Here is a 144,179-nt window from a genome sequence, read left to right on the forward strand (position 1 = left end):
GGTGTGCAAAAAGGTAGCTTTATTACATTTTCCGTAACTCAATTTGAGTCTTACCTTAAGCCCACATTTTCCTCTAATAACAGAAAATTAATGGATCCACTTGTAAGGGGTTCTATTCAGTAATGTAATGTCTCAGCTAATTCAGGTTTAAAATGTAGTCACATTCAAGGTTATAAACTTTCCCCTTAGGCTTTTCTCTCTTCTTCACTTCTAGGGTTAATTTATGTCCCTGGGGACTAGGGAACGTCCCCCAGTGGACCCCAGGTGGCTTTCTGTGTCTTGTTCTGTGTCTGCCCTATGCCACTTTCTGTTCCAAATGTGACTCACCCCATCATGATGCTCGCTGGCCTCTGGCCTCTGTCCGCCTGTCCCGTTGCATGAGGCTCTCTGGCCAGTTGCTGTCCACCCTCCGTGTGCAAAGCTGCCAGCTCTTTTGGCTCAAGCGGCTTCCCCCGACAATCTGTGACCTCCTTTTGGGCGGTGGAAAGTTTTGGCTCTTTTCTTGAGCTCTAAAGGGAACAAGGGCTGTATTAGTTAATTTGCTACAGTAACAAATAGTCCTGAAACAATAACCGCAAATACTATCAAGTTACAGATGGCGGTGGGCTGTGATTCGGCCGCCGCTCTGGTCTACGTTTTTTTCTCATCCTGAGACCAGGTTGAAGACGTCGTTCCTGATGGTGATATGCTGTCCGTGTGCTACATTCCAGGCGCTGTCCTGGGCGGTAGAGGGGACAGAAGGGTGATCTGGACAGTGCGCTGACATCAAGATTTTTAACTGGAGTAAATATGATACTGTCGTATCAGCCCACTCATGTGCGTACACTCACACGCTGTAACACAGAGGAATCCTTCAGGAGCTTTTCAGTGGTTCTTAGGCACCACACAGTACGGGCTTCCCCCGTGGAGGTGCCTCTGGGGAATGGAAATTTGTAAGAGCGTCTGAGAACACTGACAAGGCTCTGAGCAGCGTGGGTGTGTAGTGAAGGCGACTGGCTCTGTTCCATCACTTTCTCCAGAAATGTCAGACCACCTGGGACCAGGATGGTGGGGCTTACCTGGGCCTAAGGAAGGGAACATGAGGGTGGGGGGAAGATGAGGGTGTTTTGGAATCGGTGGGGGGTAGCTGCTCACGGGCCCTGGCTGAAAGGGTGACGTGTGGGCTGGAGTAGCACTGAATTAGGGCTGCGTGTCTGCCTTGGAGCCGGAGCCTGAAGGGCGAGCCTGGACCACGGGCGGGCACAGGACGGGGTGGCGGGGGGCCGTGTTTCACAGGCTGAGGCAGACAGTGCAGACGGAGAGCCCTGGCCTGGGAGGAAGCCCCTAGGAAGAAGGAGGATCAGCGAGGAGGTTCTTGCTCCGGGCTCACGCTCACCCGTTCGCTAAACGTCATTGTTGAAATATTTAAACTCACTTGTTAAATGCATTGCTGGGGTCTGGAGACGCGTTTTCAGAAAAGTGAAAAACGTATAAATGATGAAAGTGGAGAACACTGTCAGTTTTACAGAAGTAATTGGGAAGATGAGGAGCTGTCACAACTCATGCACAGACCCTGCTTCTGAAACGTTAGCTACGGGGCTTCCCCAGTGGCGCAGCGGTTGAGAGTCCGCCTGCCGATGCAGGGGACACGGGTTCGTGCCCCAGTCCGGGAAGATCCCACATGCCGCAGAGCGGCTGGGCCCGTGAGCCATGGCTGCTGAGCCTGCGCGTCCGGAGCCTGTGCTCCGCAACGGGAGAGGCCGCAAGAGTGAGACGCCCGCGTATCACAAAAAAAAAAAAAAATAACTGTTAGCTAGGAAACGGAGAAATGGATCTTTCAGCTTCCAGCCAGGCTGGCTGGTGTCACATAACTCAGAGAACCCTCTAGAGATGTCGCAGAGAGTGCATTCCAAACCACTTCACTCACTGGTGTCTGCAGGGCCCGCACCCAGCCCCAGCCCCCCATGTCTGCCTGTTGTTAAATTCAACAAGGACCATCTGGACACTAATTGCCTATCAGCATTCCTTTTGCTAAAGCGTTATGTTAAATGACTATTTTAATGAAATTATGCGTATGGTTGGTTGGGATTTCTATTGAATCAGCTATATGTTAAGCAATATTTCATTGTGAGACTTGTAGGAACCCATGGCCTGCTAACATTTTTGGGTGATTATTCTGGAGAAAGCGTGATCTTTCTCTTTCTTCTTCAGGGTCTTGGAATTAAACAGCCAAATGTGTAACACAATATTGTAAATCAACTATACTTCAATAAAAGTTACCCAAAAAGCCAAATTTCTATGGGATCCTCAAAGGCTGGGTGATATTGACAAACCCCGTTTTGATAATTTAAATGTGAATTTTCTAACAACAGCCAGGATGGTCTTTATCTAGTCCTTATGAAACGATAACATCGCATCATGATAAAGAAAAGAGAAAGTTTTAAAAAGAACTAGGGCCAGAAACTATTTTATTACTCTTTGCCTCAGTCTCCAACGATCTAAACAATCATTCTAACTGAAACCTTAAAGAATATGCTTAAAAATAAAAGCAACAAAACACCCAAAACAATTATGGAAAATGAGCACGAAAGAAACTCCTTAAGTCACAGTAAGTGTCATAAAAATATGCCAAAAGAGATGCTTAGAGAGACTAGGAGTGAAAATTTTGGCAAGTGACTCGAGAACTGAGACTCTGTTGTGTGAATTTATTTCCACGGCAACGAGCACAGATTCTTCCCCTAGAGGTTATTCGGTAAGAGTTCGTTGACTGAATAAGCGGCTGGCTGGCTGGATGAAGTGTGTGGAGGCTTACCAAGCACCTTCCCCAAACAATGCAGAGCCCAGGCCCAGAAGGTCAGGTTGTTAAAGGGCAAAGAGCTGGGAAGAGTGTGTCTAGGTACCAGTATCCGCCATCTACTCCTCAGACAAAAGACTGCATTTGGGGAGCAGATGCTGGTAGATTTGCAAGGATGAAGTTGTGGCTTAATTATTGCCTGGGTTCCCCCCATGCAAATACCTTCCTCCCCCCTCTTCTTCTACTGTCCTCTGCCTCCCTCCTTTCAACCCCTTGGACCAATTCTACGTTCTCTCCCTGTTAGTTCCTGCTAAATGTCAGGTTATCTTTTAGGAGAACCGGAATGGCTTCTAGCAGCCTGGCTGGATTCTCCAAGATGGCCTCATATGTTTAGGAGTCCATCAGATTTGTTTAAGAATCTAGGATCTGGTCTGACCTCAGCCAGTGCACACACAACACAGAGATTATTAATGCAGTATCTCAGGCCCATCTCCTAAAAGAAGTGTTGGGAAAGTCCTTAGCCCTCCCCCTCCGAGTTTACCGCACTCCATGATAAGCAAGAGAGGAGTCTTAATCAGGTAACGTAAACCGTAGATTCAAGTCTACAAATGCAGACCTCACATGGAACTCACAGCTTGTGACATCCTTTAACATTTAAGGCCTTTGCTACGTAGACACAGCACCAGGCTAACAGGAAGCTGAGGGTCCCCTTCTGGGCCAGTGTCTCCCCACCTGTTGGCCCAAAGGTTACAATTCAGAACACAAGACCTTTCCTGAATGTCCAGAACCAGGGGATCAACTAAATCCAAGATTGTATAAATTTTAATAACAAATACGCAGAAGTGTAAAGAATGTAATCTCGAACTGCCTCAATCACACACACACACGCACACAAAACTACAAAATTGTCTGTGGAAGCAGGATGACGGCCCCCAAAGTCCACACCCTAATCCCCAGAGCCTGTGAGTATGTTACCTTACACGGCAACAGGGACTTTGCAGATGACCTTGAGAGTTAAGTTAATGACCTTGAGAAAGGAAATGATCCCCGACGATCTGGGTGCCTCCAATGCCATCACAAGGGTCCTTAGAAACAGAAGAGGTCAAACAGATGTGATGTGAGAAGGACTCAACCCACCTTTGCTGGTTTTGAAGATGGAGAAAGGGGCCCAGGGCCAAGGAAGGAGAGGGACCTCTAGAAGCTGGGAAAGCAAGAAACAGATTCCGCCCTGGGGCCTCCGGAAGAGAACAGCCCTGCCATCAACTTGCTTTTATCCCCGCGAGACCCATTTCAGACTTCAGACCTCCAGAGCCGTAAGACCATGAACTTGTGTTGTTTAAGCCACTATGTTTGTGCTAATTTGTTACAGCAGCCATAGGAAAATAGCACACACCCCAAGAAAGAAGGTAGTCAGGTGGGAGTGGGCGCACACACGGGGCTGCAGAAGACGATACTTCAGTGGCCGTATCCACTGCGGGCGCATCAGTGACCTCTGAGTGCCAGGCTCTGTCACCCTCCCTGAGAGGTTTAACTGATCTTATTAACCAATGGGGCATAAACTGTGGCCCTTCTATGGGACATCTGCAATTTTATGGGGAAGATTTTAATACCAGAAAGTCTTTAAGGCTCAGAAGAATAAAACTGTCATAATGGGGCGGCCGGCACGCAGGCTAAAATTTCTGAAAAGGAGTGTCTGGGACCTCAGATGACATGGGGCCCCCTGTTCCCTGCTGCTGGCACAGAGCTCCTTGGCTGAAGAAGCACTGGTCCAGGGCACAGCATTACGCTGGTCATATTTTTCAGACCAAACATTAGAACACCCGGTTGGACAACGGCAGGGAACATTCTAGGTCAGAGCTGCCCTGACCACTCTGCAACTCACAGCCACTCTGCATAAATTCGAGGTGGACGATATTTATCTGAAGTGCTCCCCAGCGCGTGTGCCCTGCTTGCTTCCAGAGGCACTGTGGTGCTGTGTGACCCTGGGCTTTGACGTCCCATGCATTCTCTGGCTATGACCTTGGCCAAGGTCCCAGACCTCTCTAAGCCTCAGTTTCCTTATCTAGACGATGCAGATGGTAACACTCCTGGCATGTAGACACGTGTGCAGATTAGATAAAGTAATAGATACCAAGGACCAGCACAATCCTCGACACGTGGGGAGCACGGCTCTCATGGACATTCATCTTATTGGCTTTCTAGAGAGTTCTCTTCCACGGAGTGTCCGGTGACTTTACGATGCTCATCTCCAGCCTGGCTGCTGTCTTGTGAAACTGCTCCTGACAAGCTCACCTGTCCTTTACGAGTCCTGCTTTCTGTTAAGGTGGTGACAAACTTGGAGGTATCTTGCCTGGAACTGCACTTGGGTTTGATCAGGTGCAGGTGGGTGGTGAGGATGCGCAAGGCAAAGAGCGAATTTTAAGATGCTCTGACATACCCCAGGGACACCTTTTAGGCAGGTGGAGCCACCTGGAGGCTTGTCGTCCTCTCCATCAGGCGGACTCAACCACCGCGCCACCAGGGAAGCCCCTCATCCCACTTTTGTCTCTAGAACCTATTCTTCCTAAGGAAACACATCTGGGCTTCCGCCCAAGGGCTATTCTGAAAACACAAGAGCCCAGCTGATGGAGGGGGGTGGGAAACAAAGTGACTGTCTGTGCTGTGAAAATCCTTCTGAGTTTCCCCGAGGTTTCTACAGTGACCCCTCTAGATAAAATGAGCCCCTGACCGTGGCTGGAGTGGACAAAACACAAAGCGTGGATTGGCAGACAGGAAGGCAGGTTAACCACAAGGGTCTTTGTGTTTTTATGCAGAGATCTCATGAGGAAAAAACGGAATATTTAAAAAAACAAGGCTCTAGTAGCAGCAGCCTGCCACCTGTGTTTGTCATGAGCCCCTGCAGCCTCCCTGGAGCCGGTTGTCAGAATTTCAGGTGTGTGGCAAGTACAGGAAAACCTGGCATCGCCACTAGCTCCCCTGCGAGGCGGTGGGCTCTGGGTTTCTTCTGCTTGTGCCGGTGAAAGTGATGTGGAAGTTGGTCTCGAGGACTGTAGGGTCCCGAGTCGTTTCCACTGACCCTTTCGTTCAGCAGAATCTCTGAAGTGAAGAGCTCAGCAGCATGGACAGCTGTCCACACCTTCTCTCCAAACTGGGGCACTTGCTGCTCCCAGGAGGCACCTCGGTCAACAGCAGAGGCATGTGTGTCCAAGTCATCGGCAGTGGAGAGCGTTACAGTTATTGGGACATAGGCTGAGGCCTGTGCTTCACTCTCAGAGGCGCTGTCTTCACCGAAGGTGTCTTCCCATTTCCAGGCTGAGATGAGCTCACCTGGGTGATGGAGGGATGGGAAGGTGCGGGCATGGTGGGTGTTAGCACTCGGTGTGCAGAAGCTCAGGGTGTGCTGGTCCAGGAGGCCTCAGGCAGCGCTGTGCTCCGTGGTTGTCTTGAACCCAGACAGACCAGATATGGCCAAAGAGCTTCCCCGGTCTTCCTTGAGCCCCAGCCCTTGGCCTCGGTTGCTGCTGGTGCCTGGGGATTCCTCAGGCCATAGGACAACAGTCCTCGCCCATCTCATCACCCAACGCTGGACCCCCTGGCGATGCTCCTGCAAACACACAGCCTTTCTCCCGTCCTGGCCCCCCTCCCAGCTCCATGGATTTCGGGGCGCATCACTAACCTCCTGGGAAGGACTCACCCAGCCTGGCGCTTGACCGAGGCTCAGAATACATTAGCTGCGCTGGAATCAAAGTGCGCTTGTCGACACAGGGCTCAGCGCAGTCCGTTCCCGCACATCAGCGCTCTGTCACCTGGTTGTCCATCAGCCTGAAGGGGCAGCCTGGGGCGAGTGACTCAGGACAAATGCGCCGAGCTCCCCTGCGGCACAGAATCCGTCTCAGAGGCCAAGAGGAGAAACTGAATAATTTACCGCCAGTTTTGTCACCTTCTGTTCTCTGTCACCAGAGGAGATGATTCTGGGAGCGTGCCCATCACAGACCCCCTGTGCGGTGCACACGGGTCCACAGCTGCTGGCACGGAAGTTCTGCAGCCCGGGCGGCCCGTTCTGGTGTCTTCTCGGCCCTGCTGAGTGGGGGAGCAAGTCTCAGGCACCTTGAGGTGCAGGCCGGAGCGCGGCTTGCGCAGTCTGCCTGAGGTCACGAAAGAGGTCCTGACTCCTGCACCCCCGCAGGGGGAGGGGGATGGATGTTCTCTTACAAATGGGGGGAGTCAGGAAGGGGCGCCTGAAGGGGGCGTGTCTCTCACTGCAACCTTCACCTTGGCGTGAGTGGGCGAACCTGGGGCTGGGCCCGGCCAGGCCTCTAAGAGACAGTGACCACCCACTTCTGTCCCTATGTGCTCTCCCTGAGCTTCTCACTGTGTCTCCACATCCCTTGGGTTCTGGGACTCACCCTGCTTTCTCCTGGAAGCTATGCTACGAACGTCTTACACCAGAACACGATTAACTGTTCTCTCCCCCAAACCCAGAGGGCTCTGGCCACGCCTGGTTTCACGGCTTCACAGCACAGGTCCAGTCTCGGGTGGTGGCTGCCCTGATCGGCTCCTCCAGGCCACCCGGGCCCGCCCCCTCTGTCCTGGCTCTGCCATCCCCACAGGAGCCACTTCCTGTCCCTACAGCTCAGATGTGCTCTCCCCCTGCATGTCACTGCCATCCCCCTGTGGTTCTTGGGTTCTTTCCCTCTAGGTGAGATCCGGAGCGCGCAAGCTGCATTCGGGCCCTATGCCGGCAGATTTTAACTAACGATTGTGTTCAATCAAACGTATACACCTGTTTCCCTACAGGATTCAGAGTGGACGTCAGTAACCCTGGTTGGCCTGGCTGCTCTCTGACCCGCTCACCTCCCTCGGCCCAGCGCTCTAGCCCTGGTCACACCTCCGGCCTCCCAGACAGGAGACAGTCACTCTTGAATTCTGGCCTTGGGCCCTCATTTTCCTCTCATAAAGGAAACGGATCCATCCCGCGTGAGGCCCTGGCAGGTACAGGACGCTGGTCTGGATTCCAGTAGTTCTAAGATGAGAGGGATTAAACCCCTTCCCCAGCCCAACACAGCTAGAGACGCAGGAATCGGCCAGGTGTAAAACCCGTGTGTCAGATTTACTGGAAAGGCAGCAGGTGTACACGCCGCTTCAAAGATGGCTTTGTGGATTTAGGTAAATGGCTGGAAGCCTGTTATTTCTTCTCCCAGAATGATCTTCTTCTCATCTGCTGTGTGTATCAGAGTGGGAGTTGTAGTTTTATTCGTGTGATTATCTGACGATGTTTCTATTTCCTGCTTGTCTGTAGGATCCTCCAGGGCGCATGACTATCTGTGCGATCCTCCAGGGCACGTGACTCTGTTTTTATTCCACCTATTGCTGCCAGAAAGTGTCAGGCACAGCACAGGTGCTAAGCAAATAGATGTTGAAAAAAATGTCTATTATAAAAGTCTTTATCAGCAGAATTATCTCATTCACCATAAATGTCTCTGTCGATATTCTCCAGATCCACATTCCTTGGCCAACAGTGGGGTGGTGATAAGAAAGTGTTGTTCTGTATACAAAGCCACTTAGAGTTTATTTTTAAAATTCATTTCTCTGAAAGGAAGTTGGGATGGTTGCATCTTTCTTTCGGGTTATGAAGATATTTTCTTTTCCAAAGCAGAGCCTATGAATCGTAATAATGATTTTAAAGTGTTCTTTAATCTCATCTCTTTAAAAATACATATGTTTTCCTGATTATAGTTGCAATCTTATTGTAGAAACTAGGAAAGAAACCACAGGAGAGTTTCAAAAGAAAAAACAAAGATTATCTCTAGGTCTACAACTCAGAGACAAATATTGTTGATAGTTTGGTGTTTTTGAACTCGTATGTGTGTGTGTGTGTGCGCGCACACACACAGAAGCGCACATGTGTGTTTATTTATTAATATACTGCTTTTTAACTTAACATTACATGTAGGACTTTTCCCATATGGTTAAATCTTCTCCATAACATTGTTTCTAACAGAAGTCTAATATCTCATCGTTTATTTAATAATACTCAAATTTGGGGACATTTTCGTTGCTTCCAAGTTTGGTATTTTATTTGATGTTGAAATAATTATCTGTTTATATAAAGCCTGGTGAGAGCCTTTGATAATGTCTCCTTGATGGTCGCTTGGTAACAGAACAGAGGGTCTTTCTCTTCGTAGCTTCTTCCTTTCCGTCTGTGCTTATGAAGTCTACTCCTAATACACAAACTAAAAAATATTCACCTAGAATTTCTTAGGTGAACCTTTTAATTGAAGTTAACATGCACATGCAGTTAAAATGCACAAACTTTATACTTACCTTTGATGAATCTATTGTGTGACACCACTCAGCTCAGAGTGTGCTACTGTCACCCCAGAAGCCTATCTTTCCCTTACTCTGTAGCAGGGTTTGGCCAGCTATGACCCAGGGGCCAAATCTGGGTCACCACCTAGTTCTGTCCAGCCCAAGAGTGAAGAGTGTTTTTTGTATTACGAAATGTTTGTTTTGGTATCTATATCATCCTTGGTTTTGCCTCTTGGTTCAGACAACCTTCGTTCGCACACACACAATTTATTTTATGGCCATTTACAGACAAAGTCTGTTGGCCCTGCACGATCTATAGATATACTGCACTGTACGAACCTTCCCACTGATGACAGCTCTGTAGATGGTACCAGGTATTTGACTATGATGAACAGTATGGACATGAACATTCATATATGTCCCTATTGCTGTTGAAACACTGAGTTACGTTGCGTAGGAACCCATGATGACAGGCCATTGTTCAGCTTTTGTAGATACTTCAGTGTTCAAAGGGGTCGTAGCAATTTATACTCTCACCTTATTGCACTGCTAGAAACGTCAGTGCGATGTGACTAATGACGACATTAGCAGATATTCTCATCTTCCTGGTTTGGGTGTTTCACCACCAAATATGGTCTTTATGTATATTTTAAAGGCACCCTTTATCAGACTAAGGAATTTCACCTCTATTCAGAGTTGACTGAAGTTTTCTGTTATGCACGGGTGATACCCTTTTTGGACTGCTTTTGTGGCATCTGTTGAGATGAAAACATACTCCCCGCACTAACTTATTCTTCCAGGAATTGAGTTTTGAATGTTAAATCAACGTTTTTATTTGTCAAATAAATCCTGGATTCAGTGAGCTAATGAATTATTTAGAATGCTGCCTTTAGGTTCATGAAATCAACTAATCTTCCTTTGTTGTAATGCCCTTGTCAGGGTTTGTATCAAGTTTATCTTGGGTCATGATGAATCATCAAGAATTTATATGTGACTTGAGCTATTTCTCCTTAAGTATTTGGAAGAATTAATGCTGAAGACATTTGGTTCTGGAGTGTTCTTTTAAGGAGGGTTTCAAATGATAGATGTAGGTACTTAATATATCAAGGACCATTTGGATTTTCTATTTTTTCTTGCATCAATTTTGATGTATTTTTGAAGAATTTTTTGTTGTATATGTTTTCAAATTTGTCATCTAGAAGTTGCTCAAACCGTCTTGCCATTGTTATTATGTCTATTGATGCTCTAATGGTGTTCCATCTTTCAATTCTGATTATCCTATTTTATTCTTGAACTGGTAATGATATATCAGGTTTATTAATCTTTACAAATAACCAACTTTTGGCTCTAGTGATTTTCTCTTTTTCTTTCTATTGCATTGGTAGTGACTCCTATTTTCACCTTTTCTATTTCTATTTTATGTTAAATTGACCTTTTTTTCCTAGAGTCTTCAGATAGAAACTTAAATTCTTAATTTTCAGCCTGTCATCTTTTCTAGTACATACATCTAAGGCTATAAATTTTCCTCTCTGTGTGGCTTTAGTTGCATTTCAGATGTGGTGTGCTATATTCTCATTATTATTCAGGTCAGAATATTTTATAATTTCCATTGGGTTATCTTCTTGAACTCATGACTTATTGAAATTATTTAGAAAAATTTTTTCAAATATTTGGTCATTTTCTAGTTATCTCCTTGTTATTGATTTTTAGCTTAATCTTCATCAACTCTGGGATACCTCACACTCATGCTGCAATCTTCTGGCCCCTTTTCTCCTGGTGGCATCTGTTTTAGGGTGTAGGATAGAGATCACAGGGGCTGGAACTGTCAGCTAATACTCCCTTTGCTGTCTATTTAAGTAATGAATTGTCTAAACCTACAAGAGACTCATTGTTTCTTGACCAGACAAATTAGTCAGTCTTTGGTCTGCATGTGTGTGTATGCACACATGCACATATCATATATATGCCTATAGACATATCACATATATGACTTACGTATGTGCTTGGTACAGCTTAAGAGGGTCTCCAGACCAGGGGGACCCTGTATGTCCACCTTCCCAGAGCTGTGAGATCATCACACACTCTGCCCAGCTCTTTAGCCTCTGAACAGCTTTCTGTTTGTCTTCCAGGTATGTCAGCTCCTGCTTCCAAAAGGAATTGGTAAACGGCTTGAGGGAAAATTGTGTGCAGAGTTCTCTAGCCTCCCTTCTCTATTTCCTTATTCTCCAGAATGTTGGCCCCTTGAGTTTCAGTTGCCTCGGGAACATCCAGCCTCAGCCTCTGCTTCCCAGTCCAATGAGGCTGAGGTCCCAGGTCACTGCTTTCTACTTGGCTATGGTTCCCCCAAACCACACCAGCAAATGCTCCAAACAGCAGGGGCCAGTGTGGGGCGCCGGCACCTACCCCTCCTTGGGCTCTTCCCTGCATCTCCGTGTTTTGAGCCTTGGTTGTCCTCATTGCTCTCTGTGACATTCAGGGTTTTCTTTCCCCTCCGCTTCCTTGATCTCTTCCCCTTCCCTCCCTCCCTCCCTCTTTCCCCCTTTCCCCCCTCCTCCCTTCCTTCCCTCCTCTTAAAACTTTCATCCAGCATTTACAGTTGCCCCCAGTGAGAGGATTCTTCTGCTCCAAAGCGTTCTGTTTTGGCCCAAACAGATGTTCACTCCTCATAATTTCTAAAGTTCTCTAGTGGTTTTCTGTCTTTACTTTCGGGGCGATATCTTTGGTGAAAATGAATATGCGTCACATTCTGTCCCCTGTAATTAGCCTTTTGTTCCAGACCATTCTTTTCTGTACAGACTTGTAGTTACTTTTATCAAATAAGATCTTTTAAATGTACATTAGGGTTTATAAGCTATTTATATCTTTACACTATTTTCAGCATCAACGGTTGTAATGGTTGCACTTGTATAACATGTAATTTAATCATATCTATTATTTAGCAGGTACGTATTAAGTGCCAGGCATTCTGCTAGGTGCTCCTCATGTAGTGCAATTTCAATCTTCACATCACATTGACATTATCTTTTTTTTAATTAGAGAAATGAGACTGGAAAAGGTTAGAAAGCTCGTTAAGGTCACCTAGCTGGTGTCACAGAAATGGAATCTGAGCTGAGACTGACTTTAGCCTGGAGACTGTCACCATTACAGTTGCTCTTCAATCACTATTGTCAGTAACTGGAATTAGTGGGATGCTTTAGGTCTGAAAAGTGTTTTATTAGTGCAGCTTTAACTTTCCTGGATGGGTAAATGCTGCCATTCACAATCAGGTCCCAGTGGTTCTTTAGAAAAAGTGAGTGGGGTCCATGCAGGTGATGGCTGACTCCAGGGATAAAACTGGAGGTGGGGTGACCTGCACAGAGGACGTTGACTCAGTTCTCATGTTTTGGTGTTCATAGCAATCCCCCAGGGACCTTCTAACAGTGAGCATCCCCGAGGTCCAGCCCTAGAACTCCATTTCCGGAAGTCAGGGTGGAGCCCAGGAATCTGCATTTAAAACCACCACCCCAGGTGATTCTCACTCAGGAGGTCCTGAGGACTGTGCTCTCGGTAACCCTGTTTCTCGTGTCTTTTCAGCAGAGGAATGGGGCTCTGGAACCCAGGCGAGAGCCTCTGAGGACTGGTTAGCACGCAGGGTGTGTGATGGAGGGTGAGTTTGCTAGGGCTGCTGTATCAGATGACACAGCCTGGGTGGCTTCGACAAGAGGGATTTACTTTCTCACAGCTCTGGAGGCTGGATGTCCAAGATCAAGGTGTGGGGGCAGGTCTGGTTTCTGCTGGGGTCTCCCTCCTTGGCCCTCAGATTACTACTTTCTTGCTGTGTCCTCACATGGCCTTTCCCATCCCTGGGGTCTGTGTCCTAATCTCCTCTTCTTAAAAGGACACCAGTCAGGTTGGATTAGGGCCCACCCTAATGGCCTCATTTTAACTTAATTACCTCTGTGGAGGTCCCAGTTCCAAATACAGTCATGTTCCGAAGTCCTGGGGGTCAGGGCTTCAACATGTAGATTTGGGGGTGGGGACACCATTCAGCCCATGGAGGATCTCAGGCAGAGGCAGCAAATGGCAGGACAGCAACCTGTTATTCAAAATCTCTTACCGCCCCCGAAGCTACACTTGATGCTGTAGTGATAAGAGCAACGGGACCTCAGAACTGACTGTGCAGCTGCAGGGATGACTCAGTGACCTGGAATAAAAGTGATACGCAACGGTCCAGGTGCAGCAAGCCTGGTACAGTGAGCACCAGCGGGCTTTGGATCCTTTAACTTTCAGCCCCAGTGATGCAGACTGTAAATTTAGGTGCGGTGGGGAAACTGCTTTTCACTGAAATGATTTTTTGGGTGACCACCACTCTCCTCCTTTCTATAAACATATGGACAGTGCCCCTCCCCTTCCCCCCAATGCCCACAGCCTGCAGCCCACCTCCCAGGTACTCAGGCACTCCTGCGTCCTCCAGCAAAAGTATCCGCTGAACAAGATTCATTTGTGTTTGTTCCCAAATCAATTTATGCAATGGTACATCTTATCGTAATTACGTAATTTGACTAAATACCGTGTGAGCCAATGAAATGAGAGTGCAAAAAGAGGGTTGTTTTTATGAGAACGAAGGGAGATGTTTCAGAAAGTGAGTTGGCAAAGGGAAAGTCCTGTCAAATAAGGCACGGAAGCAGAAGCTCTCAGAGACCGGGGGTGGGGGCGGCATGCGTGGAGAAGGATTGTTCTCTCGAGCGCTTTTCAGCCATCTTTCTACTCTAAAGAAACTGGACTTGGACACTAACCACGCATTACGGCGGCGGGGAGAGGGTTATGGAAGGAAAACACTTAAGAAATGTAATCGGTGGTACCACACTTAAGGAAGAGACTTTTCAAAAGATTGGCTAGTAAATGTACGTTTGCATGTGTCAACTTAAAATAAATATGGTTAGATTGTGTAATTTTTAAGGAGTTCTTGTTTTACCTGACTTTTCCGACCATCTACTTGCAACGGTGCCTTGTAGGGTTGGCTAAGAGGGCAAGTGCCGGGTGGTACTTCCTGGCTGAGCTCTCTGGAGAATTATACCTAATAATGTTCCAGGGGCACCTAGCTGAGCGCCTGGCAGAGAGAAGCACTTAGGAAACAGCGGTGGTGACCACCCGGCTATTTTCCACAGGCTCCTGTGCTGCCGGCAGGTTCCTTTCTGAAAGGGACGCGGCTTCCTTGGAGGGGAGCTCCAGGTGTGCGGTTCCTGCCTCTTTGGTAAATAAGCGCATCACCCAGGGATTGATTTTCTTCCTAATAGTGGGTACAGTGGGCTGGTCCTGTGCACTCTGCTTACAAGAAAAGCATCTGCATAATAAAGGCAAAAGCTTGACACCAAATAAACGTGAGCCCTACGTAGGAAAGGAGAAGAAAAGGGCCAATGACTGAATAGAATTAAATGATAGATTGCGTGGCATGCACTGTGAATTTTCAGAGAGGACGCTGGAGTTTTCCCCCCATGTACTCTGTTTTTGTGTACTTTCTTCTTAGAAGCAAAGGAGCAGGAGCCGTGTTTCTCCATGGGGACAGGTCTGTCCTAAGCACTCTGAGTTTCCTGCTAGGACCGAATGTCACTCCCACAGTGACAGGGACGGCTGGGGGGTGCAGGCTGTCCCACACAGAGAGCTCTGGGACCTTCCCTCTACATCATACACTCACCCAGGGGCACCTGCCCTTCTAAGTTGGTCTTGATCTCAGTTAGCCGGATGCAGGAATTCTCTGTTTGAAAGGAGGGCAGGTCAGTCTTTTCTTCCTCTCGTTTCCATGGAACCGAGCTGCGATCTCAGCGTTCTTGGCTTCACAGGAGAATAAAGGAAGCTTCGCTCTTCAAACCTCGATCTGTCACCTTCTGTCTTTCCACTCCTGGAAATGCTTCCCTTTAGTGCACGCCCAGACTCTTCAGAGTGACCGCCCCGTTTGCAGCCTTGACTCTGGACATGAAAACAGGCATCTCTGAACAGCACTGATATGTGCTGATAGGTTAAAAAAAAATCATAATGCTCTTTGCAATATTTCAGTTTCAAGCTTTCCCAGAATTAATCTGGAAAAAAAAAAAAGACAACGCACCCGATCTCTCATAACAATATTGCAGAAAACCCGAAGTGTTTCATTTCATGGTTAATTTATTTTGTAATTATAGATCTGTTGGTAAACAGTACGATAATATTTTTTTCATTTTGCTTATTTATGCTGTTTATGCTCTAAATGTTTCCACTATGGTGTGATAGCTGTTTGTGAGAGAAGCTTCCTAACTACATTAATTCAAATAAAATTATCTGCACTTCACATGTACACACATACACTGTTTATGCATAATCTGAACTCCTAGGATGGCTTTTTTTAAGAGGGGAAAATGCATATTATCCATTTTTTAAATTTTAATTAAAAATTCACGTTAAAAAGCAATATTAAATCTCCTATTCCCAATTTTAAAAAATTACAGTAGCACAAATATTTTCATTTCCAACTTGAGGTCTCTGTGCTTATTTTAAAAGATGAACAGCTATGAAAATTTTCTCCTGGCAGTTGATTTTTAAAAATATTTTTATCGTCATGGGCTTGATTCAGGGATAACTGAATGCAGAAAAGGACACACACACACACACACACACACACACACACAAGAGAAAAAATGTACCCAACGAGTTAACAGCTCCTGTCTCAGGAAGCTGACTACAGCTGTGCATGTGCGTGTGTGCATGTGCATTTTCTTACAGGATGGGTGAACACTCTGTTTTGCACCCTTCTTTATCTCACTAGTGATCTATGGTAAAACGATTCCCCAATCAATATTATTCTTCCAGGTCACCTACTTGCCCATCCAGCTGGTGGAGCAGAACCCACTGAGCCCAGCCTCTGCTCTTGGATGCTCTCTGCTTCCAATTCTGACCCTTTTGCAAACAGTGAGTCATGCTTTTCAGAGCTGCAGTCGATACAGACAGGCCATCTTGCAATTTTGCTCTTTTATAGTTTGTATAGTCCTCATTGTAACGGATATATAAAATTCTTTCATCCTGGAGGATGTAATTTCTGAAGGTATAACACCTCTAATCATTTCCTTCAGTTACCATTGTTACTTTTAAAGACAGTGTTGCAGTTAATAATGCTGTGTAAATACCTTTTCTGTTGTTCTGTTGAATTATGTATGGAGCATAATTGGTGAGGGCAGGGATTTCTGGGTCAAGGTCTTGATCATCTTGAGCGTCCTTGGTTTGAGCGTCCATTTCTTTCCAAAAGGCTTATTCTGAATTTACCTTGAAGGCGTAAACTCATTTCACTGCAGCCTTAATAGCATCAGGGAGTTACCATTTTTTTTTTTAATATAAGCTATTTTTAAACCATTGGCTTTAAATTCAGTTGTTCAGAATTAAAGTGACTTCAGTACTGAGGCTGTGTTCAAACACTCTCACTGTGGAGCACTCCCTGGGCTCAGGTCTCGCAACTGTAAAATGAAGGCTTGTTTGAGATGGTCTGTTTTCTCGCCACCTGAAAGTTCGACCTGCCAATGTTATTTTTAAATGATTTTTAGTTTGAGGGGAGGCACTTCCTCTAAGGTTAGCGGGAGAGAGTGGGTGTTGGCTGAGTCGGGGATGGCGCTCCAGGCAAGGACTCAAGGATGCTTGTTTCCCTTCCTGCTGATGTGGCCCCTTGTGATGCTTGGACCACCCTCTGGAACTCCAGACAAACCAATCACATGCCGCCTGGATTCCGCACCTGGGGCGTCTGGGGGCCCGGGAATGATTAGGTCAAAGCCGTAGCACCCTAGGGTGTCCTAGCCTCGAAACACGACAGTACGCGGCATCTCCAGAAGTGCTGAAACCACAGGTGAGGCTTACGTCCTCTGTCGCGACATAAACATCCCGACCTTTCACCCTGATGGACAATGAAAGCAGAGATGAACCCCAGCTCCTGTCTGTGTCCTGTGGACTCCCTGGGTCTGGGATACGGATGACTAGTGGTCCTTTTTCTGTTTTTTCTTTTTCTTTTCTTTTGGTGCGAGGAGAGATGGCACATGAGAAAACAATTTTAAATGAAGAGTTAGGTGTCAATTGTGTATGAGAAAAGAAGTTTTAGATATTATTACCAAATCCACTATTTTATGTATATCATTTATCAAGATAAGGCTATTTTTAAAGATATCTTTAAATATTAAGTATTTAAAAAAATAGTCATTGCAGTCAAGGTTGATTTGCAGAAAATTTTGCAGTCAGGAAGAATCTGGCTAGGACTTCCCTGGTGGCGCAGGGGACACGGGTTCGAGTCCTGGTCCGGGAAGATCCCACATGCTGCGGAGAAGCTAAGCCCATGAGCCACAACTACTGAAGCCTGCGCACTCGGGGGCCCACGTGCCGCAACTACTGAGGCTGTGTGCTGCATCTACCGAAGCCCATGCACCTAGACCCCATGCTCCGCAACAAGAGAAGACACCGCAATGAGAAGCCTGCGCACCACAACGAAGAGTAGCCCCCGTGCGCCACAACTAGAGAAAGCCCGCGCGCAGCAATGAAGACCCAACGAAGCCAAATGAAAAAAAAAAGACAAGTATTGTCTTACTGTATGAGAAAACACCCGACTACATACAGTTGGAAATACATCTGAAATATAACAATATATAAAATTTGAAAGTGAACGGAGTGAAAAATATATTCCATGTAAATATCAATCCAAAAAAATTTTTGAAAAAAAACACAAGAATCGTCTGGCGGGGCGGCAGGAGGAAGACGGGGGCACACACTTGGGGAAGAATGTCTCGCACAGCTCTGATGCTGTCACGACAGGCAGCCCCCCCCCCCCCCCATGTGCATTGTCACCTGTCCTTTCTGCTGTCAGAGGCCAGTGTTTGGTAGTGAAATCTAAGGGATCGGTAGGTCTACACAAGCAGATGCCCCTGGGAAGGGCCAGGCTGACATGCTCCGATCCATCCTTGAACTCTGAGTCTTAGACTCTGAGCCCGTCAGTGGCCAAGTATCTGCTTGTACTTCGTCCCTTCCCGGCGTCTTTCTTCTGCCCCCTCTGGCAGCCCCCACCTCTGGGCAGCCTCCTTCACTGCATGATGCGTCATTTCAAGGCCTCCTCTTGGTCTCCTGGCCTCTGGAGTTTCCTGCTTCCCATTCCTCCTGCCTGTCTGCCCTTCTTCTCATCCCTGAATCCATGGGAAGTAAGTTGAAACTGATTCACCAAGAGTCAGAAGGCAGTGGAAAGGCTCCTGGTTTGCACAGTCCACTCTGCCCCTCCCTCTGCAATAGGACAGTGTGAAACTGTGGATGACGGCCTTCACGGGTGAACGTCTAAAAGGGAGGCGCTACCTGGGTGAAGGCGGCGGCTCTCTTTCTCTCGAGCCTGCGTAGATGGGCAGTGGGGATGCTAAAGTTCATGGGAGTGTCCTGTCCCCCAAACCCCGCAGCCTTGGGCTGGCTCAATGCCCCCTTGACCAGGTCTGAGGGGCTGCTCTGGCCACACTCCCCTTGGTTTGCCCCAACCTTGTCACTGCCCAGTTATTACTTCTCTCTACAGCCTTAGGTCAGCTCTCCAGCTGGTCCTCCCCACCCTCGCCTGGCCCCACCCCTCCAGGAATCTTGCCGCACCCTTGCGTTGTTTCATTCACACCCTCTCTGTGCAATTTTGATGTTTTTTGTTATGTTAACTTGCCTTTTCCAAAAAACTCATCTGTGTATTTCCTGAAGTTAGAGGCCTTGACACAAGTGTCTGCGATTCCCTGTGCCCATCACAGAGCCTGACCCGTAACAGTTCAATGGGTATTTGCATGAAGGATGTAATAATCAAAACAATGACAAGAAAGATGAAGTTACTGTCATAAGGCAGGTACTATGTGCATTTTCCTGGAAGCTCTCTCATGTAATTTTTACAGTAACCGTAAGGGGGAAAGGAAATCCATTCCTAATTTGCAATCTGGATGGTCTTCCAGAAAATCATAGACGTAAAAAAACAATTTGCTGAAACTTCCGTTTGTGCCCTTGGGCAAAATTTCTCATCTTAGTTGCTGGCAATACAAGCAAGATGCCGTAAAGTTGTTCAGCCTGAAGAATCATAGCTGTGCGTGCGTCGTGTTTCCAGCTCTTTGTTCTGCTGCAGTCTGCACGCCTGTTCCTTTTGCTGCCAAAGCCCAGGACCCCAACATCCCAGGTGGACCCCCGGCACTCAGCTTCCCTCCCACCCAGGTACCCCTCTTCTGGGCTGGTACCAAGTCAGAGGGAACAGTGCCATCTGCTGGGACTCCGGCTGAATACCAGTCCACGCTTGCCCTCTCCAGAACTTCCTGGCAAGGTCACTTAGGGGACGGGTGACACCCCCAGGTGACAGGGAAGGATGTGCCAGAGGGCGGTGGGCAAGGGAAGGGCCGTCCCAAAGCTTCCCACCTCAGAGACCCAGTTCTTAGCTGCAAGTCAAAGAACTGGGCAGCACACGTGTTCTTTTAAGAAATAAACTTCCCTGTTTTTCAATGAACATGTAGCACCCCTCCCCCACCTGGTGAAAACCTCTTTATAAAGAAAGAATAAAAGACGTGAAATTCTTCTAGAACACCAGTTTAAACGAGAGCAGGAGTTCGCCTCTTCCCTTACAACAAACAAACTATCGTCTTTCTGAGTCACTCCTTCGCTACATGTTTTATTAATGGTTGCGCCCTTCATTCATATAAACAAGACAAAAACGACATGGAGGATGTAATGTGTGTTCCATCCATCTATTAAAATATCAGACAGCCTTTCACCAACTTCCATCGTCTCTCACGTTGCCCAAGTAAAACGTTAAAAAACCCCACCACATTGTAAGTACGAACGTGGGAGCTTAATAGTCATGGTCTTAACAGTGAGTCATGGTAGGGAAACATACACACCAGGCTTTCTAACCGTGCATGGCATCCACTCACCCCACCACTCCCGGAGAAAGGGGAGAAGAGTCCAAACTCTTTTCCTCCCAAGCTGGTCTTGAGGCAAGGCTGGCTGAGCCCCAGAACACATCATATGCAGGACAACAAGCAGGGCTAGCTGCTTCTGGACAGACAAGTCCTGACACTGGACAAAAGGTGTCTCCACCCACAGGGGTGCACATGGACCTGGACAGGAGTAAGATTATGTCTGTTCTGCACGAGCGTCTTGTGGGTAGAAACTGGTCATCATGGAAAGATCAGATGAATTTTTTTTTTTTTTTTTGCAGTACGCGGTCCTCTCACTGTTGTGGCCTCTCCCGTTGCGGAGCACAGGCTCCGGACGCGCAGGCTCAGCGGCCATGGCTCACGGGCCCAGCCGCTCCGTGGCATGTGGGATCCTCCCGGACCGGGGCACGAAACCACGTCCCCTGCATCGGCAGGCGGGCTCTCAACAACCGCGCCACCAGGGAAGCCCTAGACCAGCCAAATTTGATTCAACAAATAGAAGAAAACACCAAACTTGCCCTTTTTATCAACAAGCCGCCCCTTCCTGATGATTTTATTACCCTTGTCATCTCTGCTCAGGTGTCACTTCCCCACACCTGCATTGCCATCCACCCCCCAGTCCAACATCCCGGCATCCTAATATCCTATGAACGACTCCAAGGGTTTCTCCACTGTTTTTCATGAATTTGTCCTCATTTCTCAAAGTCCTTTCTTCACCTTTCGACCCAAATCATCTTTTTTGAAATAAATTTATGACCGCATTACTCTTTTCTCTCACACTCACAATGAGCTGCACTGACACCAGGATAAAATCCCGACGTCTTTCTACAGCCTTGGGGCCCTGCAGGTTTGGTCCTGTCTTCACCTCCCGTGCGTCTCCCAGTGGAATCTCCCCAACCTCTCCTCTCCTGTTCCTCCAAAGGGCTTCATTTCCTTACACATCAAACCGTTTGCCTGGAGTCAGTTACTTTTGCTGCGACCTGTTCCCGCCCCCCGGCACTCGTTCCTTCTGGAATTCGTGGTGTTGGGGATCCCAGCGGGCTGCCCCCGAGCATCAGATGCCATGGGTAGCGAGTACAGGCCCCTGGAGCAGACGGATGATGACATCACTTTGGCACTTTCTGTCTGAGGAGAAAGCACCCAGGAAAACAAGAAGCTACGGAATCACATGACAAGCTCTACACTCCTGGGCGAAGGAGGCGCTTGGGGACACCTTCCGGCTGAAGATGTGGGTTTCCGCGAGTTGAATGAAAAATGTTCAAAATGGTTTCACACAACGACTCTGGAGGGATCCTAATGTGACAGCTGAAAGCAGACATCTAGGGTCTTAGCTGTAGTTTCAATCACCCTCCGGTGTGTCCGGTTTGCAAACTGGTCTATTTCTCTAAATATCTGTATATTATCTTTGGGTGAGAAAGCATCTTTTATTCTTCTCTTTTTTATGTACCCAGTCTCTCTTCAGTTGATGACCTATTGTTTATATAACTCTTTGGAGAAAATCATTCTTGGTGGATTTTAAGTCATTGTTGACCATGGATTTGGGCCAAAAATAGAATTTTCGCAGAAATCTAGTATTTACATTCATTCAGACTCTTTAGAGGGTGTTTCACTAGAGCTGGGATAGGCAGACGTCAGCGGAAACTGAGATATTTATTACCTTTGGCAGAAGTGCTCTAAGCACACTCCTGGCATTGCAGTGGGCTGACCAGTGGGCTTTGAACAGGACACCCACTGCACCTGACCTCACGGAGCTGCCAATGCAAAGGGGAGAATCAATATTGATCTGGTGTGTAAAAATGTCATTAGACGGTTCTGGGATCTATAGGAGCTTAGGACAGGGGATGCTAAGTGCTTTGGGGAAGGCTTGCCTCCTGAGAAGGTGAGGGTGAGGCAGGAACGATGGAAAACTCAAGGGAATAGGGTGCTGGGCAGATGGGACCATATTGATAGCTTGTTGGAGGAACCGGAAGAGAGGACAAGGCCATCCCCAAGGTGGGGAGGTGCCACACAAGCCCAGACAGACAGGCGGATGGGCAGCCCGTGTACCACAGTAAGAATTTTAAGCTTTGGGAAATCATTAAGAGGATGCATAGGGCAATGTCTTTATCAGATTGAAGCTTCTAAAAGATGATGCCGGTTAGCATAAGGAAGGGGCTGGAGGACCAAGAATGGGGCAGGGATCTCAGGCTCTGTGCAGCGCTGAAGGTGGGGATGAGGGAGCCTGGTGGCGGTACTGCAGTGGCAGCGGGATGCAGAGAACGAGGATGCGTTCAAAGGCTCTTAAGAGGAAAACAATCGGAAGCTCTCAGTAACTGGTAGGTCCTGGCGGAGGGGGGGTGGGTGTTATGTTTGCAGGGAAACGCTGACAACATAGGATGATGTTGATGCTTTTCCTACCTGGATTACCGCTAGGAGGGCTGACTTGGACGTTGACACGACCCTGTTTGCAGCATTGACCCCGGGGGTTCTGACTAATACCTGTGCGCTCGGCAAGGATCAGAGCAACAAGATTAAAGTCTTCTCCTGCTCGGTGTAGGAGGCAAGTCCCAGAACTGAACACACACGTCACCTAAGACCTGCTGTCCACGTGGGACCCCAGCATGACACGCACAGGGGTGAGGGACAAGACCCCCGGGGAACCCTCCGAGGGATGCCTGAAGAATCAGGGGAGGGGTGTCTGCAGAGAGGAGCTGGCAGAGGAGAGGGGATTAGGGTGCATTGGGTGGGATTTCAAACCTTTTATCAGAGGATTTCCCTTTGACATGTACTGGAAATCCAGAGTGTCAGAAAAAAGAGCCTCAAAGTCCTCTGGAGAGGAAAATAACAAAATCCAAGCACATCCACATACTATATCTCAGAGATCTGGAGTATCTATCATCTGAGGATGAGTTTTCTTTGGTCTTGAAGTAAAAGAAAAACCTGTCGAATTGGGGTTTCCGAAGGAACTTGGTGAAATAAAATCCACACTGACGATGTCTTCTCCGTAGAAACAGCTACCAAATTTTGGTGCAGTCAGGACTCACCCGCGAAGTCACCGCAGCAGAGGCTGGGGTAAACTCTCCAATCATACTTCAAAGGCAAATGGAAAGAGACGCAAGTTTCCATAGATTTCTGATTTTAAAGAAACAAAAAAGTACTATTAATAAACATTTATTACAATTGGTAACCCTAGAAGACTTGTAAAAAAATAAGTTCTTAATGACCTATACCTAAGAATGTACGTACTATCGATTCAGGGTTCATTAAAGGTTATGCATTTAACACTATAGCTTTTCTCCCTGTAAATTTTGATCCATGAGACTTTGGGCTACATAAGTAAACGAAACTGGGTGCAGGCTGCGAGGCTGCAACATCGAATTCATGATTGGTACCATGAAATACTAATGTCGAGAGAAAACAAATGATTGTCCCCTCCTGGCGGAGCCATGAGAAGATGATCAGTATTTCATTATACGGTGCTCTGCAGACATTTGAATAGCTCATCTGTCCTATTTATGCCAGTTAAAATGAATTCAACCTATCAGGGCCAAATGCATTTTTAATGTTTCTCGTTACCTTGCAGGGAAGCGGCAGCAAAAAGTCCATCTCGCTCTGGGCCATATCCTTCATTTCATTAAAGGCTGTACGTAAACTGTTTATGTGCGAGTGACCTTTCCTTATTGGAAGCAACATTTGTGTATGTTACAGAATAAAGGCATGAGAGAGCCTCTGACGGTCACTTTGGCTAGCGTGGACACCGTGTATCTTGTTTTGAAGGCCTGCTTTGGAATGGAAGGCGGTGTTTCCCTGAGAAATAAATCCTCCCGAATCCCGACGGGTTCTTGTCCCCGGCGAAGTGGCAAAAGGCGCCGAGTGTGACAGCTGACACCGTGCACCCACCGGGCGCCAAGAACAGGGCTCAGGGACTTGCAGGCATGTGTTAATTCAACCCGGCAGCGATGCCACCACCAAGTTTGATGATGGTCTCGAATTTTCTGACAAGGTTACATCACATTCCCCCACTTCCCCTACCAGGCTCTGTTGAGGAGGAAACAGATGCACCGTCTCTGACCGCAGGCCTCTCTGACTGGCCCTCAGTCTCTCTGAATGATGATTATTTGCGGAGCGATCACATTCCCTGATTAACGCCTACAGGGAGGGCAGGTCCTGGAGGATGAGCTCCTTCACACGGGATTTTGTCTTAATGAGAACGACCCAGAGGAAGGGAACGATGGCGCCTAGGCTCCACCTGCCTTTTAGCTCCAAGCCGATGAAGCCGGGCAGCGGTGTCCTCCCTATCTCCTCCTCTGCTGCGACGAACACCTGCACCCCGCCCACAGAAACCAGCATCTGTTCCCGTGTTTCCATCTGACAGCACGATGTCGTTCCATTACTGTTCACACTCATGTTTCTCTGAGAGCGTGCCCCGGAGGTGAATTTGGAAGACTTCAGAACGTGGTGTACAAACTGCTGAAACAGTTATTTATTAACTTTTTTTCACCGTGAATGGAAAAGGGACCTGTAAATGCAGGTGGGACACGGAGGAGTAGGGTGGCTCTCGTGCATGGAAATCTGTCTACATTCCTCCGAGCTAAAAATACAGATGCAAATGGCCCTGCTGTTTTATCGATTCGTACCTGGGGGAGGTCGTATTCCCCAAGAGCGGTGGGAAATGCTGGCTTTGCATCTCACGCCATTGTTCCAGGCGGGCCCTTATTTATTTTGCAGGCGGATTATAGTTTGTCATAGAAAGAGGTGATTTGGTAGATCAGACTTTAAATTGCAGCGTATCATGCTCAAAATAAATCTCAGACTATTCATCTTTTCAGCAAACATCTGAAAGGCAATTATTTTAAAGACTAAGGGGAAGCAAAATATTTCTTTAGCATGCAAATAAAGGTGTGATAATACAGGTGTCACCTTTCAGAGCGCATTTGCTAGAACCTTGAAACGTGTGTCACGTGATCCCGGATCCCGGCTAGAGAGCAGCACAGCTTCTGGGTGTAGTTAGCAGAAGGTCTCATCACCTGCCAGGGGAGCGGTAAGTGACTCTGTCCCCATTAAACACGAAGCCCCCTTCCGCCTCCTCTCACCCCAAGGCAACCACCATTCTGCTTTCGGTTTCTATGGTTTGATGACTTTAGATCCTTCTAGGAGTGGAATCATATAGTATTCGACTTTTTGTGTCTGTTTTATTTTTCTGAGCATAACGTCCTCAGGGTTCATCCATGTAACAGCACGTGACAGGACTGCCCCCTTTTTAGAATCTGTATAATATTCCACTACACAATTTCTTTATCCGTTCATCTGTCAATGGACATCTGGGTTGTTCTGACCTCTTGGCTGTTATGAATAATGCTTCTGTGAACACGGGAGTATATATATCCATTTGAATCCCAGCTGCCATTTCCTTTGGATATATACCCGGTAGCAGGATTGCTGGATCATACAGTAATTCTATTTTCAATTTTTTGAGGAACCTGTGCCCTGTTTTCCATAATGGCTGCACCATTTTCCATCACCACCCACAGTGCACAAGAATTCTGGTCTCTGCATCCTCCCACACTCATTTTCTGTTTTGGGATGGTGGCCATCCCTCGTGGGTGTGAGGGGTGCAGTCTACTTCTTGAAGGAGTGCTTGTTTATTGCATTTGGTCATAACTCAGATAAGGCTGAGGTGTGTGGAAGCGGCTATTCCCCACATAGCTGGAGCCTCCGAGGAAACTTAGCTTCTAATCATGTGTGCAGTGTCCTGGAGTAAGGACACAGATGAAAGCTCTGCCTTTGGATCAGAGCCGCCGCTCCATCCCCATCACTGCCGGCAACGGGCAGGGACCAAGGCTGGTTTGTCAGCCTTGCCAGTGACTCTGCCTGCCCCGGTCTCTCTCTCTCAGTTGGTACTGTCACTTTTTTCTTCGGAATCAGGGATATTCGGGTAAGTTTTCTTTTCTCCTGGCTAAATATCATATATATATATATATATACATATATATATATATATATATATATATATATATAGGCACAGAAAATGATCACGGATACGCTGTTGTGACAGCTCTTTAATGAATGACACAGCGATGATAAGAGCAGAGAGGGAAAAAGTGGACAGATCGCCAAGCCACCTGGAGGAGAGGAGCCATTTCCTGAGACGCTGAATCGACTGCTCTCTAATTCACAAATATAACAGCTCATGTTGGGGATGTGGTAAGAGTGATTCCTGACCCATCTTCCAGAGTCAGAAGAAAGAGGAGCTGTGAACAGAACTCGGCCACGATTAGCTGTTTCTCCGCATAAAGCAAAATACGGAAAATAATGGAAAAGGCATGTGTCATTTCCGTGTGTAATCGTTCACTTAGAAACACAAACATATGAGGAATTGGAGACACCAGAAAAATAAAATCGAGACATAGGCCAAGGAAAGGGATATCTTTGAGGTTTATTTCTGTTTTTTCCTCCTAGATTTTCTCCCAGGTTCCTGTTTCCTTTTTGTGCTGTTCGATGTTTCTTTTTGAACTTAGGGCCTTGGAAAGGGCCCAGCAGAGAACACAGTCGTGGTACACACCAATGCAGGGAAATCTTTTTCCAAACCATACTCCATTCTGACTTATTTTTCTATGAATATTAACTGTTTGTGTTATGAATTAATTGACAATTTTAGCTGTAGCTCAAACTCCCAAATGGTTCAAGCCAGTGGCCCCCTCACCAGGCAGGTCGAGTCTGCCAAACAGAAGGAGCCTCCCCGGGCACCTGATTCTCAGAAGCTCAGCAACACAGAGCACGTGTCCCTGGATCCTAGGGCTTCGGTGTGTGCTGTCAATCGCTGGTGCACGTTTGGTTGCGCAAAACTGTGGGTTGCAATGCCTGGTGAATAACTGGAGGGGAAGATTCGGGGGTGGGGGGCTCCTGGATTTAAACATGTAATTAGCTATAAGCCCTCCTCTCCGCCCATGCTCTTTCTTTTACGTCTTGTTTTTACTTTTTACAACCAGGGCACCGATGTTCCTTATAAAAGAGGAAAATGGCCATTCCCATGCTTAAGGTAGCACCTGTCCAGAAACTCCATCCTGTTCCCTGCAGGGTGGCTGGTTTTAAGCCAGGTAAGAAAGCACAAGTTCACTGCGGACACTTTCCCCTCTGTCGCCACCACTGCCATCTGCTTGGGGTACGATTTATCAGGACGGGCCCAGGGACGCGTCAGCTGCTGGCAACACTGAGGCTTGCTCTTCTCCTGAGCCTCTGACACCTTCTCACACAAAGGAAAGAAGGAACGTTTCCTCTCTCCCCGGGTGGGTCCCAGCTGCCTTCCCCGTACAAAATAGAAACGCCTTCCTCTTGGAAGGAGCCAAGTCTGTGCTTGGCGGGGCAGAGGGCATCGTGTTCTGTTTTACTTATTTATGTGGCTTTGCCGGAGAGGATTCTCTGCTTCCTTGATTGTTTCCCCGCCTGTGTTTTCAAGGTTAGCCAGACCTGATGGGTAACCCCTGCTCGGTCCTTGGGGTTTGCAAATGACGTGGCCTCTGGCTGTTTGGGTCCCAGCAATGTTCCTGCTTCCCCAGTGGAGCTGCCGCCTCTTCCTACGCACTGATTTCACATTCATATCAAAGCCAAGCGCAGACGTGGGGCGAGCCTTAAGGTCACTCAGGAGCTTTGGCTGCAGACAAAGGATCTGTACTAATTGCCAAACAAAGCCATGTTAGGCAGTGCAGCAACCAGTAAGTGCAAGGGTGTCCTTGAATCCAAGGGGCAGGGACTCCAGGGGACCAGACGAGAGATGGGGATTGCAGGGAGGTTGTGTGCATCCCCGTCGGCGATGCTCCCAGCCTTCGCCCGCCTTTCCTGACTCAGAGACTCTGAGTCTTGACACGTACCTCTCCCCTGCTCCTGCTGCCGGCTTTCCAGGCCTCCACCTTTGCTATTGCACCTTCCCAGTGTTCAAAAACAAAGGTGCGCCCACGAGCTGCTGTCTGCTCTCAACGGAGGACTGTGGTCTCCGTGAAACCCAGGAAGCTCCAGTCCTAGACCAGCCCTTTTCACGTTGCAGGATGAACACGAAAACCCTGGGGATCTTGTCAAAATGCAGATTTTGATGCGGCAGTTGCGGGTGGCCTCCCCCAACCCTGAGAGTCTGCGTTTCTTACTAGGGAGGCTGAGGCTGCCATCCTCACCTGTGCTTTGAGTCCACCAGCTCGACTGTGTTGGAACCAAGTAAGAGCACAGCAGGCCCCCCGACGGAGAGCATCCCCACCCCTGTAGGTATTCCTTTCCTGCCCAGCAGCACTCTGAGAAGAAACACTTAACTCAGCAGGGAGAAGATGCTTCTTGTATTTGGGAGCATGTTGGTGGTGATGAATCAGGGCCAACAAGATGGAACTAATTTGGGTACCAGGTGCATTGTTCCTATGAACGATTCCAAGAGGGAGGTTCTATGAGTATCCCTTTTTACAGATGTGGAAACTGAGGCTCAGAATAGTTAATTATCTTGCAAGCTCATGGCTGAGCTAGTCTTTGGATTGGGTATCTCTGCTGTATTGTCTCACTAAATGTGATGAAAGAGTCAGGCTTCTGCTTCTGGGAAGATGGAGTAGATGTATTGCTCCCATTCCTTCTGCTGAGTTCAGTAAAAACTCACCAACAGTGTAGGAGGGTTCTCTTTCCTCTACATCCTCACCAACCCTTGTTATTTCTCATCCTTTTGATAGTAGCCATTCTAACAGGTGTGAAGTGATATCTCCTTGTGGTTTTAATTTGCATTTCTCTAATAATTAATGATGTGGAACATCTTTCCATGTGCCTGTTGGCTATCTGTATGTCTTGTTTGGGAAAACGTCTATTCAGCTCTTTTGCCCATGTTTTAATTGGGTTTCTTTTGAGGTTGTTGTTGAGTTGTATGAGTTTTTATATATTTTGGATCGTAACCCCTTATCAGATATGATTTGCAAATATCTTCTCCCATTTGGTACATTGTCTTTTTGTTTCATTGATGGTTTCCTTCACTGTGCAGAAGCTTTTTAGTTTGATGTAGTCCCATCTGTTTATTTTTGCTTTTGTTTCCTTTGCCTGGAGAGACTTATCCAGAAAGATATTGCTAAGACAAATGTCAAAGAAAGTACTGCCCATGTTTTCTTCTAGGAGTTTTATGGCTTCAGGTCTTACATTCAAGGCTTTACTCCATTTTGAGTTGATTTTTGTGTATGGTGTAAGATAGTGGTCTAGTTTTATTCTTTTGCATGTGGTTGTTCAGTTTTCCCAGCACCATTTATGGAAGAGACTATCCTTTCTCCAGTGTATGTTCTTTGCTCCTTTGTCATAAATTAATTGACCATATCTGTGTAGATTTATTTCTGGGCTTTCAGTTCTGTTCCATTGATCTGTGTCTGTTTTTCTGCCAATACCATGCTGTTTTGATTACTATAGCTTTGTAATATAATTTAAGATCATGGATGTGATACCTCCAGCTTTGTTCTTTTTTCTCAGGATTGCTTTGGCTATTCAGCGTCTTTTGTGGTTCCATATAAAAGTTATTGTTCTGGGTTCTATTTCTGTGAAAAATGTAGTTGGGATTTTGCTAGTGATTGCATTAAATCTGTAGATTGCTTTAGGTACATTTAGGACATTTTAACAATGTTAATTCTTCCAATCCATGAACACAGCCTATCTTTCCATTTCTTTGTGCTCTCACCACTCTTATGCAACATATTGCTGGAAGTTATACCCAATGCAATAAGGCAAAAAAGAAAATAAAGTAATCCACATGTAAAACAAAGAAATTACACTGCCTCTTTTTGCAGAGGACATAATTGCTTACTTAGAAAATCCCAAAGGAATCTACAAAAAATCTCCCACAACTAGTAAGTTCATTGTGGTTGCAGGATATGGGATAAACATAAAAAGTTAATTTTATTTCTGTATAAAATACAGAATACAAGACTGGCAATGCACACACAGACATCAAATTAAACCACAACACTACTTGTAATTGTTGAAATAAATAGTTAGATATAAATGTAACAATATGTGCACACGGCTTTTATGTTGAAAAACTATAAATACTGTAGCTGTTGCACTCTTGGGCATTTATGCCCGAGAAATAAAGACTTAGATTCACACAAATCCTGTATGTGAATGTTCGTAACAGCTTTGTTCATAATAGCTAAAAGTTGGGGAAAGCCCACATGTGCTTTAATGAGTGAATAGTGCACCCATAACATGGAATATTACTTGCCAAAAAAAAATATTGAACCACTGAACATAATGACATAGATGAAACTCTAGAGGACTATGATGAATGAAAAAAGATCCCAAAAGTTTACCTTCTAAATGATTCCATGTATGTAAGCTTCTTGAAATGACAAAAAGTTTATGGAATGGAGGACAGATTAGTGGTTGCCAGGCACTGAGAAGGAGTTAGGGGTAGACAGGAAGATGGTGTGGACATGAAAGAACAACACGAGGGGTTCTTGTGGTCATGGAAACATGCTCTGTATCTTGACAGTATCAATGTCAGAGCCTCAGCCACGAGACTGTACCACACATTTGCAAGATGTTACCATTATGGGAAACTGGGCAAAAAGAACAGGGAATCTCTCTGTGTTTTCTTAAAACTTCATGTGACTCTACAACCATGTCAAAATAAAACATTTAATTCTCTAAACATTTGCTGATAACACCTGAAGCTAACACAACATTGTAAATTAACTATACTTCAATTTAAAAACAATTCACTGACATAGGGCATTCTTACACAGCTGATATAAAAGCATATTTGAACCTCAACCTCACTTGGACTAGGCAGAGGGTTTTCAGTAATAGAATCCAAGACGAAATCTAATTTGGTTTTCACATGTGACCGATCAATATTTGAAATCTGCACCACTGGCTGGTCTAAAATAAATATGTCTTCAGTGAACTGGAGAAGGCAAATTCTGTTTTTGAAATTGTTCTGGGATTTACAAAGAGATTAAAGAAAAGAAAAAAGAAGTTCAAGAAAGTGGAAAAAGCTGTCTACCTAAATGAGTATAAGAGTCAAGGAGAATGTATATTATGGAAAGAGCCCTTATGGAAAGTGTCAACCCAGAGGCGTTTGATAGAAGTGAGTAAACATAAATTGTCTTGCTTATATTGAAGGAGTTTGACTTAAAACATAGTTCTTCATATCACCTGGACCAAAGTTTTATCGTGAAAATGGTGGCGAGTGCTCTGAGACAAAGCTGCTCTATTTTATGAACTAAGACATCTTGGTGTTTAAGTATTTTTGGGGGAAAAAATCAATTTTCTCTAATTGGTCAAGGAGAAACTTTTGTAATAACCGCATCGAGGATTCACTGTCTGCCTGAGGGTTCCTCCAAGGCTCACTCACTCCATGGCGTGTAGTCTGCCCTCATGGGGTTCACGGTCCACGGGGAAGCTTGCCTCATTGTATTTTCTTAGTAAGGAGCTACTCTAATCATTTTTATTTTATGGTTTAGTGGTTCTCAACTGGGGGTGATTCTGTCCTCCTGGGCACATGCTGCCAGGTCTGGATACATTTTTGGTTGTCCTGATGACACAGGTGCTACTGGCATCTAGTCGGGGGAGAGACCAGGGGTGCGGCTAACCCCCCTCCCGCATGCACAGGACAGCCCTACAACAGGAAGTGATCCAGCCCCCGATGTCAATTGTGCTGCCCCTGGGAAACCTGTTACAGCAGAACAAAAGGGCTGCTGAGGAGTCAAGCTCTTTGCCAGAGGGGACCAGCCAGTCTGCAGCACAGCAGAGAGTTGAACCCAGGTCTGAACAACTGCTCAGTCTCACTGTGTTTACCACGTGGGACCTGCAACGTCAGCAACCCTGCTGGCTCTGCGTGAAAATCTTGAACATTTGGCCGCCTGGAAGCACCTGACATCAGAGGGGCAGGGCCCAGCTGTCGTCACTGTGAGACCAGAATCCAAGAATTTTGAGCTGAATACCTGGGGGAGTTCTTGCACAATCTCGTGCTGTTTAAGTTTTCCCAGACTTCTCCCCAACTTCCGACCTCGACTTTTGCTGGCCTCTGACCCCTCACTGTGATCTTTAAGTCTGGTTTGGGCTCTGGAAGATCTCCAGGGACAGAAGTGAGATGGACTTCATTCTGGCCCCTCTATGGGAGTAGCCCCCCACAATGTATTTCTCTCCCCCCTCAACTCAATTCCTTCATCCCATATTTTTCCCCTGAGCTTGAGCAAAAAGATGAGACTGAGGGGGAAAAAACGATGAGACGGAGAGAAAACATTTAGAAGTAATCTAACCATAAAAATCAGAGGTCACCACCACCTCCCCTCAGAGCAAACAGCACTTTATTACTTTTGATTGTGTCGGCTACTGAACCTTAAATTAGTTAAAAGGAAACAGGGTGTTCTCCTATTTCTTTCTCCTTTGCTTAAACAAATAGTAACATTCTCAGAAGAGAACTTGCGCTGAAGCGAATTACCGTTACTTTCAATAAGTTCCAACAGCGCTGCTATAGTAACTGTCTTAACCATGATTAATATAGGAAACATTAGGAAGTCATGTTATTATTATTCTAAATTAGGTTTTGCTTGAATTAATTTTTATGCATGGTTACTAAGATGTAAAAGAGTTCCTGAATTGCTAATTGTAACATTCCTTCTTTGGAGATAAGATGAGATTGGGAACACAATGGCTCCTGATGAAGGATTTTTAGTTTGAATATTGGCCTAAGGGCCAACGTTTTATTTAGTCAGTAGCCTGCTAAGAACTGTAGCTTGACACCCACGGGGACTTAGTTCAAGATTTTCTTTTAGCATCGCCCACCTGCAGCGACTTTGCGGATAAAGCACAATGGTTATTAATATCATATCATTTTCACGGTTTGGGGGGGGAGGAAGGGTGGGAAGCAGCCCCATACAGAGCCAATGGTACCCTTTCCTTTCTCTTTCCAGTGATGCTGGGAAAGATAAAAACAAGTATATACAATGCGTTGATTGAGTGCTGACCACGTGGCAGGCATATATCAAGTGTTCTCCATCCATCCATTCATCTCACAAAGACTGGCTGAGTGTCTGCCGCGCGCAGGGCATGGTGGGTGCTGCGGATGGACTAGAGAATGCCGGCCTCCATCCTCCTAGAACCTACATTTTACGGAGATAGACAAGAGGTGTCTGAGAGGAAGTGGGCCGGAGGGAAGTGGTTGGGGGTGAGCCAGAGAGAGGGTGGGTATGTGGTCAGACGTCGCAGAACCTTGTGGGACACAGTGTGTGGGGATCTTGGCTTTTCCTGGGTAGAATAAAAACTGACTCCTACAAACCAGCATGGAATAAAAAGCAGCTCCACTTGAAGAATGGATTTGCTATGATTTACAGAAGACGAGTCTCTATCATCCAAGCACACGAGGACATCACATTACTTAGTAATCAGATCCATGAAAAATAAAATAAGGTCGCACTGAATGAGCTGGGGAAAGTTTTTTAAATCTGGTAGTACCACATGTTGACAAGGATGTGGGGAATGTTGACATCACCAGGAACTACTGAGGCAAAGATCTTGACAATCAGCCAGCCATCACTTAGTCACACAAGTCACATGAATGTGCTCCGAACCAGCCACGCCTTTCATGGTTATGTTTGCCCACGCAGCCCTCACACAGGTTCCCAATAGGACACACCCAGGAGTGGAGAGGGAAAACGTGGGATGCACGCCACCCACCATGAAAGAGGAGATGCACGTCTTGCTAAATGGTGAGATCGGTAAATATGGAGCTGAGTAAATAATGCAAGCCGCGGAGGAGTGACAAAATACCAACGTGCATTCCCCAAGAATGCCCTCAGGCCAAAAGATACCTGTGAAATGTAGGAGGTGCTACCTGCGTGGTGGAGTGGACAGGAGCCAAGTATGGGGCACAAGGAAGGCAGAAGGTTTATACAAACAATAACGCACCAGGCGCTCTGACTGATGGTATTCTTCACACAAAGAATCTGGAGAGTTTTCTATTACTTTTAAGATTCTACTTGGGGCTTCCCTGGTGGTGCAGTGGTTGGGAGTCCGCCTGCCGATGCAGGGGACGCGGGTTCATGCCCCGGTCCGGGAAGATCCCACATGCTGCAGAGCGGCTGGGCCCGTGAGCCATGGCCGCTGAGCCTGCGCGTCCGGAGCCTGTGCTCCGCAACGGGAGAGGCCCCCACAGTGAGAGGTCCACGTACCACAAAAAAAAAAAAAAAAAAGATTCTACTTGGTCAAGGAAGCTACTAATCTAGGACATTTGTCACTTGAAAACTTGAAGCTAGAATGGGAACCCTGAAATAGCAGGACCGTGGCTGGCTGGGGAGTAGCATAGGATCCATAGTAATGCCTGGAAAATAGAAGTTACTTGGTCAATGGTGTAAAAAAACTAATTAATATAAATGAATAAAAAGTAAATATTTTTCTTTTGGCTGTTCCTTAAAGCTCCAGTATGGTCTCCCAAGCATTTCTCGCATTTGGCCTTATTACGTGCATGCGTGCTGGCTTCCCCGTGACGAGCCACACTCTGTACCTGGGTTGTTCTCACCTCCCCACACCCCTTGAACTGGATCATGTCCCCACATCCTTAGTTCTTGACTTAACTCTTCAAGGAAGACTTCCTGACCTCCGAACTAGGGTAAGAACCCTGTTAAGGGTCTTCTTTTCCAATTCGGTGGCATTCTTTTGCTGGTGACCTCTCGCCACTGTAATTAGATAATTATTGTCTAATTATTTTTTAATAACTGTCTCTCCTGTTAGATTCCCCAAGCCCAGAGATTCATTCTGATGTTACTGAATCCCTTGGACCAGACACCTAATAAGTAATTTATAAATTTTATTGCTGGAATAATGAGCTGTTGGAATAAAGGAAAAATGAGAATTAGATAATTTTTCTTCTTTTGAGCAGTTTAAGTTAAAGTTTTCAAAGGGCAGAGAGTTGAAGCTGCGGTGCTAACCTGCCTCTCCGTGGATTTCCATTCTCAGCCCAGCCCTTGACATTCATTAGCATGTTCAAGGGGCAGCTTATCAGTGGGGCCCCTGAGTTAACACAGAAAAGCACTTTTCTCCCCCAAGGTTTCCCAACATCAAGATGAAGAGGGCGGGCAGCCTCGCTTTCAGATCTCAGGGCCTATTTTCTCAAAACTCATCAGAGAGTTTTGACCATATACCTTCTTTAAAACAATCTGGTAAATAAGGGCTTAAAATCTCAGAAAGAAGAAAGTGAGATGTTTATTTCTTATTAACTGGCAGCTTTTTAGTATTGGCTGTGGAATGATGATTTAAATTGTGGGTGGTGTACGTGTGCTGTGTTTGAATTCTTCCAGCGTCTCAGGAAAATATTTCGGTTTGCTAGTCATTCGGTCTTCAGAGCATGGCCATTTCCATGGCTTTCTACGGGGCTTGGGGGTCTAAGTCTAGGGGGTTAGGGAGAATTCACAGGGGCAAGAGAAGCTTAAGTCTTCTGGTTCCAGATTTGGTGAGGTCTGCTCTGGTTTTCCATTCCCTCGTTCCAGCCTTAGCTTTGAAATGGGAAATGCAAGGCAGGATCCTTTGTTCATTATTGACTTATTTGTCTCTGTTGGTTAATTGCTTTTTATTATCTCTTGAATGGAATAATTATGTGCGCAATCCACCGAATTCTGCTCTTTATTAACATTTTATTTAGAAATGTTTTGTACTGAATGGGTTTTACGAGTGACTGTGTGTGTGTGTGTGTGTGTGTGTGTGTGTGTGTGTGTGCGCATAGACTTATCTAGCAGCAACTGATCCACTGGCAACAATTAAACCTCGAAAAATCGGGGATTGGCGACATACTTTCTTCCAGTCCAAAATCCAACGACCTTCTTTACCCTTCCAGATTTACTGGTTTCTTATTACACTAGCTTTTACATGTCCTCAGGGCAATTTTGTCACTTTGAAAAGATATTGTAAATTGAGTGATACTTTGGCAGTACGCAGGCAATGTCGTCCATGTTAAGTTTGTATCCTCACTTTGGGGCTTCCCTGGTGGCACAGTGGATAGGAATCCGCCTGCCAATGCAGGGGACACGGGTTCGAGCCCTGGTCCAGGAAGATCCCACATGCTGTGGAGCAACTAAGCCCATGCGTCACAACTACTGAGACTGTGCTCTAGAGCCCGTGAATCGCAACTACTGAAGCCTGCACGCTTAGAGCCCGTGCTCTGCAACAAGAGAAGCCACTGCAATGAGAAGCCAGCGCACCACAACGAAGAGTAGTCCCCGCTCACCGCAACTAGAGAAAGTCTGCGCACAGCAACAAAGACCCAACGCAGCCAAAAATAAATAAAATAAATAGATTTATTTATTAAAAAAGTATGTATCCTTGCTTTAACGCGTGTCATATGGAGATCTGGGAGGAATGCCCAGTGACCAAGAAGATTTTCCCTGAAGACGTATTTAGGGATGCATATTTTCCTTGGCTCTCCTAAGCACACACGATCTGGGTGTGAGCATCCCTCAAGAAAAACAGAGTCAGCTGATGGCTCTTTTACACTGTTTCCATTAAAAATTCAGCTCTCACCCAATTGCATTTATCAAATTTTCTTTATCACCTTTAATCCTGGAGGCAGATCACTAGCCTATTAATGGTGTAGATCTTGGGGTGTTTAAATAACTCTGTATTATATTTTAAAAGACCCAAGTTAGGAAGGAAAGAGTTTCACAGAAGAAACCCGCACTACAGCCACTCTCCCACTGCTTACATTTAAAGCTCTAGAGAAAGTACAAATGACAGTTATCTGGTCTGAACATAAGTGGGTTGACTGCCTGGCAAAACAACACAAACCACAATAAACCTTACCAAGAGGGTGTAACAGGAGTCATAGCATAAAACTCAAAATGTTCAGAATACAATCCAGAACAGCCCAACATACAAAGCCAAGAGAAATGTGATCAATTGTCAAGGAAAAGACAATCAGCAAAATTCCGACCCCACCATGAGTCAAATTTTGAAATGATCAGGTAAAGACATTTAAGCAATTGTTCGAACTATGTTCCATAAAGTAAAGGTAAACACGCTTGAAATGAATAGAAATATACAATTTCTCAGAAGGGAAACAAATGGTATAAAAAAGAAGCAAATGGAAATTTTAGAAGTGAGCTTTTAATATCTGACATTAAACTCACTGGATGAGTGCAATTTTAAAATGCAGATACATAAAGAATTATTGGATTTGAAGCTAGACCAAGAAAAAAATTCCAGTCTGAAGAACCCAGAAAAAAATTAATGAAAATGAATAGCATCTATTGGGTGATATCACAAGTTCTAACTTTTTTTTGCCTGTATCAGAAGGAGAGGAGAAAGAGATTAATGCAGAAAAAAAAAAAATAGCTGAAAATATCTTAAATTTGGTGAAAGACATAAATTTATAGATCAAAGAAACTAAAAAACCCAAACAAGCTAAAAAAAAAAAAAAATCACAGACACACCTTAATCAAAGTACTGAAAGAAAAATAAAGACAAAGAAAAAAATCAAGAAAACAGTTTGAGGACAGGGGTTTTTCATCAGAAATCATGGTGGCCAGAAAACATCTTTAAAACCCATAAATAAAGGAATTATCTCTCCAGACATCATACTTAATGGTTAGAACCTAGAAACTTTCCTTATTATGATTAGGAACAAAGCAAGGACATGCACTCTCACCACTGAGAACAATGTGACCCAACATTGTTCTGGAAATCGTGGCCAGTGCAATGACAGGAGGAAAGGAAGGAGAATATGTACAAATGGTGAATGGAGACGTAAAACTGTTTCTGCTCACAGATGCCATGACTGTCTGTGTGGAAAATCCTTAAAAATGGACCACCTCCCCACAAACCCTGGAACTAACAAGGGAGTATGGAAAGGTCATAGGACATGAGATTAGATTAAAATACAAAAGTCAAATATATATATTAAAATACAAAAAGTCAAATATATAACTTTTATATATAAATATAAAAGTTTTTTGCTGTGCAGAAGCTTTTGAGTTTGATGTAGTCACACATCTACTTTTGCCTTTGTTGCCTATGATTTTGGTGTCAAGCCCATGAAATCATTGCCAAGACCAGTGTCATGAAGCTCTTCCCCTCACTTGTTAAAGATCCCAGTTATCCAATGGACTTGGAAAACTGCAAAATATGGGGAAGGGGTCATGGGGAACCAGCAAGTTCTGGATGAGAGAAGAGGGAAATAGTCAAAACAATCTACGGGCACAGTGGGAGCTCTGAGTCCCACCATTCGCCCTTGCTCTTGAAAAGTTCCTGGGAAAGGAAGTCAGCACATCAATGAAGGACTCCATGTGCTTAATCTGGAACAGAGGACGGCCCTGGATTGGGGGCAAAAGAAGGGAGATTGGCGTTTACCATTCCTGTCTGACTGATACAGACTCAGAGGCCATCAGTGAGGATAAATATTGGAACACAGCCCAATTCTCAATCCTCCCAAGTGGTCCATGAATTTAGAAAATGAAAATCTTGCCATCACAAGCAATCAGAAGTCCATTCACTCACGTTTATCATACCGAGGGGAGAGATCAAATTCTGTGATGTCCTTGGCACGTGGTGCTTTTAAAAACAGATCTCTAAGGCAAATGAGTCTGAATGAATGTTTAATCTTCTCTTTCTTCTGCTGTGGGCCAGGGAGCAGGGTTGGGTCCAGCAAGGAAGAGGATATTTCTGTCCAAGCAGAGCCCGGAGCGTGGGACACCTGCTCTGCCTGGACTGACACCCAGTAAACATCCTTCTCCATAAGCAACAGAAAGGACCAGCAGCCTCAGAAGAAACCGGTGTGTTTTCATCACACAGAAAAGGTGGAGGAAGAAAAAGGAGGGGTAACAGAATGCTTGGGGTGGGATTTCTGTTCAGAGCACTGCGATGGTTTCAGCTCTGCTTCCCTAAGTTACCTGGTGCAAGTTACTAATTGCTGTTTCAAAGGAAAACTTCCTGGAACAAAGTGTCTCATTGCTCGAACTAGCCTAGTTTTTACCCTTTCCAGAGAGTGCCTTTTATCTGGGAAATGCTAATGGGACCGGCAAATACCTGTAACTCGAGGCGAGCAAGGGATCTCTGGGCACTGGGCGTGCGGATTGCGGATCGAAGCTCACGGAGAAGTTCAGTCCAACTCTCCCTGAGGCCAATATCCGTTACACCTATAATTGCTGCTAAAAGTTCAGGGTGGCATTTCGCTGATGTGCCTAAAATAGTCTTCTTGGGGTTGTTGGATGTGATTTGGCAGTGGTTAAGGTACGAGGGGCAATGATCCAGCTGAAATCTTGTCTAAGTCATTTTGATAAGTGAACGGCCGAGCAAAAGCTCCTTAATTGCTCCCGTATTCTTCAGTCGTTCCACTTAGCAGGTCCTTTAAAAGGTCATTAATCAAGCACTAAGCATGGGAAGGTTTTGCATTTTGCTTCCTTAACAAAACACAGCCCTAAAAAACTATCTCCCACTTAATTTCAGATTAGCTGATACCCGGGTGCCTTGCACTAAAAGGCAGTCATTCTCTTTAACTGTGCTTTGGGGAATGTGTCTGTTTGCTGTGGGTCGATGGACGGGGAGCGGGAGCTTAGCGCTTGGAAGGAAGGAGATCTTTTCTAAGGGCACTGGAAGGATCGTCAGTTGGATTTCTAAACTTTAAAATGTGAGGGGCGGGGGACCTTCAAGATGGTGGAGGAGTAAGATGTGGAGATCACCTTCCTCCCCACAAATACATCAGAAATACATCTACACGTGGAACAACTCCTACAGAACACCTACTGAACACTGGCAGAAGACCTCAGACCTCCCAAAAGGCAAGAGACTCCCCACGTACCTGGGTAGGGCAAAAGAAAAAAGAATAAACAGAGACAAAAGAATGGGGATGGGACCTGCACAAGTGGGAGGGAGCTGTGAAAGAGGAAAGCTGTCCACACACTAGGAAGCCCCTTCGCAGGCGGAGACTGCGGGTGGCAGAGGGGGAAAGCTTCGGAGCCACAGAGGAGAGCGCAGCCACAGGGGAGCAGAGGGCAAAGCAGAGACATTCCTGTACAGAGGATCAGTGTCGACCAGCACTCACCAGCCCGAGAGGCTTGTCTGCTCACCCGCCAGGGCGGGCGGTGGCTGGGAGCTGAGGCTCGGGACTTGGAGGTCAGACCCCAGGGAGAGGACTGGGCTTGGCGGCGTGAACACAGGCTGAAGGGGGTAGTGCACCACAGCTAGCCGGGAGGGAGTCCGGGAAATAGTCTGGACCTGCCTAAGAGGCAAGAGACCATTGTTTCGGGGTGTGTGAGGAGAGGAGATTCCTTTCCTGTGTGCCCACAGAAGGGAGAGCACTGCCTAAGCGAGCTCCAGAAAGAGGTGTGAACTGCGGCTATCAGCTCGGACCCCTGAGATGGGCATGAAACGCTAACACTGCTGCTGCAGCCACCAAGAAGCCTGTGTGCAAGCACAGGTCACTATCCACCCCCAGCCCCCCAGGAGGCTGTGCAGCCCGCCACCGCCAGGGTCCCGGGATCCAGGGACAACTTCCCCAGGAGAACACACGGCGCGCCTCAGGCTGGTGCAACGTCACACTGGCCTCGGCCGCCACAAGCTCACCCCACATCCAATTATGACTACTGTACCCCTCCTTTCCCCCGGCCTGAGTGAGCCAGAGCCCCCTGAGCAGCTGTTGCTTTAACCCCCTCCTGTGTGAGTGAAGAACAGATGCCCTCAGGCGACCTACACACAGAGGAGCTGTGCGAACAAAGAAGAGGAAGGGAAATCTCTCCCAGCAGCCTCAGGAGCAGCGGATTAAATCCCACAATCAACTTGATAAACCCTGCATCTGTGGAAAATCTGAAGAGACAACGAATGTTCCCAAAATTAAGGCAGTAGACTTTGGGAGCAACTGTAGACTTGGGGTTTACTTTCTGCATCTGGTTTGTTTCTGATTTTTATGTTTATCTAAGTTTAGTTTTTAGCATTTGTTATCATTGTTGGATTTGTTAATTGGTTTGGTTGCCCTCTTCTTTTTATAATTATTATTTTATTTTAATAATTAAAAAAAAATTTAAATCTGTTTCTTCTTTCTTTTTTTCTCCCTTTTCTTCTGAGCCGTGTGGCTGACAGGGTCTTGGTGCTCTGGCCTGGTGTCAGGCCTCAGCCTCTGAGATGGGAGAGCTGAGTTCAGGACATTGGACCACCAGAGACCTCCCGCCCCACATAATATCAATCAGCGAGAGTTCTCTCAGAGATCTCTGTCTCAATGCTAAGACCCAGCTCCACCCAGTGGACAGCAAGCTCCAGGGCTGGACGCCCCATGCCAACAACTAGCAAGACAGGAACACAACCCCACCCATTCGCAGGGAGGCTGCAAAAAAATCATACTAAATTCACGGACACCCCAAAACACACCACCGGATGTGGCCCTGCCCACCAGAAATACAAGATCCACCCACACCCACCAGAACACAGGCACCAGTCCCCTCCACCAGGAAACCTACACAAGCCACTGAACCAACATCATCCACTGGGGGCAGGCACCAAAAACAACAGGAACTATGAACCTGCAGTCTGCGAAAAGGAGACTCCAAGCACATTAAGTTAAACAAAATGAGAAGACAGAGAAATATGCAGCAGATGAAGGAGCAAGATAAAAACCCCCCAGACCAAACAAATGAAGAGGAAATAGGCAGTCTACCTGAAAAAGAATTCAGAATAATGAGAGTAAAGATGATCCAAAATCTCAGAAATAGAATGGAGAAAATACAAGAAACGTTTAACAAGGACCTAGAAGAACTAAAGAACAAACAAACAATGATGAACAACACAATACATGAAATTTAAAATTCTCTAGAAGGAATCAATAGTAGAATAACTGAGGCAGAAGAACAGATAAGTGATCTGGAAGATAATATACTGGAAATAACTACTGCAGAGTAGAATAAAGAAAAAAAGAGTGAAAAGACTTGAGGACAGTCTCAGAGATTTCTGGGACAACATTAAATGCACCTCGAATTACAGGGGTCCCAGAAGAAGAAGAGAAAAAGAAAGGGTCCAAGAAAATATTTGAAGAGATTATAGTTGCAAACTTCACTAACATGGAAATGAAATAGTCAAGTCCAGGAAGTGCAGAGAGTCCCATACAGGATAAATCCAAAGAGGAACATGCCAAGACACATATTAATCAAACTATCAACAATTAAATACAAAGAAAAATATTAAAAGTATCAAGGGAAAAGCAACAAATAAAATACTAGGGAATCCCCATAAGGTTAACTAACAGCTGATTTTCAGCAGAAACTCTACCAGCCAGAAGGGAGTGGCAAGACATATTTAAAGTGATGAAAGGGGAAAACCTACAACCAAGATTACTCTACCCAGCAAGGGATCTCATTCAGATTCAACAGAGAAATTAAAACCTTTACAGACAAGCGAAAGCTAAGAGAATTCAGCACCACCAAACCAGCTTTACAACAAATGCTAACGGAATTCCTCTAGGCAGGAAACACAAGAGAAGGAAAGACCTACATAAACAAACCCAAAACAATTAAGAAAATGGTAATAGGAACATACATAGCGGTAATTACCTAAAACGTAAATGTATTAAATGCTCCAACCAAAAACATGGACTGGCTGAATGGATACAAAAACAAGACCTGTATATATGCTGTCTACAAGAGACCCACTTCAGACCTAGGGACACATACAGACTCAAAGTGAGGGGATTGAAAAAGATATTCCATGCAAATGGAAATCAAAAGAAAGCTGGAATAGCAATTCTCATATCAGACAAAATAGACTTTAATAGAAAGACTATTACAAGAGCCAAGGAAGGACAATACAAAAAGATCAAAAGATCAATCCAAGAAGAAGACATAACAATTGTAAATATTCATGCACCCAACATAGGAGCACCTCAATACATAAGGCAAATGCTAACAGCCATAAAAGGGGAAATCGACAGTAATACGATCATAGTAGGGGATTTTAACACCCCACTTTCACCAATGGACAGATCATCCAAAATGAAAATAAATAAGGAAAAAAAAATCTTTAAATGGCACATTAAACAAGGTGGACTTAATTGACATTTACAGGATATTCCAACCAAAAAAACAGAATACACTTTCTTCTCAAGTGCTCATGGAACATTCTCCGGGATAGATCATAGCATGGGTCACAAATCAAGCCTTGGTAAATTTAAGAAAACTGAAATCGTATCAAGTATCTTTTCTGACCACAATACTATGAGTCTAGATATCAGTTACAGGAAAAAAAAGTGTAAAAATTACAACCACATGGAGGATAAACAATATACTACTAAATAACCAAGAGATCACTGAAGAAATCAAAGAGGAAATCAAAATATACCTAGAAACAAATGACAATGAAAACACGATGACCCAAAACCTATGGGATGCAGCAAAAGCAGTTCTAAGAGGGAAGTTTATACCAATACAATTCTACCTCAAGAAACAAGAAAAATCTCAAATAAACAACCTAACCTTACACCTAAAGCAACTGGAGAAGGAAGAATAAAAAAAACCCAAAATTAGCAGAAGAAAAGAAATCATAAAGATCAGATCAGAAATAAATGAAAAAGAAATGAAGGAAACAATAGCAAAGATCAATAAAACTAAAACCTAGTTCTTTGACAAGATAAACAAAATTGATAAATCATTAGTGAGACTCATCAAGAAAAAAAAGGAGAAGACTCAAATCAACAGAATTAGAAATGAAAAAGGAGAAGTAACAACAGACACTGCAGAAATACAAAGGATCATGAGAGATTACTACAAGCAACTCTATGCCAATAAAATGGACAACCTGGAAGAAATGGACAAATTCTTAGAAAAGCACAACCTTCTGAGACTTAACCAGGAAGAAATAGAAAACATAAACAGACCAATCACAAGCACAGAAATTGAAACTGTGAATAAAATCTTCCAACAAACAAAAGCTCAGGACCAGATGGCTTCACAGGCGAATTCTATCAAACATTTAGAGAAGAGAAGAGCTAAGACCTATCCTTCTCAAACTCTTCCAAAATATAAAGCACAGGGAGGAACATTTCCAAACTCATTCTATGAGGCCACCATCACCCTGATACAAAAACCAGACAAAGATGTCACAAAAAAAGAAAACTCCAGGCCAATATCACTGATGAACATAGATGCAAAAATCCTCAGCAAAATACTAGCAAACAGAATCCAACAGCACAACAAAAGGATCATACACCATGATCCAGTGAGGTTTATCCCAGGAATGCAAGGATTCCTCAATATACGCAAATCAATCAATGTGATACACTAGATTAACAAATTGAAGGAGAAAAACCATATGATCATCTCAACAGACACAGAAAAAGCTTTTGACAAAATTCAACACCCATTTATGATAAAAACGCTCCAGAATGTGGCCAAAGAGGGAACCTACCTCAACATGATAAAGGCCATATATGACAAACCCACAGCCAGCATCATTCTCAATGGTGAAAAACTGAAACCATTTCCCCTAAGATCAGGAACAAGACAAGGTTGCCCACTCTCACTGCTATTCTTCAACATAGTTTTGCAAGTTTTAGCCACAGAAATCAGAGAAGAAAAAGAAATAAAAGGCATCCAACTCGGAAAAGAAGAAGTAAAACTCACTGTTTGCAGATGACATGATGCTATACATAGAGAATCCTAAAGATGCTACCAGAAAACTACTAGAGCTAATCAATGGATCTGGTAAAGTAGCAGGATACAAAATTAATGCACAGAAGTCTCTTGAATTCCTATACACTAATGGTGAAAAATCTGAAAGAGAAATTTATTTACTGCTATTTACCATTGCAACAAAAAGAATAAATACCAGGGAATAAACCTACCTAAGGAGACAAGAGACCTGTATGCAGAAAACTGTAAGACACCAATGAAAGAAATTAAAGATAATACAAACAGATGGAGACATATACCATGTTCTTGGATTGGAAGAATCAACATTGTGAAAATGACTCTACTACCCAAAACAATCTACAGATTCAGTGCAATCCCAATCAAACTACTAGTGACATTTTTCACAGAACTAGAACAAAAATTTTCACAATTTGTATGGAAACACAAAAGACCCCGAATAGTCAAAGCAATACTGAGAAAGAAAAATGGAGCTCGATGAATCAGGCTCCCTGGCTTCAGACTCTACTACAAAGCTACAGTAATCAAAACAGTATGGTACTGGCACAAAAACAGAAATATAGATCAATGGAACAGGATAGAAAGCCCAGAGATAAACCCACGCACATATGGTCATCGTACCTTTGATAAAGGAGGCAAAAATATACAATGGAGAAAAGACAGCCTCTTCAATAAGTGGTGCTGGGAAAACTGGACAGCTACATGTCAAAGAATGAAATTAGAACACTTCCTAACACCATATACAAAAATAAACTCAAAATGGATTAAAGACCTAAATGTATGGCCAGACACTATAAAACTCTTAGAGGAAAACATAGGAAGAACACTCTATGACATAAATCACAGCAAGATCCTTTTTGACCCACCTCCTAGAGAAAGGGAAATAAAAACAAAAATAAACAAATGGTACCTAATGAAACTTAAAATCTTTTGCACAGCAAAGGAAACAATAAACAAGATGAAAAGACAGCCCTCAGAATGGGAGAAGATATTTGCAAGTGAAGTAACTGACAAAAGATTAATCTCCAAAATATACAAGCAGCTTATGCAGCTCAATACCAAAAAAACAAACAAACCAATCCAAAAATGGGCAGAAGACCTAAATAGACATTTCTCCAAAGAAGACATACAGATTGCCAACAAATACATGAAAGAATGCTCAACATCACTAATCATTAGAGAATGCAAAGCAAAAGTACAATGAGGTATCACCTCACACCGGTCAGAATGGCCATCATCAAAAAATCTAGAAACAATAAATGCTGGAGAGGGTGTGGAGAAAGGGGAACCCTCTTGCACTGTTGGTGGGAATGTAAATTGATACAGCCACTATGGAGAACAGTATGGAGTTTCCTTAAAAAACTAAAAATAGAACTACCATATGACCCAGCAATCCCACTACTGGGCATATACCCTGAGAAAACCATAATTCAAAAAGAGTCATGTACCACAATGTTCACTGCAGCTCTGTTTACAATAGCCAGGACATGGAAGCAACCTAAGTGTCCATCGACAGATGAATGGATAAAGAAGATGTGGCACATATATACAATGGAATATTACTCAGCCATAAAAAGAAACAAAATTGAGTTATTTGTAGTGAGGTGGATGGACCTAGAGTCTGTCATACAGACTGAAGTAAGTCAGAAAGATAAAAACAAATACCGTATGCTAACACATATATATAGAATCTAAAAAAAAAAAAAGTTCTGATGAACCTAGGGCCAGGACAGGAATAAAGATGCAGATGTAGAGAATGGACTTGAGGACACGGGGAGGGGGAAGGGTAAGCTGGGACGAAGTGAGAGAGTGGCATGGACATACATACGCTACCAAATGTAAAATAGCTAGCTAGTGAGAAGCAGCTGCATAGCACAGGGAGATCAGCTCAGTGCTTTGTGACCACCTAGACGGGTGGGATAGGGAGGGTGGGAGGGAGACGCAAAAGGGAGGGGATATGGGGGAACATGTATACATAAAGCTGACTCACTTTGTTATACAGCAGATGCTAACACGAAATTGTAAAGCAATTATACTCCATAAAGATGTTAAAAAATAAATAAATAAAATGTGAGGGAACAAGCAGCTTATTTGCTCCTTTGATCTCAAGTCTGATGAAGGGAAAAAAAATCTCATGCAAAACTGGAGTGAACAGGTCAGTCTGGTCAATCCATACTCACACACGGCATAGAGGTGTGCTTGCAACTTGGTTCTGTTGTGTTGGATGACCTCCATCCAAAGATAAACAACATGGACACTTGGATGGGATGATTCTTTGCTTGGCGGGGGGGGTCGTTCTGGGCCCTGTGGGATGTTTAGCTGGACTTCTGGTCTCTCTCCCTACCCCAATCGTGACAATGAAAAATGTCTGCAGACATTGGCAAATATCTCCTGGGGGCAAAGCTGCCCCCATTGTTTGGGAGCCACTGGTCTAGGCCATAGAACTATGCTTTGTCCACACGTGCCTGGAAACAGTTCTTTTTTCAAGATAAATCTATAAACCAGAGTGAGATATTGACTGTGTCTCCCCACTTTTATTTAGTAGATGTAGTGTTCATGGACACCACTGGGGTCGTCACATGTATAGTTAAGTGTGTGCACTTTTATATCCAGGTACCCCTAACAGCCTCTCTCTTGGCAGGTTCCTCATTAATTTTTTTAGGAAGAAAATGAGCATATGTGGCTAATGGAGATGAAAACACAAGGGTTAAAACCCCTGCTTCCTGGATTTCCTCTCAGTGCAGCATGAAGTCCAGGGAAGAAGGCCCAGGGGTTAGCGTTTGGTCTCTAATGTAGGCAGAGCAGGTGTCAGGAGCTGGGTCTCCCACCTGGTGTCTGCTGTGGGCCCCAGGGGAGTTAACACAGGTAACGTCTCAGGACCAGGCGTGGCGTGGAGGAGACGCCCGGGCAGGCTGCCTGCTGTCGTATGGGCATCCTCATCGTGGTGACTCCGAGGCTGTGCATTCTCAGTCCTTCTACGCATTGGTGTCTGTCCCATCTGTGAGTCTCCGGACACCACGGCCCCTGTGTTACCTCCCATTGCGTGTCCCGTGCATCCCTCAATGCCTAGCACGTAGGAGACACTCAAAGGATGACTATGGAATAAAGGCCAAATGAAGAAACAGGAGTGAAGGCTCCAGTCTGGGCAGGAGACAGCTTCTGGGTGAACTCAACGTGCCTCCATACGTGTCTGAGCAGGTGAACCCACGTGACACCGCTCCCCTCCCCAGCAAGGGCCTGTGTAGCTGGTCCAGCACAGCCGTGATCCTTCCCCTCTTCCCGACCACACATTCGCTGGGCCAGAGCCACCTCCGCACGTGGGGAAAACTTCATCAGCCACCGAGGTGACCACCAGCTTGCACCGGATACCTTCCCTTGGGAAGCAACGATTCCTGGAAACATACGGGGAACATTCACATCTTTGCTCTAAAAATAATAAAAAGAAAGTTGGTATTCCAGGGGGATATTAGAAAACTGGCTTCAGATTAACATGCATATAGAGAGCAAATGTCTTTCTGTAAACATATTTATAAAACAAAAAGGTAAACATGGGCTGGAGCGAGATTTTGTAGCTTGTTTTCGGTTGTTGTTTCTCTCACAGAAGGAAATTCTAGTTCCGGGGACTTTGCTTGCACTATTTTGTATCTCGTAAAGTTGCAAAGAACGTGGGGGTGAGTTGCTGCAGATTCGGCTCTGTTCTCCTGGAATCAAACACGAAACAGAATTTTCAATGTTAAGGCTTCAGCCTACAGGAGGGCAGGCGGGAAGAGGGGAATGACACTTGGCCTTGAGGGGAGATACGGAAATAAAACTCCTTTGTAGCCTTGATTCCAAGCAGGAGGCACTAATCATGCCGTCTCTCCTCCCAAGCTCATCTTCTTGCTTCTCCTTTCAGAAGCGGGGACGGAAGGTGGGTCACGTCCTGGGGTTTTCAAGAGTCTTAAGGTCATCTTCAACAACATAAATATTCCAGCAAGATCATGCTTCTCCCTTTCTCTTGCTTTCATTTCAGCTCACAGCCCTGGAAAGCAAACACCCAGTGGTCTGCATCGGGGCTTCTGCAACTCTTGGAAACAAGCAATTGTTGGGGAGAGAGACTCCCTTACCTGATGTCTGATCATGAATAAATGAAAAGTCTCAGGATACAGAGGAATAAGGCAGTGGTTTCTGTTTGGAAAATTGAAGCCTGTACCTGCCCTTTTGAGCATGTGTGTGTGTGTGCGTGTGTGTGTGCGTGGCAATGATTACACATTAATAATGTGACTTCTCCACTTTCAATTTCTGACCCATTATTATCCGGAATCAGGTTGTGAATTTCAGCGCCCTTAAATTGAAGTTGACAAGCATTACTGACAGCAAGAGACTGTTTCTAAAACTTGAAAGTAGAACAGATAGTCACATTTCCAAACAGACCCATACACGACAGATAAATCAGAGACACACAGTTAAAATGGGAGGGGCTTTAAGAACATCCAGTTCTTAGGACACAGGACCTGGGTGGTCCCCCCAAGGGACACTGAAGCTCTAAGTCCATTTTCTGGAAAAAGGATTAGAAATCTTTGTCCTGAAATTTAAAATCTAGCATTGACTAGATATTAACCTTGCGGGGTCCAGAGAGCAGTACTGATTTTCTTATTAAAATTCTTTATTATTGAAATGGTTACTATGAAAATGTAATAAAAATAATGTTTTCATGTGAATGAATAAATGTATTTTGATTCTAAGTGAAAGAGTAACAAGTCTATTTTGGTCCATATATTAAGTTGTTCTCTACTATTTAACAAAAATTCAGAACAATTAAGTGATTGCTTCAGGCGAAGCAGCTATTTAAGAGAGAGAACCAGGCTGAGGATTCAGGTCTCCCGAGACCCCATCTAATTATTCTTCTCTTGATCAAGAGGAGAATTTCATATTCATGAGGACAAAAAGAAAATGGAAATCACTTTAATATTTTTCATTTTCCATCTCCCCCTCTCCCCACGTAGTAATGGCTTTACACAGAAAGGCAAACAACACATGTTGAAACGACACACACACATATGTGTTTGAGACAAATATGTTTTCTTAAAAAGAAACTCCATATTTTCACCTGCAGTGGATTTCTTTGTTTTCCAAGATCCCCTTTCTCACTTGTGCTGCTCTCCAGATAAGAATGAGCTGAAGGAAGAAAACATTTTAATACAGATGAAGAGCACAAGATGAGGTAATTTGATCACCGGGGGCCCCGGCTTCTCCCCAGCAAACTTTAAGGAAAAATGACATGAAGGAGCCAGAATGTGATTTTTTTTAATCGTGCCCTGAAGGATGAACCTAGATGCTTCGGTACTTTATTGCACACCCCGAGGTGGATTAAAATGAGTTTATCTTCCTCCTGTTCGAGCCGGGATACATGGACGGAAATATCCATATGTCTTTCTTTTTCTCCAAGCGCTGTCTGCTGATTCTCTTTCATGGGTAGCAGCAACTGTCTCCTGGGAGCCCCCACGAATCATTCAGTGAGATCTAGGCGGGCCTGGGGTCAGAGAATCTGGGAAGCACGGGGAGAGTTGGGGTTGTTCTCCAGAAACTGGACTGGGCGGCCCAGGGCTTCACATGAGGCTGAGTGTAGCCAAAATCAGCAATTCATTTACGAGTATTGAGCAGTTAGCTTGAGCCTGGCCATTTCCACCTCTTGCTCTTATACTCAGCTCCAGGAAGAAAAGCCAGAAAGCTTGCTGATGCTAGCATTTCTCTCGGTTGCAAGGTCTGTGTACACTTGCCAATACCTAAATTGATGGATTTGACTTTATTCATTTCCTTTTTTTTTTTTAGCATACACAGGCCAAGCATCTGCTCTGACCCTGTTGCTGGGCTTAGGCCTGGGACAGGCTATGGTCAAACCTTCAAATTTAAATAGAAATTAGTCAAGAGAAACCTGAACTTGGGCGGCGGAGTGGGGAGGGAAGAGGATGTCAGGGAGGAGTTGGTACAACGTGGGATGTCACGGGATGAGCAGACGTGACGGGATTGGGGCCCTGGGGGTGCTGGGCTGGGCATGGGGGCCACCGCTGGGCACCGACGCATCTTCAGCAGGCCTTCCTGCTAATCCCCTTTGCGACGGACAGAAGGGCTGCAGGCTTGGGCCTTCCACAGCTTTGTCATCAAGCAAGATTGTGAGAACATTATTTTCATTGTTTTTATTAAGTGTGGTTATGTTCTTATTACAAGTAATAATGATTTTAACTTAGAGTAGATATATACACTTTTAAAACAAATGTTGTAAGTGATAAAGGTGATACAATCAGAAAGAGTTCAGTAAATGATGACATTGTTTGTGAATACAGAATGCAAGTATCTCCCCTCGGGGCTGCCAGCCCATTGGTTCCAGTGTGGGTTCAATCCTCACTCCAGAGAGGTCCCAGGGCTAAGGTGAGAGACAAGCACCCTGGCAGCGGCCCAGCTGGACAGCGGGACGCTGTCCACGAGGGAAGAGGGCCTGGGCGGAGATGCCAGAATGGCCTGCCTCCTGCCTGAGGGCACAGCGGTTGGAGGGTAAATGCGGGGGTTGTCAGGGGACGGCCGTGGGGTTTCCTGGAGAGCGTCCACCTAGGCCCCCCTTCTTAGTGGTGGTTTCTAAGCTAAAAGACAAACCCTTTTTTGAAATGCCTCATGAGTAATATAACTATCAGCCCACATGTCTTTTAATTTGAATGATAAACTTTAAAATATCAAACAGTTTATTGTTTTCTACATTTAAAATTTACACACAGCTCTCTCTAAGGGTAGGAAGGAAGGGAGGAAAAATCCAGAGGAAGAGAGAGAGGGGGTCTTACGGGGGGCATAGACCGCACACGCTGCCCATTCCTCCCCGGGCACACTTACCAAGCTTTCCCTCTCCCCTGGTACAGAGCCTTCTAAAAATACAAAACAACTCTGTCCTCTGGCACCTGGCTGGGGGCGAGTACGTGGACACGAGCTCAGGTTCCACGGACGATTTTCTGCGTTATAAACCAACAGCTTTTAAAACTTGCAAACCACGTGACATAGTATTTCCATTCCTAGCACTTTTTCCCTTGGGAAATAAGCAACGAGGCATAGAAAGATATCTGTAGGAAGATACTCCTCACAGTGTTTTTATAACAGAAAAGACACAAAGCAAATGATCAAGAGTCTGTAAGGTAGACAAAGAGGTAGATTGTTAAATGAATCATGTTTCTGCGTTATAAACTACCATCACTGGGGCACCGTTTTAAAAATCATTTTTGTGGAATCCGAAAACCTCCTGAGTTATTACGTACTAAGGATTTTTTTTCTTTCAGTCTTCTTATTTTAACTTAAATAGTGCTTAGGTCTAATCCTAAAATATTATGAACTCATTGGCTTGATATATTACTTATATAATTGTTTCAAGTACAAATTAAAATACATAATGATTAAGATAAACACATAGTTACCCAGGTACTGCCTAAGATCCCCCTGGAAATTAGCAGTAGGAAAATATCACGTGCTGGGAAATACTGACTCAGACAACATCCAATGTGTCACTTTATAGTCATTGAGATGATGCTGGAGTTTTATTAACAGAGACAAGTTTAGTCCACGGATGTTACTGAGGAATTACTACATGCCAGCAGTATGTTTTGTCCTGGAAACACAGCACAAAGTTCTGAAAAGTTCCTGGTGGAATAAAAAAATAATAGATGACAAAGCAATGTGTAACTTGTGATCTCATGGTTGTGAAAACAGACAAACACACACATACACACGTGCGTAAATTCCACGTGTTTAACTGCGATTATATCTGTACCTTGAGATTGCGGGTGACTTTCGTTTTGCACAATATGGATGACTGCTGCTAATAAAATGTGAAAAAATTAAAACATAGTAAAATAGACCGGTGCATCCGTTCCCCTGAGGGTTAGAGAGCAGCATCCTATCAATAGAAGGTGCAGTCCCACTTGTGAGTTTCTCATTTTTTAATCAATAATTACCTTATTTAAAATTTTTTTATTGAAATAAAGTTGATTTACAACATGGTGTTGGTTTCAGGTGTACAGCACAGTGATTCAGTTATTCATATACAATAGGTATTTATTCTTTTTGAGATTCTTTGCCGTGATAGATTATTATAAGATATTGAGCTTCTATGACATCGAGTTTGCTTGATACGGGACCCTCCGTGGAAGCCAGTTTCTGCCACTGGTTTAGAAACGCTGGTTGAAGCCCTTTGTGTCTGCCACCCCAGTTACCAGAATTCCAGGCCTGGGGATACAGTGGGAGAAACACGTTAACTGAGGATGTTTTCGGTGGAGTTTTTGTTCGCTACACGTTTAGGGTCGATGCAGTCTTATTCTGTTAGTAGGGCGTGAGGTCTGGCCTCAGAGGCTCTGAGTCCGATCCAGAGGCCAGATTGCATTGGTCTCTCCTATTCTACTGCCCCACAGCCGAGCCACACGACTGTCCAGGGCCCCTCATCCTCCTTTCTTGGTTTCATAGCACAGAGATGGGAAAACAGAATCTCAGTAAGGCCTCTTTTCAACCCTCAGCAGGATATCTGAGAACTGTCAAGGGCCTCTAATATGCATTCTGTGCTTAAAAAGGAAAAAAGTGACAAAGAGAATTCTAGGAGACAGAGCACCTAGGGAGGATGGGACAGTGAATTTCCCTCCTGTTCCTGGAGAGCCGTCCTCACCTCCCAAGTGCACTTACAGCCCATCAGCTCCCGGGGGTTTTCATGTGGAGGAACTGGGGCTGTGAGCGAGGCCCTGACTGTAACAGCCTGTGTACCAATCAATCACTGCAGTCCTGGTCTGGGTGATCACGGCCCCGTTGGTACTTTCTTTCTAGAAGTGAATATTTGTGCTTTTAGCAATGACCTCAGAAGCTGGTCTCACGGAGACAGCTGTGGTCGGCAGAATTCTGAGATGGCGGCAAAGATTCCCGCCCCTGGCGCATGTGTCTGGTGATTCCTCCTTTTGAGTGGAGGCGGGACCCGTTAGCATGATGGGCTGTCACTCCCGTGATTAGGTTACATTAATTTGCAAAGGTGAAGGAATTTTGCAGATGATGGAATTAAGGTTCCCAATCAAGGGACTCTGAGTTAACCAAAGGCAGCTAATCCTGGGCAGGCCTGGTATAATCAGGTGAACCTTTTAGAAAAGGATCTGGAGGTCAGAGTGGGAAGAAATCAAAGAGATCTGAAGCATCAGAGATGCTCACCTGCCTCCCCTGAAGAAGCAAGCAGCCAGGAAGTCTACAGCTGGGAGGAAGTGGGTCTGCCCACAACCGTCCAAGCTTAGAAGTGCCCCAGCCAACAGGTTGATTTTAGCCAGATGGGACCCTGAACAGAGGAACAGCTAAGCTGTGCTGGAACTTCTGAGCCATGGAAACCATGGTCCTAGCAGGTGCTGTTTCAGCGCAACAGGTCTGTAGAAATTTGTTTCACATCACAGATGGCTGATGCAGGGGTGCCGCTTTCTCTGCAGAGACGGGTGTAGCAAGGAAGGCCTTTCACCCCAGCTGCAGGGATGCATCCCCACTTCTTCCAGCTCTGGGCTTGAGCATCCCCAGCTTTGGCAGGAGCGTCTCAGCGTTTAGGGCATCTTCCTTAGAGGCCTGTGAGCCGCCCCACTGAGTGAAACCTGAGTGAGAAGATCTAAGTAGGAAAAACACTCTGTATTTAGATGTTTTTTCATGGACCTTCCCTACTTGGGCTTCTGTGGACCAAGCATCAGTTCCAGCTTCTTTCACATTTGGAGAGACTAATAAACAGAAATCCATCATTACTAATAGTAGTTTGCCTGTTTCTGCGTTGGTCTTCCAAGTTCTGAGGTTTGTTTTTTCATCCTGGCTGACTCATCACACCTCAAAGCTTATGCAGGTGCCACATTTATTTAAGTCAAGAATAAGTAATGTTTCGCTGTATTTTGTCTCTTCTTCATTTTGGGGAGATCTTTCGGTTTGTCTTTCTGTTCCCCTTTCTCAATTCTAAACTTTTGCTTCAACATAAGCAAAAGCAACAGGAGAACAATGACGCCACGCCTTTTATTGTCTTAAAAATCCTGAATAGGACGCGAGTCACAGGGAAGTTACTGACACAAAGGAAGTGCTCCTACAGCTGGCTCTGCATGGCCCTCGGCAATTCCTGGGCCCCCTTTTCCTTTATTTCAACAGAAGCAGAGAAGAAAGAGATGACTCCATTTCACAATAAAGTAGATATTCCAAAGCACATTCTAGCTACTTCCCTCAAAACATGTCGTTGGGCTGCTGCCCTCTGAGGCTTTAGTTAACTGAGTATGGTTCGGGGACACCCCCGTGCCCCTGTGATGTGTCCAGAGCAGTTTCTAAGCATGCAAGAGACCCCAGGACCCAGGCACAGACATCTACCTGGACAGGGGATGCGGCTCTGTATTTCCAAGTAAGGAGCCAGGGAAGGAGGGGACTCAAATATAAATATCAGAGCTTCACAGATTATTTTTTAAACTCTTTGTATTTTTTTTTCAAGTTGAAACAACTACTCCCACTTAAAGGTGTGGTTAGAGCATCGTCACTCAGAGAGGCCGAGAGCGGTGTCTTATCTCAGGAGGAAATGGACTTATTTTCAACCACCTCATCTCTCTCACCTTTGCCTTGAATCACGCTCTAAGTTCAGCGGTGTTTGGGGATGTGAATTAAATTTTCCTTCAGGGCCTCATTTAGGGCTAATGGAAATGACTCTCATCCAACCGCCTGTCATCAGCTCAGTTAATGTAACTGAACACGGGAAAAAAAGTCTGAAGCCGAGCGAGGGCTTGCACAGGGGCCACTCTACCGGGAGCCGTGAGGGTCGGCGAGGGCACTGGGCAAACACCCCAGGCCCTTGGGATTGGGGAAGCTTCTGCTGGGACCGAGTGTCAAGTGTGGAAGGCACATCTCGTGGCGCTCAGGCTCACGGGGACCGAGGCAGCCAGGGCAGGACAGCAAGCAGACAACGATGCCCGGCCGTACCGGTCACCGCACGGACACTGGGCCCTCAGACGCAGCTGCTAGTCCTGAGGGCTGAGCCACAGAGCACAGCATGCGACGTGGCAACGGGGAGCCCGCAGGGAGGGCACCTGAATGTCACGGGCCGGGTGAGGAAGAGCGTGGGTTTGGAGCGTGACACCCCCGGGTCTCATCCTTGCCTCCCTGGATCTGAACCAGCTCACTCAGCCGGCTTATCTGTAGCCAGAGGGCAATGAAGCGCCTCTCTCCTCCTGAACTCGGAGTGAGAATTCACCGGAATGCCAGGTGGGCTAAAGCCTGGAAACTGTGAGGTTTCCCCAGAGTAAAGCACAACTTGGACTTGAATACCATTCTCCAAGCCTTTCTACTATTGTTCTCCAGGGCTCCTTGGAGAAGTGGCTGACCCTGGGACTGGGGCAAGATATACACAAGATGAGCCTGGAGCACTTCAAAAAAATCCCCAAACCAACGAAGTAAAAGAGAACCCTTCCATGATGATACGTCGAGAGACACAGAGGCAGACACAGAGGCAGAGGCTGAAAGATCACCCAGTGGCCAAAGCTGCCACGATTTGAGCAAAATAAATAAATACAGTGGTACGGTAGTGTGGGACTACACCCAAAATATGAAATAAATATCCATGAGTCTATACTGATACAAATAGACATTGAATAACTAAGTGGGAGAGGATAGACACATCTCCTGTGCAGAAGAATTCCGAATAATGTATTTAGGTGACGCATTAGTCTCAAGGAGTTGGAGCATAAGTCCTGGTGTACTCCTACGTGTGGGCAAAGAGGACAGCGTGGAAAGGGGAAAGCTTGAGTGACTACACTGGAGAACCCAGACCAACATGACATCAGGCCAGGTGATCAAGGTCAAGGTCAGCAGTGATGAGTCATGTTGAGAGCGTGGACCCTTGATGTGATGAGGTGAGAAGGGCGCTTCACCTCTGGGGTCTTCAAAGCCAACAGCATGGTTAGCCCAACTATGACAAAAACATCAGACACACCCCACTTGAGGGACATTCCCCAAAATGTCTAACCAGTACTCCTCAAAGCTGTCAGAAACAAGGAAATCTTTCAGAGCCGAGAGGTGCCTACGTACGCGTGACAACTAAACATGATTCGGTGTCCTGGATCAGACCCCGGATTGGAAGAGGACCTTCGGTAAACACTAAGGGAATCTGAATACAGCATGGGCTTCAGCTAACGAGGACAGGTCGGCATTGGCTCATGGACCGAAGCGCCATCCTAACGTGAGATGTTAGTAACAGTGGAAACTGGGTGTGTGGTATATGGGAGTTCTTTGTGTCATCTTCGCGATATTCCTACAAACTTAAAGCTATTCTAAAACAAAAAACGTATTTAAAAAACACAACGTGGAAAGTTTTGAGGGATGCCGTTAGATTATCCTAATAGAAATACAGTCAAATGAAATAACTGCTTTTTATTTTGAGATCATGCCCATTTTGCGGAGGAGGGAGAGCTGAGAGGATGACGTTCCATGACCGTCAAGGCTAGTTCTCGGCAGCCTTCTTTCCTTGAAAGTTTTTATTATGATGATCTGTAGCCGACACGTGAAAAGACTGAGGCTTGGGAAGGTCAAGGCCACCCTCCTGCTATGTGAGAAAACAGGAGTGGATTCTACTTGCACTGTTGGCCCCGAGATCATTTCAATTAACATAATCATCTCTTTGAAGAAGAGTGAATCATTTAAAGAGGAAATAGAAGCTTTTCTCTCCTTCAAACGGACCCTCACCTTTGCCGTGATGCACATCTCAGCCCCTTCAACCGCAGCAGGAAAAATGCGTGTGACGATGAATCAATTACAGCCACGGTCCCCAGCCTTTTTGGCACCAGGGACCGGTTCCATGGAAGACAGTTTTTCCACGGACAGGGGAAGCGGGGGATGGCTCAGGCCATAACGCAAGCGATGCGGAGCAATGGGGAGAGGCAGATGAAGCTTCGCTAGCACGCCCGCCGCTCACCTCCCGCCGTGCGGCCCGGTTCCTAACAGGCCGAGGACCGGTATCGGTCTGCGGCCTGGGGGTTGGGGACCCAGGAATTACAGGGTGTGTTGAGATCAACTGTATGACTGTGTGGAATTGAACATTGTTCTTGACATCTGTCTTACTGAGCTATTAAAAAATAGACTCAGTACGTGGGAATGATAGTATTGGACAATTGCAGAAATTGCTGTGTGCAAGGTCATCAAATGATGTGATGCTCACGGGTGTACCGCACAGGCAGCATCAGAGACGACCGTTTACCATCACTGCTGGTGGTGGCGGCTGCCGCGGGGAAGAGGCGAGATAACCCCCGCCATTTCTTCAGGCAACAGCAGCCTGGCAACCAGCAGTACGTCTCGCTGTTTTTTCAGCCCAGAGACATCGTGTGGTGTCTGCAGCTTCGCCCACAGAGAACTGAGCCAGCAGACTTGATATGAACCGACTCTCTGCAAAGCAAATCTGCAGCCCGGAGAGCTGTGGGGAATTTTAATGTCCCAGGATGTACAGTGGGCGATTCAACCTGGGATAAGTCTGGGAATGCTAACCGAGGTACCCCCGAGATCGTTTATCAACACGCAGCCTAGTCTATGGGATTGGGACTGTAATTCGGACTCTATGAGCCCGGTTTAAGTTGTGCTCATGTGCCTGATCCTATCTCGGTCCAGGTTCTAAATCTGCTGAGAAACTTCTTGAAAAACAGATAGAAGATGAAGTTTCTATGGCAATGTAATTTGTTTTACCCCCCAGAAAACCACAAAAGAAACAGAAACCTTCCTGACTAACCTCTTACTTCACGCATCTCCACCCCTCCTTCCCAGCACAGAGTTCTGACTCAGCTCAGCACCATGAGGGTGGGAAGCGTGGACAAAGCAGCCAGCTCGATAGAGGAATCCAGGTGGCCCTTAGCGGAGAGAACAGACACGTTTCTTATGTTCTAAAATAAATGACGACTCATCGCAGAGTCATACAGAGCTCCAAATTTTAATTATTTAAATCGGTACACCTTAACACCCCCCTCATGATACCATATTTCCTGTTGTTGGAGAAACACCGATGCCAAATGTGTAGGTTGAGTCCAGGGAAAGTTAATTAATTCTAAGGCTTCAGGCTTGACCCTGAGCGTCCATCGCACACTCCAGGACCGACCATGATCCCAAAAGGAGACTGTGGCCCAATCTGTGTGAACCCATTTCCAGATCTCACATTCTCCTCAGAGTGGGCCGGGAATGCAAGAGCGAGCGAGCTGGTGCCGCTTGTCATTAATCCTGTTGACATTTCAGGTTTCAGGGGCTGGGTTTTGCAAGGTCATGGTGGGGTCCGGATTTGCAAGTACAAAACCAAGTTTTAGGTGCAAGGGTACAAAACAATAAATTCCAGCAGACAGCAGCTGACCGTCTGTTCTAATCAGCTCAGCGGAAGGGAGTGGCCAGCTTGCATTCTACCTTCTCCAGGCCTGTCCCCTCCGGGCGGTATATAAATTAGCCAGCAGGACACCCTCCGGTCCCCAGAAACCGTGTGTGTTCAGCAGCTTGTCCTGGCTTGGGTCGGGGTGAAGTTATCTCTGCCTCATGACTCCAAGGTGCTTCTGAGAAGTGAAATCCCAGCCCTGGCGCCCAGAAACGCAGAGGAAGCTTAGGGACAAGCAGAGCTTAGAAGTCCCAGCATCGCAGGTCACATCCCGGCCCTCCAGGAATTTGAAATACAGAGTGGGAGGCAAAGAGCTGGCCTCTGACCCGCGGAGGAGGTGACATACGGCCGGAACCAGTGTCCAGGGAAAGAAAGAAGCTACTGTGTGGAGAGAGGTAGGGACGGGAAAGGTCCTCCGGGCCCTGGTCTGGTCCTTTCCAGAGGCCTCGCTCTGCTGTGTCTTGGTCAGTCCGTGTGTCTTTCACGCTGTGGCGGGACCCACCCACCTGGCCTTGGTGGGACGCAGGGCTGCCAGAAAGCTGCAGTGAGGCAGAGACGTGGCCCAGGAGCAGCGTGTCCACCTCCTTCCGAGCCCGTCTCCGTACCGCCACCTCCACTACTGCCACAGCCGTCACCCTCTGTAGACCTCACTCCTTTTATCTAGCAAACGTCCTCTCCTTCAGCCAATAGCTATTGGGTACCTACTAGGAGGGACGTCTTGTGTCCTCACTCGTGCATTGGCAATGATTAGCGTCATCTTAGCCATTGCTGTGCACTTACTGGGTGTCAGCCACTGTGCTAAGTCTTTATACGTATTAACTCATTTAATCCTCAAGTGACCCTACGTGGTGGTTACAGTGACTATCCCCATTTTACAGATGAGGAAATGGAGGGCCAGAGATGACACAGAAAACAAAAGTAAGCACGAAGACGCTGAGCAGGGATGGCCAGTTATAACCCACTAAACCTTTCATGACAAAGGCCCGGATCTTGTCCTGGAACTGGAAAGGCCTGCCCTGCATGCCTACCCATGCCGCACGCCGACATTGCTAAGCAACGCTCACATCCCAAAACACAAAATCGTCACCAGGCATCACAGAAACATCCGGGTTTTGTGTAAACTACAGGACCAGCCAACTGCGTCTTCAACCACACTGAAAAGATTATGTTGCCATTCCCCTGGCAGCCTAGGCTGAAAATTTTAACACTTTTAACAACTTCAGTTCCAAAAAAAAAGGAGGTGAAGAAAGACCTCACACTTCTTATGGTTACGCAGACAAGGAAGGGAACATAGAGGAAGAGTGGGAACAGGCAGGACGCTGTTTCCTTATCAGGCCAGTTGCTATCGTTGATCTGCATCAAAAATAACTATGCTTTTGTTCATTAATTCATTGGGCATTTATTGAGGTTCTACGGAATACAAGGCAGTATTCTAGATTTTTCCAGGACTACAAAGATGACTCAGGATTGCGTTGAAATCCTGTTCTTGAGACGATCACAGTTCAGTGGAGAAGAGAATGCACAAACATAACACAAGGGAGGTAGAACTGTGTGCGGAGAAATGCAGAGGAAAGGGCCGCAACGTGGGGGGGGGCACACTTCAGGTGGGAGTCAGGTTGATGTGGGCTATGCAGAAGCAGGTGGGAGGGCCTACTTGAATGTAGGGACCGCAGGAACAATGGCTCCTGGGTAAGGAAGAATGGGCCGTGTTCGGGTAAATGATGAGTATTTCCATTTCTGTGGGAGCATAAGGCATGTGAAAGCAGAAGGTTTAGTTAGTTCCTAGAGGCCTTGATTATCAGGCTGAGATGGTTAGATTTTATTCAGTAGCCTTAAAGGTTTTCTGACTATTTCTTTTGTGTGTGTGTGACAATAATCTGAATGTTTCTTTAAGTTGATTAATTATATAATTATTTCTAAATTTCAATCTTTTACTAATAACCTTGGAACAAATACACTAACAATTCCTTAGAGTTATACAGCATTTTTACAATTTTGAATAATTATATAATTCTTTAGTAGCTTACTGTAGAAAAATGGGCTAGGAGGGCATCAGCCAGCCGGAAGCCCATTCTATAGACTAGGAGGGCTGGCCCCCACTTTTGCTTCTTTGCAGTTGCCTAAGTAAAGAAGGTAGCTTATTGACTCATCTGATTGGGAATGCTTAAGAAATGATGCTCACTTCAGGTGTGGTTGGATCCAGGAGCTCAAACACTACAGGGCATTTGTTTCTGTCTCTCTTGGTTCTGCTTTCTTCTCTGTTGGCTTCATTCTCTGGTAGATTGTTTCCAAAAAGAAGCAAAGATGAGCCCTGGCTGCTCTGGGCTTCCGTGCAGCTGAGCACTGACAGTTCTAGAAGCAGCAACATCTCTCTTCCCAGGATCTGTATTAATCTCCCAACAGGACTTGACCTGTTTGGGTAGGATCGACCCTGTTTATCATGTGTCCACACCTGGACCAGTCACCATGTTCAAGGGCTGAACATGCTCTGATTGGCTGGTATGGAGGGTATGATGATCCTGATGGTGGAAGAAGCAGGTCCTCAGAGTAATTATGTGAATCCGACAAGAGACATTCCCCTAGCCCAGCAATTAGAGGCCGGCACACAGCCGCTGAGTTCCCACACTTCAAGGCCAACCTCTCCAAATTCCTGCAGCCCTCTGTGAAATCCTGAATTTTGCACACATCCTATTGCGTGATGGTCAATTTTGTCCATTTGTTTTCCCAACTGGGTCTCGAGGAAGGGCAGCACACTTCCTCCTTGATCTTGTGTCTCTAACCTAGCAGAGTGCCTGCTCCATATTAGATAAAATGCATATTCTTGCTGAACGTCAGGAGGGCTTAGGAGCACTGGAATAAAGAATAAAGGAGGGATAAAAAAGAAATAAATTGTGTGTTCCAGAAAATTCAAGTCTGAGATTCTAATATTTGAAGAGATCCCTCCAGGCATAACGAACACTCTTAGAGAGATGGAGACGGCATTATCAAGATGACAACTGGAAATCTTAGTAAGAAGTGTGGAGGATCAGAACTGCTGTTTCAGACGTGCACCGACACAGTGAAAATGGAAGCCTTGAAGTGATGTCTGCCAAATGCAGCATCAGGGATGCAGGTGGCCTGTGGGGAACAGCCCAGGTCAAATACTTACCTGGGAGCAGTTTCCCTGAGTCCTGCTGTGGATGCCCCAAGACATCCAGAGATGAGGGTTTTCAAGTCACTCACTCATCTCATTAAAGAAGTGAGCATATAGATTTACCAACTGGTAGAAGGACCTATGGCTTTAAATGGAGTTATCTACGTTTTATTTTAGCTCTATTTAAAATAGAGCTAGTTAAACCCCTTGGCCAAATACGACGTTTTATATGTCTTTATTCATATCTCAGCAACAAATCTATGTTTTAATGAACTTTTTATATCTTAAGACAGTTTTAACTTTGCAGAAAAATCATGAAGATAATACAGAGAGTTCCCACACACTCCAAGCAGTCTCCCATGTTATTAATACCCTATATTAAATATGGTACATTTGTCACAATCAATAATCAATACTGAGAGATTATTATTAATGGAAGTCCATACTCTCTCAGATTTCCTTAGTTCTTACTTAATGTTCTGTTTTCTGTCCCAGCATACCATCCAGTATTCACATGACAGTTAGATGTTCTATTTGTCAGCTCGGGCTGCCCTAACAAAATACCACAGGCTGGGCATTTATTTCTCACAGTTCTGGAGGCTGGAAGTCCCAGATCAAGGTCCTGCAGGGTAGGTTTCTAGTGAAGTTTCTCTTCCAGGATTGCAGATGGCAGCCTCCTCCCTATGTCCTCACACAATGGAGCAGCTCTGCTGTCTCTTCTTATGAGGGCACTAATCCTATCAGATCAGGGCCCCACCCTCCTGACCTCATGTAACCTTAATTACATCCATAAAGGCCTCATCTCCAAACACAGCCACATTGGGAGTCAGGACCTCAACATTTCTCCCATTTCTCCTTGGGCCCCTCTTGCCATGAGAATATCTCAGACTTTCCTTGTTTTTGGTGATGTTGACCATTTTGGGGAGGATTGGTCAGGTTTTTTGTCGAATGTCTCTCAACTGGGATTTGTCTGATGTTTTTCTCATTGTTAGACTGGGGTCATGGGTTTGGGGAGGACCATCACTGGGACTAAGGTGCCATTTTCATCATATCTTATCAAGGGTACATACTACCAACATGACATCATTGTTGACGTTGACCTTGATCTTCTGGCTGAGGTCCTGTCTGTTTGGCTTCTGCATTGTAAACTTATTATTTTTCCCTCCTGATAGTCTGTGCTCTTTGGAAGGAAATAATTACATGTAGCCCACACTTCAGAAGAAAGTAGGATCCACTTCTTTAAGAGCAGAGTGAATCCATAAATGACTTGGGATTCTTCTGCATGAGAGATTTGTCTATTCTTATTTACTTATTGATTCATTCAACCAATCAATCTTTTGATTGGAGAATGGTATTAGGAACCAAGATCTCGTACTGGGTTTGCTCCTTGTTACTGGGTGTTACTGCTCTTGGCCTTCTCACCTGGCAGAGCAGGGAAATATATGTATGTATCCAAGCCCTGTATATACACATATCCGTAAGTATTTTTCTGTGTGAGCATCGCTATTTATATTACCCTAACCATGAGTCCACACTGAGGTCTCCAACCCTGATCCTTTTTCATGTGGATCATTCTAGCCCCCTTCCTGCTTTGTTGCAAACGTTCACTTCAGTAACGAGAAACCCAGCTCCCCCTCCACCATCCACTTAATTACTCAGCTCCAGGATACATGTACACCAGCATCAGAACTATGAATTTGAGGGGACAAAATTCAACCCATACCAGATGGCATCCTTGGCCAGAGGGGGCTTGGTTGGCTGGGGGATGCATTTGGACAGGGGTCTGGACAGGACACAACTGGCGGGGCCCCTTGCCTAAGACTCATGAAGAATTTCAAGATGGTGGCAGCAAAGCACTGAGTCCAGCACAGGGCCCACCTGGGCACGGGCCCCTGTGTGTGAATGCCCGGGTCTCACACCTCTGATCTGGCCTGGGTCTAGAGGAGAAGCAGGGGGTGAGCACTAGAAAGAAAAACCCAGAGAAAAGAAGCAAAATTGAGAGCAAATCCCAAAGTTACCATTTACTCAATACCCGTGCAACTTATTAACTTTCACAGACGCAGAGAGTATCTTTAAAGGCATTGCCCAAAGTTGTAAGTTGGCTGTGGGTACCCAGGTTCTTGCTGTATCGTTCCTCGTTCTCTTCTGTTAGGCCTTAAATATCTTATAATTTATTCACAAGTGGTGTTTTCCTAGGTGTGGCTCTAACTCACTTTTTCATGCTCTGTCTCACTGTGTGATTGTCTAGTCTCTAGGGGAGGCCCTCTTGGTGGACACACGTGTGGTCTCTGTCGCGGACGCACTGTTTGCATCCGTGGCCCTGGAAGATTTCCTCTTCGGAGAGCCTGTGAGTCTTGCCTTTCTGCATCTCAGCCATATGCTTTCTCACAGACCTTAAAATAAATAAATCATATTCACCTCTTTCTCTGAACAGACGATCAGCCCACCCAGGATACTCACCTGCCCGGGCATGTTGGGGAGCTGTGTGGTTCTATTGTTTTGTAGGGGGTCATTTTCAACATGCGGGCAGATCATTGACTCCCTTGGGGACTTGGATAAATACCATGGAATGAGGCAGTCATTCTCTGAGCTGAACGATGACGCCAAGAGAAAAGCAAGAAACTGACCAAGCAGAGGGAAGAAAGCCCTTGTGTGTCCTACGTTGCTGGCATGCCAAGCGCATTTTTCTTTATAGCCAGCTGTGCATGGGTGTCAACCCCCCAGCAACTGTTAGGAGGTGGTAATGAGGAAAACTGGAACATGTTTGGGTTTCGTCTGGATTTTAAATTAATTCCATCACACATCAATGTATGCAAGTGGCCTCTCTTCCCTAACTGATACCTGTATGTCAATTAACTTACTTTGAATTGTATGTCAATTAACTTACTTTGAGGGTCATTCTCAAATTCTAACCGTGTTCCCGTCCGTCTCTAGAGAATCAAATTCACTGCAGATTTGCCAAATCACACTCTTGTCTCTCCCGGAACTCTCGGGCAGTGGATCTACATGGGATACACATTTCTCCAGCAGCTTCAAAGCCAGCTGAGTGCTGGTGACTCACAAGTGTGCCCTTCGTGTCCAGAGCCTTCCCCAGAGTCTCCCATGGGTACATCCCGTTATTGCTGGATTTCCCACGGCCATCTCAGGGGTACCGCATCCAAGGCTGAGCTCACCATCTCCCCACGCGCAGTCATCCTGCTGCCTCTAAACTGGCAGATGACCCAACCCCCCGCCCCAGCCACCCACAGACAGAAACATCCCAGCTCTCTCCCTCCATACCCCCTCCCACCAGCACCAGTCCTGTGACTCCAGCTCCTCTGGCCCCTCCCCTGGCCCATCTCTGCCATCTGCCCTCCTTCCCTTCCCCGGGTCCCCAACACTTCTCCTGACGGCAGGTTACAATCTCCAAGCGCACAGTCTGATTCCACATTCTCCCCTCACCCATCCTCCCTCTGCACTGCAGCCTGAACGCTCTTCAGAAACATCATCTCAGGCCCCTGCGTAACTGCCCTTAGGCAGGATGTTAATTTCTCACAAAGTTAAACAAGCATCTCTAGCAGCCATTCCACTCCTGCCATTACCCAACAGAAGCACACACGTACTTCCACACAAAGACAAACCTATGTCCACAAAGAGATTTGTACACGTGTGTTCCTAGCAGCCATACTCATTATAGCACCAAAATAGAAAGAACCCACAAGCCGGGGGATGGATAAAAAAGCTTCCACACAATGGGACACAGCTTGGCACTGAGAAGAATGAATGAACACAGCCGTGAATCTGGAGGTTCACACGGTGGGAAAGCTGCCTGTCACAGAAGTGTGAACATATCCCACATGTGACGTCCTTGAGAAAACACATCTGATCTACAGAGACCGAAGCAGAGTGGCTACTGCCTGGGGTGGGGGAAGGGGTGCCACTGGATGGATGGGGCACAGGGGAACTTTGGGGGCCATGGAAATGCCCTGTGTATTGATTGTGGTGCCGGTTACTTGGGTGTGTACATTTGTAAAAATTTAGGGAAGTGAACACTTAAAATGGATGCTTTATATTGCATGTGAAAACAATAAAAAAAACCAACAAAAACAAACAAAAATCCTCCAGGGCTCCACACTCCTCTGAGAATAGACCCAGATTCTCTAGTAAGTGTGCACAGCGCCATGACCTGGCCCCTGCCCTGGTACCCACCTTGCATCTTCCATTTTCCTCCAAACCCAGAAAGTCCCGGGACACCCATGCTGACTCTCCCTCTGGCCTTTCCGCAGGTTTTGCCTGTGCCTGGAACGGCCTCCCCTGCCCTCTTCGGCCACCTCTTGTTTGTCCTGGGGTTTGTGCTTAGACATCACCTCCTGCAGGAAGCTGCCTCTCACCCGGGCCCCTTGAGACCTCAAGAGGCGGTGATGCAGTGGGATCCTGCCAGCGCTCAGAGCGCAGGGTTCTGACTCGCTTCCTGATGGACGGGGCTGTGTCCTTCCCCAGGTTGTGCCCCTAGAGCCCAGCACAGTGCAGGGCCCCCTGGAACGGTCACTAGTTCAATGAAGAAATCAAGGCCATGAGGCAACCTCTCGGAGTCCGTCCGCAGGAGAAGCCACTTACACCTGTGACCTTGGCCCTGCTCCCGGCCCCTGTCTCCCCCGACCTGACTGCTGGTATTCTGGAGGCCTTGCCTGGAGTCCTGATTTCGAGACACCATTGTGCTCTGTCCCCATCCTCCACGAGCGCGTCTCAAACACCATCCGGCTAAACCCCGTTGGCTTGCTGTCAGTTTAGCCTCGTCACGTAGAACCAACATCTTGACTGGCCATGTGACACACGCCAGCCACCGGCTCCCAGGTGGAGGTCCCAGCAAGACTCCTGTGTGCCAGGTGCCACCCCTGCCACTTAGGGGATGTGGCAGCTCCTAGGGACAGGGACTTTCTAGGAAGGAAAATTAGACATTGCTCCGTTTGGCAAGATCTGTGAGGAAACACGCAGAGCAGCCCACCCTCCCCTACTCAGGGCAGCTCGGCAGGTGCGGGGTGACGGTCTGGCGTCTCGGCAGCACCGCCGGCAGGCGAAATGGATCAGTGGGTCTCCTGTCACATGCTGTCCCGCAGAGACAAATGCTGCAGACACTGTCTGGGTCCTCAAGGCAGTTCGGGGTTGTTCTTCAACCTGAACTTCTTTAACGTGACCCTTAATATAGAATTTTTAAATTTTTCATGAAGGAAAACAAAAAAAATTAAATTAAAACTGTTAGGAGTGACCTTCTGATAAACAAATGCCTAGACCCACCAGCCCTCATGCAGGGAGGTATGGGCCTTGCCCCCATGTCCCCAGGTTCGCTGGCAGAAGCAGTCTTGGCTCCAAATCGGGCTGAGGCAGCTTTCGGGGGTGGACTCAGGAAACGCTGGAGTTTGCTGTGAGAGGCAGGTGTCAGGGCTTGCTGGCATCCTGAACGCTCACTTTGGGTTGTATTGGCTTGAATATTTTATATTCGCTGTCATGAAAAATTAAACCAGAATGTTCTTACCCTTTAGCAATGCTCTTTATCATCGGGATTGATAAAGTGAATTCCAAGGAGTCAGGAGGCTCTTATAATGTGCTCAAGATTCGTGAGATGCAGAAGGCGGGAGGATGCTGGTCCCTCACGCGCACCGGCTTCCCCTCTTGCCCCAGCGAGTGACTGCTGATGTCAGGGTGAGGACTGCAGCGTGGGAAGGAGGCTGTCCAGTGACGGGCAAGGGCCCTGGGGATGGTTCAACCTGTAACCCTTGGCAACCTGTGAGCAACGCAGCAAGGAAGGCCGGGGTTCTTTTCCAAGATCACCGGAAAAGAACCATTTGATCACCCTCATCATGTCTGCAGGATGCTGCAACGTCAGCACGGGACTGTTTTCTATCCCAGCACAACGGCAGGATGGTCAGTTCCCTTTAAGTGGGCAAGAGACCACTGAGGTAGGCAGAAAAATGGCCTCCGAAAGACGTCAACACCCTAATCCCCAGTACCTGTGCGTATGTCACCTCACCTGGAAAAGGGAAATTTCAGGTGAGATTAAATTAAGGATTTTGAGATGGGGGCTGGCTCTCCTGGATTACCCACGTAGGCCCAGGTGGGCAGAGGAGGGAGGCAGGAGGCTCAGAGGCAGAGTAACGCAGCATGAGAGAGACCTGAGAGGCCACTGTGGGGCTTTGAGATGGAAGGGAGCCATGGTCCAAGAAATGTGGGCAGCCTCCAGACGCTGGAAAACGCAAGGAACGGGATTCTTCCTAGAATCCCTGCGTATCAGTCAGGGGTCCCCAGAGAAAACGAACTGATAGGGTGTATAGATATGGATACAGATGGATGATAGATAGATGATAGATAGATAGATGATAGATAGATAGATATAAGAAGAGAGTTATTAGAGAAATTGGCTCATATATTTACGGAGGCTGAGAAGCCCCGGGATCCACCCTCTGCAAGTTGGAGAAGCAGGAGAGCAGGTGGCATGATTCAGCCTGAGTCCAAAGATCCCAAGAATCAGGGACCTGATGACGTCAGTCCTCGTCTGAGTCCAAAAGCCCGAGAACCAAGAGCTCTGATGTCTGAGGACAAGGTAACTGGATGTCGCAGCTCATGAAGAGAGGGGGAATCTTCCCTTCCTCCACTTTTTATGCTACTCAGGCCTTCAGTGGATTGGTCGATGCCCACTGCACTGGCCAGCGCCATCTCCTGTAATCAGTCTACTTCCAGAGAACCCACCCCCACCCAGTTCCAGACACACCCAGAATGAATGTCCTGTTAGCTATTGGGCATCCCTCAGCCCAGTCAAGTCCACACAACATTAACCATCACGCTCCAGACAGAAAGCAGGCCTGCCGACACCCTGATTTTAGCCCAGTGAGACCCAGTTCAGATTTCCGACCTCCAGAACAGTAAGCTAATGAATTTGTATTGTTTAAAGCCATTGAGCTTGTAGTAATTTGTTATAGTAGCAATAAGAAACTAATACACCTACTTATTCAATACACATGAGAAGTGGACGCATGAGTGCACAGATTCGCTGAGATACAGAAGCGTTTCTTAAGTTATTTGCTGCTGCACAACGCGCAGTGCAGAGGCTTAGTTTAGAGCCCCAGTTCTACCTGTGAGGGGTGCCTGGCACATGGCTTTCCTTTCAGCTAAAACGTAGATGACCGTAGGTTGTTGGCAAGATCGCCGGTGGGGTAAAGCTTGGAGGGAGATTCACTTGACAAAAGTAAGTACGGTTATCACTTTCCTATTAACCCACGTATCTGTGGAGCCTGCTGCACCAGGCTGGGGGCTGTGCTGTGTCATGTGAGTCCTGTCTAATCTCCGTGCAGAGGAAAGGAGGCCTCTTGGGAAAAGTTAAGCAAAGTTAAAAAGAAAATGACTAGGGAAGGGCTTCACCAAAGCAATCATGTTTAACTGTGGAGTGAATAATACCAGCTGTAGTTTCCCAACTGCCTCATCGGAGCCTTGGGAAGGTCGGGGTCCTTCGCAGCCAGCGCTGGGGGGCCCGCAAGGGTATTCCAGAGCATAAGTCATTAGAGAACCACGGAGCACCCATCGGGTATCACGAAACGACCCAGGACCACCCATATAGTGACAATCGAGACATTCAAGTCACCACTCTGCAGACCAATCAGCGTTAACCTCCGTCCGCTGATACACGGGTTCTGCTGCTCAGGAAACAAGGTTAGCAGGAGTGTTCTGGTGATTCACAACTACAGACGCCTCCAGTCAGGACACTTTCAGTGATAGCCAGGCCCAAAGGAAAGGGTGTGTAATCGGGGGAGGGTGAGCAGGGCTGACTTCTGGTCAAGCTGGACCGGGGTCTCACAGGCCGTCGGGACTCTGACCGTCCCCCATTCTGTGTGTCCCTCCCCACCTCAGAACAGGCACTTGTGGACAGAAGGAGACACCCAAACCCAGGCCGATGGGAACCAAGTTTTGCTGCCCTTACAGAGGTGGGGGCTTGTCCTCTCGGCTCTGACATCCCCCAGGGCGATGCTTTCCCTGCCCACCTGGGTCGTGTGCAGACAGAGGACGCTGAGACCCTCCTCCTTACCGCCCATCTCCTCTTCCCCTGGTTTAGTGTTTGAGGGTCAGCAAAAGGATCCTGCCCGAAATAAAAATAAAATAACATGAAAGGTGGAGAATGATGCTCCTGTAGGTCAGAGACAGGAAAGCCCCGGCCTGGCCCAGAGGAAGGAAGGGAGGCTTCTATTTGTGTTGTTGGAGCTGATACTGTTCACTGCTTAGAAACCATCCCTCCCTGTCCTGACAACAGCTCTTCCTTCTAGTGACACGCCTCTTGGTAAGACCCTTCCGACTCTCAGTGACACCCTTCCCTACTCAGTCCGTGAGGTTAGAGGGAGTTTGACCCTCCCCCAGCTCAGAGTGTGGACCCGTGACTCAGGCCTGGCCAGCCAGACCACTGCCTTCTCTGGGCCACCGGGCTTGGTCAACTGGGGACCCCGTAAGCTTGTCTGACGTTTCTGCCAGAGCAGTTGTTTAAGGCACTTTCCCCCTGGGCTTGCTGAGCTCCTGGGAGATATACTTGGAGCTGCTGAGGCCACCACCTGAGGACACCTGTAAGTGACGCAAAGCTGGGGAAGGCGGAGCTGAAAGACGAAAAGAGAAGCGTTCCCGCCCACAAGTGGCTTCAGTTATGTCCTTACCGCTGAAAAGCCCTCGGGGTCCTCAGTGGGCACACGGGGGACACAATTACTCTCCGGGGGGGAGCTGGGCCCTCTTGGCCAACCAGAAGCAGCCTTCCCTACTTCACTTCCATCACCCCTTAGATACAGGCAGCGTCTTAAAATTTCTACTCATACCTCCACTGTTCACCGTGTTTTCTTCCTGGCAAGCTCTCACCATCGATTTCCCTCAGTCAAAATGCTGCCCAGTTTGAAGGTCAAGTTCAAATGCTACCTCCTCCTTATTCCCCAGTCCCAAGGGGACTTCCTCCTGTCACTTGAGTTGGCCTTTGTTGAGGCTCATTTATTGAGCATCTACTATGTTCCACTAAACTGCCAAATCCATAACCCCTGTGAGGGTGGGGACCTCGGTGTCCCCAGGTCCTCCTGCAAGGCCGGGTCCTAATCAGCAATAAATACCTGCTGAGTGAAGGCACGAATCCCAGTTGTTGTTCTGTACAACAACTTTGAGGGATACGATCCCCACCACACGTGGAAAAGTTACTAGAAGCGCAGAGTTTGATGAACTGCTGAAGGTTCAGCTCAGCAGACACGGGACCTGTCCTTTCCAAACTGTGCTCTTTCCATTGTGAAAACTGTCTCCCAAGTTCACGCACTCATTCATCCACTTGTCAATGATCCACTGAGTATCTACTGTGTTCTTGCACTGGAGGTATCTGTGACGCATGCGTAACTATGTCCTAATCTGTAAAATGGGCGGGATCGGGTACCTCCTCCCAGGATTGGTGTGTGCTATGCTGAGACAGTAGATGGACAGCACTTGGACTTGCATTAGCACAGGATAGGTGCTCAGTAAATTTCACTTTCCTTCACTCTGAGTTCCCTGGGCCAGAGATCCTGAATCATTTGCTCCTTTTTTTCCCCACTGACCCAGACTGGGGCACAGATGGATTCCATATTCACTAAAAAATACCACATATCATTATAATGAATTACAATTTCTACTCATCCCATTAAAATTAATATACAAAGAGATCAATTAGAACAACGCAGAAGAGCTGGAGTTATGTGCAAGGCTACATCGTGAGAGAGGGTCCAGGAGGGCTGAAGACCTTGCCAGAGAATTTGAGCCCCTTCCTAGGAAAGGCACCTCCCAGAGGAACTATCTGTGTCCCTAGGAACACGTGGGCTTTTCCCTAAGGCATCCAGATGATATTCTGAAGATGAAGTGTTTGAACATGAAGAACTGATGACATTCTGTTGGATCCAATGGTGTCGATCTTAAAACATTCTAGCATGCTGTCGCTGAAATAGCTCAGGTTGGTACAAGGTTCGTTCTTTTCCCAGAATGATTGCAGATCTCCAGGGCTTTGAGATGAAATGACGGTTAGACATATCACCAAAAGCGTATTATTATTTCTTTTAATGCAGAGGAAAGAAGAAACTGAAAGCAGGAGAAAAACAGCAAATGAGGGAGAGTCATAAAAGCTCATTAATTCTCAGTCTGGTAACCTGAAATTTGCGAACATTCAAAAGTAGGTCAGAAGGAAGACTCCTTTTTTCTTACTCAAAATTGTTCAGCAAATGAATTGTGAAGCCAGGGTGATTATAGAAGGTATACGTTGGCTTCCATAGGAGAACAAATTGCTTTCAAGGTTACTGTGGTCACAAGCAGACGAATCAGAAGAGAACAAATAAGAATTCTATTTTGAGTTCCTCTCCTTAGTCGCTAGTTTCTTGACATATTTACTCAAGAAGAATAAAATAACACACATCTAAAAGCATTTCATATCCGGAGTGTTTCATTAATTAACGCTGATCTTTTAATTTAGTGAAATTTTATTGCATGGATATTTTTCTTCAAAGGATTCTAAACTTTTATTTAGATGTGTATTGGCTGTGCGATTCTGGAAAAAAATATAATAGTCATGAGCATGATAGAGGTGAAGGTGAATTTCTGTTTCTCTGGAAGTTTTAGGGAGGAAGTGATGAAAGAGTAAGGAAAAGTCATGAAGATTGCCAGTGGAGTCACGGGAACCAGTAGAACAGGGGAGGATCTTGGCCCCATCACTAATCCAGTTGAGCTGGTCACGTTTCCTAACCATGGACCAAGTTCTGGAGGAGAGGATGCTGAGACGGAGTTTGGGGTGTAGCAGAGTGATTATTAGGGTGTGCCCTTAAGAGGGAGAGGAAGACTTAAGCAGTTTAAGGAGCCCTGCTATGATGGGCTAACAGCCACTGCTCAAAGCTCTGGAGCTAAATCAGCCCATTAAAGTTCCACCTCATGCAGCTGAGATGGCTGGGCCTGTACAGCTCTGCATCCATCGGTCATTGGATGGCACTGCGTGGGGAGGGGTGCTTGACTGAGGAAGCTCTCAGCCTCTGAGGCAGTCCCTGAATGGGCTGATGGCCAAAGGTCTTCTGCCCACAGCACCCCAGCAGCTGTTGGGAAGGGTGGTCTGGACAACTGACCCCTCGCTCACCCAGATTAGCTTAGCTCCCATTTCTGTAAGATCAAAGTAATAGTTCTGCCTCTTTGGTGCCCTGTGGGGTTGAATGGGAGACTCCGGGTAAAGCACTTAGCACAGTGGCTGTTACGGACTGAACGTCTGTGTCTCTCTGGAACTCATATGTTGAGACCAAATCTCCAATGGGATGGTTTCTGGACATGAGGCCTTTGGGAGGTCATGAGGGTGGAACCCCCAGGATTGGGATTAGTGCCCTTGTAGGAAGAGGCCAGAGAGCTAGGACCTTCTCTTTCCACCAGATGGGGATAAAAGGTGAAGGCATCAGTCTGCAACCCAGAAAGGAGACCTCAATAGAATCTGGCCACCCTGGCAAGCTGATCTCAGACCTCCAGCCCCCAGAACTGTGAGGAATAAATGCCCACTGTTTAAAAGCCATCAAGCTTATGGCATTTTGATCTAGCAGCCTGAGCTACGACGCTGACACACAATAAATGTGAATGAATGTGAATAAAATAACAATAAATATTATTTTTGTTAATAGTTATAATAACCATATTGTTATTATTTTATTATTATTATTATTGAATGCTTTGCAATTGGTTAAGCATATGCAATCTCACCAATCATCGTAGCTCAGTGAATTAGTGGTTACATCCACGATAAAGGTAAGAGTGACAAGCTCATGGAGTTTGGGAACATGAATGCGAACCAGGCATGGCCCTTGAAGCCAAGATTCAGAATCATAAGTCTATTTTGAAATTTTGGTATGGTCCTGTCTCGTAGGCATTGTTTGAGATGACTTTGAATGGCCTTATTTTCACTGACTTTTCTGGTCCTGCTAGAAGGATGAGCACATGTGCTTCATGTTAAGGCAGAGGATGGGACTTTCCTGGATAATGCTTCTACTAGAATGGAGCCAAAGACCCTTCCTTCCTCTGGAGGTCCCACGCAGCATCTGTGAGCTTTTTCACCACATTGAGGAACCAGCCCCATCAGCTGGAGCACAACTGCTCATGCTTGTACACTGCACAACAGTCTGTAATTGTCTAGAAATTCAAATGTTTCCAACTTCAACTTAGGAAGAACATCTCAGTGGATGCTTTTTATCCTCACAGCATCAGCATCAGAAGCACATGCATAATTTAAAAACTATATATTTTCAATTATTGTGAGTTTCTCAAACAAGAGACTTTTTTTATGAATGTTAAATGCAACTAGATGATCATTAAAATATTGCTTGTGTTGACATTTCCTTCAGCTCTAAAACTAAGTTAAATTTTCTTAGTAGTGAATGAGACCTCTCGGGAAAAGTGTTTCCAAAGAAAAGATTTAAGCAGTTTTTTAACAAAGAAATAAAGAATGGGAGGGGGGGAAGGGGAAATAGCTTTCAATTTTACTACTTGTTTTAGAATCAAAGTCATGGCCAATATCCCACCGAGATGAAAATTATTCTAAGCTGGAGGAGCAGGGCTGAGAATGTGTGTTTCTGTTAAATGTATTGACGTTATGATCTTACTAATGCATGTTAGTATCTAGCCAAAATTGGCCACATAACCAAAAGCACTGGGCAGTGTTATCTAAAATATCAGATATATATATTCTGATATGATCTCATTATCACAAAATTAATTCAGACCCTTGTAGGATGTTTTGAAATGCCTTCCAGAAATAACAAAAGTGACAGCCTGATAAATCATATTTCCATGGCACCTTAGTGAAAAGTCAGAAGAAATCAGTTTGATCCTCCTAGATGAACAGTTCAGTGCTCAAATTCCTTCCAGCTTTTAGATTCAACGTCTGTAAAAATATCCCACAACCATCAGTGATGCTAAGGCATGTCAAGCTCACATTTCCCTGGTTAGAATAACTGATTTCTCATTGAACTCCTGTACATACAAGTTTTATTTCTTTCAAGTCAAATTTCAACCCCCGCACCTGACTTGCCGAAAGTTTTTAAATGTCTGTACAACTGAGAAGGCTTAATTCATTTTCAACTTAGAAAGCTAAGAACCACCTTAAACATTACAACAGATTCCTAAGGGCACTCCGTAACGTTCCTGATGATGTTCTCGGGACGATTGGCTTGGCAAGCTTTAACTTTGGGGCCGTTTTTAGATCCAGGTGAGGAAAGCAGGGCTCATGAATCTCTCTCCTCGGGAGCTCTGTCTCTATGGCACCTGAGAGCCATGCACATCTGCATAAAATACAGGTGTTATGATAAACATCAATGTTGTGTCCAGATGCAGTCTCCCCTTTTCACTTTTCCTTTTCGTCCAAGTGTTTTGGCAATAAAAAACATAGCTGCCTTGCTTTGTCCAAACAATTTTTCTGCTCTCAAAATATTCCTTACGACTTTCTTTGCTTGCTCCATTCTGAGAGTCCCTGGTGAACCTTATTGCATTACAGCTGAGGCAGCTCTGGAGCCAGGTTTTCTGGGGTTGAATTTCAGGTCCACATCTTACTAATTGTGGGACCTCAGAAGAGTCATGGAACATTTTGGTGCTTTAATTTCCTCATCTGTAAAGTGCAGTTATTAACAGAATTGACCTACTGGGTTATTATCAAAATTAAATGAATTAATACCTACAAGTGGCTTAGACTGTGTGTGACACACAGTAAGTACTCAGAACATGACAACTTTTTATTATTGCTTTTGTAATCTTCAGAATGTGGGGCTTTCACTTTAGGCTTTGATTTATTCCTTTGAAAATTCTACAGTTCTCTGCAGGCTGACGATCAGGTGACATAAGGAACTTTTCTCACCTTACCTTTAATCAAATGATTATATTTGACCATATTTTCTTTGGCCCTTTTGTCCCAAGAATCACACCTTATGATGTCTTAATCAGCAAAATTTGAAACAAAGTTCCATATCTCTACAGAAGGAGATTATACTATCAATAAATACTAATATATACCTACATACATTTCCCATTACACAGAGGGGCATCAAGCAGAGTCTTCTGGTTGAAGAAAGAGGCACCATGAAGAATGGAAGCATTATAATTAAGATTTGGACTTCAGTTAAATGTTGCATTTTTGCTTTAATAGCTGTATGGATTTCTAATAACATCTTCTAAAGAAACTTCTAATTTGTTCTCTGTGCTCTTTAAATTTCCCAGCACATGCTGAGGAGAATTATACATTTATAAATTTGCCTATCATATTCATTCATTCAACCAATACTTAACAGACCACACACACTCACCGACGCTGTCCGAGGTGCTGAAAGTACAAATTGTATCTCGGCATACATGATGGAGCCTGTGGCCCAGGCTCCAATGAAGCAGTCAGGAAAGGGTGGATATAATAGATGCTGCTACAACAGAGAGGGTATGGTTTACAACAGATACGAAACAGGAGAGTTGGGATAGAGGTTGGTGGTAGTGTCAGGGGAACTGCTAGAAAATGTGGCTAGGAAATATTTGAGGGGAAGCTTTAAAGCTGAAATCTAAGTGATAAAAAGGAGATCTTCATCTAAAGATCTGGGGAAGTGGGTTCCAGGCCATGGGATAACAAGTGTGGGGTGTTGGTGTGTTTGTATTTTGCGTGTGTGTGTGTGTGTGTGTGTGTGTGAATGAGAGGTAAAGAGAGACAGAAACAACAAAATGGTGAATTAACTATAGAATCTGTACCCCCTGGCTCCCCCTCTTCCTGTCCCATTGGTAATATTGGTACAAGCTCCATGCTGCAGCCTGTAAGATCTCACCTGCTCAGGACCCATCACCTATGCTGGACCCCTGGCACATTCCCGGATACGAGTGAGATCCCAGGACATGAGTTGAGTTGGACTAGGTCCTCTTCCCTTTACAAGGCGGCACGGACTCCTAGAATCTGTGTAGAACTGACTCTGAATTTGACACTTCCTCTCCTCCTCAAGACCTTGGGGGAGGAAAAGAGAGCTCCCCTGGCTAGAGAGAGACTTCAGCATTTCAGTTTCTCACAACAGCCAAAAAAAACAAGTAAGTAAAGACAAGCATCAACACAGCACAGAGCCCTTTCATATCTATCCAGAGAAGAGCGGGCTCTTTGGTCTGTGGGTCCCAGGGGATAAAGAGCAGCAGCTGGGACCTGCCTGTGTCCAGAGCTGGAGCTGTCCCAGAGGAACGAGCACGGGGAGTCTTCCCACAGGTCCGACTGGGAGCAGACTCGGCACTGACCCAGGTAGCCAGGCCGTCAGGGCTTGGAGTGTCCTGGCACATCCAGGCATGCCTGTACCCACGCACACACACACACACACACACACGCACACACACACACACACACACACGCACACACACAAAGTTCATACATGCTCACCTCCCTAAATTCTTACTTAATGATTACATTAGTTCAAAGTTGATTTTCTAATGAAGTCAACTGATCTATATTTCTACAATATTTATACATCTGACATTTTTCTAATTTTTCTGTTTATTTTTCTGCATTAACGTTGCTGGGAAAATGTGATTTATGTTGACTTGGGGACTCTCGTGATTTCCGGGAATTTATCAGTCTGACTCTATCTAGATGATGTTTTGAGATAGTTGTTTTTGACACATTAAAAAGGTTTACTTTTTTATTTTATTTTTTTGTTTTTGTTTTTTTTGCGGTACGTGGGCCTCTCACTGTTGTGGCCTCTCCCGTTGTGGAGCACAGGCTCCGGACGCGCAGGCTCAGCGGCCGTGGCTCACGGGCCCAGCCGCTCCGCGGCATGTGGGATCTTCCTGGACCGGGGCACGAACCCGCGTCCCCTGCATCGGCAGGCGGACTCTCAACCACTGCGCCACCAGGGAAGCCCTACTTTTTAAAAAATTGCTGTTTTACTAAATGACTTCAATAGGAATGGATGTCTCATTTCATCTACTTTTATCACATCCACTTTTAGTTTCTATCACAAAAATCACAGCTCTGCACTCTTCTAGCCTATTAATAGGATTTTTGCAGATATCTTGTAGATCTGATTTCACTTCTGGAATGAAGTTTATTGGTCAGTGTGTGTTTTACCCATTTTAATACTTACTGGAATGATGGTATTTTATTAATACATTTTGCATCTTCATTCATAAGTGAGATTTAGCTAAATCTTCCTTTTCTTGATGCATTTTTATCCTGTTTGCATTTCAAGGTTGTCCTGTCCTTGTAAAATTGACGGGGGTATGCTGGTATATTTTACTTTCGAACCAAGAAATCATCTGCTTCAAGAAGTTCTGTTAACACTCACTGGCAATTCAGCCTAGGCCTGGTGAAACGTTCAGGAATTAGGAATGGTATAAGGTTATGGTTTTGTGATGTAAGAGATACTGATGGGTCCAGCAGCCTTGCTATCTGTCCCCATTGTTCGCAGGTGGTTTCCGGTTCTGCCTGTGTACAGGGGCACAGGGTCCTGGACTCACCACCCAGCCTTCCATTAACTAGCTCCCATCTTAGTCAGCTCAGGCTGCTATAACAAGATGCCATAGAAGGAGGGGTTTCAACAACAGACATTTATTTTTCATAGTTCTGGAGGCTGGAAGTCTCCAGATTCAGTTCTGGGTGAGGGCCCACTTCCTGGCCTGCAGACAGTCTCCTCACTGTGTCTTCACATGGTGAAGAAGGGAAGGTGGTATCCCTTTCTTTTCTTAGAAGGGCACTATTCCTATCACAGAGGCACCACCCTCGTGATCTCATCTAAACCTAATCATCTCCCAAAGGCCCCACCTCCTAATACAATCCCATTGGGGTTAGAGCTCCAACATGTGAATTCTGGAGGTACCAGGTATGCAGTCCATGACAGCACCTGTCGCGAAGCGTCACTTGAGGACATGGTGATGGACAGACCCAGGTCTGCTCTCAAGATGCTATCGGTCTATCGGGAAGTTAAGTTCCAAGGGAGAGTAAATATTTGTTGCATGAATGAATAGAGTGAATGAATAAGTGGGTTTGCTCTGGATGTGTTAGATCATAGCACTTGCTCACTGTAGAGAAAGTAGGATCTGGAAACGATTCTATTTGCTAGCACAGTTTCAGTGTCTCCCTAAATTCAATTATGTATTATTCATTCCCATGATTTTCCATATCTGCATACCACTAGCACCATCATTTATATACTATATTCTTTAAAATAATTCAATTTTAAACCTAAATCAATTTACTTAGTAATAAAACTTTTGTCCTTATTGTAAATGGAAAGCCAGTATCATTTGTTGTAAGTAGAACATAACCCTTCAAAATAAATGTAATAAGATAAAACACGTATTAAATCCTAGCAGCCTAGTGAAGGCTCTGAGCTTAAGGCCGGCGGTCTGTCTTTGTCATCAAAGGAAATCAGTTCTGAATGAGTATTATGGTTTCGCAAGGTGCTACCATTGGGAGGAACCAGGTGAGGAGGACATGGGATTTGTCTGTATTAGTTCTTACAAGTGCATGTGAATCTATACCTACATCAATAGAAAGCTTAATGTTTAAGGAGATTAGCAAGGGTATAACCGAAAGTGGGATCCGGCTGCTCGCCGCTCAAAAGCCATTAAAGAGGCCAGGTTGGTGGGAAGGAAAGTTTGCTTTATTTTGGTTGCTGGCAACTGGGGTTGGGGGGTGTGGAGGGCGGATGCCTGTCCAAAGGCCGGCTCCCCGCTTCCCCGACAATCAGTGGGCAAGAGGTTTTATAGGCTGAGGGAGGGGCTGCACGCAGAAACAGCACAGGCAGCTCTGACTGTCATCCTGAAATTAATCATGAGGTGGTCTGATCAGTGTCATCTTGATTGTTTTAAGTACAGTTAGTCTTCAGTTCCAGGGTCGGTTTTTTCCCATTTCCTTGAGGCCAGTTCTCGGAATTGTGGCAGCTTATGTCCTGGCTACAGTCTGGTCGTCATGTAGTTAACTTCTTCCACCTGGTGTGGGTTTCAGTATCTATAAGAGAGCTCACAGGATACGGCTCAGAATATTATCTATAGCCCTTGAGAAGGAACTAAACGTCCTTGACTATGCTTAATGACTAACCTACTATTATTTGGTCTCCTTTGACTATTTCCCTTTGTTTCTGCATTTACTCACTTCTCTGACTAAACTTATTCTTTGGCTAAAGTTTTTCCACAGACGAAAGTCAGGCTGAGGACATGGGGACATAGACCACAGGGTCCTGCTCCATTTCAAGGGTTACAGAGATGTCAGGGAGTAGCACAGTCTCAGAAAGAACTCAAAGAGGGTTACTTCCTCACGGCATGGTTCCATCACATTCCATACCCTTCTGGTACCAAATAAGATCATTTTGGCAGACGGCGGTTGTGCTTGGCCCACACTTTGGGAAACCCGGTTGAGGGGGACTCACAGAGACTGATGGAGGGGGTCACTGTAATGTCCTTTGTGGTCATCTCGGAACTGAACAGTGGTGACTCGGTCCAACAGCAATGGGGCCCAGGGCCCGAACACCCAGAATCGGACTGGCGGGTGGGTCTCCAGCCTCTCACTATTGCAGGTAGAGGTCTAAGACAGTGCAACCACTTGGGAAAGCTGGCTGGCTGCTTCTTAAATTAAACATATCGTATTCTTGGCCTCGGCAATTCATTCTCATATTTACCAAGACACATAAAAACATATAACCTCACAAAGACTTGCATCCAATATTTACAGTTTTATGCATAACAGTAAAAAGCTAGAAGAAAAGGTCCATCAGCAGGTGTTCGATATACAAATTGTGGAGTCTCCACAGCTGTGAAAAGCACAAGCTACTGATCCATGTAAGGACATAGATGAAAACCTGAGACAGTGAGTGGAAGAAGCTGGACTCAGGAAAGTACATACTGTATCATTCCATTCATAGAAAGTTCGAGAACAGGCAAAACTAATTTGTGGTGATAAAAGCAGACCAAGGTTGCCAAGGTTGTGGAGGGCAGATATCGACTGCAAAGGGGCACAAGGGGATATCTTGGAGTGATGGACATCCCTTTATCTTGATGGGAGTAGCAATTACACTGGCGCATACATTTGTCAAAACTCATCAAACTGTACTCTTAACATCCATGCCTCTTATCTTATGAAAAGGTATCTCAGTAAAGTTGGTCCTACGTGATTCAAACCATGTCACACTCTGTCCTCAAACTCTACAACGGCTTCTTTTCACACTTAAAATGAAATCCACGGGGCCCCTCAGAGCTCCGCGCCACCGTCTTCTACCAGGGCCCCCCCACCCCATGCACCCAGCCTCTGGGGCCTTCTTGACTGGTGGGTCTTCTCAGCAGACAGTTCTTCCCTTGACACTCATACTAATGCAGCCACCCTGTCTTCACCGCCCCATGGCCTGATCTAAATGTTCTGCCCAGAATCAACAAGTGTCTGGCATGTCTCCTGGGTCTTTGTCTATATGTTGTCTCTGCAGCTCCATTTCACTGCAGCCCCACGAGCATGGGCTCCCGGTCCATTTCATCACCACAATCTCCATGCCCGGGCACCAGGCACATCTAGGCTATCCCTTCCATATGTAGTGCTTGAATGAATCAATGACATGAAGGATGCATCATTGCCTCCAGATAATAGGGAGAACCCATTTGGGATCAGGGGAGGGACGGAGAGGAAGCTAGGAAAAAGGAGAAACTGAGTTTTCCCAAGGGTGGGAAGCCCTGGACCCTGACCCTGGGCTGAGGATGAAAGGAATCACAGAACAGTTTTAGAGATGACATGCAGAGGACCTGCACCAACTTCAGGTGGGACCTAGGAAACTGCCCTAACCCCACAGGACCCGCCCATGGAGCGGGTGGCTCAGACGTGGCCTTGGACATGGGTTGAAGCCAGTGGGCTCTGGGCAGCCCCTTAGATGCCTGTGTCCCTAATGTGTGGTGGGAAGCAGCAGACCATTTACCTCAACTTCAGGGGGCATCGTACCCCAATGGGCCTCAATGGGTCGGGGTCTCAATGTGCCACGGCAGTGTGTCCCTGAGGGGTGCAGAGGGAGCTGAGCCTTGATTCAGTGGCTCCGTGTAAGACCCAGACCAGCTGCAGGTTGGGGGACAGTGCGGGACCCCGGACCAACTGGGATTTACTCTCTGCCTCCTGCAGAAATGAAGGATTGGCACAGAAATTGAGTTAGAAATAAGGCAAGGTGTTTTCTTGTACACCTGAGTTTTGTGGACAGGAATTCAACCTGCAGCATTCCTATTTCACTAAACCTAAGAAGAAGAGAGACCAAAGGGCCCTCCTGGGGAAGCTGTGGGATGATGAGTTGGTGGGGTGGGGTGGGCATCACCATGAGCCCCTGCAGTCATTCGTCATTCATTCCCTCATCTATTCAAAGTTGCCCAGGCACCTAGTATTTTGGGGACACTGGGATCCTTCCTGGGGTTACAACAAAACCAGGCCAGGTTGGAGTCACAGGAAAATTCTGGATAATGGCAGTCTCTCTCTCCTGACTGAATACCAGGCAATGTCGGTCACCCCTGCTTCTAGATGCTGCAAAATATATCATTAAGAACAACAGAATTATTTTCTAAATAGCTCCCCAGATGAGTCAGGTCAGTTTAAACTTACTGATTTAGCATAAAAAAGACTCTGCCGAGCACTGCTATGCTTTCAGGCAATGTCCGAGCACAGGTAAGGCTGTGGGCAAGAACGGCCTGCAGCCTAGACCGCTGCGGGGGAGGGTCGGCTGAGGGTCCGCAGGACACGGGGCCGGGGAGCACCGGCCTCACCCAGGCCACCTTTGCTCTGCTCGGAGCTCCTGCGCGCCTTCTGAGCGCCGAGCCCCTGGCTGGGTGCTGTGAAGGGCACAGGGATGCAGGAAATAAGATCCCTGTTTGCAAGCCATTTACTGAACAGCAGCATCTGTGGCCAATGTGGTCCACAGAGCTGCACTGTTTCAGCAGCACAGCTTTATTTTTTTTATTTTTGGTTAGTTGCTGAGACAAATACTGAATGTTGGTTCACTCAGGCAACTTCAACCCCCTCCCAAGCTACTGCAGAGCCCGGACTGCTGAAATGCACATTTTCCAGATTCTTCTGTAGCTGGTGCTGCAGGCAGCCCAGATGCTGAGAGCAGACAATCCCCAAGTCCTGCAGGACGGAGGACAGTGCAGTTGTGGTGTGATGGACATTCACAGCCAGCCCCTAGTGTCACCGGGCAGCAGCAAGGCACATGCTAGCCCAGCCCCTCGGCGGGCGAGTCCCTCCCCTGACGGCATTGCCCTGGCTACGCGGAATCACACAACCTGATGCCCTGCTTTTGCTGGAAATGCCATCCACTACCTCGGTCCTCTAATAAATTTGTTTCCACTTAAACTGGCCCTATTGGATTCTGTTGCCCACAACTAGGAATTCTGTCTGATAGAGGTTTGGCTTCTCTTGGAAACCTTTGAAAATCTTTAGCGGCAGTGGCCACCTGAGCCACAAGGAGGTGGCGTCAGTGAGAAGAGCCACGTGCTGGCCAATCAGCCCTGCAAACCCCTGGCCCAGTTCACTCGTCTCTTTACTTGTGTGGTTTCCATCGGCACTGGAGCTGCACCTTCCCTAAAACCACAGGGTCTCTAAAATGATAGTCACCGGAAGCTCAAGATATTCAGTCTCCTCTCTCTGTGTTTTGTTTATTTTTTCTTAGTAGTCTCAGAATGGTATAATAAATTATTTAAATAATAACAAATTAGTTTTAAAAAACAAGTAGTTTTTCCCCTTATGTTTGGCACACATAAAAACAAGCAAGAAAATTAAATAGGTGGAGTGAAAAAAAGAAGATTGATTAGAACTTTCGAAATAGAGAGAAATACATCTTCTCTCCTGATGGGGAAAAAGCCATCATCTGATCGTGGGCTATTAACACGCCATTCGTGTCCTAGAAGAATATCAGGTTAGCAGAAATTAATCTGTCAGCTTTCTACATGGTGACCAACACTGTCAGCTTAATAGCGGTCCCAATAAACTGACGATGTGGAACAAGGGTGAAGAGCAATATAAATAGCGATACTCTGCGCTTCTTCAGATGCCTGTGTAGATTAAGCTGATTACTGATTAGCTAGCTTGTAAATTAATGAGTTATCCCTATTAATTATGTGTATGTCTTCATAAACGTCCTCATTGGATTTTCTAGTGATAAAGTGAGCTAAGTAAAGAGTAAAATGAGGGTGATGCGACACGCAGAATCTTAGGATGCGGGGAGCAGTTTCTGTGGGCAACTCCCCCAGGGCATTCAGTCACTTTTCTAGCTTTCCCACTCTCCCAGGGCAGCGGCAGTGTCAGGGCTGACCACTTCCGCTGGGTGGTCACTCAGCCTCCAGCTCCACTTCCTCTGACAGCGGTGGACCCTCCGTCCGATGAACACCTGAATTGCCCCATCATGGCGGTACTTGTGGGGCACTGATATTCCTCGTGGTTTCTCCATCTTCTTGACCAGCCACGAGCCTGTTGAGAGCAGAGCCTGTGACCTATTATTCTCTTTCTCCCTCAGTGCCCAGACAGGGCTGGAAACGGGGTGGGACCTCACCGAGTGTTAGTTGAGTTGAAAAGCTGTGTTTCCATCATCCAGTTTTGGTACGGGCTGTCCTTGGGAGAAGCCCTGGGAGCACGCTGCTCAGGCGATGATGATTCTGGGGGAAATGGTCCTGGCACTGGGGACTTTCTACTCAAGAGAGCTGTAAGCTGAAGAGTGCAGAGGTCACAGGGATCCCTGCTGGCTGTGGAATTCTCGTACTGGCTTTACCTCCTCACATCCAGCACACAGCCTCAGGGCCTCCCGCCGTCCTGAGCATCGGGTGCTACCGTTTCCTGCACGTGGTCACAGTTCCTGTTTCCCCATCGCTTTTGGTGATTTACCCAGCTGAGCCGGTCTTTCCTGTCCTATATCTTATGTAAATTCTTTGACATTTCAGACAGGTAGACGCACCCTTCTCTGATATACATATGTCCCTACTTTTAAATTATATTTTGGAATACAGTCCTACAAATTTGGAAAATGAAGAAAACTAAAAGTGGGTGATGAGTGATCCATCTTGAAACAGGCATCTCAGGCACTAGTATCAATAGTCTGTAAATTCAACTCCACTGGATGGTGTATCGAAAACTACAAATCATGAGATGATCGTCTCCATGCGGTGTACATTCTCACTGCTCGCAAGCGAAGTTTCTGGCTGAACTCAAACAGCTTGTATTTGCCTTTTCACCACATCTACTTGAAATGGATGGTGTGGTAGGAATTGCATGAATCGTCTCCTTGGTAGCATGCACTCTCCTCAATATTTCATGGTGAGGTTGAGGGAGAGAACAGGCTGTCTTGCTCTGGGCTCAGCTGCGCCACTGGTCACAGTGTGATGTGAAGCACATCTCTTCCCATCTCTGAGATTTGCTGCTTTTTCCTCCGCAGTGGAAGACGACAGATGAGATGCTCACCAGGGTTTCTACCGGCTATGGAATTCTAGAATTCTATGGGGCTCTAATAAGGGGGCAGTGGGTGTGGATTTCTACACATCCGCTGGAGCTTGCAAGGGTGAAATGAATGTTTTAGTTCCCCTTTAGAAATGTCAGATTCCAGCAGAGTCATCACTGCAAACAGAGCGCTTGGAACAGCTGTGTACAGGATGAGGTGTCGCATTCCAGAGCAGCTTCCTTGATGTTGCCTGGGGAGCTGTTACTCTGTTGATGAGAACCATCTATGCTTCATCTTGCCCCTGCGCACAGGCAGTGAGATCCAAAAAGACAACATTATTCGTTGGATTACAACTCAGAAGGCATCACCATGGAAGGCAGGGGAATGGGTTCCCGACCTTTTTTTTTTTATTTATATATATTTGAAAAATCCCAATTTGACTTGAAATTCAACCTTTTTTTTTTCCTGCTGTGGATGTGGAGGCTTCAGATAGGGGGAGTCAAACATCAATGATTCAACCATTCTTAGCAAGGCGGATTCTCGGCAAACAAAATAAGGGAGCAGATTATGACACATAGGAGGAGCCCCATAACAGTCCAATGCATGAGGGCGGCTGAATGAACCGACGCACAGGGAAAACAAGTGGTCCTCCATAATTGTGCCTTTCCGGATTTCTGGCTGTTTGATCAAACAGCCAAGGACGACCCAGCATGTTTAAGCTGTGAGGAAAGCGTGTTGTTTCTGCAATGCTGATTCTAGTACCCAGCTAGCTGACAAGGAGACAGCCACCCGGGGAAGGGCAGAGCCTGCCCCAAGCTTTACTTATTATCTGATATGCTTGTAAGACGTAATGATTTCTGCCCCCTCCCCTGGAGATGCTGCTTGAGTCTGGGATGGGACCTTTAGTTCTCAAACTTGGCCACACATTGGTATCACCTGGAGAGTTTTTAAAACACCGATACCTAGGCCCCAATATCAAGGACTCTAATTAAGTTGATATGGGGTATGAATTTGGCATAAGGTTTTTTGGTTTTGTTTTTTAATTTTCTGAGTGATTCTAATACGCAGAGACGTTTGAGAACCACTGCTGTGGACTTAACCAGTGTCCCAGGTGGTTTTTATGGTCACTTAAGGAGGCAGCAGCCCAGCACTGACACCTGTTGTGGTGTTGAGTGTGCAAAGGGGCTGGTGAAGAGATTTTTGATTAGGAACATCTGATGGCGTAGGTAGTCTCACACCCTTCTACAAAACTGAGAAGTAGAAAATAAAATATGATAAATGTGCTTTTAAATATATAGCTGCTCTTGCAAGAAAGAAAATAAAACCCCTAGGTTCAGTAAAAACAGAGAACTGAAGAGCAAACTGCATTCCAACGCTTCGTGACAGTGGAAGAAGGGTGCCGGTCTCAGTAATCTTGGGCAGGGGTCCTTAATACCAGCTCCAAATTAGAATCGTCTGGGGAGATTTTAAACCACATTAGTGCCCAGTCTTGCTCCTGTTAATTAAATATCTGTGTGGATGGGGTTCATCTATCGGCTTTTATAAGTTCTCCCAGGTGATTCTAATGTGCAGCAGGTCGATTTGGGTTTTAATTTCCATATTAAAGTCAGAAGCGAACAAGGATGTTGATTATCACTACATTATTCAGCATTACGGTGGACGCCCTAGCCAATGTAGCAAGACGAGAAAAAGAAATAAAAACGAAAGGTATCGGAAAGGAAGAAATCAATAGTCATTAACGGCAAATGGTATGACTGTCCACATAGCAAGCCAAAAGAATCAACGTAAAACTAGGGGAACTAATAAAAAAGTTAAACAAGGGAGGCAGATACAAGAACAATTAAGAAAAATAAATTGTATTCTTAAACAGTAGAAGATAACATTACATAAAGCTATCGAATCTGAAAAAGAATATATATATATACACACACATACACACACACACATATATTAACTGAACCACTTTGCTGTACACTTGAAACTAACACAACATTGTAAATTAACTATACTTCAATAAAAATGGTTAAAAAAAGAATAAAGCTATCAAGAAATAACCAAGTCCTTCATAGAGAATATAATAACTTTTCAATAAAAAAATAAAAGAAGATCCAAGTTTATTACCAGGTATACCCTGTCCATGGACAAATGGCTTGGTATCTTAAATCACTCAACAAATATGTATTAAACAACTTCCAGGGGCCAGGTGCTATACTGCAAACTAATTTCCTACCTAAAGGAGCTTATTATGTAAGGTTCAGTACATCAGACGCCAATAAATCACATGGAGGGAAAAATAGAGCAAAGTAAAGGAGATTGGAATGGAGGGATGGGGGTTTGCTATATTACAGAGAACATTTGCGGAAGGACATTCTGATAAAGAATCCTGATAACGCAACATTTGAGCGGAGCTCAGAAGGAAGTGAGTAAGTATGCCAGCAGGACATCCGGGGGAAATTGTTTCAGGCAGAAGATAAAATGATGCTAATGGCCCACAAAGGTGCTCGGTGCGTTGAAGGATAACAAGCAGGTGTGGCGAGAATGTGGGTGTGTGTAGTGGGGGAAATGCTGGGATTCAAGGCAGGTGCAGTGCGGGCAGGGCCCTGTTGGCTATTGTAAGGAGTTTTGTTTATCACTCGTGAGATGGGAATCCATCAGATGGTGTTCACACTAAGAGGTGGCACGATCTAAAAGTCTCATTGGCTCATCTGTCTTCTTGTGTCCATAAATTGAAAGGGAGCAACGGTGGACATCTGCATCCAGGTTTGGGGCTGTTGCTAGAATCCAAGTGACAGGTCTCCAGGGAGTTACGATGGAGGTGGCCAGAACTGGTCAAATTCTAGATACATTTTGAAGGTAGAACCAATAGGATGTGGGAGTGAATTGTGCATGGAGTATGAGAGAAAGCGATGACTCCAGGTTTTGCCCAGAAACACTGGAAACAGATGTTTTCATTGCCTGAAATGGACAAGACCACGGATCACTGGTATAGGGGGAAGGTATCAGGGGTTTGCTTTGGATTCTGCAGTTTCAGTTGATGACTGAATTATCACACTGTTATTTGCATGTGAAATTCTGGAATTGAGAAGAAAGTGACAGAAGTTTAGGCCGGAAATGAAAATTGGGAATTCATCAATATCTGATGGTATTTTAAAAAGACACTCCATGAGATTAGGTTCTAAAGAGTGGTCACAGGACCTGCAGGACTCGGAAACTTGTTAGACTGCAAATTCTTGGGCCCAACCCCAGATATCCGGGGCCTTCTAAGAGCTACTGAATCAGAAACTCCATGGGTCTGAGATCTGTGTTTAATAAGCCTCTAGGCGGTTCAGAAGGATGCTGGGCTCGTTGCTCTCGGGATTCTGCCTGGATAGAGGGATGCCTGTTCCAGGCACTGAGGCTTGGGTCCTGTTGAGGCTCAGAGAGCAGGGCAGGGAGAGAAGAAAGTACCACAGCCAAGGAGACTGAGAAGGAAAGCAGGTGAGGTAATACGAGGAAGATGAAAATTCTCCCCGGATAAATGCACGGATTCAGCGCAAAATCCCAAACAAAATCTCAGGAGTTAACAGAGCCTGACAGCTGATTCTAAAAGTTATATAACAGAGTAAAGGGCCAGAGATGGAAAAGACAATTGTGAGAACGACTCAGGCAGGATTAAGCTCCGTAGAAATCACAAGGGCTGTAGGAGATTTGTGTATAAGAGAAGCGGCATCGCAAATCAATGGGAAAAGATGGGCTTTTTAATAACTGGTGTGGAGACAACTGGCTGGACATATGGAAAAAGATTTATTTAGGTCCCTACATAACACCATATACAAAAATATATTCCAGATGGATTAAAGGCCTACATGTGAAAAGCAAATGTTTAAAAAGAAAATATAGGATAATATCTTTATCTCACTGGGATAGTCAAAAAATTTTTTCTGATGAAAAAAGACTGATAAATTTGATGACAACAGAATTTTAAATACTTGAATGATGAAAGCCAATTTCACAAATTGGGAGAAAGTATTTGTAACATGCGCCAGGGGTAATGTTTGATACCCAGAATATTCGGAATAAGAAAATAATAGTTTAAAAAAAGTGATGGGGGGCTTCCCTGGTGGCACAGTGGTTGGGAGTCCGCCCGCCGATGCGGGGGACGCGGATTCGTGCCCCGGTCCGGGAAGATCCCACATGCCGCGGAGCGGCTGGGCCCGTGAGCCATGGCCGCTGAACCTGCGCGTCCGGAGCCTGTGCTCCGCAACGGGAGAGGCCACAGTGGTGAGAGGCCCACATACCGCAAAAAAAATAAAATAATAATACTAAACAAAAATAAAAAAGCAACGACAAAGGAAGAGTGCCTACAGATCCCTTGTTCAAAAATATCAGTGCCCTGATCCCCGAGCCTCTTTCCTGCCCCCTCCCCACGTCACACGTCTCTTTTGCAAGCCTGTGTCCCCTCTGTCACGGGTCGAACTCCAGCCCTGCTGCCGTCCCCAGCTGCACGCAGGCTTCGAGCAGCTTCTTGCAGATGTGACGTGAGCATCCTTGCCTTGGTTCCCACCTGTGCCTGGGTTCCATACCCGTCCTGCCTGCTTCCTGCTCTGAGGTTTCACGACTGTGTGGGATGTCTGTGGAAACCTGGGCATCACCCACGTGTGATAGAAGTACCAGGAATTACCATCCACGGGTCTCCCTTGACCAATGGGGCCAGTAGCTGAACTACAAATGCTCCCCTTTTGACTCCTGGGAAAAAAGTTGTGAGACGAATTGAATTAAACTCCAAAGCAGGCCCCTAGGAGGGAGCGCTGGCCACAGCGGGGCAGCCGAATTGAGCCCACGTCCCTGACTCCCTCCCTGGTCCCTCAGCCCTACTCTCTGGGGCCATGTTCCTGGTGGGCGAACCTTTGTCTCCGCATCTGCTTCTGAGGGGCCTGAGGCCATAGCTCTCACTTTTGTTTTATTTATTTTGCTATGAAAGTTTTCAAGCAGGTACAAATAAGGGAGAAGGGCTCAGTGAACCCTCCTGTAACCACCAGCCAGGGTCAACGTTGCAGGTGGCGAATCCTGTCTCATCTGTGGCATCTATAGCGACCCCTCACTTCCTGCCCCCAACTCCTGAGGGCTCATCCCCTCCAAAATCCATACGTCACCATGTTTCCACCCTTCAATCTTTCCATCCGCATCTCTAAAAGATTACAGCCCTTTTAAAATGTAACCTAACAATAATATCACACCTGAAACTATGAATCACTTCCTAATACTACCAGATATTTATTGAGTAATCAATTTTCCTGGACTTTCGTAAATACATGTTCACATTTACTTTGTTCCAGTCAAGATCCAAACTCTGTGCACCCCGCCTTTGCTCTCTCCTTCTCTCAGGTCCCTTTTCCTCTCTCGTGCCCTGCCCTCCCCTTCACTCCTGACATTTTTTTATTGAGGAGAATGGGTCTTTCATTCTGTAGAATTCCCTGCCTTCTGTATTTTGTGGATTAAATACCCCTGGTGTCATTTAACACGGTTTCTCTATCCCCTGTATTTTCTGCCAACTTGTGAATTGAAAGTTAGATCTGGAGGCTTCATTGCATCCTGGTGTGTGTGTGTGTGTGTGTGTGTGTGTGTGTGGTGTGTCTGTGTGTGTATGTTGGTCTGTGTTTGTGTGTATATGTGTGGCATTTGGTGTGTTGTCTGTGGTGTGTGTTTGTGTGTGTATTGGTCTGTGTGCAGTGTGTTTTTGTTTGTGTGTGTGTGTATTGGTCTATGTGTTTGTATGTATGTGTCTGTGTGGTACGTGGGGTGTGTGTGTGTGTGAAGACTTCCTGCAGAGCGCCCTGCTCTCCCTGCTTGTGTCACTGGGTGCTGTCTGAGGAAAATCACCTCCAATGGAGAGTAGTTTCCAGGGAAGAATGGGCAGAGAAGGATTTAGCCTGAAGCCAACAACCTGAGATGTCACCTGTCACTCCCCTGGGCCCCCAGAGGCTGGGAGTTGCAGGAAGTTACAAAGGGTTCTAGCTGGGGAGAGGAAGCCAGGTGGCAGCCAGGAATCACAACGCTTCTAGAGAAATCTTTAGAAGTAAAGGCCTGAACTCCAAAGCCTCCAATAGTTTTCTCGTGTTCTATTTTCTCATTTTAAATTAGCATTCACTTTCCTACGTGTCCGAGGGAGGACAGGGGGCGAAGGCCAGAAGCAGAGATGGACAGGAGACACACTGACCTCGCCCCCTCCCTGCTCAGCCGGAGCAGGGCAATATTTCAGGATTTCTCTGTCACCCAGGGCTTTCTAGCATATCCTTCACGATTGCCCAAAGTCTGCAGCGAATCTATAAGATTCCCTCACAGGTTTGAAATGAGGTTGTGTGAAATACCACCGTGGAGGCACCGTTACACGTGCCATTTGCTTCTGAACATATTGCTGCCAGAAACACAGCCTCCGAAATGGCCTTTTCATTAATTGCAGCTTGGAGTTGGGTTATTTAGAACAAATGGGATGGCAGGGCGGTTGACATGGCGGGGGGATGGCTCTGCTCCACGGTATATGACATTCGTTAATCAGAACTCCTTTAAAATGGGTTCTTCAGAGGGGTCTGTGTTACGACGCAGCTATAAATAAACACGGGCTTCAGGGGGAAACGGGCTGAATGGCTCCCCTGTGCATCTGCTGGCTGCCCAGGGGTGGAGGACTGTTTCATTCATGCTTCCCTGCATGCAGCACCCACATCCTCAAGGCTCTGAACCGAAGGGATGAGGATACAGAGATCAATAAGATAATAAGCCAGGGATCCTGTTCTAAGGGAGTTTGCACGCAATTCAAACCAGGTCCACAAATACTAATGAGCATCTATCCTCTGCGGGACACAGGAGAGAAGCATGGTGAAACCTGGAGGCAGCCTGTGTTCTCACAGCTTTCTTTCCAGCAGGAGATGCAAAGAGGGAGCTGGGAACGAAGAGTCACCTCAGGATGCTTGGCTGCCTGAGGGTGTGGTGGGGAATCGGGTGCCCCAAGAAGCCAGTCTCTTAGCTGAATCTCAGCAGGGATGTCGGGAAGAAGGTGGCACAGGGAAGGCTTCCTGCAGCTTCTTCCCTCTGACTTGCCCTACACCAACTTCTGCTCTCGGGCTCCAGTCTCCAGCTGCGCTGGACTTCAAGTCCTGGGAAGTTACCCTGCGTTCTCGTATCCCCACAAGTCCTCCTCACGGCCTGGGGCAGCGGGAACTCTCCACATCACCCTGTCTGATGTCCTTCTTCATGGGTGCTGTGTTGAGAAAATCTACCATGACCCAGTCTAGATGTGCCTGCACCCCTGGAGCCCACATCACCCATCTTTCTCCTCTGTAGACCTCCTCACCTTGGTAAATCGCTGACCAGAGCCTCTGTGCTGGGGGCCAGCTGCCACATTCAAGCGGGAGGCATTATGTCTTGTTTGTTGCAGTGTCCTCATGGCCCGGGATGGGGCTTGACATGTACGAGGCCACCCATAAACATTTGTAATATGAATAAAGGAATACTTGCATGCATGAATGAATGGTGTTATCATGCCCTCAGGGTATAACAAATTGGCCAAAAAATGGCCAAAGAGGCAATGTGGATTAACAAGTCGCCAGTATCGCATCAAATGTTCCTTGGCTGATAAAACAATCAGCTCCGTCTCCTTTCTCCCTAGATGTCATAAGGACTTGAAAATTAAATACTTATTTTCTCACTCCACTACATCCAGGGCTGACCACGAGACAAAGTTCTGACAGATAAGAAGAAGGCAGAAGTAGGTTAGGGGGTTTCCAGGAAAGTTTTTCACTTTCTTGTAAAAGAAACCAGCATGTTGCTGGTGCTGTCCCCTTTCCCACTAAACATGGATTTGATGGACGGCGTGATGGCAGCCATCCTGTGACGACGTTCAACAGATGTGACAAAAGTCAGTCCACAAGGAGGGGAATAACAGGGTAGTAAGACAGAATGAGCCTGGGTATTTGGTGGCATTGGTAAACCAGTGAACTTAAACTGACAGCCAACTACCTCTTGACAACTTACGATGTGAGACAACAAACTCCTGCTTATTTTAGCCACTATTCATTAGGATTTCTTTTACGCATAGCTAAACGTGTTTCCAACTGATACTGATAATTGGGTGAGGTACCTGGCATTTTATGTGTTAATTCTGGACCAGACTGTGGGTGAAGTCTGTGCTGTACTTGGGTACTGAGCAGAGGTGGGTCACATGAATAAACAAGGAAGGACGTAAGGTTGATAATCCTTGAAGGACCCTTCCACAGGCAGAGCGGCATCCTTCTATCTACTCGGGGAGGTGACGATGACACTGTAATTGCCGCGATTGATTGCTCGTCCTCTGATCTGCGGCTGCTCCCTCTAATACCCTCCCTGGAAAAGATAACAGCTTTTATTAGGCTCTAAAGACATGGAGGAACTTAAGGACACTTTCCAGGGTTCCTGCATGTCTGTGCACAGCGGGGCAGCCCTGCCTGGGGAGAGCCACTGTCCCCTCACTGTCAGTGAGATTTTGTGACAAGAACTCATTTTGGTCTCACAAGTGCCCAAACCCAGGGGGCTACCCCAGGCCCTTCTCTGCCATCTGTTTGAGGATCCCTCACCTCGTGTTCTGTGTGACACCCTCCTCTCCTTGGACACCTTCCTATCCTAACTCACTCTAGAGTCCCAGTGCACCCTCTGGACAAGGGCCAGTCTCAGCTCACAGTCTGGGCAGCCACAAAGCACTCTTTGATTGAAAACACGTCCCATAATCCCCAAGTCTGAGTGCTTATATTGGCTCCTATGGAAGTCCATAGAACCTAGAGTCCTGTTTATTAATTCCTACTCTCAGCAAATATGTACTGAGCCTGGGCTGTAGGGCCAGGCACCGCATACAGTGGGGAGGAAAACCATAGCACCTGCCCTCTCGGAACTGTGCTGGAAAGACAGATGCTAATCGCATATTCACATACAATCACAATTGCAACAACTGTCACACAGGAGCAGTTTGGGGAGCTATAGAATGAGGATTTACTGGTCAGAAAGGTCAGAAACAGCTTCTCGGAGGAAGGGACATTGGAACTGAGATCTGAATCCAGGCTTCCCTTAGTCCGCACTATTGGCTTTGGGGCGGGGCTGTTCGTTGAGATGGGCGGTCCAGTGCACGTAGGTTGCTGTGCAACACCCCTGCTTCTCCCCTCTGGATGCCAGTAGCACCCATCGTCTGACTGTGACGACCGAAAACCTCTCCAGACACTGCCAGCTGTCTCCTGGGGCAAATAATCCCCTGGCCAAGAACCACCGGTTTAAAGGTTTCCTCGCTGTTAACCAGCTGAAGTGGGGTGGGGAAGCGCGAAGGTGCCCCAGACAAAGAGAAAGGCAGGTGCAGATGCCCTGTGGCTGCAGACCAAGGCCCCGAGAGCAGGTCAGGGGTCTGGTACTCAGATGTGAGGCGGGCGTGTGATGGGAGGAGGGCAGGAGGACACCAGGGTTGCACAAGCCACCCTGAGGGAGGGCTTTGTCCTCTTAAAGCAGTGGGATGACACAGATGGGTTGTAAGCGCCCCGTGACGCTCCAGGACCACCGCCCCAGCCCTTTGCTGCGTTCACTGACTTGTCTCTATACACGTATATTCAGAGCACAGTGCCCCTCCGTGTTACCCGATTCAGCACCTCTGCACATTCAAAATCCTACGAGGCCCGAGGCCCCAGCTCCTCAGGGCTGCCTTTTCTCAAGTGTGTGGCCCACTTCCTGTCAGACACAACCACAGACTTCAGGCCGAGAGGGTCAGGACTGGAGCTCCACCCACAGCTAAGGCACATGTCCTTATCCATAGCCTGGGGCCCTTCGGCCTTCACCGGTCACTCACCCGTGGGCTGTGGGATTCTTCCAGCCCCAAACATCATGGTGATGAGAACTGAAAACCAGCGGGGAGGGAGCCGTGGATCTCGAGTGAGCAGGAGTTGTTATCTCCCCGACACTGCTGGGCGAAGCCCTGGATCGTTATTTGCAGGGAGGCCAAGGCCTTCCACATTGCCATCCACTGGGTGGCCGCCACACAGACAGCACTGAAACTGATGGGGTCTGAGTAAACCATCAGGATGTGAATGGCGAGTCAGGGGTGCGTTGGCTTCTTCCCAAGGTGGTGGGGAGTCATAAAGGAAGGAGTTTGGCTGGGCTGCCTCCCAGCCTCCTGCAGGGTAGAGATAGGGTTAGCATGGGAATCCTCAGTTTCAGAAGTGCTGAGTTTTCTGTAACCATCTCCTTAAAAGTGTGTTAGTACAATGAGATGCTCTTGGCAGACAGAAGCCTCTCTCAATTATGCTGGGGGGTGGGGGGTTCGGGGGACCCTGGTTTTGTCCAACCTTAGGCCCCAGGTTGTAGCCCAACAGCTGTGAGCATGGTCTGGGGGCAGGGCCTCCACCCCCGTCCAGCCTCCTGATGACGGCAGCCCTCACCCACATCTTGACTACAGCCGAGACTCAACACCCAACTAAGCTACTTTATAATTCCCAGCCCACTGAGGCTAGAAGAAAACACATGCTCATTGTTTTAAAGCCGCTACATTTCGGGATGGTTGTTACACAGCTGTAGGTGAATAAGGCAGTGCCCGTGTGTCCTGAACAAACTACGTAATCTGGGGAAATATAAGGAAGCATCTAGACCATAAAGAGAGAACAAAGCTGTTTTTCCCACAGCGTGTTTATCCTTCTATCAGAGTGCGTTAACACCAACAGAAAGTTCCTTGAAGGTGAGACCCAGTTCTAATTTTTTCTAATTAACTCCACAGCATCCAGAAGACTTGTCACAGTGTTGAGAGTATGTTAGGAGAGCGAACGAGGGGTCAGTGAGTGATGAGTATTAAGAAGAATTTACTTGTGTTCCTAAATTTTATGAATTATCTAAAAAGAACTGCATTAAATGTACAAAACCTGCCCTTTTGAGTAAAATTTCCCCTGTTCCTATCACCTTTAAACCTTTGCGATGAGGCATCTGAGATGGAAACTGATGGGAACTGATTCACATTCTTTGCAACTGGCCTAGCTTTGTATTTTTATTCCAGAGAGTTAGATAAAGGCCATAGAACCCTTCTTTCTTAGACAAAAATTTGCCCCATTGTTTATATGAAAGATTAATATACAGAAAAGCACAGAGAATAATGGTAAAGGATTCATGGGCCTGAGACCAAAATTTAGCAACTATTACATTTTCCATTTTGCTTCAGATATTTTTAAGGAGATAGAATGGTACAGAAACAAAAGAATTCTTTTTGAAGACATCTCAGAAAATGTGCCCCTTCTATTTCCATCTCCCAAATTTGGTGGTACCCTTTAGTCTCAAAATTTAGTACGTATGTATTTGACCAGTAACTATATATGAATATAATTTTATATATATATATATATATATATATAATTATCTTGTGTTTAAGAAAAAATTGTAAGTTTTGTCTTGCCCTATATAGCCTTTCAAAACTTTTCTTTCACTCATCACTATGTTTCTGAGACTTATCAATGACTGATAGCTCTAGTTTATTCATTTTAGCTGCTATATATGAATCCATCAAGTGATATACTATATATACATATTTATATTCATGCTAAAGAACACTAAAATAGTTCTAATTTTTATGTCTCCCCAAAATGCCACGCTGACCTTCCCGCGTGTGAACCTTCCTACGTGTGTCTTATTTTCCAGAAGAGAGGCGCTCTCTTGCTACAGCAACACTTAGATGCCTAAATGTGCATCAAAGTTGAACTAAGTTAATCCCCGCCTTTGCCCATCTGGGCTGCCATAACAGAATACCACAGACCAGGTGGCTTTTCAACAACAGACATTTTCTTCTCAGTTTTGGGGGCTGGAAGTCCAAGGTCAGGGTGCCAGCATGGGCAGGGGAGAGCCCTCTTCTGGGTTCACAGACTTCTTGTGTCCTTACCTGGCAGAAGGGGCGAGGTTCCTTTGGAGCCTCTTGTATAAGGGCGCTTCTTCATGAGGGCTGCGCTCTCGTGACCTAATGACCTCCCCAAACCCCAACCTACTAGGATTTCAACATGAACTTGGGGTGGAGGACACAAACATTCAGACCACAGCAATATCCAAGATTAGCACTGAAACCACTGATACGTCTTCACATCACGACACGCAGTGCAAAGCAAGGAACCAGTCAAAAATGGAAGCTCCTGACGTCTTACGCACTGGCTTTTCCATTTTCTGGAAGTTGGTTTGTTGCCTTTGTGAAGAATGACCAGGAACACAAACCAACCAAAAATAAATAAATAAATAAATAAATAAATAAAAACCAGTGAACACTCCTTCTAGGGGAAGAAGAAGAGATTCATCCACAACATTGTAAATCACCTGTGCTCCAGTATAAAATAAAAATTAAAAAAAAAAGGAGAAGAGATTCATCCAGCTTCTCAAAGTGCTGGACTCCTTGGGGGTTTCCCCACACCGTCTTCTCCCTTCCTCTCCTCACCACTCGCAGTGTAACATTTGAGGATAAAAACAACAACAAGATAAGAGAAGGCTGGAGAGAAGTTTGGTGATCAGAGCCCGGCCGTTGCCACAGTTCATTCCCTTAATTACACTGAAAATCGTTTGCTCTGCGTGTTAACACGTTTCTGAGTGGTGGGGTTGCTGAAAGCCTACGTATGGGGTTTAATGAATTATGTAGCATACATTTTCTTTCATACATTTTCTTTCACCCGGATTAGTGTGTATTGACCAGTTTTCTAAACAAAAAAAAAATATTATTGTTTAGAATTTGGGGGGTGGGGAAATAGCTGGCAAAACTGGCCTTATCTTTGAGAAGAACTGCTTTATTCACGTACCTTCATCGAAATGCTGAAATTGATCTAAAGATGATGAACTGACTTTTGGTCAACAATTTTTTTAACCTACCCGATCTAAAATATGAATATTCCAGTGCGCTAGGTGCAGGGATCCGGTGGCTCTGAAATGCCCAAGGAGAGGGAAGGATGGAAAGCCACAGTCTCTGTCGCCATTTGAGGATGAAGATGCCAGCCCCCTGGGGGCACTTAGCAGGATGAGGCCACCTGGGGCGGGACCGTGAGGTTCCTGGCCTTGTACTCATCAAGAGAACATGATAGTGAGGGTGACAGGAGAGCCAAGCACGTGGCTCAGACAGCCGATCCATTAGGAAACTGTAAAGCACATTTTATAATGTGACAGAAGGGTACAGAATTGCTGCAAAGCTTAATCCTCGGTCAAATCCACACACCGTAAAAAATCCTTCTATAATAAAGGTTAATTTCCAAGCCCCGCTGTAAAATAAAAAAGAAAGAAAGAAAAAAAGAAAACAAAACGCGGTTGTTAGACTCTGGGGCGACAAGCAATTCGGGCTGGGGTTAAGGTAAGGAGTCTTATCCTCCTGGTGCCCAAGGGGCTTTACTTGGTGGGAGATGTTGAAGAAGGTTAAGAGACCTTAAATTTTCCACTCATGGGGCTTTCATAGAGCGAGATGCTCTCTCCCGTCAGCCCTCTGTCTGCTGGCTGATTCGAAAATATTTCTTTTCCTGCTTTCCTCAAAATCCTGAAACAAAGAGACCAGAAAGTGCCTGACTGTCATCTGGTCCAAGTTATTACAACGTCCTCTTTCATTTAATGTGTTCATTCATCCCTTCATCCCTGCATTCATTCTCCACGCATCTTCCATATACATTTACCTTATATATTCAACTAAATCCGCTGTACGGGACTTCCCTGGTGGCGCAGTGGTTAAGAATCTGCCTGCCAATGCAGGGGATATGGGTTCGAGCCCTGGGCCAGGAAGATCCCACATGCCAAGGAGCAACTAAACCCCTGCACCACAACTAGAGCCCGGGAGCCACAGCTTCTGAGCCCACGTGCCACAACTACTGAGCCTGCACTCCTAGAGCCCATGCTCCGCAATAAGAGAAGCCACCGCGATGAGAAGCCAGCGCACCACAACGAAGAGTAGCCTCCGCTCGCCGCAACTAGAGAAAGCCCACCTGCAGCAACGAAGACCCAACACAGCCAAAAATAAATAAATAAATAGATTTAAATAAATAAATACGCTGCGGGAGTCCCCGGCCTCATGCTGGGGGGACACTATGTGCTCATCAACAGACTTTCTGAGAAGAGCACAAGGTATTAGCAGCCGAGGGCCTTGAATAACAACCCCGGCCGCTCGGGCTGGCTCCTACTCCCAGCCTTCCCGGAGCCCAGGGCACCTCATTGCTCTGCGCGGAGCATCCTCACAGCACTGACTCTGCACCTACTGCACCGCTGATCCCGGCAAAGGGAGCTTCACAGGGGAGGAAACAGAGAGGAAAGGCGGGCGGGCAGGCGGCCCGGGCAGAGGATGTGACGGTGCGCACTGGGCCCTCTTGTGGGACAGCAAACCCCTAACTGATCCTAGAGGCCACACTGTCAAATCAGCCGATCCGGTGGCTGGGCGTCGCCTCGGTGAGCTGTGCTCATGCCCAGGAGCTGCTCTGTTTCCGATTCAATAAGCAGACGCCCAGGCCCCCAGAGCTGGGCCCGGAGAGCACTGGTCTTCACTGCCTCCCTGGCCTCCATCGACCTTTCCTTCTTCTGATGCTCAAGCCCGGACGATCCCTTGAATGCAAAGATCCTGGATTACGTTGGGGTTTTCATTTTCAATATCCTGGGGTTGCTGGGGTCCAGAGCCGCACCAACCCAGGCCGGCGAGGCTCTGCGGAACCCGATGCAACGTCTCTGGCTCTTCTTTCTCGCTCCTTAAGAGAGAAGCTGAGCTGGTGTGAAGCACTCAGGAAATCCCAGCCCAGAGGCCGTCTGGACCTGCTGGGGAGGCGTCGTCCTGCCCCCGCATTTAAATTCAGACTCGGCCTCCTGGGTGTGGACAGCAGGCTGTATTGAAAGCCCCGTCCCTTGAAAATTAGACCCTAACACGCTGCTTCAGAAGAACCCTGCGCCCGAAAGCGTGACTGATTGCCATTTGCCCAGGAGGATGCCAGCGTTAAGGAACCTGGGCCTCATGCAGGTCAGCCACCAACGAGCTGCAACACCTGCAAAAGGCACTTAACCTCTCTGCACATTAATGGCTCAGGCATGAGATGAAGGGATGAGGGGGGTGACTGAAGCCCTTTCCAGAAATGAACGTCCATGATTCAGGGTCTGTTCCCGGCTGGTCTCTGAGTGACAGGGCAAGTCAGAGAAGGTCTCAGAGTTACACGGACATGGCGTGAAATATCAGCCCAGCTGCACTGGAGAAACCTCTGATTACCTGGGAAGAAAGTTCTAGTCCATGTGTGTGGCCTCAGTGGCTTTCTGGCATCAATAATGCTCCTTTTAGCCAGGAGCCTGGAGGCCCCAGGGGCGAGGGGGCTTCTCTCCTTCTGCTTTGCAGGCTGTGAGCGAACGATGTCAACAGAATTCCTCACGTCCATCAGATGGAGTTTCAGGCTGATTTTCTCCCCAAGGCAAGGGGCGCTGCTTTGCCACTTACGGTGATGATAGAAAGTCCCTTGTTCACATAATTTTTTTTTTAAGAATAGGGAGGTGATTTGTTTAAAGAAAAACAATATGAAATAAGTGGCCAAATTTGGGCCAATGCTATGTGGGAGTTTTTACTTTCTTTTCCTTCTGTTTCAGAAAAGGTGAGCAGAATGGGAGACGTATTGGGAGCTCCCACTTTCTTTCATGGGAACAATTCACTTGAAAATTCAGCCTTTTCCTTTGGCCTGGAGGCTGGAGTGACAGGGAACTCATGACACGAGGAGACAGATTCTGAACAAGGGAAAGGAGGTGTTTCAGCCAATATTGAAAAATAAATGATATCGACACAATTCCTTATACAGAGGAATTAAGTAGCTACAGAATGAGGCTCAAAAACAGAATCAAAAGGCAAAGGTGGAAACGGCCCAAAGAGTAGAATGAGAAAAAATGTAAAAATAAAAGGAAAAGGGTGGCGGGTGGGGCGCGGCGTGTATCAGGAAGGGGGTCTGGAGCAACAGTGCGTGTCGGAGAGGCGTGGGGCAGGGGACCAAGGCGGCACGAGTCATAGTTCGAAAGATGCTCCCAAGGTTTTCCTCTCTTCCAATTTAGCAAAACACACGGAACCCCATACTCATCACAAGAGAGAGTGGGGGGCAGCCTTCAAGCTAAGGGAGGATTCATGGAATTCAAGTGATAATGATGGGTGTTTGACTGCGGTGAGGCCTCCTTCTTCCCGTCTGTTAAATATTATTTTAAAAATATTTTGTTCCACTTACACTAACCAGCCATCTGCTCATGCAAATAAGCACCAGCCCTGAGAAACAATTGCAGCCCAGCCCCTGGGTGTCGGGTGGAGGAGGCAGTGACAGGTGCGTGGGAGTCGGCGTGGGTCCTAACGGGGCACAACCCGCTCCCTGCCGGTGTCTGAAGATGCCATGATCGGCGCTCTGCAGACTCATGATGCAGCTGCTTCTAGTGAGGTGGTGTGTTTTCTTTCTCTTTGTCCCCTGTGGTTTGAGAACAGGAGAAAGAATGTGCTGAGAGTCTGCAAGTGGGAAGGATTGTAATGCATCTGCCACCACTGTAATCTTCCCTTTGGGAAAATCTCCTTTGGCTCAGGTGCTGGGTAAAACATCGAAGCAGAGCAGCTCAGAGAGAACCACGTGACCAAGAACCGAACACAGGGCTTCACGCGTCCACGCTGGTCACTCTGCGTCCTGTGGTACCATCCCAGCAGGACCTTTTGGTGGAGATTCCGCCCAGCCCACAGTCCTCCCATCAGCCAGGAACCCCACCCCATTCCAGACACAGGGCTGGCCTGGAGTCAAGTCGGGATGGCATCATCCCGCCCACTGGGAATTGCTGATGGGAGCAGGGTGGAGAACAGATCCTTGCTCATCCAATCAGGTTGGAACTGGCCACTGCAGACGCTTAGCCAGGAAGGGAGGGTGCATGTCAGCCCGGCCATCATCAGCCACGTGGGAGAACATGGTCGTGGCGAGTGGGGAAGATGGACAGAGAGGCGCACAGGGACAGAGAAAAGGGAGAGACCCACAGGCACACACAGAGACGTGGGCGGCCTGCACACCCGCACATGAGCCAACAGAGCATCAGAGGGAGAGAAGCTACACGGATGCCAGGAGACAGAGGCAGAGGCGTGGAGCAAAGCTGGTGCAGACCCTGTGGCCCAGAGGAGGCCACCTGGCAGCAAAGCCCTCCACGTCCGCCCCTCACCCACTGCACGTCCAGCCCATGGCTTCGGGGACACCAGCCTGTATCTGTAAACCCACTGCACGTCCAGCCCATGGCTTCGGGGACACCAGCCTGTATCTTCCCAATAAACCCACCTTGTGTTCTTCAGCTACTTTGAGGGCATATCATTTACTTTTGTCCGAAATATCTTTGCCTCTGTCAACAGACGCACTGACCGGGGGTGCAGACGTGCCTCTGAATTGAGCTCAGCGAGCCTTTCAGAGAGGTCTAGATGTGCGCCCTTTGGGTCTGAGCCCCACTTCTGTTCCCAGAGCAGGTTAGGTTTCACGGGTCCAAAGCACGTCCTGCGGGCTTTGTTCCCAAATCTGTGGCCTGATGGAGGGGAGGGAGGATGCTGGACCAAGCCTGGGAGGGCTGGGCCACTGGTTCTAATCAGGGGAGAAAGATGCCCGAGGAGATCAGAGCCCCTCAAGCAGCAAGGCAGGATTAAAATGATGCTTTAACATACAGACTGTCACCAGTCTTGGGTCAAATACGGGACTGTGGACAGCCCATATCTAGTTCTTTTAAACGACCCTACCAGGCCGTTGCCACCTCCCCGTCCTGTCTCACCTGGAGTAGCTCCTGAGTCACCTTCCGCTGACCCTTTCCCTCCTGGAGCAGCCCACGTGCAAAGTCGCCCAGCACCTCCCCTAGTGCAGGAGAAGATGCCACCGCCCACCCTCGCTCGGGCCAAAGGCCTCGGCATCTCCTCTGTCCCTCTCCTTCACTCACTGCCCACATCCAAGCCATTGGCGCATCCTGGTGGCTCCACCACCAGGTTCCCCCACGTCTGTCCACGTGTCGCAGCTCCACGCTGCCGTCCTGATCAGGGCTGACGTCACCTCTTCCGGGACGATGCTGAGAGCCTCCTCACGGGTCTCCCTGACTCCTACTTGTTCTACCAACCCATCCTTAGGGTGTTTCCAGGGAGACCCTTTAAAACATCACCCCCTGTTTAAAACCCTCCAATGGCTCCACTTAGTACTGGGAACAAAACCCAGCCTCCTCGGCATGGCCCACCCACCACGCCGGCCTGACTGGGCTTCTGTCCACCCCTGTCCTGCCTACCACCCTCTGGCCATGCCAGGTCTCAGACGCACTAAACGTGCTCCTGCCCAGGCTTCTAGACTCCCCTGCTGCCAGTAACTGTGACTCTGCTCCCACGTTTTGCCCAGGTACCTCCTGCTCACTCAGCCTCTGCTCAAATATCACCTCCTCTGAGAAGCCCCCCCTTGACCCCTCCAGCTAAAGAAGCTCCCCACTTGACCTGTCATTCTCTATAACACCCTGACTTACTGTCCTTAATACACTTAACTGACCTGAAGTGGTCTCATTTAGATGGTTACTCAAATTATCTATGCCCCGCCCCCCACTGAAAGGTACAGTCTGGCAGAGCAGGGGTGACGTCTGTTCTACTCACAAGGGCATCCTGGCACAGTGCCTTGCTCTATGACTTGCTCTATGCAGATGACTTGCTCTATGCAGTTTCTGAATTAACAACCCACCCTCTTTATGTCCTTTTTGCTTAGTTAGCCTGGCTAGAGGCTTATCAATTTTACTGAGCTCTTCCAAGAACCAGCTTTTGGCTTTGTTGGTTTTCTCTACTGATTTCCTGTTTTCAATTTTGTTGATTTCTGCTCTAAATTCTTTTTATTCCTTTTTTTCTGCTTACTTTGGATTTAATCTGCTCTTCTTTTTCTAGTTTGCTAAGGTGGAAACTTAGATTGTTGATTTTAGATCTTTTTTCTTTTCTAATCCATGCATTCAATGCTATAAATTTCCCTCTAAGCACTGCCTTTACTGCATCCCAAACTTTTTAATAAGTTGTGTTTCCATTTTCATTTAGTTAACCATATTTTAAAATTTCCCTTGAGACCTTTTTTCCTTTGGCCTATGTGTTTTTTAGAAGTGTGTTGTTTTTTCTCCTCATATTTGGAGATCTTTTTTGTCCGTTATCTTTCTGTTACTGATTTCTAGTTTAATTTCATTGTGGTCTGACAGCAGACATGGTATGATTTCTATTCTTTTAGATTTATTAAGGTGTGTTTCATAGCCCGGCACGTGGTCTGTCCTGGTGAGCTTGAGAAGAATGTGTAATCTGCTCTTGTTGGATGAAGTTGTCTATAGATGTCAGTTACATCCAGTTGATTGACGGTGCTGTTGAGTTCAGCTATGTCTTCACTGATCTTCTGCCGGCTAGATCTGTCCATTTGTAATAGAGGGGTGTTGAAGTCTCCAGTTATAACAGTGGATTCATCTGTTTCTCCTTGCAGTTCTACCAGCTTTTGCTTCAGGTAGTTTGATGCTCTGTTGTTAGGCACATACATGTTAAGGATGGCTATGTCTCCTGTAAGAATTGATCCCTTTACCATTATGTAAAGCCCCTCTTTATCCCTGATAACTCTCCCTGCTCTGAAGTCTTCTCTGTCTGACATTAATGTAGCTACTCCTGCTTTCTTCTGATTAGTGTTGGCATGGTATTTTTTTCTCCAACCCTTAATTTTTAAGCTACATGTGCCTTTATATTTAAAGTGAGTTTCTTGTAGACAACATAGAGTTGGGTTGTGTATTTTGATCCACTCTGACAATCTCTGTCTTTGAATTGGTGCATTTAGACCACCAATTCAAAGTGACTTGTGATATAGTTAGATTAATGTCTACCATGCTCATTACTGTTTTCTATTTGTTGCCCTGGTTGTTTGTTCCTATTTTTGTCTTCCACTCTTTTTCTGCCTTTTGTGGTTTTCAGTGAACAGTTTATGTGATTTCATTTTCAAATAACACCACACCACTTCACAGGTAGTGTGAGTACATTAACATAACAAAATAATACTAATTCCTTCCTTCTGTCTCTTATACCATTGCTGTCACTCATTTCATACATATATACACACTGTCCAGATGACAACAGACTCAGTATTACCCCATGCTTGGGTTCCCACTGGTATTTTATAGAAGTTTACTGCTGTTGCTGGTATGTTGGGAGGACGCCTAGTCCTAGATATGCTACATCTGCTTCTGGGGTGTTGATAAATTCCCAGTGAGGATATAGGGTCTCCTCCGTATTTTGGTGGAGAACACATGATTGGGGGTTATGAAGACACAACAGTTTTGATGTTCCCCTGCCCATCTGTCTTATTTTCTCTGTCCTGACAGGCTGTTGCTTATTATTATTTTTATAAATACATTCCCAGTGAAGAGAAAATTAAATATGCATGTGTTTTAAAATTAAGCATGCCTAACGGAGTTCTAAAAAATGCTTTAATGGAATCAGTCAGACAGTCTTTCATGAATATTGTAATTCTGGGGTGGCCAGTTCAGGTAGTTTCTATAATTGTACTTGTGTCCTTAAACTGCAAAAAGGTTAAGGGCTGGGTGGAGATTGACATTGTCTTATATATATGTGTGTATATTTATATATGTGTAAAGGAGAGACACTTCTAAAGGCTCAGGTGTCTTCTAACCACCGATCACAGCCAGGACTCTGATGAAAACCACACAATTGTAAAAGACCTTGGTCCATTTGAGGGTTTTAGGAAAGTCAGCCTCTTTCTCCCGAATCCAAATCCTGACCAGGGGTTCTCAGTTCTGTGTGTACCTTGGCATCACTTGGGGGAATTTTAAAAACACACCAGTGCTTGGGCCTCACTCTAGGAGATTCTGACTGCGTTGCTCTTGGGTAGGGCCCAGACATCTTCATTTTTCAAGGCTCTACTGTGCAGTGGCGTTTGAGAGTGAGTCCATATGCACCACCAGCAGTGGGCATCCCAGGAGGAAAGGAGACGGGGTGCCTGTGTGCCAACACCTATGGATGTCCATTGATAAAGGAACAGCATCATCAATACGGTTTTTTCCTATAATACCACCTTAGAAGAATTAATGCTGATTTTTGCTATCAACAACTGGCTCTTTGTATTGATGCAGAAGAAGCCACTCTGATCTCCAATGTGCACTGAACAGCCCACCTGGGAGGCACAGAGTTTTGCTCTCAGCATCACCCCCAGCAGGTGCTTCCTGGTACTTATTGTTCCACGAAATCACATGGGGACCTTGGTACAACATGGAATCCAAGCCAGCAGCCTGGGTGCAGCCTGGGACTGTGTGTTTCTCACAAGCTGGCAGGCGATGCTGACACTGTGGTCTTCAGACCACACGTTGAGTAGCCCTGCAGGGCACTTCCTTCTCAATCTGGGTTTGAAGAGTCCTGCCCTGAGGAAGCATTTCAGGTAGTCTAGCCCAAATCGATAGCACTCTAGCACAATTAATCCCCCAAGCCAAGCCCTCTCTAAACCATCACCATGCTGAGAGCCACTCCTAGGTGGTGTCCCACTTAGGTGCCAGGCAAAGTCATCAGAGGAGTGTCCAGCTTCACTTCTTTCCTTCTCTCTTTCTTTCACAGGGACGTAGACTCACCTTTCTCTTTCCCCCTTCACTCCCCAGACATTCCTGGAAAATAGCAAGTGTGTGGATCAAGTAACCGCTTTGAGAGAAGGGCGTGTGAGAAGGCCAGGCCAGGCCACAGCAGAATCCCGCAGGCGGTCCTTGCCCTTGTGGGGGCCAGTGAGAGGGGATCCCAAACAGCAAGGCTTCAATGGACCTCCGCAGTCAGAAGACTCACAGTCAACTGTTCAAGAGGCGAGGAAGAGAGAGACGAGGAATCCAGTAATTTTCCTCCGCATAATCTTGGGTTGCATAAACTTTTATTTTCACCAAACCAAGTAACTATAATTGCTTTTCATAAATAATTGCTGTTTTAATAAGATATGCACTCCAATGTTTTCTGTAGTCATACTATGCGTTTCTTTTACATACTTAAAAAAATCTATGTGAAAGATGAGTGTGACTTTTGGAGGTCTTAACACAAAATATTTCTCACTGAACTAAATGGGACCAGTTTCTTCATGTGATACTTTTTCTCGCATAACTGGAGCAAATTAAGTTGGAGATGGGCATGTGCGTGTACATAGTGTTTTGCCCAATAATGAAGTTGCTTGAAGACAGGGCAGTGAGTTACAGCTGATCCTCATTATTCGTGCATTCTCTATTGGTGAATTTGCCTACCCATTACATTTAATTTGTGATCCCCCAAATCAACACTCACAGCATCTCGACAGTCATCTGCACACACGTGCAGGGCAGTGATAAATGTAAGTCATCAGAGGGCGTGTTCATAGCAGAGATGCAGCAAAAGGAGACCCTCAGAGACGGAGCAGAGGATGGAGACCGGAGGGGGCGGTGCAGACAAGTTCAGGAGGCTCCAGCTCTGGGACCAGCTGGTCGGGATTCAAATCCCAATTCTGGCACCTGTTAGTGGGGCAGCCTCAGGCAATCACTTAAGACTTCTGAAATTTGTTCCTCTTTTACAAATAAAGAAAACAGAATGTACCAGGATGAATTGTTTTTAAGATGATAATATAACATAGAGAGGTAGAATATTCTATCTATATATAATCCCCTAGTAGCAATAGGTCGGTATTCACTACTGCAGTGTTTGCAGGGAATTTATAGAAACCTGCTACTATTAATAATGAAAACCAACTACCACCTATTTTGTTTTTCTGCAGCACCAGTTTTTTAAAGCGTAACCTCCTCTAGTTCTATAAGTTGCCTCAGAAACAAACAGTCCAAGTGAAACACTCTTGGCGAATTCTGAACATATATCTCCTTCTTGAAGATTCACAACCCACGACGGCATGTTAAAGGCTCTGAGAAGTCCTACATGGGATATTCATCTAACTTTGTTTAATTTGGTGTTGTGCAAATACATTTGAGTCCTTAATAGATGTTTTTATATAGGAACCTGTATTAATCCCAAAGAATCTGTAGCGGTCCAAGAAACACAATGGGAGAGTGATGAAAACTTTACTCATGAAGCGATGAGAGCTTCAGGAAATGATGAATTTCCCATCTTCACAACTGTTTCAGTAGAGGCATGATGATCCTTTGACAGGAACATTGTAGGGAGTATTTGAGCATCAGGCCTGAGGTTATCCTGGGGAAACTTACGGGACACTATTTTGTATTGTGATAAAAAGGATGGGGTGTAAGTTGATAGTCCTGGGCTTTGATCCCAGCTCTGTCTCTTACTAACTGAGAGTGACAAGGTGTATGATTTAACCCCCTCAAGGTTCAGTTCTCTGATCTTCGGGTTGAGTGTAATAATAACAGGCTATAATGAAGCCTGTAAGAGGAAACGAAGGTACAGGGCAGTTACTGGCATCTGCAGAGTAAGTGGAAGCCATGATTGTTTTTATTTAGAAGGTGCCTTTGCTCTCCAGGAACTTGTAATTCTGGGCAACGTTCTCCTTAGTCACAGAGGTTCAAGTAGAAGAAGTCTGAGTTGTCGACAGGGAAGATCACTTCACCAACGGTGAATGAAATCGGTCTGAAATTACAGGAAGTTGTGGTCCCAGGACGTTGAGAAATCCAAGTTATTCCTTGATTGTTGTTGCTATTTACGTGGGTGAAGGAGGACTGGCTGCTCTGTGCAGCTGAGGCATCAAGGCTGGTTTGTGCATTTCAGTGATTAACATCAAGGTGCAGCAAAACGATAAACAGTTGAAGAGGGAGAGGAAACGACTTGGAGGGACCTACATTGTTGTACATCTGGGAGTGGGCGACTCCACCCCAGAGGAAATGGTTTAGACAGCCCTCCTGAGCAGCAGAATAAAATGGCACGGTCCTTATTAAGCAATAGTGTAGGGACATGTAATTCGAGCATGAACACAGCCCTCGGTGAAAGTGGATAAAGGGATTAACATATACGTCGTCCCCAAGTGGAGGCTGTAGCCATGCTACCCAAATTAGACTGGCTGGGACAGGAGATGACCATTCACCAGGGAGCAAATAAGCCTTCCAGCTGCAATGTTTGGGACAAACTCCCACCTTGCTTGGCCACAGAGGGTAACATGCCAACATGGCACCAGTAAAACAAGCGGAATCTAAGCTGGTCTACATTGGTGACGTTCTGTGGGCAAAGCCCAAACTGGCCTTCAGTGAACGGTCACAAGCTGAGCTGTGCGTTCTTGCCCCATGAGATGAGATGCACCCCAGTGCAGACGAAGCATCAGAAACGAGCAGGTGAGGGCGCTGCCTGGGGTCCATTTCCTGTGTCGCTCCCATGGCCCTGATAAATGCACCTCATACTGATGTCTGACATGCACTTCTCCAACCAGACAGGACGCTTTTGAGGACAAGAACTTGGATTCAAGTCTCCATATCCCTTAAACTGGCAGGGACTGTATTCCAGAAATCAGCATCAGGAAATACGCCCTTGTATGTATAAGTTTACTTACATATGGTCAATGAGACAGAATGTCTGAAATGAAAACTGTTTCCGAAAATCCCAAGAGCAACACAGGTCCATATGTCATAAATATTTCTTCAATGGCCCTCAACATTTTATGAATTCATCCCTCACATCACAGCTGTTTGAGAATGTTTTTACTCTTCTGGTTAATATGCCTTTCCAAATCCTGTTTACAATTTAGGACAGAAAGGGAAAGAGGCATGCTTTCAGAGCTGCTTAAGGACCGATTCCAACCCGGAAGAAAGCTCGTGATCCCACAGATCTAATTTAGAAGAGGTAAGAGTGGCTTCTCGGGTTCCCAGACATACACCCTGATCCTGTGGAGTTCTCTTTATTCAGCAGAGCTGTTTGTCAGCCTGCCTTCCAAGTAGGGTCCAAAAGCAGGTTAAGGTTTTGCTGCTCCTCCAGTGGTGGGAGAAGCCCTTGTAAAGACTGGCTGGGTTGGGGAACACAATCCCCAGGGGCCTATGTATAACACAGAAATTGATTTCTCAATAGCTCCAGTCAGCGGAAAGCCATTTTTTCCGCCCAACTCCTGCTGTCCCTCTGAGCTGCACTGATGGGATAATATTGCTTTTGGAGGCACAAAAGTGAACCACGAGCTCTTGCCCTTCCATCCACCCTGAGCCAGACTGTCTCCTCCCGCAAGGCTCCTTTCCCAAACAGCATCTGGCCAGCAAAGCAAACCTTTCACGAGCTGAGGCTTTCTGATCAGCTCGATTACTGCTAATTACTCGGACTCCCGCCTCACCACGTGGATGGTTCCGTGCTTACAAACCCAATGTCTTCAAACGTGATGCATCCAACCAGGGCCGGGAAAGTGCCACAGTGGGCTTGGAAAGCCAACATGTTGTTTGTACAGGTGGGACCCTCCATGCTTCATACAAAACAATAAGGAACACTGTGTAGATGTAAATACAAATTCCGGAGATCACCGGAGGGACCCAGGTACCAGGGGCAGGGACGCCTGGGCTGCTGTGGATTGGGCAGGTGCCTCTTTCTGCCAGCTGTCCTCCTCAACTGGCGTTTCTGAGCGGGGGCTGTTTCTCTGCATGAAATCCCAGTCCTAACAGAATACTACAGCCTTGTATCAGGAAGGCAACTTAAAGGAGCCTAGAACTGCTCTCCGCACATCACTAGAGTGTTGTCTAGAATGTCCTGGATGGGCAGTGGGATGGGTAATTTGATGTGTCAACTTGACTGGGCGGAGGGATGCCCAGGGAGCTGGTAGAACACTATTTCTGGGTCTGTTTGTGAGGGTGTCTCCAGAGGAGAGGAGCGTCTGAGCCACTAGACCAGTTAAAGAAGATGGTGCTCACCAGTGCAGGTGGGCACCATCCAATCCTCTGAGGGCCTGAATAGAACAAAAAGGCAAAGGACAAATTTGCTCTCTTGGCTTGAGCTGAGATACCCACTTCTCCTGCCCTTGAGCATCAGAACCCCTGGTTCTCAGACCTCTGGACTTGGACCAATACTTACATCATTGCCTGCCTCTCCCCCCCACCCCGCAACTTAACTCACGGGCCTTTGGACTTGGACTGAATTACACCATCAGCCTTCCTGGTTCTCCAGCGTGCAGATGGCAAACTGTGGGACTTCTCAGCCTCCACAATTATGTGAGCCATTCTTATAAAAATATGTATCCTCATATCTACCTCTCCTGTCTGTCTGTCTATCTATCTATCTATCTATCTCCTATTGGTTCTGTTCCTCGAGAGAACCCTGACTAATACAAGTAGTCAACCTGAATTTCCTAGAATATCGGCAATCGTTAACTTCACCACGCAGCCAGCTAATGCTCAATTCGCTCTATTAACTTGAAATGAATGACGATGAAAGGTGACTATGGTAACTTCTCCTCACTTGCACGCTTCTTCGATCCAGCGATTACATGGAACAAATGCACTCATTTCCACATGACACCATTCAGAAATTTGGTGACAGCTTTTGAATTAGCTTGTGCATCTCCTTTCAGAGACAAATAAGGCTATTTTTCTAATTTCTTATCTACATGATACAATCAGCTCTAGCATTGGCAACTGGATCAACAGGAGATCTAGTAACTATTTGGCTTAAGCCCAAAGCTGCTTGGGCAGGTGTGTTCCTTCATTACCTTCTTTATAAATATAAGAGCCTGTCCTTGGATGGACTCCTCAGGCCAAGGTCCTCACAGAGTGCTGTGCTTTCCTTTCCAGGAGTGGACTCTGCTGAGGGGGTCCCTAGTCTGATGCAGCAGCAGGGGTGGAAAGTCACTGGCCCCAGGGTTGGCAGGTCCAGAAGTGGATCAGTTTTGAATGACAGAGCACTGTGTCGTTTATGTCAACACATAAATGTCCACCTCCGTTGGATTTGGGAAAGACTCATTTAGCATGAGCTGAGGAACAAGCAAGCTGTGGGGGACAGAAATGTAAGGGAACCACTGTGCCATCCACAGCCCACTCCCTGTAAGCACCATGACTAACCACAGTAACCTAGAGACCGGTTTTCACTGCCAGATACGATGAATGATGCTCACATGCAAGGTTCCCAGGAGATCAAGTGAGAGAATGCACACAAACTGGGCCACTCAGGACCTGGCACGTAGTCACAACTCAACAAACTGCATTTTAAGAGTGAAATTAGGTTTCTGTCCATCTGAACTCATTTTCCCAAAATTTCAGATGGCTATTTGGAACGTCTGGGCTAAAACAGAAGCCACAAGATACATAAAGACAAATATGGGGTCTCTGAGATAGCACCTAAAGGAGGTGGGCAGTAATCCTACAAAGCAGGGACCTGGAAACTGCAGCCTGTGGACCACATCTGGCCTAACATTTTTGTGAATAAAGTTTTACTGGAACACAGCCATACCCATTTGTTTGCACATTGTCTACAAAGTCATAACTCTTCTTAAACCCCTCAGAGAACTGAGATTGCAGGGCACCAATTGGCCTGAATTCCAGGGGATGAAAAGGCAAGTCCAGGGGAGGTGGAACATGGACACTGGCTTACCAGGAGTCAGAGGGGTTGCCACACAGGAAGGCACGTAGAATTGAGTCCAAATGTTTAGTGAATTGCTAAAGACTGAGTGTGGAAGAGTCTAAGGGTTCAGAGCCCCCAGTGGCTGCAGACACAGGGGCATACTCCCACTAGCAGACTCTTTTCCACTGACCTCCACCAGGAACGCAGGAGAAAGTTGAGGGTGGGATCCTTCCTCAGTGGTGCAGGTCTGTAGAGGTGAAGTCGACACCATGGGATGGCACAAAGTCCTGTCTGAGCCCTCCTCCCCTAAAGAATAAAGATCTTAAGATATTGGGGGCAGGGTAGCAGACCCTGGTGCCTCTTGAGTACAGATAGAGACTGTGGCTAGAAGGAAGAAAAAGAAGACTTTGTCCCTGGGGAAGCCTCAGGAATCCATCCCAGGCACAGACCATACAGAACAGGTCTCCTGATCCTGAGAGGGGCAGGGTCTCTGAGAAAGTCCCAACCTCCAAACCCAGGTTTCTGCCTTTCTAAGACTGTTGCTGAATCAGAACAGCAGAGCAATACCCTCCACCCCCAGGCTAGCAAGCACAGAGGAATAAGCAACAGCGGTGCAAGATGGGACAGGGGGAAATGAATGGAGGGGACACTTTCCAAGGCACAGGCACCCAGGGGAGGTCCTAAAGCTGCAGGTAGAGCAGTAGCACTAAGAAAAGCCCTCTGGCAAACCAGTCCCCACCTGAAGCACAAGGTAATGCTCAAAGAATGTGAAGCCAGTAACCATAGTAATAACAAAGGCCCAGACAAGCTCAGCTCCTGGCTGGACTGGTTCAGTGCCCCAACATGAACAGCCCAGCAGGAGAATGGTCTTGCTGTGTCCAAACATGAGTATAAACCAAGTTATGAGATAAAAAGACTGCCAAGAGACAAAACAATCAACTGAAATAGGCTCAGGAATGACTCAGATGTTGTAAATATCATAAAGGCGACTTAAAGTAACCATGACTGATAAGTCAAAGGCTTTAATGGAAAAAGAGGACAGTGTGCAAGGACAGATGGGTAATTTCAGCAGGGAGGATATAAATGTAAATAAAAATCATGGTAAAAGAGATGAAGAGCTTCTTGGATAAATTTATCAATAGACTCAAAACACATGAAGGGGAAAATGAGTAAATTTGAAGACAGATCAAGAGAAACTGCCTAAACTGAAACACAAAGAGAAAAAAGAGTAGGAAAAGAAAAGTACAGAACACCTCAGAGCTGAGGGACAAGATCAGAGAACTACTTGAAGAGATAATGCCTGTGATTTTCAAAAACATAATGAAATACATAAAACTACAGATTCAAGAAGCTCAGAGAATGCCAACCATAAAAAAAAAAAATCACAAAAAAGGAAGCCCTGGACACATCATACTCAAACTGTTGGAAAACCAAAGAAACAAAGAAAATCTTGAAGGAATCCAAAGAAAAAGAGCACATTATATAGAGAGGAAAAAAAAAAAAGAATTCAGATGACTTCTCTTAAGAAATTATGCAAGCTGGAAAATAATAGAATGAAATCTTCAAAGAGTTGGAAAAAACTGTCAACCCAGAATTCTATACCAATTATAGATAGCTTTTTGTAATGAAAGAAAAAACCCCTTTTTCTTCCAAATGAACAAACAAACAAAACTTAGAAAATTTATTATCAGCTATCTTGCAGTAAAATATGTGTTACAGGAAGTTCTTCAGATGAAAGGAGTATGGCACAGATACTTGGCTTTACAGAAAGGAATGAAGAACTCCAGAACTCGTTAAAATGAAAGTAAATATGAAAGACTATTTTTAATCACTTTAAAAGATAATTTACTACCAAAAATAAAAAGAGTATCAATTTATCATGGGTTTATAGCATATATACAAGTAAAATGTACAACAAATATTATGTAGTTGTAAGTTTCTTACATAATGTGTGAAGCAATTCAATATTATTAGAAGGTAGACTAATTAATCAAAGGTGTATGTTGTAGCCCTTAGGACAGCCAGTAGGACTTTTATAAAAAGAGTTATAACGTAAAGACTATGTGTACAGCCCTGGTGTCTTTGCTATTCATACCCCAGGTGAATTGGTCTTCTAGAAAGAATCCCTGTAAACACCACCATTAAGTAACACTTAACTCAGGTGTTTTCAAATTCTCTTCCTCTCCCTGGAGCAAACTTTATTGCTTCTTCACATGCCTGGTTACCTCTCATAATTCAGGCATGCTATCACATTTCATCTCATTAGAGAGGACGTCGCAAGCAACACCATCTAAATAGACCCCATCTAGTCATTTCCATCCCACTACTTTGTTTTACTTTCTTCCAAACAACTTTCTGAAATGATCTTGCGTATTTATTTCAGCTCTACTTCCCACCAATAGGACATAAGCTCCAAAGGGATCAGACTCAACTGATCTTTTAGCTTGTGCCCCTAGTGCCTGGAACAGTGCCTGCTATAGCAAACACAATCAATCAATACTCAATGACTTATTGAAAGGATGAATGAGCTCTGTGCAGGGAGAATGATAAATGAGGGTGACTAAATAGACTAGGTTCTACTCAGGACTGTAACAGGAAAACATATAATTAATTTTGCAGGAATGGATGGAAACCATGGATCAAATTTGTGTTAGATCTTAGAGAACAGACAGAAGTTTGCTATAACTGAAATGAAAAAGGGGTATATTTCAGGCAAATGGGGACACCATAAATAAAGACAGGGAGACATGAAATTAAACAGTATGAAAGGGGGTTATAAGGACCCCAGGTTACAGAAATTTGCAACAAACAAGGGAGAAGCTGGTGTTTAGTCTGGACTGAGGCAGGTAAGGAGATGGCTTGGCTGTCTTGCTTAGGGAATTTGACATTGTCCTGGAGGCACTGGGGGATCGTAAAGGTGTTTGATCTTGGATATGACACGATACGATCAGTGTGTCTAAAAGAATAATGCATGGCCGTTGTAGAGGAAAGACTAAATGAACATGAGACCATTTAGGAGGCTCTTACAATAGCCAGGGTGGAAGAGGCTGAGCCAATGGGTAAAGAAGTAGGGAGGTGACATGGAATCAACATACTTCAGGGTCATAAACTACAAGGTTTGATGATTCATAAGATGTGGGCTGAGAAAAGGGATTGTCAAAAGTTTTCTCAGAGGACTCAAGCTAAAAAGATTGGTGATGTTGCAATCCCAGGTAGGAAATTAGAAGAGAAGCGTTTTTAGAGGGGGAGGGTGGATGATGAGTTTGGGTTTTCACAGAGGCTTCTGAAGTTCCTGTGGGAGACCCAGACAGATGTGACCAGTGGCTGGTTAGAAAGAAGTGTTAGTAGTTTAAAAAAAAAAAACTGCTATCTCGCAAGATATAAATGTGGGAACCAACAAAATTGAGGTTTCTATCATTGTTGTAAAATTACAGAAGATGACCCAGAGAGAGTTGGGTAGGTAAAGAATAGAAAATAGTATTTGCTCCTTTGTATTTTTCCCTAAACTGGAAACAACTAGATTTCTTACTTTCCCTCCAGCCTGTGATACTTTAATATATCTCTCCTTGCTTTTCAATAAGTATGTCACAAAGAAAACATGCAAATATGTCCATGTATAATTAAATATTTCCCAAGGAAAGTCGAGTTACTTTTTTATATCAATAATTCCTTTTCTGCAGGCTGCGGTGGTTGCCTCTTTCTTTTAAATATTGTTCATACTGTATCTGGTGCAACGTCTGTTCCTCAGTGGGTGCTCAGTAATGTTAGATGATGATAATTGTGTGCCTCACTAAAACTGCACTGCTGTAATAGCAGCAGCTATTCAATTCCATAATGTCAAAGTTTTAGAATACAAAAAAAGAACTTGTTCTTCCTTTATATTACAGCACTGGGTCAGAATCACATGTTCCAAACTGAATAATAAAAGTAATTTCCTAGGATGAAGGTAAGGAGGTAAATAGCACTTACTGAACACCTCTTATATGCCTTGCATTATGTTGACATAGATGAAATATCCTGACATAATATAGAGATATAAATACACACCGTGTTGTTAGGTGCCTATCTAAATGGTGGGATTACAAGTGTTTATCCCTTTCATTTGATAAACATTTGATAAACTGTATTTCCTTTTGAAATTTTTAAAAAGAAATATATTGCTTTTCAAATAAATTTAAAATCTCTTTGTCTCTCTCTCTCTCCGTCTCTCATTACAAGAGGATCTAATAGGATTCCATATCAGCATCTTCCAGCACATTCCACAACCTGAATTTGCCCTGGAAACATGATGGAAACTGACCTAACATACTCGTGCTCTGCTCTGCCTTCTTGTGATGTACGCTTGACTTGCTTGGTCTTATCTAAGACCTGTTCTTGACGGAGCTATTTGCCTAAAAGAATATTTAAGTCAAATGCTAGGTTGTTTTTCCATCTCTTTCATTTTTAAAACATTTTTGCTATTATGAATATGACCCATACAGAAAAGAGTAAAATTTTTAAATGTACATCTTAATGGTTGGTCACAAAATGCACACCCAGGACATCACCATCCAGACCAAAGAATGGAATATTGCTTCACTGCAGAAGCCCCTTCCTGCCCCACCAAATCGCTTTCTCCCCACTTGCAGGAAGTAATTGGATTTCCCATCTTTCATGATAATCCCTTTCTTCCTTTTCTTTATAGTTTTAAGTACACAAATATACAACTGTATCTATTACAGTTTTGTTTTTAAAATATTAGATACAAGCAGTAGCATCGTTCATATTCTTTTGAGTCTGGCTTCTTCTACTTGATGAACAACTGCAGAACTTCCCTTAGTGCTGGCTTGGTGACGATGGGATTGCACAGTTTACGTTTGCTTGAAGATGCCTTTATTGCATCAGTATCACTACAGGTTATTATTGTGCTGGGTATAGAATTCTAGCTTGGCAGTTATTTTCAGCTAGTTCTTTAACACTTTTTATCTCACTGTCTTCTGACTTCTGTTTCTACTGTTGAGAAGAGAGTTGTCAGTTTCAGTTAACTTGGGTTTTTTTGAAGGAAACTTGCCTCTTTTTTTTCTGACCTTAAGAATTTAAAAAATTCCCTTCACTTTTAGTTTTCAGAAGTTATACTATAACTATACTATAAGGTATTATAGAGTACCTTAGCATGTAATTTTGAAAAATTTCCTATATTTGGGTTAGTAAAGCTTCTTAGATCTGTTAGTTTTGTGTTTTATTACCTTTGAAAAGTTCCCAGCAACGTAATGTTACTTCGGTCCAGTTTTCTCTCTCCGCTCTTCTGGGGTTCCAGTTATACATGTGCTGGTCCTCCTCTCAGCATCCTCAGTGTCTCTTCCACCCTATTCTGTTTGTCCCATAATTTGTCAGTTGATGATTAACTATTGACATTGACATCTGATCTCTTATTTCACTATTCTTTCTGCATCCAACCTATGTTAAATTCATTGACTTGTTCTAAAATTTTTATGCATTTTTCTGTAATTTCCAAATGATTCTTCTTTTAGTAGTTTGCAGATTCTTTGTAGAAATTCTCAATGGCTTGATAATCATAGTTTTTTGCAAGTCCAACAACTCTCATTTCTGGATCCCCTGTGTCTGTTTCTATTACCTGTATTTTCTACTGCTTTTTGTACATGTTGCCTTGCCATCTCAATGTGCCTGGTTGTTTTATACAGTGTGCCAGTCATTGTACATTTACAATTGTTTGTAAATGACTCAGGTCTTATTTGATTCAATTTATGTTTGGGATCACCTCAATCTAATTTCAAACGACTGAGACAATTAGATCTGGAGAGGCTGTAATGGCCTGTTGGTTTCTAGTTTACTTCAGTGATCTTAGATGAAAAGCATCTCTTAATTTTAGCTGAATTTCCTTTAACTTATCCCACTAATTCTTCACTACCTTGTTAGCTTTCTGCTGTCCTCTTGGAGAATTTTTAATATGTTGTATGCTTTTTCTAGCTGTCCTCATTTTGAGGGTTGGCCTTTATTTAATCTTCCATTTAAAAACTGTTCCTTTATTCATCAAATAAATATCTGTTGAGTCTTACTATGTGCCAGGCACTACATCAGATTCTGGCTACCCAGTGGTGAGCCAGAGAGAGAAAGAGAAGTCTTGCCATGTGAAATTAGTTGTCCAGTGTCCAAGGTTAATTACTGACCTTTGTCCCCATAGCACCTCATAAGAGGAGATTTGAAATGAATCCAGAAAATATCATGGTGCCCCACTGATCTGTCACCATGAACAGTCTTAGAAGGGTGCTGGGGTATCTTGCTGCAAACACACAGACGAGAGTACTGTTCATGTGATCTCAAGTGTTTGGCAGGGAAAGTGAACTACATCTTCTCATCCCCTCCTCTGGCAACACAGCACACCAACCACAATAACCACGGTTTGTCCAACCCCGACTAGTCCTACTTATGGTCTAATTGTGGGGAGAGGAGAGGAAGGGAGAAGTTGAAAGAACTTATTGGAGAACTATTTAAAATTTAAACACTGCTGATAGTCATAAAAGCCCCGTAGCGTTCTAAAGCAACACTGCTCCCTTAGAACTTTATTCCCACGTGTTTACACTATCTTTTCAAAGGCCCATTAGATCTAAACTCTTTGATGTACGACCAGCTACTTCAGTGGTAACTTTTTGTTAGCTCAAATCTATATCCAGTGCGGAAAAGGACAAATTGGCTCTTTTATCACTTTCCGTATCAACTCACAATGAATGGGGACATTTGCCTCCGCTTAAAAGCTACACGATGAGTTTATGAGCAGGACAAAGTGAGCAAATTCAGCCCAGGAGCTTGATTAGAAAACAAAGTCAGTGCTGCAGGAGCCAGAGCTGTCCACACAAGTCTCTTCAAGCTGAGTTTTTCTGACGTGCTCGCTCCCTGGGATCTGCACGCGTGGCCTTGGTGAGAAGCCACTAAGCGTGGCTGCTCCTCGGCCAGCGGGGAGGGAGTCTGGTGGAGGGCCCACGGTCCTGGGATGCTGCAGACATGCTGCTGAACAGAGTTTGAAAAAGCGTTCTTTTGCCATGTCTAGGAGGTGATCGTTACTGCACATATTTTTATGATGTGCAACTGAATGATCAGATCTCCAACCCACTTTATTTTCTCTTGGGCTAAACGACATGCTCACGTAGATGCTGCCCATGCCTTCTGTCAGGGGTCAGTGGCCTCTGAGCAGGTGGCACAGATAGGCCAACAGATGTGCACTCAGGGAAATTCAGTTACCCAGCGAGCACTGGCACCCCCTCTCCTCGCCCTTCTTTGAAAAAGGAGTAGCATCCCTCTGAGACCGACTTTATCCACTGAAGATTTGGAAGGGAAGAAATACAGTTTAAAAATTAGCAATAAAAGAACCTACATGTCTGGAAGAGACATGGGACATTTTGCTTTTTAAAAAAATCCTATTGTGAGAAATCCTTTTGTATTAGTCAGCTCAGGCTGCCCTAAAGCAGGACCACAGATGGGGTGGCTTACACAGCCGGCATTTGTTTCCTCTCATTCTGGAAGCTGGAAGTCCAAGATCAAGGTGTCAGCAGGGTTGGTTTATTCTAAGGGCCATGAGGGTAGGTTCTGCCCCAGGCCCCTCTCCTTGGCTTGCAGATGGCTGTCTTCTCTCTGTGTCTCCACATGGTCTTTCCTCCGGGTCTTTCTGGGTCTTAATCTCCTGCCCTTATGAGGACACCAGTCATACTGAATAAAAACCCATCACCCCATTTTACCTTAATCACCTCTTTGAAGACCCTGTCTCCAAATACAGTCACATTCTGAGGTCCTGGGGGTGAGGGCTTCATCACATGAAGTTGAAGAGGATACAATTTATCCCATAATACCTTTCTAAAATGGCACAAAACCCTAAAATAGACTGATAAATTTGATTACTTGAAAATAAATTTTAAAAAATTCTACATGATAAAAATCACCATTACAAAAAGTAAAAAGACAAATGAGAAAATGTGGAACACACTTGCTATTTATGCCACAAAGGGCCACTTAAAAAAAGTGACAGAGGGAGAGAGATGATAGACAGACTGCTAGATAGTTCTGGCCAGTTTTAAAAAAAAAAGTCCGGTGGATAAATGGACACAAAATACAGGGACTCCAGAGAAAATGAAAGACAAGTGGCTCTTAAATGTATAAAATTTTGCTTGACATGAAATACAACTTCAGACAACCTTGAAATGACATTTTTTTAGTGATCACGTTGGCAACTTGACCAGAATTTGTGGATTAGATTCTTTCACACATTACCAGTGGAAGCACAAATTGATATGACCTCTACGTTGAACATTTGGCAAATCTATCAAAATTACAATTATACAAAACCTTTGACTTAGAATTCTCACTCCTAGAAATGTGTGCTAAAGTGGAGCCCCACCTGTGTGAAATGACCTACGCACAAGGTCGTCCGTGGCGCTCTCCTGCACTACAGCAAAATATTGAACACGATCTAAACATAAATCAATAGGTCTGCTTCCATGGAAACTTTCACAGCTTTTAAGGGGAATGAGGTAGCCTTATATCTCCTGATATGAACAATCTCCAATGTATATTCTTTGAGAATAGGCAAAGATAAGTCAATGTTTGTGATCAAATGCATTCCCAGTGTCTGCATTTGAATGTTTCTGAGAGCATACGCTGAAAACTGTTCGTCCTGGTTGCCTCTAGGGAAAAGGACCCGGTGCCTGGAAGAAGGGATAGGGATAGATAGGACGCCATATACTCTTTCCTCTCTTGCGTTTTAAACCACTGAAGCAGATGCTTCAGTAAAGACATTTGCAGCAAATATGACAAAATGTTAATCTCTGTTCAGAGGTGGGTGCATGGATGATCTGTTCTATTACCTTCTGCACTTTCATGCTTATTTGAAACGTTTCATAATTAAAATTTAAAAATAAAATATCACATCTTTTGCCTACTAAGTTCTTTTAAAAAGATTCCCACACACATACACCTAAATTTGTTCATATTTTTAACTGTCACATCTGTTTTATTCAGCACTTGCAGGGATGCAGGAGCAACACACACAACCCAATGGGCTTTAGCCAAACAGGGAGTTTACTGGCTCCCATTTCTGGAAAGCCCTGGGTGTCGCCTTCAAGCATGGTTGGATCTAGTGACCCAAATGATGTCCCTCTCAATTCTTCCTCCTTCTCTGGCTCTGCTGCTTTGTTCTCTGGCAGGACCCCCTCTTGTTGTGTAGACGGGCACGGTATCTCCAGGCTGATAGCCTGCTCATTTACTAAACTTTTGATAAAGAGTAAAACTCTTTCCCAGTAGTTCAAAACAGAAAAAAACGTACTGGGCTCCCTAGGTCACATGACCACTCCTTTCCAGTCACTGCGAGTCTGGCATGGCCAGGTGTGAGGTGACATCATCCTTGGTGTTGGGCTTGTGTCTCCTTTTTCCCAAAGCTAAGGATGGTGAGTGGGTGATGGTTGATTCAGCAAAGGAACACAGAGGTCCCCTTACCCTCAAAAGGGAAAAGGGATGCGGGGGACAGGCCACAGTAGCAAATGTCCCTTAAAAAATCTCTAGTCCCAGCCACTTCCCTGAGCACGAGGGCATAAGGATGAAAAACATACCATCGTCAGGTGTCTGCGTGTTAAACTCTGGTGTATTACGCCTACAGCTTAAGAGGGGTTTGGTGTTCCAGGCTTTCCGCTTTCCAGGAACCAGTCGACATTTACACATGGTTTTGGAGGCTGTTGTATTTAGTTTGTCTCCTTTATTCTAAACCCCCTCCCCCAACTCTTCGCTGCATGTTTAAATGATTTTTCTGATACTTTGTCAGATAGCTTACAGAATGTCCTCCATTGTGGAATATTTGATTGCATTCTTGTTGGGACATTTAATCCTTTATCCCTGGATTCCCTACATTATGGGTAGGTGTAAAGTATTGATTAACTTTAGATTAAATGGTTTTTCAACAAGAACACTTCATGGGTGATGCTGTTTACTTTTTTTTTTTTTTTTCAAGATTTTTTGATGTGGACCATTTTTAAAGTCTTTATTGAATTTGTTACAATATTGCTTCTGTTTTACGTTTTGGTTTTTTGGCCGCGAGGCATGTGGGATCTTAGCTCCCTGATCAGGGATCAAACCCGCACCCCCTGCATTGGAAGGCGAAGTCTTAACCACTGGACCACCATGGAAGTCCCTACTTCTTACTGATTTTCTTTAGGAAACATAGAATAGAGGTCTATCCTACCAATAGTCATGATAGATTTTACCACTTGGTTAAGCTTGTGACCTCAAGATTTATCCATGTGAATGTATATTTCTTTTTCATAAATAACAAAGAAAGTTTCGACATGTACTTTGGAATCGAGCAAATCCTTTCTCTGATAAGCTTCTTCCTAATGATCATAGCCGACCTGACACTCTTGGGTGAATGATGTGACCGGGGACTGCAAAGGCACCATTTCCTAATTCTACCATTCCTTCCGCATCTATCTCCTGCCAGTTTTCTGTAAAGAGTAGTTTTTCTTATTAACTGCGGACAAACTGGTTCTGGGTAAATGCTTAATGCTTTCCCATTAGGTACCAATTTTCAACGTAAGAAGTGGTTGTAGTTGTCACTTTCAGTAGTGGCATGTTTTTTTCTTTTATCATGTCATGATTTGGGTTCCCCACAATCTAATGCTGAGATGGATTTTGGGGTGCAGGATGCTCATTAGAGATCAGCCCCTGTGAAGGGAAGGGGGGCGGGAATGGGCAGAGGAAGAGGTTAAACCACAGCACAGCCTGATGAAGCCTCGGCCAACGTCAAGGGGACTCTGGGACCAGCCCAGCCCTTCAGAATAGGGAACTGCCCAACCCACCCCAGCTGGATTGAAGTGGCTGGACCTATACAGCCCCGCCTCACTCAGCCCTCCTGCCACCCACAGAGCATAACCTTGAGCCAGGCGGCTGCCTGAACTTCAGGCAGTCCTGGAGGAGCTGACAGCTGAGTGCCCTCTGCTGACTGCAGTCCCTGCAATGGGCTCTCAAACCCTTTTCTGAAAAGGAAGCTGGCGAGAGCCTCTCCTTCCTCATGTGCCACCCTCTCTGGGTTTTTTATTTTGGGTTTGTTCTGCTTTGTTTTGTATTTTAATAACATGAGGGACTCACGTATTTTATATTCTATATATTACAATAAAAATGTGTTTGGGGCGATGCTCAAATAATCCCACATTTAACCACTGGAATTGCCTTTGACACATGGCAATATGTCTTTGAACCCTACTTCCTTCTAATGGAAGTGATTAGATCTGAGCTTGTGTGCTATTGCCCCAGGATATTACTGCTTCTAAACCCTCTCACTGGAGAGAGCTAGGATGTGTGCGTGTGTTAAATCATGAGTTTTTATTACCATTTTCTACTCCAATTTAGCATGACAGAATTTATTTTCTTGTTGTTTTTTATTTTATATTTTTATATGTTTGTATACATTTGCACTAATAATATTAACATTTATTCTAAAAGGTTCATTAAATGGTGTCAAAATTATGATATAAAAATTATTATAAAAAAAACGCTGAGTGAATTTTAAGATTTCTCTGTAGTTCTTTTTATCCTTAGAATTATAATCACCAAGGATTTAGATTCAGGTTGCTGTTTTCAGAGGTTGCAAGGAATAATTTTTCTCTGTGTTATTATGTTGCCACTTTGATATAAAATTAGGTTCGTTTGTTTCAGCTTGTTCTCAGCTTGTAGGTTGACTCTTTTCCCCTTTGTGATTTACTTTTTTTGACTCTGTAAAGCCTCTGCGGCTTCAAATCACTCAGAATTCTTACTCTGACATTTTCCCCACTGAGATTCCTTTCTTCTTCCATAGTTTTTGGGCATCTAAAACTGGCATATTTACAAATGTCTTATCTGGGTACTTGGCACTCTGATGTAGACAGGGAATAGAAAAGCATCTCCCCAAATGTGAATTACGAAACACCACATTCATGAGATGCTTCCTGAGAAACAAGTTTTGGAACCTCTGTGACTGCCCTGCCAGCCACACACACACAGATTCACTGGACACAACAGCAAATGAAAGGAGGTAAGAGCACCTTCAGTAAGGAAGGATGTTAAATTTCCCTAAATACGAAGTACTACGGAACGTTTGAACTTGGAATGGGTTTTGCATTACATGTATTAACAGTCTATGGGATTAGTGCTCCGAGGTGTATATATACATAGTTTTTTTTCCAAACTTAAATGCAACTTGTTCTAAGCAAAAATTAGGATTGTCAAGCCTTCTCATGACACCTTTATTATTATGACTCATAGGCCTTAAAGTAAGGAAAAAGCCAAAGTCATTACCTGTGTGTCTCTAAGAAAAGAGCTAATGCTTCACAGGCACATACCTGGAATATAAGCTTCCTCAGAGAAAGGATCTTTTGCTGCCTCCGCTGGAACAGAGAACTCGACTCTATATTGCACAACTTGGGCACCAGATGATGTTTGGTGTATGAAAGAATGAAGGAGCATTTGATGGGCATTTGTTTTCTTTGGGAACTAGAGTCTTCACATATGCTGACTAGGTAAAGATATCCTACACTTTTATTTTGTCACCTAAGTTTTTAAAAATACATAACTAAAAATATACAAATAAGAGTCTTAATGAACATCTAAGATCTGGAAAATTACATGGGGAATTTCATAATGAATATCAAGCAAACTATGTTAACTTCTGATGTTCAAAAAATACATACATAGTCTAATGACATCTAGAAAAGAATAATGTAAAAAAGTAGAGAAGCACATTTTAGGTTATGGTATTATTTACCAGAGCATATCCCAGGGAAAGCAAGATTCAGGTAGTGTTAACCAGTATCCACAAATGGCTTTATCCTTAAATAAGTTTAGGAATCTTTTTGTCGGACAGATTTGAACTAGCTTCTTTCCTGTAGAACTTTAAAATTAATTCATTATTGAATAAGTGCCCAACAGACTAATATCTAGTGTGAGTCTCTAATAGGGAAAGGATAGTTTGTGTCATTCCCAATTGTCTTATTTTTCCAGGTCAGTCATTTTACAGGACTCATGTTCCATTCGGCTCACTTTAGGAAATGCTGGCAGAGCTAAACCACAGGGTCCAAAACGCTGATAAAGTGGCAGACTGCTGACCGGATTTCGGTTATGACACAGATGTTGCAATTATCTGACTGGGAATTTAAAATAACTACAACTAGTAAGTCAAGGGAATCTGTGGATAAAATAGACATCATGCAAGAATAGATGGGTAATGTAAGCAGAGAGATGGAAACTCTGAGAAAATCTCTAAAGAAAATGATAGAACTCAAAAATACCAAAACAGAAATAAAGAATGCCTTTGATGGGCTCAGAAGCAGACTGGAAAAGTGGACGAAAGAGTCAGTGAGCTTGAAGACATGTTAGAAGAAAACTTCCCAGACTGAAATGGAATGAGAGAAAAAGAACAGAAACGATAGGAACACCACCAAGAATGGAACATGTAAGATTGCTGGGATAATTTCAAAAGGTATAAAATGTGAATATTTGGAAAACCAGAAAGAGAGAACTGATCAAAAGAAATTCTGAAGTACTAATTATTGAGAAATTTCCAAAATTAAAGACGGACACCAAAACACAGATCCATAAAGCTCAGATAACGCCAAGCATAATAATAGTCAATAAATCTACACCTATGCGTAACATATTCAAATGGTAGAAAACCAAAGGCAAAGAAAAAAATCAAAAGCAGCTAAGAAAAATGGTGGATTTCTCAACAGAAAGCATGCAATAGGAATGCAGTGAAATATTTTAAAGGTTGACAGAAAATACCTACCCACCTAGAATTCTATACCCAGCAAAATTATCCTTCAAAAGTAAAGTAGAAATAAAGACTTTCTCAGAAAAACAAAAACTGTAGGAATTCATTGCCAACAGACCTTCCCTACTTGAAATGGTAAAAGAAACTCTCCAAGAAAAAGAAAATGAAAAAGATCCAAACCTCAGGTTACATACAGAATGAGCGCACTTCAGAGAAAGTATAAATGAAAACAAAATACTATGTTTCTTATTCTAAGTTGATCTAACAGATAACTGTGTTTAAATTAAGTGTTAAATTAATACTAGTAACAAAAATATTGGGTGATTACAGCATATGGACAGTGAAATAAATAACAATAGTGTCATGAAGGATGTGAGGGAGAAACTGGGAATCCCGTGATATAAGATACCTGTAGTACAGTGTTATTTGAAGGCGGGTGTAGATTAGTTAAACATGCATATTGTAAGTCCTTTAAATATCTTTGAAAAAAATTTTTAAAAGAAGTATAACCGATAATTTAAGAGATCAGATAACATATAATCGTATAAAATTCTCAATTCAGCCAGAGAAGAAAGAAAAATGGAGGGGATGTAAAGAAGTAAAGAACAATGGCAACAAAAGGGAAACACATTCAAATATGGTAGATATGAATCCAACTCTATCATTTTAAATGTGAATGGTCTAAATACACTAATTAAAAGGAAAAGGTTATTAGGGGGTATTAAAAAAATAAAAACCAAGACCAGACTACATACTGTCTATAAGATACCTACTTTAGAGAGAAACACTAGGGTATGTTCAAAGTAAAGAGATGGAGAAAGATATGCCTGCTAACACAAATAAAAGACATTTGGAGCAGCTGTATTAACGCCAGAGTTCAGAGTAGGGAGGTTATTAGGGATAAATAGAGCCGTTATATAACGATAAAGCAATCAATTCCCCAAGAAGAAACATAGCTGAACCTTGCAAACATTATGCTAAGTGAAAGAAGACGGTTACTGTAACCATATGTTGTATGACCCCATTTATATAAAATGGCCAGAGTAGGCAAATCTATAGTGACAGAAGGTACATCAGTGGTTGCCTAGGGCTGGGAGATGTGAGATAAAAAGAGAACGACTGATATGAGGAACAGGGTTTCTTTCTGAGGCAATGAAACTGTCTGCTATTGATCGTGGTGATGGTTGCACAGTTCTGAATACACTAAAAACCACTGAACTGTATGTTATGCATGGGCGAATTGTACGGTATGTGGATTACATCTCAGTAAGATGTTTAAAAATGATAGGGGAAACTGGGTGTGGGACACGGGGAAACTCTGTGTTCCATCTGCACGTTTTGTCTGTAATTCTAAAACTCTTAGCGTAAAAGAAAAACATTTATTTAAAGAAACAAGTCACCCCATCTCTGATTCCCGGCTCTGTGGTTCTCTTCTGCCTTCCAACTAAATGGCAGTGACAACAGGAAGTTTCCAGAGCTCTGCACTGGTGGAAACTGTCTCCGCCTGATTGGACTTCTTTTCCCAGAGAAGAAGCTTCTTCCTCAGCATTAACTGCTCTGCATTCCGATGGCGGAAACGTCACTGGGTGTCACACTGCATTGGGTCTCTGAGATGGAATAGACACCTGCGGGCAGCCTCCAGAAGTCGGTAGCTGAGTGAACGCAAAACTCTATCAATTATGCATCTGCACGAGAATGAAAGAGAGTAAACTGCAAAAATACATCATTTGCAAAAAATATTTTTATTGGCACCTAATTTTCCAATTACGCATGTGCTTGGAATCACACGGCATTTGCTACTTACAAATTGCTTCCTCTTGTTCACAGCCCTACAGTACATCAATGAAAGTGTACCAAAACATAATTCTATTGTATTTAAGCTAAAAAAATCAAAAGGAAGAGCTAATGTACATATATTTTTTTCAGCTGAAAATTTTAATTTAATCGATTTCTCCAAGCTGAGCAAACGAGGCATGAACATGTGTCTAGATTCAATGTTCAAATTCTTCAGTAAAAAGGGAGGGGACGTGGGGAGGCTGTTCCAGTTGAGTCCTACCGGAAGCGAAGAGTTACGGATTCTGCCTAATATTACCAGGGATTTTCTCCCACTTTCTATCAAACTGCCACACCTTATCACATGGCAGGATAATCAAGCCAGCCCAAGGGAATCACAGGCACACTGCGGGAAATGCCCTTCGTAAAGTCCAGACACGACTGTCAGCAGTTTTGGGGCCCAGACCGTTCTACTCGCTTTCCTTGGCAAATGCTAATCAATGACCCAGTCACGGTGGATCGAAGGCAGCCGTGATGAAATGCCACCTTATGAAGTAATTGGCTTCATGGATCTGCCCAAATGAGTCATAAAACTCTTCATCCTCCATCGTGCGGTCCTGGGCTGACATGGTTAACTCGAGTGATACTCCCATCAGAAAAGCTTACTGTGTGACTGCTTTGGCAACCCATTCAGCCCCTTCACCTTCCAGGAGAAGAGGGTGGGAAAGAAACAAATACCACTGTCATCCCTAAACTGGAGCTCAAGGCACTCGTTTCTATGCCAACAGAGGTGCGGAATCTAAATACGCTTACAACAAGAAGAGAGGTGTCATTGTTTCTGTTTTGAAATTCGTATTTCTCCCAGCCTCTATTTAGCGTGGGCCATAAAAACCCACGTGCATTTAGAAAAAGCAGTCCTGTATGTGCCCTTCTTCTGCTGATGCCATTTTTCTAGAAGGTAACGTTGTCTGTGAGAGAAATTTCACTTGCCCAAGTTCCTGAGCTATGAAATCTTCCTTAAGTACATTCTGAATGAAGCAGGGGCGTAACTGTGAGGGCAAAGGTGTAGGTGTCCCCCAAAATCCTGATGGGATGATTAGCTCTCGGAGATGCAAAAGCAATTGCCCAAACTCCACAGAGATCGTCCTTCTTTCCACTTGCTACTACAGACAAGCAGGTATCGTTTTTGAGGATTTTAAAGTGAGATCTAGCTGTCAATATATTTTGCTTCAGAGGAAGATTACTTGAATTGGCACATCTTCGATATTTTAAAACACACGTAAATTCCACAGTCTACGACGCATATAGACAACTTAAATTTAGCTCTGGAGTTGAAACGCAGTCAGGTGGAACCTGACGCTACACAAGTAGATCACTCCATTCATTTATGCTTCACTAATTCATTCCTTTAGTCAATGCCATGAGGCCAAAGAGAGTGGAAAACTAATACTTCTTGGTGAGGCTGGAGGGTGACATCTGGGGAAAGTTTACGGAAAATTGGTATCTGGTTTGGGCCCTGAGGATGTTTGGACGTTCAGTGACTGGTGATGGAGAGAGGGAAGTGCAGGGAATGACGGAAGCCTGGGCACAAACATACTTAGGACAGGCATATTGGGAGAGATCAGAAGTGGAGACAGTACCTTCTCAAGGGCCGTGGATGAGACCAAGGATGGACCCATGTGAAGAAGTCTTGCCCCCTTGTAGGGAGTGGACCTTAACTTGACTGCAGAGGGGACTTTGCGTGGACCAGAGCTCCCATGAGGCCGAGGGAAACTCTCCAGAATCAGCGGCAGCAGCTGTGAGCTGTCAGCGTCCCACACTCACAGCAGCTGCTGCACAGGTACATCGCTGGGGAAGGGGCTCTGGGCAGGGCCCCCACTGCATCTTCTGTGACAGCTGTTTCCAAACTTCAGTGAGCATCAGAATCTCCTGGAGGGCTTCTGAGAACAGTGTGCTGGGCCCACGTCCAGGATTTCCCCCTCAGTAGCTGTGGGGTGGAACCCAGGACCTCGCCTTTCTAACAAGCTTCCAGGAGGTGCTGGTGCTTCAGGGATCACACGGAAGCCCAAGGATCTGCAACAGGAATCCACTGAGGACACGTCTGGATCTTGAACAAAACCTAGATTAATGTTTGTGCACGTGGCTCCTGTCAGCCTGAAACACCGCCGACCACCCTCTTAACCAAGTTTACAGTTATCCCTCGTGTATCGGCTTGAGTGTCACGTTCTTCTCGGGAGCCTGTGCAGACGTGACTGTAGAAAATTCCTCTCTATGCACCTCAGAGCACTTTGAACCTCACTCTCTAGGGCTAATTGCAACGGTGATTGAATATTTACTTCTGTATTTTTGGTAAAGTCTCACTCCCTCTGGAGCTGTTAGTGACACAAGGATGGGCTTGGTGACACTGTAGTTCACCATCACATACCCAGGAGTGTGGAGACCTGGTTAGGAGCCCAGGATCCGGTTGGAGCCAGACTGCTTGGACTGGTCCACACCCGGCACCACCACCGCCACATACTTGGAGGAAATTATTCCAACTTGCAGTGTTTCATTTTATTTCAAATTATTTCCTTATTTCAAATAAATTCTAATTATGCCCAATTATTTCATTATTTCAACATTTCTGTTTTCTCACCTGCAAAATGGAAATAAGGATCTACCTCCTAGGCTTGTTACGGGTATTAAGTGAGTTAACAACTAGAAATCGCCTAGATAACCACCCCCCGCCCCCGGCGCCCCGGCACACAATCAGTGGAGTTTGCCGCGCGGTGCCTGTTATGCAATGAGCACTTATTATGCGTCTGTTGATCCACGAATGAACAGTATCCATTCAAAAGCTATATTCCAAGTAAAATACTGGTCAAACGAGTTTTAAAACTCCTTCCCTGAATCATGCCAATTACACAAAGTTTCCCAATTGAAGCTTTGACATTTCTACTCCCTGGGTGCTAAAAATACCAGTTTCTTACTGGCATCCTTACAGGGTAATCGGGTCGGAAAACTAACATTAAACTCCTAAAAGAATTCAGTTTAACAAACAAGAAGTGAGTATCCAAGTGCTTCGTTGTTGATGAGAATGAGGAAATGGGGTTCTGTCTTCAGGAGCCCCGGGGGGTCCGATGCTAAGGCCCCTCCCCATTCCGTGCTCCTCCCCCACACACCCTCTCCTTTCCTGTGGAAATTTACACTTTCCTCCCTTAGAGTCATTCAGATCCTGGGGTAGCGATCAGCCTCCGGCAGAGTGGTTTTCTATCCACTTCTGAAAACACCAGCAGCGGGAAGAAGCCTCTGGTTCCACCAGGACGCCCAGCATGTAGACAAGCGGGCATCCGCACCTTGACCTGTCACCCGGATGGTGTGGGTCTCAGGTTTCAGAACCTCCCTCTGGTAGCCCCCAGGTGAGATGAATACGTTCTGTGGCTGTGGATCTTGGAAGGAATTGCTCATATCTGCTAACATCCTGTTTTAGTGGGATTTAAGCCATTTTTCCATCCTGGTACCTTTTCTGCCCACGTCCATGTGTCCACCTTGGAGAGTGGCCATGAGGACTGGGCGGGGGGCACTGCACGTGGGGTCAGAGCTGGGCAGGTGTCCCTGATTCTAGAAGCCGGACTCATATCAAAGTCCCTCGGGGTCATGTTGGCCTTCGTGCGGACCCTTTCACAAATTTGCATCACCTTTGCTTCAAGGTTACCCTCAGAGGTTTTCACGGTTGCTTGTCCTGTGCATATGTGGTTTTGTCATGCTGGCTTTTATAATTCTACATGCCCTTACTAAGTGTCCTTGTTAAAGCCATCCCAACAATTCAGACTGTAGGCTTCAGTAGGTTTTTCTTTTGTTCACCATCTATCAATGAAAGTCCTCACTGCTCTTCCTGGCTTCGGGTCACCCATGGGTAACAACATGGAACAAGGTGGGAGCTGGAATAGTGCCCTATGGCTGCCATAACAAATAACCAAAACTTGGTGGCTTCAAACAACAGAAACAGGAACGTACTCTCTCACTGGTCTGGAAGGCAGAGGTCTGAAGTGCAGCTATCAGCAGGTCTGTGCTCCTTCTGAAGGATCTAGAGAAGAATCCCTCCTTACCACTCCCAGCTGCTAGGGGGTCCGGGTGTTCCTTGGTCTGTGGCCATATCACTCCAGTCTCTGCCTCTGTCTTCATGTGGCCTCCTCCTCTCCTCCCCTGTGTCCACATCTTCTCCTCTTTTGTCTTCTCTAAGGACATTTGTCGCTGGATTGCGGGCCCACTCGGATAATCCAGGATGATCTCACCTCGAGAGCATTAACTGAATTACTTCTGCAAAGAACCCTTTTCCAAATAAGGCAACAATCACAGGTCCCAGGGGTTACACTGTGGATATATCTTTTGGGGGCCATCATTCCACCAGGTGTAAGTCCCAAGACGAGATCAGCATTCTTGTCTCATCAGAGTACACGCTGGTAGAGTTAGGTGCTAACGCTAAGTTTCAATGAGATTTCATTTTTCCTGGAAATGTCTTAAATCCCCTTTGATCACTTTCTCAGTTGGCTTGTAGTCATGGGCTGTGATTATACAGAAATGGAATAATATTTTTTTAAAAAAGATCCTGCCAAAATGCACATAAAAATGAATAATGCTGGCCTAAAAGATGTTAGCTTGGAATGTTTTCCAACTCTTCCAAGTCATTTTTATCCTTAGAACAAATAACTTTAGACAAATCAGAGTTATTATTTTAGAGCACATCTTTTATTCAAGTGTCCAAACTCTGAGCTTCTTTCTGCATACCTAACTTCACCATGTCTCTTATGTATCTCCTGGAATTGGACTTTAAATAAAATTAACACACTGTTTGCAAAATACTGCCACAATAAGCCTCCTGCTACCAAGTGATCAAGGCTAAGGAATCGCTAAGAACTTTTACGATCGCCGGAAGGCTATCCGGTACCGAGACAAGAGTTGCTGACGGTGACCATCTTTTCTTTTAGATCTTTTGACTTGACTTTAGCTGTGCTTTCTAAGGATATTTTAATAGGTTTCGTTGGTGGTTTATTTTTTTCCTTTGTACGCATTTGAAAATCCTGCCTGAAAATCTGAGTCTGCAATGTATTCACCATCTGCTCGGCTTGGAGGGTGTACATTTCATCTTGAGCCTCAAGAGGACACCTGCCTCCCTTTAAGCTGCTGGTCAGTTCTAGCGTTGGATGGACATTTGCAGAAACACACGCAAACATTCTTAGCAGAAGTGACCCTGCATAAGCGCCACAGACTCGATCCTGTGTAAAGGTGAGCCCGCCCACTAGGGCTGCGGTGGGCACCACCTGGAGTGATGGACCCCAGTTCCCCCACAAACTTGGTGCTGGTCGTGCCTGGTAAAGGAAAACCAACAGCCAAAATAAGAGTAGACGAAAGTCCCAGGAAACCTCACTGTGTTCCTACCAAAACATCATAACCTCTTTGAAAAGACAGAAAGTTTCAGATTGGATCAACCACCCCCACCCCACAACCAACTTCCTAACACAAAAGAATCAAAAGGAAAGGATGGAATTATTTATAGCATTGACAAGAAATATGTTCTCTTACTTTTGAGCACAGATACAGAATCCTAGATCAAACGTCAGCAAACTGAATGCCTGTATGTATGCGCATGGACACACACACTTATGCACACACTTGTACACACTATTAAATCATAAGACAGGTGTTCATTTACCATTTGTTATTTTAATATAAAGAAACCTATGAATGCAATTCAACTTACTAACGCATTTTTAAAGAACAGTCGTATCAATAGATACACAAAATTAGGTAATATAATTCAACATCCAAAGATGATTTTTTAAAAAACAAGCAGATTAGGAATAAAAGGGAATATCCTTAACATGATAAAACCACACGCAAATATCAGACTGTTTTGAAATGATTACAGTCAATGTCAAGGAAAAATTCCCTGATTATTTATTACGTAAAAATCAAAACCCATGAAGGATTAGTTCAGGGTCAAACAAACTGGCCACTGGAACAAAATAGGGAGCCCAGAAAGAACCCAGACGTATGGGGCACTGGAATGAGACGGGGTGCCCTATAAGTCAGAGAGAAGGGATGGGCGTTCTACAAATGGCACCAGCATCTTCACCTACCTGGCTGAAATGTGGACCATTATATCCTTCCTTCCATCATACCCAAACGTAAATTCAAAGTTGACTGTAAACTTAAATATGAAAAAGTGAAACCATTTCTTTTTTTTGTAATTTATTTAATTAATTTATTTAGTTTTGGCTGTGTTGGGTCTTCGTTGCTGTGCACGGGCTTTCTCTAGTTGAGGCGAGCGGGGGCTACTGTTCATTGTGGTGCGTGGGCTTCTCATTGCGGTGGCTTCTCTTGTTGTGGAGCATGGGCTCTAGGTGTGCGGGCTTCAGTAGTTGTGGCTCGTGGGCTCTACAGCGCAGGCTCAGTAGTTGTGGTGCATGGGCTTAGTTGCTCTGTGACATGTGGGATCTTCCCGGACCAGGGCTTGAACCCGTGTCCCCTGAATTGGCAGGCGGATTCTTAACCACTGCGCCACCAGGGAAGTCCCTGAAACCATTTCAAACAAAGCAAAACAAAGCCCTTAAGGTAAGTTACAACAGACTATTTTATAATTTTGAATGGAGACAGATTTCTTGATTTGGACTAAAAGGGCACAGACCACACTCAAAACAAGTGATACCACATTTAATCACATTTAAATTTAAAGTATCTGTAAAATACAAGATACCTTAAACAAAACAAAGACAGCACGTGACTGATGGGAGAGGAATACCCGGGTATGCGGAGCAAGGTCCTACGGAATCATAAGAACAAAACAAACCACTGATGGGAAAATAGACAATTTATAGAAGAGGAAACTCAAATGAGCAGTAGACATGGGACACGATGCTCAGACTCACTAGTAACTAAGAAAGTGCAAATTAAAACCGCAGAGATGCCCTTTCTCACTCAGCCATCAGAAGTAGAACCTCTGGCCATGGCTGGTGGGGGTGTGGCTGGAGGTGGAGAACAGTCTGGTGAAATCTGGTAAAAGATGCTCGTGCCTCAGTGTATTTATTTCATAAATTCCACTCCTAGGCATAGAGCTAGAACCGCGCTTGTTCCTAAACTCAAGAAGACATATGTACCTTCAGGCATTGCTTGTAATGACGATAAAGTAGAAACAATTTAATAGTCCACGAGTAGGGAGATAAATAAATAATGATTTATTCACACAGTAGAAGAGAACATAGTAGCTAATATGAACTGGAGCTACATATGCCAACATGGATAAATCTCAGAAATTTAACGTTGAGTGAAACAAAGAGAAAGCTGATGGATCAAAGAAGCAGTATGATAGCATCTGTGTAATATTATAGAATCATATAAAATGTGATGCTATATATTGTTACGAACACTTACGTTTATGGGAAATATATTTAAAAACCACGAATGGATGTGATAGTCCAATTCATGATAGCCAGGACCTCTGGGGAGACAGAGGAGGAGGCAGGATGGAATAATGGTTCCAAATGGGGAACTGAAGTAAAGATCCCGTGTCCTGGGTGGCTGCACGCAGTTGTACGGGATCTTACTCAGCACGTGGAACTGCCCACGTGGTCTGAGAGGGAAGGTGGGGTTGAGGCTGGACCCCGCATCCCTCCTTCCTGTAGGCTTAGGTAGAGCAAATATTGGGATGTGAGCCTAGAGTCTGAAGGCCCCCTCATCCCTCAGCTCACAGCGTTGTATTTGGGCTCTTTAGTTGCTAACACAAAGCCACTCAAGGCAGAGGGGCCCACACTGTCACCGCTAACCCAACAGCTGCTCTCAACCCCCTTCTTGCACACCTTCCATTAGGGAGATCAAAAAAAAAAAAAAAAAAGCTTTCCCAGCCTTCTGTGCACCTAGAGATCGCCGGAGGATTCAGAACTGGCCACAGAGCAAAGCTGCTGGGCACGTCTAGGAGAGGCAGGAGGCAGAGAGAAAACATTTCTCCTGCCTTCTTGGCTAAACTCTAGATGTGATGTTGGAGCTTCAGCAGCCATTCTGTGACACTGAAGTGAAGGCCAAGAGAATGAGAGAGACTGCAGGAAGTTCCTCAACTAACCCTGGGGCCCCCTCCTTCCATACATCTTCAGTAAGAGAATTAAACCTCTCTATTGATTGTTTTCATTATGATAAGCCATCTAATTAATATGTTTTCTTTAGATAGGGGTCATTTGTCAGACAGTTACCAAGATACCTATGGAATCCAAGTAACACTGAACAACTGGAGACCTCCACTGGGGAGTAAATATTGGGCACCGTACTAATAATATGTTCTATGCCCATCTCTCTGGCTCTTTTCCCAGCACAAATTCTAGGCACAAAGGAATGGATGGATCTGGGTTACTTAGCACAATCCTGACCATTGGAGGCTTTGAATCATGGGTGTCAGTTCAAGAGAGGAGAGTTTGGATGGACACTCCAAGAAATGTCCACTGCAGACCTGACTCAGATTTTAATTGAGTGCTTTGCAAGGCCTCATACACTCCCCATTTCCTTTCCCTCCTTCCAGCCTCTCCAGGGACTGATTTTATGATATTCGACAGGAGAGTCAGAGCAGGGATCAACAGCCTGGAGCTGTGGAGCGGATGGCTATTAATTACGAATAAAACAATTATAAAAGTATTCGCAGGATACAAGGTAATATTTTACACCGACATACTAAAAGGCTACTCCTAAAATCCACTTTAAACATCAATATTTTCGCTTCCCTTTCATTGTTAAGTATTTTTCCCCCTTATCTTTAAGCTCGACATTATTAAAACTGCACCAGGAATCTATTTTAAAAATCTCACTGTGACATTTCTGCAAAAAAAATGACCTTACCATTTTATAGGTGCTGCAATCATTTGGCAGGATACAACAATTTTTTTCCTCCCCCAGTAAATTAACATTCTAAAAAATGCTTGTTTAAAACTCTTTATTCGATTGTCATTTGTAAGTGGGCCAGCGCTTCCAGTCACACAGAATGAAGAATGGCTAAATTGCAGACAAGTTCCAGGCTCAGGCGTCTTGCAAACTGTCTTTCATCTTTATCATGCTTCACATTTCATTTCCAAGCTGAGCTGAAGCCTTCACCGGGTTCAGAACCGTGTCTTAAGAGCTGAGGGTTCAAGAGATTCCACAAGCTAATGAACAGAGTTGAAAAGTGACTGTATGTCACTGCAGGCATAAATCAAACTTTTTTCCAAATGATTTGTGTTCTGCTTGTTCTTTCCTCATACTGCCTCTCAAAAAATAGAAATAGAGCTTGTTGAGTCCTTTTGTCTGCATCAGAAAACCACAAATGATGGCCCTGCTCCTGTCCATCGTCATGACCCACCTGGTGGGAGTGACGATGGGGACAATGGTCATGCTGGTGTCATGGCTGCTGCTGCTGCTGGTGACGCTGATGGTGAAGGTCATGACGATGATGACGATGAGGCTGATGCTGGTGGGGATGGTGAAGTTCATGGCAACGATGACGCTGCTGCTGGTGGGGATGGTGAAGTTCATGGCAACGATGACGATGATGCTGATGCTGGTGGGGATGGTGAAGTTCATGACGATGATGACAATGATGCTGATGCTGGTGGGGATGGTGAAGTTCATGGCAACGATGACGATGAGGCTGATGGTGAAGTTCATGAGGATGGTAACGATGATGCTGCTGCTGACAGTGTTGATAAAACTTGTAGCACCTGCATATTGAGGGCTGAATGTTTTCCTAGGTACCATGCTGGCACTCTGTACACATACTTCCTCTAATCCTCACAAGAGCCATATGAAGTATATCCTCCTATTATTACTATCAGTAGTAGTAGTAATACCTCCATTGAATAGATAAGAAAAGTAGGCTCAGTGAACGGACACACACACAACGTACTACACCTCAGGATGTGGACGTCACAGATGCTGGCCTTCACCTAGACTGTTTAGAAAGTTATTACTTTTTAGTCCTAAATGTAATATTCCTCCGTTTAGGAAGTGGAGGCTCCTGACTGGGGTTAGTTATCTTGCAGAAATCCAGAGGGGGAAAGAAGGATCATGCCGGTGTGGAGGTAGTTAGGCACAGAATGGGCCGTTGTTAAGGAAACAAAAGCATACTTTCAATTTCTCAGAAAAGCACATGGTTACGGAAGACATGCTAATCACTGCCTTTCTCCCAAATTCAACATTAACTCAACACTTAACAAATGTAGACGGAGCCATTACTCTACCCTAGATCCTTTGAGAGGCACGGTGGGTACCTCTGCTTTAGCATCAGCCCCTACCAGCATGGAGCTGACTAGTAGAAGAAGCACGTGAAAAAATCACCCGATGCGAACAAGGGCGAATCTGGGGCTGCAGACTCCATCCCAGGCCCGCAGCTGAGTGGCCCAGGGCAGACCCCAGACCCTGCACCAGCCAAAGTCTGCCTCCCGAATGGAAAACCGGGAAGGTGAGACCAGAGAGGCTTGAAGAGGCTGGTCGCAGAGCTTCGCGGCTCGGGCCACTGCCCTGGCCAGGCAATGCCACACACATGCAGGACGCTATGGCAGAGGGAGAATTCATGAAGGAAGCAGGGAGGAGCGACCTGGGGCTGTGGGGAGAGGGCAGGGGTGGAGGCAGACTTCCCAACATTCCTCTAAGGCCGTCGCTGGGGCCTGGCTGGAGGCTGTTTCCGGTCTGTAGACCACCTGCCTTCCTTCCTTTTTCCTGAACTAGTTAGGGCGGATTTCCGTCTTACCTATAGATCAACAATCTTAGAAAAAACTCTGTCACTGCTGCTGCGCTGCATAAAAATTCAGTATATGCATTTTTAAAGTCAAACTCATTTAGTTTTCCTTTTTCCTCAGTGATTCCCCTGACTTTGGCTGAAAAAGGTTCTGCTCTGAAATAAATGCTACGTTAGACACCGGAGAAGAAAGATGGGTAAGTCCCCCGCCCCCGCAGCCTGCAGTCCGCTTGGCGGAGACGGACGGGAAGACAAGGCACCGTGGTAGCACGGAGCTCGCGTGTGAGCCACCGTGGGCAGAGGGGCCCGAGACGCCCGGGCGTGGGAGTGATCCCTGGGGAGAAGCCAGGCCCAAACGTCCTGGAGAGACAGTCTGATGGCCACTAAACAAACAAAGAGACCACGTCGCACTGCCGAAATATAACAGAAACTCTTTCCAGATCAGTCTTGGGTACCACTGCATCAAAAGGAATAATCAAGAACTCACACCAGGAAGTAACTCAGTAAAGCGTGCTTGGCCATCACATCACCGTCACGACTATTCCCCTCGAAACCTTGCTGTTTCCAGGTCTCTGTTTAAACACCACCCTGTCACAGAGGTGCTTCCTGACCAACCTTGAGCATGGCATCCTCTCCACCCACACGTTCACGCTCTAGCCCTTGGTCCCACGTTATTTTTCTTCTTAGCATCTATCGTGACTGGGCTGCGTGACTCATTGTTTAGTTTCTTCCCCTCTCCCAGAATGTAAGCTCCCTGAGAACCTGGCCTCCTTGCACCTGGGCGCTGTGTCTGCAGCTCCGAGAACCCTGCCTGGTGCCCAGTGGGCTTTCAACAAACACCCGTTGAGCCAATAAATTAATCCTAAAGAAAATGTGATTGTAAGTCCAGCAACAAGAGGAATGCAGCCAGCACATCACCACCACCAATGCAGCAACAGATGTCGTTAAGACATGCCTCAGTCGACACGGTTCACGTTTTTAACTTTACCTGGTCCGCAGGACGGCTCCATGAGCAGGTATGAGTGTCGTCGTTTCCAGGTGCGCAAATGAAAGCTCATCGGGTGATGTGACTTGTGACCTCCTGAGACCCCGCGGTGCAGCGTGTAGCAGCAACGAGATTTCCTTCCAGGTCCATGTAATTCCAAAATACAAGCTTGTAGCTTTCCCTTCTCCACCTAGGGAGGGAAGATTTTAACAGATTCTCATGGTTTCTGGAATGCTTTCCACGGGCTTAATTGCTTTTGTGTCGCCATCCCTTCCCGTAAAACGGCCACAGGGTTCCAGGCGTCCTACAGGTTCTGGGGACACATGCCCCAGGGAGCTCTAGAGGACGCCACCCAACTCCCTCTACCAGCATCCGAAACAGCAGCCCCTGAGGAACACCAGACTCTGCTGGCGGTGCTGTTTCCATAGGAAATGGATCTAACAGAGGCATCATTTCATATCTGCGATTTTTTAACAGTGGACTGAATTCTGTGTTAAGATTTGATTGGCTTGACATTTCTGTGATACGGCTACCAGATCCATCACACAAGACCCAGGTGTTCACTGCTTCTGATCTCTTTGTATATTGGGTTTCTGGAATGTTTCCCAGCAACACACTCCAAAGACCCTAAAGATACAGGAAATGTTATTAAATTCTTTCCCCCTTGATGCTAGCTAGTTAGGTTACTATTTTATCTTATATATATATATATAAAAAAACACCTCATGATTTCAAACAGTTTTTGAAAAATGTGATTTCTGAGAAAGGTTTTTGTTTTGCTTCAGTTTTTACCTTGAGGGACACGGGGGTGCTAATGTTCAACCCTGGCTGTCCTCGCATCCATCATGCAGAGGGTGAGGGTCCCTCCACCGCCTCCCATCCTCCTGCCTTGGTCCCCTCCCACCCACTCCCGCTGCCCTTCCCCTGACAGACACACAGCCTCTTGGTGACCCGTAACTTCAGTCTACCAGTCTAAAGAATTTTCCAGGCCTTAACAGTTTCCTACTTCTCAACAGTCAATTAACCTTTTATGGTTAAGGTTTTCTCACCCAATATTCCACATTTACTTTTCTCCCTAGAGAGCATGTAGGCACAGTGGTACTAATGATATGACCATATGTTCAAAACAAATAGCTTATTAGAAGAATTGTTGCCTGAGAAACACAGGCCAATGTGTTTTTCCACTCAATTATACTTTTCCATAAATATAATTTTAACTTGGTTTTCTCCTAGGCTTAAATACAAAATAACCATCTAACTTGCCTGATGCATTTCCAGAGTCAAAACAGTAGCCTGTATCAATTTTTTTTTGGTTTTCCATATTATGAGCTGTCACCTGAGGATAGATTCCCTAGGCTAATGAGCATGAAAGTTTACAATCCTTTAAAATACACTGACACACAAATATTATTCGTGGGAATGTAAAATGGTACAGCCACTCTGGAAAATATTTGGTAATTTCTTAGAAAACTGACCACGCAACTACCACACACCCCATCAATTGCACTCTTGGACATTTTCCCCAGAAAAATGAAAATGTATATTCATACAAAATCCTGTGCATGAATGTTCATAACAGTTTTATGTGTAATAGCCAAAAAGTGGAAACAACTGAGATGTCTTTCAGTGGATGAATGAGTGGTCCATCGTATTATGGAATACTGATGTGCGCAAGAATTAAGAGGAAGCTGGAGGGAATTATGTACAGGGAAAAGAAGCCAATGCCAAAGATATAAGACTCCACAGTTCCATTTATATAATGTTCTTGAAATGATAGCATTTAGAAATGGAGAAGGGATTAGTGGTTTCTGGGGATGGGAGTGGCAGAGAAGGTTTGAAAGGACAAGGGAGAGAATTCTGTGCTGATGGAAATGTTTTGTATATTGACTGTATCAATGCCTACATTCTGATGGTGAGATTTGACTATAGTTTTGCAAGATGTTACTGAAGGGTAACAGAATATAGCACCCCAAATATGACACTTTGGCATAAGGATTATTTTGAACCGAAGGCAACTGAGAAGAAGCAGATACAATAAAAGCTGTCTGTCCTCTTTCTATTTGCCTAAAAGCAAGACATGAATTTGTAAAGATGCTCACCCCCACCAGGAAGGCCAGAAGGCAATGAGCAGGGACAACTCTAGACCCTTAGCCCAGAGATGGCAGCAGAGGGATGTACATGACCAACATTACTGTATAGACCTTTTCTTCCACTAGTTCCTCTATATATTTACCTTCCTACAATTTTCTGCTCCTAGAAACTCAAATTCCTTTTTCCTTTGTCTTGCCACTTCTTTACCAAGTGTATTGTTCTTTTGTTAAGATTCTGTACAAGCCCAATTTCTAACCACCCTTTCAAGTTACTCACCACCGATTAGTCCCCTGTGTACATGCCACGCACAGGTTAATAAGCTACTGTTTGTTTTCTTTTGTTATGTCTTTTATTATTCTAATTTGTAGGATCCCAGCCAATGAACCCAAGATGGGTAGAGAACGAGGTGTTTTTCTCCTCGTTACCATTAGGGAAAACTAGACAAAGGGCATGCAGGATCTCTCTGTTATTACTTACAACTGTATGTGGATCCACAGTTATCTCAAAATAAGTCAATTACAAATACATTGGCAAATTGTTTTCTAAAAGGAAATGGCAAATTTTCCTACCAGGCAACAATTGAAAAGCCAAACTGTAGACTAAGTCCAACAGCCTAGTTTCCAGGAATCGAATATGCATTTATCCACAGAAGAGCCTTCCAAAACCCGCCCTTAAGAGTGATGACATGGGCAATCCTCCTCTTCTCTCCAGGGGCTGAGATGTGCACAGACGACTGCTTCTCACCAGCGGCTGGGAAGTCTGGAGCCGGCTGGCTGACTCCCTCTGTGCCTGCTGGGCCCGGTGGTAGCACACCTCCGGGGCAGTCGGGGGACGGGTAGGAGGCATTGGGCCTCTGCTCGTGGGCTCCGCCTCCTTGCCTTGCTTGGAGAGGTGAGAGATCCTCCTCTTCTGCCCAGGACACAGAGTGGTCAGCCCCGAGTGACCCTGTTCCTCGGTCTTCTCCTCCTTGGGGGGCTGCCGGGCCAGGCGGCCCTTGTCCTCCGTCTTGACAGTGGTGGAATCGTTGAAAATACGCAGGCACTCCTCCATGGGGTCGGAGCCAAAGTCGACCTCCTTCTCCAGGGCCGAGTAGTCCACGTCGGAGCCTGCCCCCGAGGAGTAGGATGGGGTGGGGTGGGAGGAGGAGGGGGGAGGGAGGAGGGGGAGGGGGAGGGGGAGGAGGGGAGGGGGAGGGGAGGACCAGCTGGCCGAGGAGGGCGGGGAGGCCTTGAGGCGTTTGGTGGCCCCCGAGCACCGCTTCCCCCACCCGGAGGAGCAAGGCCCTGGTGCTGCCTTCCCTCCTGGGGGACGGGGCTAGGGCTGGGAGTGAAGCGCCAGCACCCCAGCAGCTGCCAGGACCTGGGAGTTCTGGGAACCAGGCCAGCCCCTCCATCAGACCCCAGGGCCTTGCCTTCTGGACGCCCCAGGGCCCGTCGGCCTCTGGACACTGTCTTCCCGCCAGAGCCCCGTCCTCCTCCGGGGGCTGTCTGTAAAGGCCCACAGCGCCCCAGCTCCTGAATCCCCTCTCCCCCACCCCCAGGCAGGGGCAGAATAAACGTTTGTATGGATTTTAGAAAAAAAAAAAAGACAAGTTCTACCCAGAGATATAAAATTCTTTCTTGACAGTCCCACTTATTCTCAACTCTGCTCTGGGCCAAGTAACCGCTAACGTTAATTCAAATGAGGTGTTAATGTTTGATCTGAAGTCAAGTATTACCTCTCCCAGCTACTCTTTGCATTTCGTTGGAAAGTTTAAAGTTAACCCAAAGGAGAGTTTTCGTGGAAGCACAAGCAGGTGGAGATGTTTCTTGGATGCCCCTCGAGCCTCACAGAGGTGACTGTCCTGGCCACCGCCCCGCCCCCA

The sequence above is a fragment of the Aethalodelphis obliquidens genome, unplaced genomic scaffold (assembly GCF_003676395.1).
Source record: "Aethalodelphis obliquidens isolate GAN/ISIS:26980383/991018 unplaced genomic scaffold, ASM367639v1 scaffold57, whole genome shotgun sequence".
Lineage (NCBI taxonomy): Eukaryota > Metazoa > Chordata > Mammalia > Artiodactyla > Delphinidae > Aethalodelphis > Aethalodelphis obliquidens.